We start from the raw sequence: 144179 nt of genomic DNA, 5'->3' as shown, positions 1-144179 counted from the left end.
GATGCATTTAACCCAGCTATTTGCCTTGAATTCTCTGTTACTTTTGGAAATACAAATTCCAAATTCCATCTCTGAGGCCGTGTCTTACGCGATTCTGACGACGACATGGGCTTAGGTCTCTGAATGTCCTCGACGGGGCCCGACGGCAAGGAGATAAGGTCAGGCTGTCCTCTGACTGCAGAAGCTACCCAGAGGCAGGGTGTGCTCCCTCCTCCCTGCGGTGGCCACGACGAGGGGCGGCTGCAGCTTGTCCGTGAGGGACAGACGCCCCCAGGGGCCCACCAGCCTCCCAGCCCCGCAGGCGCAGGAGCAGAGCGCGCAGAGCGCGAGCCCAGCTTGGGTACCCAGAACCTTCTAACCCTCGGTGGGGTCCCCCCCCCGTGGGACGTGTGCTGGACAATGACACCGGCCGCACGAACCCTGCTGGACTCGAGGGCGTTCTGACGGTGGACGGTGCTGAAGATGCCCCGCCTCGCGCCGCCCAGAAGCCAAGTCCGGGCGCATCCCCGCTGCGCCCCCTGGAGGCGCGGCGGCGCCCGCTCCCCGCCGCCCCGCACCCCGCCCGTCCGCCCGCCCGCCCCGCGCACCCGCGGGCGCTCAGGGCGCGGAGGCGCCCATGTGGCTGTAGGAGTAGCGGGACAGCGAGGCGCCCGTGGTGCGCCCCTCCTCCGCCGCGTCCCCGCGCGCCCCCCGCGCCCGCGCGCGCGGGCAGCAGGGGAAGGTGGCCAGGAAGCCCAGGCGGAAGCGCCTGTTCATGAAGCAGTAGATGAGCGGGTTGACGCAGGACGAGGAGTAGGACAGCAGCAGGATGAAGGAGATGGGCGTCCCCGACAGCCGGCGCTCGGCCGACGCCGTGTCGTAGGCGCGCCAGGCGTTGGCGCTGAAGATGGGCATCCAGCACAGGAAGAAGAGCGCCACGATGACCATGAGCATGCGGATCACCCGCTTCTTGGCCATGAGGTTGGCCGCCGAGCTGCTGCTGCGGACGCGGCCGGGCCGGCCGCCGCTGCCCGCGGACAGGCGCTGCAGCTCCAGGCGCCGCGGGGCCCTGGGCCTCTGCAGGTAGCACCCGTCGCTGTCCTCGTACCGGCCGCTGCCGCCCGTGCTCGGCTTCCTCTCTGGTGGGCAAGTGACATCACTTACTGTTCGGACGGGCCACGGGCCACGGGCCGCGGGCCGCGGGGAGGCGTGGAGCCCGCCCCGTCCAGCGGGGGCCCCTCCACCCCTGAGCTGAAGGCCTGGGCCGGGCACCTCGGGCCTGGGTTATGGGTGTGGCTCTACCCTGCCTTTTCCTACAAATGAAAAGCTACTTAAAAGTCGTAAAACAATGTATCTAACACATGGCGTACGTAATATATGAAACTAAAGAACACTTCATATAATCTACGTTTTATGTAGGTTGTAAGAATAGAAAATGATTAAAGAATTCACAGGCCTTTCCTTCCTTCCCCGGCTCCTGGGTGGGAAGGTCCCTGCTTGCCTGCTTGCTTGCTAAGCCTGCAGACGGCTTTCACTATGACGAATCTAGGTAATGAGCAAAAATCAGCAAAAAAACAAGCTGGAGAGACTAATTTATAGGCACAGTCCAGAGCGAAGCGAAGAGGTGGAGTGAGAAAGGGAAGGTTATGTCAACACAGGCGCTGGGGTGAATTTCAGCGGATTGTAATGAGTAAGGCCAGGGTGAGGCTTTGTGACAACTGCAATGTGACAGTGACGGGGGAGTCAGGCCGGGGGACTGGAGTTACAAATAGCTTCGGCTGCCCAAGGGGGTCCCTTTGACCACAGCATTACAGAAAGCCTAGGACACACCGGCCGCAGCTGCCAGTTGGGGTCTGGGCCTATGATCTGTCTACTCCACTGGGCACCCTTTTGAGAGGAATGATTTCTCTATTGCACAGGTGAGGAAACAGAGACTCAGTCTCAGGACTGTGCCTCGCCACGCAGTCTGATAATACTTTTGAAAATCTTCAGTATGCTCTGGGTATATCTAGTTAAGTTACAAAAACAAGCTGCTTGATCTTTTGGCATAAACATAGAGCTGAAAGATAGTTACCTCGAGCAGACTTCTTCTGGCTGGCATCAAATTTTATTCCTTGGTAAAGCTCCAGAGAGATTAACCCGTAAGCCACCATCATCACGATGCCAGGAATAAGAAAGAGAATGAGTAGCAGGAGCGTGTGCCTAATAAAATAAAGAGAAATTCAATAACCCGCCGTCCAGTATCTCAGCTCAGAGGGAATGGAGCAAACAGGGTTCATCTCCATTCAAACGGGGCTGAGCAGGCACAGTGATTACCAGCACTTCATAGCCTTGGAAATTCCATGTCTGGGGGTTCAGTCATTAGAAGTTGTTTATTTCCGTTCTTTTTTTCAGATAAAGTCTTTTATGAAGGACCCGTTAAATGGGAAAAGTTTGGTATGATTCTGTACCTGAAACAAGCCTACACATAAAACTAATGAAAGCTTTACAAAAAAGAATATGAGAATTTTATCTTAATAAAGCTGTTACCAACCCCCCCCCCCCAAACCCCAAGGACTTACATTCATTATTAAATGTGTTACATACCAGGGTAAGCATTTTATATAGATATTAATGCAATTTAACTCCCATAATAACCTCTGAGGTAGGGACTATTATCATAATGCCTATTTTACAGATAAGGAAACTGAGACTTAAAGAGACTTAAATAACCTGGCCAAAGTCACACAGCTAGTGGCAAAGGTGGGATTTGAACCCAAGCAATGCGATTCTAGAACCGGTGCTCTTAGGCACATCAATATGCCATTTGTTGACTCTGTGACAACAGAATAGTCAAGCACAGGTGGGGACGATGGCGAGCCTCCTAGGCTTTGTAAAATGTGGCGCTCTGGCTGCTGTGACGCGCTGGCCTGGGGCGCAGAGCCACGCTTTCTCTAAACGCGTCTGATTCCTGAGGCCGCACAGCCTCCTTTTTTCTGAGTCTGGCCCCTAAGTCACTTTGCAGCCTGGCATGTGTAAGGTTACTCGATGAGGCCATAAAATTGTCAGAGGCTCATGGTGACTGGGCCATTTCTCATTTCAATTGGACGTGTTTTGATAAGATTTCTTTTCAAGTCCCTCTCAATTTGCAACATAATTCTTTTGTGTGTGTGTGTGTTACTGGGTTGAAATGGAAAAAAATAAAAAAGGAAGGCAAAGAAAGCAGATTATCTCGGTTCTGAGCATTTTTAAATGTCTAGCTCCCTGCTTGTAAAACATGCTTTGAATTAGAAAACATAATACCCTGCATTAGTGTAGCCTTTTCAAAAATATTTAATGACATTTTTATACACACGCGCTCACTGGAATTTTACAGCCACCCGATGAGGTAGATTAAAAATATATCATTAAACCCTTGTATAGATAAAGAACCTCTACCTCAGAGAGCTTTGTGAACTTGTCCAGCGCCACCCAGCAAAGAAACAGGTATCAGAATCCTGCCTATTTATTTCCAGTCCAGTTCTCTGTGCAAGTACCATTGCTGTAGCTCTAAGGAAAACCACATGGGATCTAGGACTCGTCCTCTATCTTCAATTCTTAGAAAATCATAGCCCCCAAATCATCTAGCCCGAACCCCCACTAGACCATCCAGAAACACACTGCATAGTGGGTAAGCATAGGGGCTCTATCTCCTCTAGGTTTGTGACTTGGAACCATTTACTTAACCTCTCTGTGCCCCAGTTTCCTCATCTGTAAAATGGGGACAATAACAGTACCCAGGTTTTGAGACGATTAATTGATGTAACATACGTATGGCATTTCAAACAGAGCACTCTAGTGTCTGCTGTCACTATTATCTTAGAAAGAGGTTAGAACGATTCCTCTCCAGATGTTTTCAGGAAACTGATCCCCCGGCCACTCTGGATAATACATTCAAATTTTCATAAAAACTTCAAAGTTTTATCAAGTTGAAGCAGACAAATGGATACTAGGTAACCTTACCAGAACTGCTGCATCACATCACTTGGCAACAGAAAGCGGCACATGTTCCCAGTCTGGTTGTTATTTTTGGTAAAAGGCACCAAGTTGCTATAAACTGGATACGGAGTCATGATGGTAAAGGAGAGACACCAGGTAGCGGCAATCACCTTCAAAGCGTGGGATTTCGTCTGCCAGACTCGGGACTGCAAGGGTTTGCAAATCGCTCCGTATCTCTCCAGAGATATGGCGACCAGATTAAAAGTGGATACACTCACAGAGGTGCCTGGGGAGGAACAAAGCAGTCGGTTTTGTTGGCTCTGAAATCCAAAGTTTATTTGCACATTTGCTTAAGCATATCTGATCTGCATGGGTTTGATATCAAAGGAAATTGCTCAGAGGGTAAAGCAATCTCATGTATGTATATTTTTAAAAAATGATTTATTCCCAGCTTTGTTCCAAAAAAGATTTAAGGAAGCAGTTAAAGAAATGTATTTGCAAATATCTCTTGTTGCCAATTTTCAGATAAGAATATTGGACTTTGATTACAACCTCACTTCTTCTTAGGCTGACTGTGCTCATTAATTAATAACCAGGCGGATGAAGCATGCTCCTACCCCACAGGGGAGACTTTGGAGTAACCTACAGGAAAGTCTTAATTCCGAGCAGGATCTGCATAGTTGAGTTGACCTTATCATCCAGATTCTCAAGGACTGTGGCCCCAAAAGGTCACTGGGGTGAGATAAGGGCATTAGAACTCTTTCTGAAAATGTCTAGTAAAGATTGTTTATAAGACTGAAGCACTCTAAATGTCAAAATATAGCTTGTGGAGAAAAAACTCCAAAAACCCACACATAACAAAAAAGGAACAGGAGATAAAACTCTATACTGTAACTAAAGGTTTTTCTGGCTGGAGGGCTAGCATCTTCCTTCTTATTTCTTCTTGCTTTCCTGAATTTTGTAGAATGGGTAGGCATCATCCATGAGAAGGACATCAAAACACCTCATTTAAAATGATACCAAGGTATAGTAAAAAAAACCTTAACATTCTAACTTTTGGGTTTTGTGTGTGTCTACTTATTATAATGTCTCATCCCCTTAAAGTTCCCTTTAATTCTTCACCCGTGAATTCTGTCACTTCTTCCGATTATATTTTATGATGATATTTTAAACCCAAGATTTCATCTGAGCTTGGCAGCAGAAGTTGTTTGCCTGGGGCCTTTTATGGACATAAATTAGTTCTCTGAGACTATGTATAAAAATGTTCTTCTTCTTGGGAGAATATCCATAGTGTTTCTTAGCGACTTAAAGAAAACTGTAATTCCCAAACCATGAAATTAAAACTCATGTTCTGAGACCGGCTTTGCTGTGTTTCCCTGGTCCTAAGACAGCGATGACATTGAGAGTAGAAAGTACACCCCAAACTCCTCAGAGTCCAGCCTGTGTGATGAGTCCGCAGTGATTATAAACCCTCCCTCAGGCAAGCACTTCTTTTTTTGACTACATAGTAGGAGTTGAGTGAATATTAACTGTTAGCAATAGCATTGAACAGAACTCAAAACTAAGGGAGGAGCTGAAATCACTGAAACCAGAAGTCCAACGAAACCATTGCAATATTGCCAGCACTTTCAGAATTAGCTTGCTTTTCATTTTAGCTATTTTTAAAAACACTTTTTATCAAGGTGAAATTCTCATATCGTAAAATTCACTATTTTATGGCATTTGGCAAATTTTAAATTTCCTTTCACATATTCTGGCTTAAGATTTTAAAATATTATCATAAGGTATATTTGGACAGCCCTTAAAGCTTAAAGTGCTATGACAGGCTGCCTGTTATTATTGCTTCCTTGTTTAACAATGATCCCTTTCCTTTGTGGTCTATTTTTATTTTCGTGGACTTGGACACCGACTGACACTTTCCTGGTCATTTGTCCGTGGCACGCAGGCAGGGAATTCATCATCATTTCGTTAGCATTGGATCCCGCTTCCTCAACTGGGAGAAGTAAAGGCTTTTAAAGCTTTCTGGTCATTGAAGACTGTCCTGGCCCAACTCAGCTCTGCATATTTTGCAAGGCTTAGGTCAGAACAAAAACCAGTTCCCTCCCCTTTCCCACCTCTCCTCCTCCCAACTAGGTCTCAGAACAGGCAAAGGACAAGGCCGTTGTGGAGACAGAGGGGACCGAGAGACATGTCTTTGTGAGCAGGAGAGCCACGGCAGCTGGCAAACAGGCAGTGTGCTCATTCGCCATGTGGTGCCTACTGCTCTGGGTTCAAATCCCAGCTCTGTGGCTTATCACCTCTGTGTCCTTGGGCACATTACTAACCTCTCTGTGCCTCTGTTCCCTCCCCAGGGAGACAGTGGAAAATAACTATACCTAGGGTGTTTGGTCTATAAAATAAGACCATGGAAGTAAAAGCACTTAGCATAACATTGGGTGCATAAAGTACTAATAATATTAGCTCTTGTGATTTTTATCATCGTCGTCATCATCATCATCATCATTTTGACTGGCATAGGCAGAGACCAGCATACCTCAGCCAATCAGGGTCCACTTAGTGACTCCACAGCCCCCACGAGCAAATTCAACTGCTCATCTAGGGGCAGAGGCCACTCTCTCTGGGGGAACAGCCTGGGAAGTGAATCCTGAGAAGGGAGCCTAGAGCTGTGATGACAGTGGTTTCCAAACAGCCCCTGTTCCTTAGCAAAGTAAGAGCAACACAGACAGAACCTCCACCGCCTCCCTCGCCACCCCAAAAACCATGGCCCGGGCTGGGTAGAGCTCAGGATGCAATCAACAGCTTCCAGAAAGTGACAGAGCAGCTTGTACCTCTCTTTCAAATAAAACAAGCAAAACAAACCTCTTCTGTGGTTTCTTATCAACTTATTCCCCTTTGAGAAACTGATCTCTGAAATGTACAACCGGGCCGGACTCCTGGGGAGCGAGTTAGGAGGACCGAGTTACCATAAAGCCAGCACCCGCGTCCTTGCACGTACCCCGCACGGCCAGGTGTTTTGTCTTTCACACCGAGCAGGGCGCCTCCGGTGAGGCTGCCAGGGGTTTGGGAAGGTCTGGGGCTGAGTGGGGCCTGGGGTGAGCTCCAGAAATTGTCACCTGCAGCAACTCACCCATGAAGTAGGCGGTGGTCTTGCAAACAGCGCTGCCGAAGATGAAATCCTTGAGCAGGTTGGGGATGAGATTGAAAGGCATGCAGAAGAGGCAGAGCATGAGGTCGCTGACGGCCAGGGACAGCAGGAAGATGTTGGTGACGGTCCTCATCCTCTTGTTCCGGATCAGCACCGTGATGACCAGCGTGTTCCCCAGCACGCTGAGCAGGAATATCAAGGAATACAAGAGAATCTGCACAGCTGGCTGCCACTCTGCCAAGAGTAACAGGGACAAGACGGAGAGATGGGGGTTACGAGAGCAGAATGTTAAAACCTTAGCACATGAAGCCGACGGTTATCTCCTCCTGATCCCCCCCCCCAGGGGTGTCATCACTGAACCCAACTATTTCCGTGCTGACAATATTCTGCAGAAACAAACTGGGGGGGAGCAGAGCAATCCCGTTGCTCCTTAAAGGTTGGTTTGTTAAAGGATCGCTCAGGGAACCACTTTTTCTCAAGAACAAAGCTGCTCCAGTGAGAAGCGATTGCTTTCTTTCCTAGCTGCTGAGCGTTATTTAATCTCTTCTTCACGCCAGATTTGCTCCAAGAAAAGGCGACAGCTAGATTGTGACAGCACCTTTTCTGTGACGCTTGTAAGTTGGAGCTTCCAACCTTGCTTGCACTGCCCTCTCACTACACTTCAGCGCCCCCCTCCCACTGCTTTTGTTCCCCCAAGTCCTGGACGTTAATCCCCACTCTCCTGACGGGAACAGAGAATATTTGACTCAATTCTGCATTTTGTTCTCTTATCCAAACTTCTGACCAGATGACTCTATCCAGCCTTGTCTCTTGAAGACTTGTTTCCCTTTCCCCTATCAGCCCTGCCTTTGCTGATTTCTCCCTCTACTTTCTAGTTTTCTGAATGAAAATAACCATCTCTGCCGCCTACCTTTGGACGGGTGGGGCCGATCCAAGCAGAAAAGCGTCTCATTCTCGATGGCCAGTTCGCAGGGAGGAGTGATGTCGCTTTCATTCACAAGAAGGCTGTCGACCACATCCATCCTTGCCTGCTCCTCTCCACCCAGTGCTGGCGAGCTGGTGAATTGCTCACTGTCACTCATTCCTCTAATGGCCGGAGCGTCTCCCAGATGCGACCTGCCGTGGAGGGGCAGGGAGGGAGGGCTCTCCAGGTGTGGGCTTCTTCGGCCATTCCTACAGGAGACCTGAGTTCACTACACTCACCAGCTGGGCAAGCATTTGCACTCCTGTCTTGGAAAGGCAGCCAATGCAAGCTGAGCCCGCTCCACCTTCCAGGCCCACCCCTCCCTTGCCTGGGCCAGCCGTGGGGCCCTGAGCACAGCCTGACTGGGAGTTAACCCTTCCTAAAGTGTCGCTGCTTTTACACACACATGCACACACACACGGGCACGGATACAAGCACACACACTCCCCCAGTCCCTCTCTTCTCTGCATAGGAACCTGTCACCCTCCCAGACATAGGCAGAATGAGGCCCAAGCTGGCTGTGTGAGACAGGGACAATTAACACAGTAACAGATATGATAATGCAGACCATCAGGACTAAAGGACACAGAGGGACTGCATTTCTACCTCCTTATATAAAAGCAATTAGTGCCTTTTTAGCTTTGGAATCATGCCCAGCAATGTGTGTGCATATAACTGCTGGCTGGTTGTTAAGTCGTTACCAACCACAGTGTTATTTCTTGTGGCCTCTGCCCTTGTTAACCGAAAGGAGGGGGTACTTTTGAATATAGGTTCCTGGATCCTTATTACAAAAAAGTTTGCAAGGTCTCCCGCTCATTTACTCATGCATTTATTGGTTCATTCATTCAGCACATAGTCACTGAGAGTGAAGCATTCATGGGCACTTTTCTAGGCACATAAGCAAATAATGAACAGGATGATTTCAGACGGTGTTAAGCACCACAGAGGGAGCAAGCAGGAAGACGTGATGGAGAGGGATGGATTGAGGGTGCTAATTTAGGTGGAGTGGTCAGGAGAGGTCTCCTGGAGGAGAGGGCCAGGATCTGAGCCCTGGAGTCAAGGAGGAGGAAGCCTGTGAGTCTGGAGAAAGCATCTTCTAGGCAGGAGGAACAGTATTTTTGGTGGAGGTCACAGTAAGTACAAAGGCCTTGAGGTGGGCCTGAGCTCAGCCTGTGTGAGGAAGGAAGCAGGAGTGAATGAGCATCAAATGGTGAGAGGTGAGGTCAGAGAGGGCGATGGACCCAGAGGCCTGGGTTTTCCATGAAGCTCTGCGGTGTTTGAAAGCACCTTAATGTCCATCACGCAGAGGGGCTCCTCAGATCAGACCTCTGGGAAAGCCAGTAACAGTAGAACCTCTGTTTTTGACATCTGCTTGGCAGGCCTGACACTTGGTCTATTTGCTAGATACCTCTGGGCCCCCTTATGTACTGACAACTCTCTCAGTCGACAGAGCCACATACCCTATCTTTGCTGACTCCCTGCTGGACACAGATGAACTCACTGACATTTCCACCATCAAGGCTCAGATGTGGGGCCGGGAAGACAGAGTGGTCCCTCTTTTCTTTGAAACCATGGACATCTCATGTTTCAGTCACTTAGTCATGGAAACCAGAAATGAAAGGAACATTAGAGGAGGAACCAGTAGTTATTAAGGGGACAAGCTTTGGTATTAGACAGACGTGTGATCAAATCCTGGTTTCATTGGTTACCTGCTGGGAACTAGGCAAGTTTCTTAACCTCTCGTTTCCTTCTTCTGTGAAATGGGGACGAAAATTACTTCATAGACATTTTTTATGGAGATTGACTGATTTCCTCAAGGCAGTGCCTGACACACAAAAAGTGTTCAGTAAATCACAGATAATAGTAATAGCCATCTAATAATTATTATTATTTATTTTATGCACAAGGAAACTGAGACTCAGGGTGGCCATGTGATTTGCTGGTGAGACCCAGCAGTGGATAACACCTCGTGGATCCCGCAAGCCTTCCTCACACCCTTTCCTGCCCCATGGAGCTTTCGTCATTCTTCTAGTATCATGTAGCCTGTTTGGAGCCAGGACTCCTCTCTCGGCGACTCCTCCCAGCCACTTGTTCTGTTGGCTGAATCCTCCTGTGTGCACACAGAAACCGACCCCTCCCACTCGGAGGGGACACCATGCAGTACTGTCCTGGTCTGAGGACAGATAAACATTCAGGTACAGCTAAATCTCACCCCACTCCTGGTCCCAAGGACTGGCTTCTGCAAGTGCTTCACCTGGGCAGCAGTCAGCATCCATAGAGGGTGCTTCCCACAGAGGGTCCTCAAGCCATCAGCAGCTGCTTCCACAGTTGCGGGGAGCCTGCTGGTGCAGGTCCAAGAGCAGAGGTGCAGAGGGCTCGGCTCCACCTGCCCTGAACTGAAACAGAGCTCCATTTGGAACAAGTTTCTTCCTTCCTTTCTTCCTTTCCTCCCCCCTTCCTTCCCTCCTTTTCCTCTCTCCCCAGTCCTATTCTATTCTGTTGATGAGTGGGCAGGAATCCAGGGCTGGTGCTAGAGATTTTGTAAACTCATAAGGAGTGAGTGCAGCACATTTGAGTGCTGTGCTTTGCAAGCTTTAGTTACCTCTGAACCCCGCAGGTGCAGGTTTGTGGTTAGAGAATGCGATTCCCAGGCTCCCCTCCAAGAGGCCCGGGAGTCTGTGCTTTTATCCTGCATCCCTGGTGATTCGGAGGCCAGTGACCACAGACTCACCTTCAGGAAGCTCCCTGAAAGGCAGTAGGAGTGTGAGCACAGGTGTCCCACTGCAGGAACCTAAGCCTGGTCTTCACCCCCAGCTGTGGGGCATGAACGCATTCCTGCACCTCCCTGAGCCTCAGCCTGCTCACCTGCAGAATGGGCATACCATTCCTTACTAATTGTTATTATTACTGGATTAAGGTTAATTCTAGAGATGCTCCACTTAGCCCCTTGATCACGGCCAGGTTAAGGGTTTGTATCTCTAGTGCCCTTGCACAGTTTCTGGCAGATAGCATGTGTCTGGGGACTATAAAGAGCAAAAAATTAGGAGAGCCAATACTTTATTGCTTATTACACCCTTTTATAACTACTGCATTAGTTTTTTTCCTGGCCAACTCTGGATTTTTTACTCTGAGATTCTGAGCTAAGGTTACTATAGATTTAAACTGAAAAAAAAGATTGCCAAGGAGAGATGTGAGGGCTTCGAGGGAAGAGGCGATGCATTTTCCAGGCTGGTAGCCCTCATTTCATTCCTCAGCACACACTTACTGGATACTTTCTAAGTGCCGGGCACTGGGCCAGGTACTGAGGATAAGCCATGAGCAAAGTAGATGGAAATCCTGCCCTCACGAAATTCTCAGTCCACGGGAGACAGGCGATACATAGACCGGGCCAAGGCCAGTCCTCTGATTGGGCACCGTTCCAGGCAAATGGATAAAAAGTTACTAAATTTGGTTGAAATGGTGTAAGTGAGCCTCTGTCTCAGAGACGCACAGTCCTGGGCTGAGCATGAGCCCAGGTGCCTCCTCCAGTCCATGAAAGCCCTTTGGGTGTTGGAGACTCTCCCCTGGCAAGTCCTGCCCTAGGACAGAACACGAGCAATGTCAGTGGGGTTCCTGGCTAAGGAAATTCGTAGCTGCTCCCCAAACCGCTCTCCACCTTAAGAAGCAATTGTTCAAAAACACCTATAAGATCAACATGTATTTTTTTCCTCGTTATAACATGAATCCCATGCTCACTGCACATTTTTTGAAATGAAAAGTATATAAGTATAAATATAACACAAATTTCAAGGCTCCACCTGACTTTTTTATTTTTATTTTATTTTTCAATTACAGTTGGCATTCAATATTATTTTGTATTAGTTTCAGGTCTACAGCATAGCAGTTATACAATCGTACACCTTACAAAGTGTTCCTGGCCCACACATAGTTATTACAATATTATTGACTATATTTCTTGTGCTGTACTTTACATCCCTGTGACTATTTTGTGACCACCAATCTGTACTTCTTAATCTCTTCACCTTTTGTCATCCAGCCCCCCAAAGTCTCTCCCCTCTGCCAACCATCAGTCTGTTCTCTGTATCTGAGTCTGTTTCAATTTTTTTGTTTATTTTTTATTTTTAAAAATATATCTTTATTGATTTTAGAGAGAGGGAGAGGGAGAGAGAGATAGAAACATCAATGACGAGAGAGTCATTGATCGGCTGCCTCCTGCACGCCCCCGACGGGATGGAGCCTTCAACCCTGGCATGTGCCCTGACCAGGAATGGAACCGCGATCTCCTAGATCAGAGGTCAGTGCTCAACCACTGAGCAACACGAGCCAGGCTAGTTTGTTCTTTAGATTCCACATATGAGTGAAGTCGTATGGTGCTTGTCTTTCTTTGTCTGACTTATTTCACTTAGCATAATGCTCTCCAGGCCCATCCATGCAGCATGTGACTTATTCTTAATGTGGTGCCACTTTCAGAGAAACACAATCCAGAAGCAGAGGTAGTTAATAGGTAATTGCATATTGCAGGGCAGGCTGACATTTTAAAAAATTTTCCTCCGCAATTTCCTCCTATCTGCAACTCTGACTGTCACTCCCTAAGCTTCTGATCCCTCCCTCTCTTCCCAGACTCACCCGGACTCTGGGTGCGAGCATTTCCCTTCTTTTCTTCCTCTCACCGTCTCAGACTTCTGGACGTGACCCACTGGATTTCCCTCCCTCCTCACCCTGTGCTGGCCACACAGGGTTACTCTGAAGGGGGCCATGCTGAGGTTCTGGGGCACCCCTGCTCTCTAGGGAGGACTGCAGCTGCCCCCTGGAAGTTCTCCCACTGGATGCCTTTTTGGAGAAATTATAATGGATTGTTTCTGATGAATAAAAAAACCCTCCTTGCTACAGAGGAAGGCAAGCTCCATGTCTGTCTGACGAGGCTGTCACTTAGCAAGCCACAGCTGAGTTGGAGCAAGTGGCTTTGCCTCTCTCAGTCTCCATCTCCTCACCTGGAAAATGGGTTCACAGAGGTAACACCTACCTCTGAGGGCTGCTAGGACGTTACGTGTCACAACATGTGTAAAGCACCCAGCAGAGGGCTTGGCACGTCATAAGGCTCAGTAAATCATGATGATGGTAATTTACCATGATTCATGTTGATGGGAACATTAAAATCATCCTCAATACCAGTGCTTCAAAATAATGTTTATTAATGGTTTGGTGAATGTTCTTCCACACTTTTCATCTAAACACATTTTTTAAAAAGCAAATTTGGAATTCTCTTCTATATATGATAGTCATCCTACAACTCTTTGAAAATGCATTTTTAAGTCAAAATGAAATGTATAGCTTTACTAGCTTTCTGAAAAAAAATGTGTTTACTTTTTAAAAAGTTAGGAGAACGGGGAAAAAATCTATAACCCCATCATCCAGAGAATTCAAAATGTGTTTGACATGCGTACTCTTTGTGTACTCATTTTTTTCACTTAGCACTATTTCATCATGTCTCAGTATTCTACTTTCTATCACGTTAATGATGTCTATTATTCCATTAAGATGTGTACTTTAATTTACTAAAGTATTTCCATATCATTGGCTATTCAGATATTACAGTGTCTGCTTTTATAAGTGACACTGTAGTAAACACTTGAGCACACTTTTTTTTAAAGTATTTTTTTATTTTTCAATTACAGTTGACATACAATATTATATTAGTTCCAGGTGTACAATTGTGATTAGACATTTATAAACCTAACAAAGTGACCACCCAGAGAAAGCACGTGCACATTTGACACCATACATAGTTATTACAATATTATTGGCTATATCCCCTATGCTGTACTTTACATCCCATGACTATTCTGTAACCACCAATTTTACTTAGCCTTTTCACCTTTTCCATCCCCCCAAATTTGGCAGCCATCAGTCTGTTCTCTGTGTCTATGAGTCTGTTTCTGTTTGTTTATTCATTTATATTGTTCTTTAGATTCCACATATAAGTGAAATCATATGGTGTCTGTCTTTCTCTGACTTATTTCACTATGCACAATCCCCTCATTCATGCTGCGCAGGTGCAAGATTTCACTCTGTATTATGGCTGAGTCATATTTCATTGTGTATGTGCACCACTTCTTCTTCATCCACTCATCTATTGATGGACCCTTAGGTTGTTTCCATATCTTGGTTATTGTATATAATGCTGCAATAAACAAATGGATGTATATGTTTTCCAGCTTAGTGTTTTGGGTTCCTTCAGATAAATACCGAAAAGTGGAGTTGCTGAATCTTTCTTTGTCTCTTGTTATAGCCTTTGTTTTAAAGTCTATTTTATCTGGTGTAAGAATTTCTGCCCCAGCTTTACTTGTTTTGTTGTGTTTGTTTGTTTTCATTTCCATGAAATATTTTTTCCATTCAGTCTGTGTGTGCCTTTTTATCTGAAGCGAGTCTCTTGTAGGCAGCATATGTAAGTAAGGGTCTTACTTTGTTATCCATTTAGCCACTGTATGTCTTTTGATTGGAGCACTTAATCCATTTGCATTTAAAGTAATTGTTGACAGATATGTATTTATTTCCATTTTATTATTCATATTTTTTATCTTTTTCTTCTTAAAGAAGCCCCCTTAACATTTCTTATAATATCTGGCTTGGTGGTGATGAACTCCTTTAGCATTTTCTTGTCTGTGAAGCTCTTTATCTGCCCTTCAATTCTAACTGATAGCTTTGCTGGGTAGAGTAATCTTGGTTGTAGGTCACAGTCCATGGAAAGAATTCCGTTTCCATATATCACCACAATGGTCAGCATGCAGAGGTGGGAACCGGGCACCCAGATGGCTCTGCTTGGACCAGAACCTCAGAAAGCGTCCCGTGAAAAGTGTTCTTTCCATCCGCTCTGGTCCTCAAACCCCAACCAGAGGCCCGCCTGGCTCTCCACCTCCCTGCTGCCCTACTGCGCACCCCCATCCAAAGTCTTTCTCCTTCCCAAGTTAAAGGACAAAATCCCCAGGACTCCTTAGGGGGTGGCGAAGAGGCCTGGGTCTCACCGCTGCCAGCCAAACATCCTACTAGGGCATCCTTGTTATCATCGTTCAGTAATGTGTTCCTATTAGGCCAGAAGGAGGCTGCTGCACACTGTGAGGTCACTGAAAACCTGAGGTTCCCATGCCTGGAGGTGTGGGGAGCCAGCAACATTGCTCTTACAGGAACCCTTTAGAGAGCTGTGCCTGGCTGGCATCTGATCCACCCACGTGTCCACTTGCTATTTTGGGATAGTAACAGCTCCCGAATCCATGAACTGGACTAAAAGTGAAAGCAATTGGAAGCACAAGTGCCTTGAAATGTTGAAGCACCGTAATGCTGATCTGGCCTAATTACTGTGGAAGGTAGGGTCAGAGTGAACCTCTTGACCTCAGCCTCCTTCATGGACCAATAAATGGAAGGAGAAATGTCAGATTAAAGGATTAAAAATCATAATTCCTATGCCTGTCAATAATAAAACCTTCGATTTGAAAATCAGTTACCTTAGAAAGGCACTAACAGATCAAGGAGTAATTACAGCACCTACCTGCCCATTCTCAGAGCTTACCCCGCGGGGATGTAAGTCACCATCGCCTGTTTCCAGGGGCACGAGTTCCTGGAGGGCAGGGTGCTGTCAGGCATGTTTGCGGCAATGACATCTCCACCTGTTCCTATAATGTCTGGTGCATTAGAAGCATCCACTAAACATTTGTTGGGTAAAAAAGGGCTGAGCAGATGGGAAGGTCGATGTCATTTAATGGCATATTATCATTCTTATAGATGGAAGAAAATTTAGAAGTCTGAAACTGGGATTTTCCAGACTGGATGGAATCATCTCCCTTATTTTACTTGTGATGTGTTTTGAGAACTCAAGTCTCTTGAACAAAGTGCTCTTTCCAAACCATTAATAAGAGCAGTAACAACAACAGTAATAACAATAGCTAACACTCACTGGCTTCTGTTTCAAGAGCTTTGTAACAGAACGACTCACGCAATCCTCACATCAACCCCACGAAGTGAAAAATACCATGACCCTCATTTTCCAGAGAGGCTGAACAACTTTCCCGAAGCCACAACAGAACACATGTTCCACTAAAGTTGCTCTTGACCTTCTTTGGGTCTTGAATCCTCTTAGGAATCTGATATTATGAATCTCCACCTAAGAAGAAATGGACACTCCTTCAAACACACAGTTTCAGGAAGATTATGAACTTGCTGAAATCTAACCATAAATCATACATTAAGAACCTATATGACAATGTCCTGAGGCTCTGGAGTCAGATACACTTGGTTGCTTTTTAAAAAGTATTAATTGTTAATTAAATAATAAAGGAGCACATGTTCTTCAGTGACAATCCAACCAGTAGAGGTAATGTCTAAATTCCCTTTGACCAATGAATTCCAGGACCCTTCCTGAGAGTAAACATTGCTGTCAGCTTATGTTACACCCTTTTTCTGTACATGAAATACCTGTCCATGTACCCACAGAAATTACTTGGTATGGTTGCATTTACACAGATGATATTGCATTGCATCGTTTTTTCTGCAACTTGCTTTTTTTCACTTAAGAATCATCTTGAAGGTTTTTCAGCCCATATAGAGCTGCTATGTTCTTTTAAACTACTGTGTAGTAGTCCATATTTTGGATATGCACACTATTACCATTTTCTTTCTAAGTGACTTTAGTTTGTTTCTAGATTTTTGCTCTTCCAGACCAAGCCACAATGAACACTTCTGCACACACTTCTCAAGCACATGAGCAGGTGTTTGTCTAGAACATCAAAACTCTGGTATTACTGGGTCATAGAAGTGTGCATTTAAAAAACACACAATATATACCACCAAATTCTCCAGAAGAATAGAAGTGCCAATTTTTCCCTCCCACAATGTACAAGATCCATATTGATCCACATTCGATCACTACTTTATCCATCTTTTCAATTTCTCCCAATCTGATGGATGAAAAACAGTATTTTGTTTTATTTTGCATTTTTGATTACTAATCATATTGAGCATCTTTTTGTATTTTATTGATCATTTGTATTTTTTCTTTTGTGAATTACCCACTCATTTTTTTCGCTCATTTTCCCATGCATTTTCTTTCTTTCGTTGACTTATGAGCTATTATATTTTGATACTAAACATGTTAAATGTAGTTTTCCTCTCAATCTATCTCTTGTGCTTGTAATTTACACACTGTATTGGAACCCCAGCACTAATATTGATTCTCTGGAAGACAAATAAATACTTACCCCTCTGAGCTTTAGAGTTCTCATCTGCAAAGTGAAAGTAAGCATTTACCTTTAGGGTTGTTGATAGAATTAAATGAGATAATGACTATAAAATGCTTGACCCAGTGCCTGGCATATAGTAAGTGCTCAAAAAGTAATTATTATTATTCATTCTAGTCTTTAAAAGATTACTTCATGTATGAGCCAAAATAATGTCTACCTTCAACTTTTACCCAATGGTTATAGATCTACTTTCTACAGGAAAACAAAAATGAAAGCCTGAAATATCTTTTAGGATGAATAATAGGAAAAACTCATCACATCCGATTTTAGTTTATAATTCCTTCAATAGGTCTATTTTATTTTCACTTCTAGCCTGTGTTGTAGAAATCAAATTGTTAGCACAGCAGGGGAAAGCCTGAATAGAAGTAAAATTCAGTTTTCATTGAAAAAACTTTTAAAGCATATTTATAAAAACATTTTTCATAACAGCCTGGAAAAGGTACAGAAACATCTTGTCTTCTTCCCCCTGTAACATCACCTACAAAATCATTTTTCTTAAAACCACCCAGTTTATCTGAGAGACCAAACAGCTCCTCTGAATCTGAGTGATCATAAGACTCTCCGTATGACCATGCTCTGTAAGTCACAGACCTTTCTATGAACTTGCTTCCCCTCCAAAACCTCTAAAACAGTTGGGGCAGGAAGACATACTTCCTCCAAACTTCCAAATGAGGAAACGGACTTCCAGACTTCCAAAGCCACCTATAATCTCAGGCTGACCTAGGGTTTCCTCCTAGGCACTGCCATCCCAACATGCACACAACTCTATCAAACTATGTTCAGATCATGCACATAAGTCTTGGTCTTCCCCACTAGATGAGTTTCCTGTGAGGAGAAACTCTGCCTTCTGTATGTGAGGTCTTAGTACCTACCCAGCATGAATGTATGGATGGTGGGTGGATGGGTGGATTGGATGGATGGGTGCATGGCTAGATAAATGAACGGATAGATGGATGAAGGGATGAATGATCGGTGGAATGGATGGATGGATGGATGGATGGATGATATCCTACCTGCTAATAAGTGGTACTCAGGTCTCTATAAGCCATACCAAGCACTCTTTTTTAGATTTATTTAAATTTTTTTAATCTCTTAAATGATCATAATACAGTACAATTGATTTTTTGGTGTATATATAGAGATCCATGAATTTTGGGACATGTATAGATTTGCGTACTCACTACTCCAATCAAGTGACAGAACTGTTCTATCATTACACACCCCTCCCCTCCCCCCAAATTCCTCATGTTGCCCTTTATAGTCAAAACATCCCCTACCCCCACCCCTGGCAACCACTGGTCTGTTCTCCACCACTATCATTTCATCTTTCAAGAACGTCGTATAAATGGAATCATACTGGGTTTCTTTCACTCAGTATAATGCATTTGAGGTCCACTTAATTTGTTGTGTATGTCAATAGTTTGTTCTTTTTTATTGCCGAGCAGTGTTCCTTTGTGCATTCGTACCACAGAGCACTTATCCATTCACCTATAGAAGACAATTTAGGTTGTTTCCAGTTTGGGACAATTATAAATAAAGCTGCTATAAACACTCATGTACAGGTTTTTATGTGAACCTAACTTTTCATTACTCTAGGGAAAATTCTCAGGAATGATATTGCTGAGTCTTGTGGTAAGTGTATGTTTAATTTTTTAAGAAATTGCCAAAATGTTTTTCAGAGTGGTTATATTAAGCAGTCTCACCTTCACACCATACAACCTTTCAAAAAAAACCTCTCCTTTGTTTCCTCTCTTGGGATAGGCTGCTGTTCCCAGACTCGTTCCTCTAACTTCCCCTCCCAGCACCCTTCAGAAAGCCAGGCGCCTCCCTGTACTCCAGGGCCCAGGAGGCAACCATCCACTGGGTGTGCAGGACAAGGCATTGGAAGGTGCGTCTTCTCCAAACCTCTGCCTCTTGGCTTTCAAATGCCAGGACCAGAGCCTTTCATCCTTGTTAGAGAGCAGGTGGCCAGGACTGGGGCCATACTGGGCTCTTATCAGTCAAATTCTCCTGAGCACAAACCACATTCGGGGCTTTCCTGAGGATGGGCTTGGCACTGGAAATGCAGCCACCGGGAGGGGCTGGGCCTTCAGAGGGACTTAGGGGAGGCAGAGGGTGCCCAACCCTGCTTGTCTGCCTTGAAGCGGCCTTGCTCGCTTACACGCTGGCTCTTGGAAATGGGCCAGGGCGACCCACCGCCCACCCCCTCTCATCCCTGGGCACTTCTGTTGGTTCACCCTCTCACTTTTTCCCAACCTTTCATACTGTTCTGATTAGCACAGAGAACCATTCGGAAAGAGATGCTTTTATTTATTGATTTTCCCTCCCTATTCCCCCCCCCTTTGCCCGCCTCCACGGCTGGCCTTCGCGGCACTGCTGTCTGCGTCCATGGGCCATGCATATATGTCCTTTGGCTAATCTCTTCACCTTCTTTCACCCAGTCCCTCCTGCCCCCATCCCTCTGACCTCTGTCAGTCTGTTCTATGTATCCATGCCCCTGGTTCTATTTTTTTCATCAGTTTATTTTGTTCATTAGATTCCACGTATAAGTGAGATCGTATGGTATTTGTCTTTCTCTGACTGGCTTATTTCACTTAGCATAATAATCTCATGCTTTTAGATTGATTATAAAGCCCCCAATACAATGGCAACTCACATCCTGGCTTTTTTCTTTGGGTCTAATTATCCATCTGGGGGAACCAGGGGGCAGGGGAATCCTGATATAACACAGGCTATGAGGCGGAAGAGGATCCTGCCCCCTAAAACTTTGGAAGAGGCACCACCACCTCTTGAAATGACCCCGTAATATTTCAAGTGTCCTGCTCTTTATTTTATCTGCGATTTAAACATAGCTTGGGCAACAAAGTAGGGTGATGTCAGGCCTCACAGCCACAAATCATGATGTTATTTGAGTAGCTCCAATCTTGACAAACTTCACAAACACAGGGCATGGAAAGAAGAGGCTCGTTTTGGGTCTTCCTCTCTTTGTGAAATCTTGACACAGTGCAGACCCACATTCCTCCAACGGGCCTTTGGCCGGGCCCTGGGTGGTGCGATCTGTCAGTGCAGCCCACAATAGCGTCTGTCCCTCTGAAGCTGGGAGGCCACGTGGGCTGGGTCTGCTGGTGCTTGCCCAGTGGAGGTCGTGTTTCAGGTAGACCCACTGCCCATCTCTGACCCTACTCCCTAACTGGCTGACGGGATTTCCTCATTTCAAGAAGCAAATTCTTCAAAGGATTCACAGCTCAGAGCGTCCTCTGTGCTGTGACCCCTCCTACACTGACCCGGGGCAGGCTCACCAGAAACTCTTGCCCCCAGCTGGGCCTCCCTGCCTTCCCTGGGCCTTATGCACTAGAGAGCAGTGAGGAGGGAGGGCCAGGGTGTGGGATGGCGCTGTAGCTGGGGATGCTGAGTCTGGTGAGGTCACACAAAAAGCCCATTATGGGCAGGTGGGGAGAAAGGGCGTGGGGGCTACAGAATCTACTACGTGCTCTTAATGCCAAGCCTTTCTGAGTGACTTGACAGTGAGGACGAGGAAATGGCCCCGGCCTCTCTCTGCTGGGTCTTTCCTGCTTCACTGACGCTGACTGCCTACTGGGCAAAGGTGATGCTAAAACATGTTCTCCAAACAATGGGCTAAAGCACAGGTCAGGAAGCTTTTCCAGAAAAAGGGCACATAGTAAAAAATTTGGGTGGGGGAGCAAAAAAGCTTTGTTTTTTCCATTTGGTCCAACGCATGGGAGAGGGCTCCCGGTAGGTTAAAGGGATGCCTACTGGTTTCGGGAGAGGCTCAGGCAGAAGGCAGACACCAGGGGGTGCAGAGGGGCCCCTCAAAGGCCTCCGGGCCCCAAAGGCTCCTGGTGGTGCTTGAGGGTGAGCCTCTCAGAGACACTCGCACAGCCCGGCCTGGGGGCCGCCAGCCCTGGAGGGGAGCCAGGTGTCGCCCCTCTTCCTGAGGAGCTTCACCTGCTCACCGGGCAGCGGTTCCCAGGAGGCACCGAGCCGAGGGCCTGAGTGGGAGAGCCCAGGGCCTGCGGATCCACGAGGCCCTGGCAGCTTCTGTGGCATCATGAGTTTGCTCTGCGTGTCCTGGAAGGGAACCCGGCCACCGCCTGGTTCTGCATCTTCAAGAGATGCTGAGCTCCCTCGGGCTTCTCCTTGGCCAGCTCGGGGAAGAAGTGGCCACCCCTCCAGGGCCACATCATCATGGTGGAAACAGAAGCCCAGAGAGAGGTAGGTGCGGGAGGCCACACATGCAGGTGACCAGGGGTTGGGGGCAGCCTCCACCCGGGCAGAATAATTCTGATGAATTTGGGAGCTCATGGCTGTTGGGCAATAATTTAGGGTTAAAAAACGGTGTTGGCTGGCCTCGGAAGCTGAGGATGGCTGAGGTGTTTCTGGAGGTGGTGGCTGGAAAAGAGGTTGGAGGGTGGTCTCTTGCTCCAAATACTGTTGTAGCAAGAGACAGATCCAGGGGACCTCCAAGGGCACAGGCCATAGTAAGTATTTTTGGCTTTCCGGGCCACTTGTTCTCTATCACAACTATTCAGCTCTGTCTGGAGCATGAAGGAAGCCAAGACAGCATCTAAACTCATGGGCATGGCTGTGTTCCAATAAAACTTTATTGACAAAAACAGGCAGTGGATCAAGTGTGCTGACCCCTGCTCTAGAGGATGACAGATAAGCCAAAGAAAGATTCCAGCACCCTATTATATCAACTCTGAATTACTTATATTTAGTCTGTTAGGCAAGAAACAAAGAAGTATCGATTTGTTTGGGAAGCTGTATGGTCGGGTCTGTTTGTCATAGCAGCCTATCCTGTTCTTGCTTGGCTCATGCCCTTATTTTATTTAAAACTGTGCTTAAATGCCACCTTCTCAGAAAATGCCACCACCTCATCTGAAATAGCACCCCCCATCATCCCTAGCCCCTTGATCTGCTTAATTTTAAGTGGTAGTTATTACTATATAGTATTAAATATCTTAAATAATTTTTCTGTTTATATCTCCCAGTAAATTCTATAAGGGCAAGGAAATTTTCCAACTTAATGTTGTATTCCCAAACTGTGAACAGGGGTAGCCCATAGTAGACACTCAGTAAATATATGGTGAGTGAAAGATTGAAAAATCAATAACCTTAAAGGATCTGGAAAGTTCATAATATGAGAGATTAAAACTGGTGTCCAAACTTTTTTCATCATCTGCCCATCAGCCAAGCTTTTTTGTGCATGTATTCTCACTATAGGTCTATTAATTTCTTTATAAATTATGTAGGAATTTTTAAGGGATAAGATGTAAAAAAGAAATAGAACTTCCTAGCCATCAATGATTTGACTCATGTACCCGCTTTAAAGTCCACTGAATTAGAGGCAGTGGTAAGAGAAGGCCTAGATGAAAGTTGACATTGGGGATAGACAGAAAATCTAGGTACCAGTGCAGTGCAGCAGTGATTTATTGAATCACGCAAAAGGTCTCTGAGAACACTGTCTGTCCTCAGTTCTTTCCTGACACTGCCTCTCTCCCAGGTAAATGGTGCAAGAAGCCAGCTCTTCTTAAAAACCAATGTAGAATCTGTGGGATGACCTCAGCCGTGAAATGACAAAAGCTTATGACAGGTTTTCAGACCAATGGGAAAATTTGGTACTTTTCTGTAGTGGGTGAGCTTCAAGTGGGGGTGGTCCCTCTTTCCTCTAATTTCCAAATTGTCTAGAGTGCACATGCTTTAATTTTAAGTAAACTAACGCTCATTTATTTCTTAAACACAGTCCACATGCCAGGCCCTGTGCTAAGCTAATTCAAGGGGTTGAATTAAAAAAACAAGACTCTCAAAACTTAGGAAGCACTACTGCCCTTTGAAATGAGAAAAAACAAAGCAGGATCAAGGCACAGATGTGGAACGATCCTTGTCACTTGGAGAGTATACAGGACATTTTACAGGGCATTGAATATTAGAGCCTAACCTCGGTGGTGTTAGTGCTGCCGGAGTGGGGAGCAGCTGCTCCCTTGAATATTTTCCTTGCTATCCCCTTGGCCTCCTCCTGCTCCTGTCTTACTGGCAATTTGCCTCCCTCGCAGGGACTGACTACTCAGACCATCCAGCCTGTTCTTGCTTTTGGCTGCCTTGAGAGGGGCTTTCTTTGTGATTAACATATTCCACACTGTAGCCGTGCTCTGGATGTCTTTCATCTTTGCTTTATTAAAACTGGGTGCGCTAACACTGGGTGTTTTCATCTTTATTAATATATATATTTTTAAAAGCTTGTTATTATGAATCCTTCTTCCCAGGATTCTGGTACGAGTCCCTGGGGCCTGGGTCAGAAGGCAGACTGTGGAAGCGACTATAGAGTCTCATGCTGGGCTCCAGCCCTCCTGCCAAGCTAATCCTGTTGTGCCGGGATCACATCTGCGAGCTTGACTCTAGCCTGGGGTGAGTGTTTTCCCAGGAGGATCCTTGGTTCCTCATGCAAATAGGCTCTTGATATGACCTTCCCCCTAGTCTTCCAGATGCATCTGTGTCCTAGAGTAAATGCCCATGGGACTCTCCACAGATAAACTTGAACACACAGAGTGTACAGAGTTTGGCTGAAGTAGCCTGGGCTTTGCCGTCAGCAAGATCTGGCATTGAAAGGGATTTCATCATGTGCTAGTGTGTGACCTTGGCCAAGTTACGCAGTCTTTCTGAGCATTGGGTCCTTTATCTTTATGTGACAGAGAAAGAAGACAAGCTATTAGATTATGAATATTTGCACTTGTCTACACACACACACACACCCCCCACAATACAACACACCTGAAATGAGCAAGGATTCTTTGCCTGCTTAATTAGTTACTGCACTTTGGATGGGTTCCATCAAGGTAGGAGGTGGAGAGAATTAAAGAAACCAAGAGAGCCAGATTACATTATTTAAAAAAATACGAAGGGTCAGTGGTGAGCCAGAAAGGAGCCAAAGGGAACTTTTTCATGGTCAACTACAAGGACCCCGGAGCTTTGGAGCTGGGCCTTAGATGTTTCATTTTTGATATTCTGAGAGGCAGGCACCAAGATGGAATTAGAAGTACGGGCATTTATTGGAGGAAATGCCTGTAGGATAAAAGAGAGAGGAATCAGGAAGAGCAGGAGGAAAGTCTGACATCTGGGAAGAAAGAATGGGAAGGAAGGAGAACTGATTTTAAAAAGTCTGTAGTGCAGCTCCAAGAAGTCCTGGTCAGGCTGATGGGCCCAGATCAAAGATTTCCCTTTGGAGGAGTCCTCTGTTGGATAGGAATGGCCGGGCTCTGGCACTCTCACCACCCTCATTGTCTGGGGACAGCCCAGGGAGAGGGCGTCCTTACTGTCAATTCTGTGATGGTTCCCCAAAGTGCACAAGCTCAAGGCTGGCAGCTCCTACTCTCCTCATGGCAGCCTCTCTCTTGCAGGGCGATGCACGCCCACCACAGAAGGTCTCTAAAGATGGCTCTACCCTGTGGACCATCACGGCTGCCCAGTCAATGCAGTGGTATTCTATTGCTGCTATAACAATTATTGCAAACTCATTGGCTTAAAACAACACAAATCTTTTATCTTACAGTTCAGGAGGTTAGAAGTCTGACAAGAGTCTTTGTAGGCTAAAGGCAAATACCATGGGGCTGCGCTTCTCTCTGGAGGCTCTAGGAGAGAATCTGTTTCTTTGTCTTTCTCAGGTTCTAGAGGCTCGTGGCTCTCTTCTTCCATCTTTAAAGCCAGCAGATGGAGTCCTTACATCCCATCACTGGCCTTTCTTCTGTAGTTACATCTCCCCCTCCCCTCCTTCTCTTCTGCCTCCCTCGTCTGCTTTTAAGGACCCTTGTGATTACATTGGGCCCACCTGGATAATTCAGGCTAATCTTCTATTGCAAGGTCCTTGACCTAGTCACATCTGCAAAGTCCTATTTGCTGAGTAGAGTAGCATATTCATAGGTTCCAGAGATGAGGACATGGACATTTGGGGGGAGCCATTATTTGCCTATCTTAGTGGCTGTGAGTTTGCAGTTCTGATCATGTGTCCCATCAGAAACTCATGCCACAGAGCCAGCCATCAGCAGAGAGGGAAGCAGTCTGGTTGTGCGGCAAAGAGGTGAACTCCAAAGCTGGATTTTTATCAAGAACTATACAGGAAGTTAATGATAGAAAAAAATCTTATAAGCCGCATCCTCAAGATGTTTTGCTTAAGCAAAAATGGGAAGGGATGATCAATTTGAGGACAGAGGTAGCTATAATGAAATTCTTTCTGTGAAAAAAACAACACACAAATGTAACAAGTTTGGGGAATATTTTCATCTGAAGTTAGTTTTTATTTGTTGTTTGCTTATGTTCACCAGCCTTCTTCCACAGAGAGAACACATAAACATCACCCACATGATCAAAGTTTCAAAAGAAACATATTTAAAATAAAGCATTAAAACTGCTTATAAAAGAAGAAAAAAATCTTGAAATGTAGTGAATTTGGAAAAGATTTAATTCTTTTGCTTAAGAGCAGTAATTTCATTCCGTGAGGAAATTTGTTGTGAGTAAGGATTATGGGATGGCCTTCATCAATGTTCAAAGTTTTATCCACATCACAGAATTCGTAATGGAATAAAAATCTGTGAATATAATAAATGTAGGGAGGTCTTTAGCCATGGCTCTGATCTCGCTCAACATCAAGGAGTATATGCTGGAGAGAAGATGCTGTGGATATAATAAATGCGAAAGGCTTTTTTTAGCCAGTGCTCAGTGTTTACTCAGAGAACTCATAATGTGAAAAAGCCCATGAATGTAGGGAGCATAGGGCTTTTAGCAAATGCTCAGACCTTACTAGGCACCAAAGAATTAATAATAAATATGAAACTTAGGAAGAAGGCCTGTGAGAAGGCCAGGCCCTCAGCCCTGGCTTCAGCTTTGCCTGCAGTGAGAGAACTGGTATTGGAGAAAAGCCCTATAGATGGAATGATTGTAGCGAGTCCTTTGGGCAGGGCTCAAGCAACTCTCAACATTACAAAATTCACACTAGAGAACACCCCGTGTAAGTAATGACTGGAGACATCAGCAATTCACACACTGAATAAACCCTGTAAATAGGAAGAATGTGGGACACCTTTAGCCAGCATTACTCTTACTCGTCTCAGAGAATTCATACCGGGGAATGAAAGTGGAACTTATTTTAGTTATAAATGTCACTGACTTAACATCAGAGAATTTACAGCGGTGGGAAACCTCTGGATTTGGCAATGTCTTTTGTTGTAGCTCAAATTTATTGACAAGCAGGGAATTCTTACTGAGGGGAAATCCAAATCATGGAGCAAGTGAGAAATTTGCATGCACAGGGAACAAAGCACAAGAAATGGGAAGAAATCCATTCATTTACGTAAATACATGGCTTTCGTGACCAGTTCGCAGGAAATATTGGTAAATAAAGCCTAATGGTGAGGAATTTTGAGGATTTTTGTCTTGGAGTCCAAATCAGTTGAGGCCATGGTAAAAAATAGGCCTCGTTCCTACTGCAATAAGCAGAGAACCAACTGCTGTGTTAGAAGGAAAGCTTATTACATTTATTTTTAAAGGGCTTGTCTTTTAATGATGTGTATAATAGGGATCATAAATGAGTTCATTTTTAATGGATAAAGTTATGAATCTATTCTAAATGGCTCCGAGGAGACACTGAAAGAATGAATTACTCTAGAATTAAAAATTTCCAGATGGGAGCGGTCCTGGTACACAGCGAGGAGTCACCATTTCCTCTTAATGAGAGTGAGCAGGGAGCCCAGGAGGGGACCGAAGAACCTGTGACTTTAGAGCAGGTGGTGGAGTCACGGTGGGGATGAGAATTGACTCTAGGGAGAAAATTATAAGGACAAGAGTGAAGATGGAGATTTGTGGAATCTAGGGGAGCTGTTCCCTTTAGTGTCAGAAGCTGTGCAGAGAAACAAATATGACGAAGGCATTTAGGAATGAAGGGCTGGTGTCCTCTGGGAAGACTGCAGCAGGACTTGTATTTAATCCACAATGAATGTAAGAATTTGGGGTTGTGTTCTTGTTTCACTTGAAACTAATTTAATATATTGTATAAACAAAAATATTGGGGGGGGGGAGCTATTGGATAACCACAGGGAGAAAAGATTTGAGAGTGGAGAGGAGAGAGGGCTCCGGAAAGCCAGGTGGCTGGAATGGTTGGCCTTGTGGAGAGAAGACGTGAGACCGGCCGCTCCTGGACAGGTGGAGCTTTGAGCTCTGAAGGAGGGTCTGCAGTGGGTGGCAGTGTGGTTTCTCCTTCACCGTCACGTGTGTCCCCATCCTGCTTGCCCTGACCCAGTACCACTTTCAGATTTATGTTGCTTTCATTGCCATCAGGTTAGATTTGTGCTTCTTTTAAGGTGGTCTTGTTTGATTTGGGTTATATGCGAAACGGCTAGCAACACCTACCTTCTAATACAAGGAACAAATAAAGCAAGTCATGTGCAATCGTTTGACATACAACATCCTGAGCACCTAACATGTGCCTGTCGCTATGCTATGTGGTGGGAACAAAGCAATAAACAGGACAGACTGAGTCCTGGCCCTATGGATTGTAACAAGAGGTTTCCTTAGCTCCCTTTTCTTAATCTGGGGCATTTCAGATTAGTAGCTAACGTAACCAAAAGGAAATTTCTGATTTCACACCTGCAGAAATGAGCAATACCCTAAATTGACATGACGTTGGTTAGTTATGATAATAATAACCTTAGCTAATATTTGTTCTTTGCACATTAGGAGTTGTAATGGGTTAATGCATTGAATCCTTACAATCCTTACATCATCCGGATCAAGCGAGTATCTGGGTTGGCCCCATTCTAAAGATAAGGACAATGGAGCACAGAAGTCTTGGAAGCATTTAACAAGGTCTTGGTAGAGGTGAGATTTAAACCAGATGTTGGCCTGCAAAGCTGCCGCTCTCCGGAGGCACCATTTTCCCACTGGCGTGAACAGGCCTATTCCCTCCAGAGAAATAAGCGTTATCTAATGACCCTGCCCACACAGCCCTTACCAAGTTAAATGCTGGACAAATGTTTGCTTTTCATAAAACAAACCTTAATGCCTTTATCTTTCCAAATGTGTGTAGTGCCGACCCAAGGCCATCCAGGGAGCCAGGGAACAGAGGCAGGCCCAGTCAGCTTTATTTACATTTTAGGGGAGAGCTCAGCATTTTTCTTGTCTACAGGAGCACGCCAGCATCTGTCTTTGGAGCTCCTTTTGGCTTCCAGCTGCCGTTTGCTGCTGCTGTTCGCAGTCCCTGGCTGCCAAGACTGCGCGCTCCCCTTCGTCCTCGGGATGCTCAGACTCCCCTCGCTCCCAATTCCAGAGTTTTCCTCTGCCAAGGGCAGGAATCGTTCCTCAGCAAATTGCCATATTATTCCTTTATTTTAAAATTTGTGGCCTAGGTTCGTTTTCTCTGCTGCCATGTTCATTTCTCTTGTGAATGACATACCTTTTTATGAATTTATTTCTCTCTAGTTTTTTTCTTTGCTTGCTTAGTTTTGTTCTTTCTAGTATTCAAAGTCAATAGTGATAGTCATATCCTATATTTGAATAGTGCTGTCTAAATGACAAGTGCTTTTGTTTACATTACTCTAATCCTCTCCATAGTTTCGTGAGATGGGTATTTTACACCCATTACGCAGATGAGAAAAACTGAGACTCAGGTATTTTTAGTGCCCTGCTCCATGTGATTATAGGATATTTACTGTTCATACAGCATCCATCCCTCATTTTCTAATGCCATCCCATCGGGTTGAGGTCCTTGTGAAGCTGAGTCACCCAATGGTTCCACAGCTGGGTATTACGAGTGGTACGCCACCTGAGCAACACTGGAAATTGGTCAGGGGCCTCCTCAGAGCCAACCCAAGCTCATCCCGAGAGTGACCCGAAGAAGAGCCTTTTTACTATACATGCAGCTTAAGGAGGGGCTGCAGGAGAAAAGAGGTGACTGAAAATGGAGGTGACACAGAAGAATGAAGAGCTGAGGACAGTTAGCTTCTTTATAATCTGGATCCAGCTGGAAGTTTCGGTTGAGAGAGAAAAGACACTCCCCTTCTAACTCAAGCAGGTGAGCTGAGTTTCTGTGGCAAAGTCCTGATTGTACCCCACATGCTCAAAAGCGGCTCAGGGGATGGGACCCAGATCACCTGATTCCACGACTGGTGTGTTTGCCACTGCTCAGAGACCCTCTCAGAGGGCCAGCAGTCCCCCCCATCTGAGTGTGACTGGAACGCCTAAGGGGACACTTTATAATGACGTCACCCCTTCCCATACCCCTCAAACTCTGTTTATCTCAGCAGCTGTACTTCTACTTGTCTAAGGATCATCTCCAATATCTTCTCAGTGACAAAACAGAGTTAAAATGTCCAGCTGCAAACCTAAGGTCATCCTGTTTTCATTTTAAGTAGAAGGGTGACATTTTCTCGTTTACTGAGAGCTTCCTTTATCTTTCTGAAGAACTAAGAAATAATAGTTAATGGCTTTGCAGTAATAACGTCCCTTTCCCTGAGTACCTTAGAATAAATGCCATCAAGCTTTGTTGATTGGAGCATGTTCAGCTTCTTAATAATCTCAGTCCTTCTTTCTATTTGTGGAGAGAGAGACATTAAAGAGAAAACAGTAAAAGCTGCTGACCGTAGTGACAGTACTTTTTTCATTTTGTTTCATTTCTCTCTGATTTTTATTACAAAATTCATACACACTTCCTGTAACAACATCAAATGGAGAACATAAAATGAAAAACACAGTTCCACTGTCCATTAACCCACCTTTCTCAGTCCAATTCTCCGGAAATAATTACTATTAACAAATTATACTTGAATCTTTCCAGATAATTTTTATGCATCTCAAACATTCTTTGAAAAAAAAATTAAGAGTATATATATATATATATATATATATATATATGTATAAAAATATTTTCTTTCCACATTCTCCATTTTCACTCCCTTAGGGTAGTAATTGGGACTATTTTATGTTATTCTGCAACAGTTTTTATTTTTACTTAATATATGATGGACACTTTTTTTCTATTTTCCGAAAGCTACATAATACTTCATAGTCTATTTATACCATAATGTATTTAACCACTCTCCAATTGATGAGCACTTAAATTGTATTTCTTTTCTGTGGTTATAGACAATAAAGCAATAAGCATCTACATCCACATCTCTTTATACAGTGGCACAAGTATTTCTGAGGGTTCAATTTCTAAAAGTGGAATTAAGGGTTATAGATTAAACATATGTGTATGTTTTTTATAGAGATTGTCAAATAATGCTCCAAAAAGACTTTATCAATTTATACTGCCATCTGAGTAAATGGAAGTTTTTGTTTCTCAACATGCTTGCCTTCACCCGAGGAAATCAATATTCCATATTTTGGCAGGGCATCAGGAAGAAAATGAAACTTTGTCACTATTTTAAATTTACTTCTTTTACTATTAGCAGGAGTTTGCTCTTTTTTAATGTTTACTAACCATTACTATTACTTCAGTGAATTTCCCTACTACTGTAAATCATTTGACCATATTTCTATTGAGTTGTTTGACTTTTCTTATTGATTCTGTAGGAAGTCATTCTATTTTGATCTATGTTAACTCATTTTTCCCTAATTTGCCAAATAGAAAATTTTCCCCTGTTTTTATGTAGTCAGATTTGTCAGTTTTTCCTAATATAGTGGTCATCTTGGTTGCATTTCATCATTGGGAAAATGTACCTCAATCAATAACTGATTTTTCTCCAATATCTATTTATCACTTTTTAGTTTATTATTAATCGTTATGTTGTGAAGGAGGAACTTAATTTTAATTTAATGAATGGGTCACCAATTATTCTAACACACTCCCATGCATAACAGTTCACATGATTTTGAAATGCCACCTTTATGGTGATTTCTTAAACCTGCCTTTGTTTAATTTCCGGATTCGCTGTTCTGTTCTAGCAACAATATACCTGTGTATCCTGCACCAGCATTGCAGAATATCCCTGCTCTAAGCTATCCATTATAAACACTGTCAAGTTAAAAGCACAGGATCTGAAATCACCCAGCCTGGGTTCAAATCCAGGCTCTACTGCTTGCTAACTGTGTGACTTGCGGCAAGCTACTAAATCTCTTGCCTGACCTCGCTTTCATCATTACCTGTTTTATCTATACAATGACATGGGAAAATTCTGTTTGTCACCCACATTTTTATCTGCTACTCCCAACAGCTAAGTAACAAAATTCTCTAATTGCCATTAGGATGCTTGCTTGGCACAAGTCTGGGGAGGGTTAGACATCTCCACAGTCAGCTTTGTTGAAGGAAAATAATTAGAGTGGTGACTCAGAATGTAAAAATCACATTACTTTAAATGATATGAATAGCAGTCTAGGCAAGAACACAATTATCTGTAGGTGGAATCAGAGAGCAGAGAGTCATTGTCACAGCCCAGGACAAGGTTTGTGCTGGCTGCTTTCCTTCCTCTTCTAGACAATTTCACTGACAGCTGATCAGTCAAATGCAGAAACCAACCCCAGTGTATTTAAGAAAGTAAGATGGTATCTCAGTCTCTTTGGGCTCCTATAACAGAATACGACAAACTGAGTGGCTTATAAACAATATAACTTTATTTCTCACAGTCCTGGCAGGCTCAGAGCTTCTTGAGGGCCCCCTTCTGGGTTCCTAGACAACTACCTTGTGTCCTCACATAGTGGAAGGGGCGAGGGAGCTCTCTGAGGTCTCTTTTATAAGGTCACCAATACTATTCATGATGGCTTCACCCTCATGACCTAACCGCCTCCCAAAGGGCCCATCTCCTAAATGGGGGACTAGGATCTCGACATATGAATCCCGGGGAATCACAGACATTCATTCTATAGCAGATGGCATTTCAACTCAGCTGGGGTAAAAAATAAATCATTATGGCCCTGGCCAGTGTGGCTCAGTTGGTTGGAGCATCTTCCCATGCATCAAGGGGTCACAGGTTTGATTTCCACTCAGGGCACATACATATATCCTCACGTGAAGATTAAAAAAATAGGTCGTTATTATATTCAACAATTTATATAGAAACAATTGATATTTGAAAAAAGTTAAGTTCTATTCTTACCTCACAACATCCTTGAATTAGTCAGTGCTCTTGGTTGCAGACAGCAGAACCCTTTCTAGCTGGTTTAAGCAGAAAAGGAAATTACTGAATTATTAAAGGATATTCAGTGACCCCGAGAGACCCTAAGAAGGCCAGGAATGAGGCCTGAGGACTACGCAGCCAGGAATAGCCCAAATTACAGCACAGGTCAGCTCTACTGGAGACCCATTGCTCCCCTCCCAGGACCAACCCCCAGACCTCACCGCTGTAGCCAGGAGAAAGCTGGTCCCACCAGAACTCTGCCATCACTACCTCTGAGATCTGGAGGCCTGTGTCACACCCTCCCCAGAATGGATTTCTGGAGGCCCCCAGAAATCTACTCTGCTCATCACTGGTTTCTAAATTAAAAATTTCCATGGATCAGTGGAGCCTCGATCACATGCCTATGTCTGATTTTCAAAGGCAGCTAGCACATTGAGTTTCTAGCTCCTATCATGGAGAAAGTCCAAATTTATAGGTGGGAACACCCCCCTCCAACCCCCGACGCACACACAGACACACATGAGGGATGTGTCCAAGTTGATGGTCAGCCAAAAAAGTAATGAATGTTTACTACAATACTGTAAAATAAATTCTAGGAATTAAGGAGTTAACTGTAAAAAAGGGAGCCCTCAAAGGACTAGAAGAAGATAAAAGCAAATATTGAACTGATCTTGGGAGAAGGAAGGGCTTTCTGAGCATGAAAGCAATAGAAGACATCACAAAGGAACAGATCGATGGGTTCAACTGCTTAAAATCCAATCCTTTTTGCATCAAGGAAACCATGAACAATTTGACTGATCAACCCCATGGTGGTGTTTGCCCCCTTTAAGATATGCACATGCGTAAGGCCAAAGTCAACCGAATAAAATGCAGTTGGAAGGTCATCAGAGATCACACAATTTGAGTCCAAATGAAACTCTGTCAGTCCTCTCAGAATTGCCTGCAAACCAGCTCTGTTCTACTCCAGACAATTGTTTATATTTCTAAGGAAGAGGCTTTTGTTTTTCCCAGTCTCTTAGAAACTGCTCTTACATATTTGGAAAGTTTAATTATTTTTATTGTCCAAATTACTTTCTGTCTTTTAGAGGAATTTAAGCTAATCCATGTCTAGACTTATGAGATTCTTTTAATTAGGAAGAGGAATGACTTGGGTCACAATGTAGATTTTTCCTCCGGTTCCCTCAGCTCTGTTTACAAGGTTATTGCTGAGTGTTTTATTGCTGAAGTGGAGGCCGAGTGAGGCCGTTAAAAAGAATCCTCTATTCCTTTTCATTACAGACGCTGGAGAATGTTTGGACTTGGCTCTCGTGGCTAACTAGGGCCTGACGATTGCTTTTTACTGGCAACATAAAATATATTGCTTTTTGATTTCCCGTCAGATTCAAAATGTGTCATTCAGATGATAATAAACAATCTGCAAAGAAAATGAAAGGAAAAAGAAGAGCAATTTAGGGTCTTGGCACAGAGATGTGGTCTGAGGCTGAGGGCAGTGCCGGCCTAGGGGCAGACCCCCCACTCTGGCCCCTCTAGGGGGTGGGAAGGGATGAACAATACCCCACGGATGGGGAGGAGATAAAGAAGAGCTATCTGGTCAACGTGAGCTTAACTGTTTTGGAGTTTGTGACCTACAATTAAGCAAAAGAGGGGACTTGTATGCAGTTATAAAAATTAGGGTCTGTTTCTAGATAGACCCACCATTTGCATTCCCACCCTGCAAAACCTACCAGTGTACCTGTTTCGTTGCAAGAAACAGGAAAAGCCCCCAAATCTCATTCTGGCATTTCCATGCAAGTATTTTGAATAGGTAACAAAAAAATAATTTTGCTTTTGGCAACCCTTTTTTAAGGTGATGGGTGTGGTGGATGGTGCAGTTTTTCGCCCCTCTTCCTCTTAATCGGAGCCAGCTTTAGCTTTGACCAATAGGAAGTGGTGACAGTTTTTACTGTAGAACTTCCAAGGCTGTGCCTTAAAAGAGCTGCAGCTTCTGCTGCCAAGTGCTTAGAATGTTCCCTCTTGGAACCCAGTGGCCATACACTACGAGAAGCCCAAGCAAGTGGACAGGCCACGTGGAGGGGAGCTGAGTTGGTCCAGTTCAGCCCTCAGCAGAGAGCCAGCGCCAACTGCCAGTTGTGCGAGTACACCGCCTTGGACATCCCAGCCTCCTGATGACTGTCACGCCAGCTGACACCACGTGGAACAGAGGAACCACCAGGCTCACCCCAGCCAACCCAATAAACCGTGAGAAAGATAATAAATGCTGTTGTTATGTTAAGCCAGTAAGTTCTGGGATTTTTTTTATGTAGCAGTGGGAAACCAAAATAGTGGATCCTGATAAAATAACGAACCTTTGCTTGCTGAGCAGTGGATCGACTTTGCATGTGTTAGTTTAGAATTCAAAGCTGGCTGTCCTCCCAGGTCATGTGGTAGTAAAACTTTGATGGAGTTGATTGGGGTGAACGATCTTGGAGGGGGAGGAGTCCAAAAGCTGAGAGGAAATGAAGAGAAAAAGGGAGGGAAAGATAGGTGATGATAAATGATTGATTGATAGATAAATCTACAGATAGATGATCAATAAAGCAAGAGAAAGGAGCTCAAACCACCACTCCACCCTCCCATATCCCTTCTTGTGCCAGGTTTGCAGGAAAGGGAGTTGGGAAGAGAAACTGTCATCTGCTCCGGGGGGTGGTAGGTGGGGCTCGTCTTCATCGCCCCCACTCGATCTTCAGGAAAGTCTACGTTACGTACAAATGATTCTGTACAAGTGTATTGTTTGGGAAAAACTAAGAGGTGGTTTGAGTTCTGCACGTGGGTGAGTGGGGAGCAATCAGACACCGTGGCTGCCCACAGTTCCCCAGAAGTCAGAGGACAAGAAGGCACAGCACAGGGCACAGGCACTGAGCAGCATCTCCTCTCGCCTGCAGCCCTGGGAGGTATCACTGAACTACTGACAGATGAGGAAACTGAGGCTTGGCGACCCGAAGTGCTGCTGAGACAGTATTGCGGCCCAGGGGCGGCGGCAGTGGGATTCCCTCCAGTCCCCTCTGACACCATTGCTGGAATTTTTCCCACCTTACCTCGCTTTCTGTGCCTCTTCTCATTGTTTACTGTCCAGATAAGCAAGCTTCACGACTTAAACTCAGTTTTTCAAGCCTTTTAGTTCTCTATAAATGCAATGTCCAAATAGTATGAAGTGTCCTTTGAGAGGCGATTGGCCTCGTGGTTGCATGCATGGATACTAAAGCCAGATTATCTTGGTTTAAAGCTTAGCTCCGTCATTTACTGATTTTGTGATACTGGGGCAAGTTCCTTAACATTTCTGTGCCTCTGTTTTCTCATCTGTAAAAGAGAGATGATGGTTTCTATCTCTTGAGTCAGTTGGGAATTTTCAGTGAATTAATGCCTGCAGTAAGTACTTTGGCTGTACCCAGCATGTTATAAGTACTACACTAGTATTAGCTCCTGTGACTGTGTTACCCTCACTGTTTCGGTGCCTATCTGAAGATGGGGAATTCACTTTTTTTCAGTTATCCTGGGGTTTGTTGCTGGCATTTTGTTCGTATTGGAGATGAGAGCTGGATGCCCCCTCCTTGAAGCGGCCAGGCTGTTGCCAGCAAGTGATTCCAAGATACCAGCTGTAGTTCACTTAAATTTTTTCTCTTTATTTGGGATGAAAAGAAGTAAGCTCTTCTGTAATTTAAGGAGATAAATATATATCAGAAGAGCAAACAAACAAGCGTATTAAACAAGAACTATAAACTAGAATTTTTAGAGGACAGTAAGTTTCCTTCATTAAAAGAAAAGATCAGTGACTTTGGTGGGCAAACCTCACCTGTTTCCATGGGAAGGAAATGGCGTTACAATATCATGCCAATATCATGGCATTACAATATCATGTCTCTAGGGTTCTCCCATATGAGGAAATGTACAGAAAAAAGTTAATGATGGATATATGTCATTACACATTTGTCCAAACCCATAGAATGTGCAACACCAAGAGTGAAACCTAAGGTACAATGTGGACTTTGGGTGATTCTGATGTGTCAGTGTAGGTCCATCTGTGGTAACAAATGTACCAGTCTGGTGAGTGATGCTGATAACGGGGGAGGCTATGCATGTGTGGGGGCAGGAGGTATACGGGAAATCTCTATACCTTTCTCTCAATTTTGTAGAGAACCTAAAACTGCTCTAAGAAAGTCTTAATTAACGGTGGCCATCTCTTGTTGATGGGATTTCAGCAAGTTTAACTTTTTTCATTATACTTTTCTGATTAAAAAAAAATTGTCAGTAGAAAAAAAGAAAGCCATTTAAAAAAAAAAAGCGCAACTCATGATTAACTTGGGATTTATGGATTCACCAAGAAGGGTCACCTCCATTAACAAACTTTGCTGTGCTCCCAGCCCAACCCATCTGTCCTTAGTTGATGGAAAGAATACCTACTCGTACCCCTTAATGATGGTCTCTCCACTTACAATTTTTCTTCCTCTTTCCCTGAGGAAAATGACACCAATTTTGTTAGTCTTTTTCCCTAGAGCTAGTTTTCCCAACCCTTTCATCTTGTTAACGCTTTCTATTGGCAGCCCCATCACCTGTGAAAAAAATTACATTTCACTGATCTCCATCAAAGCAGGTTGACCACATCCTGCAACAGGCATTTGAAGAGTCTGAAATAAAAGCTTATGAGATCACTTGCATCAAGAAAGGGCTAAATAAGTTACAGCGACTAAATGGGTCCCTCGTGGCCTCCAGCAACGCCTACATGACTACTACACCTTCAGTTCTTGCTGCAAATCTTACCCGGGGATAAGCTTTAATTTCTATTATCATGAGACATAGGAACCAGAATGTTCCATTGCCCATTGTTCTGTCTTAATAATAATAGTTCTAATTATTATATCATTAAAAATAACAAAATGACCACATTGATATATCATTATAATTGCTGTTATTACAGTTGATCTTTACTATTTCCAGTAACAAATGTCTATAGAGTTGCCAAGAACTTTATATTAGTTGATACTGAACCATTGCTCCTAGGGGAAATATCAGGTTAGGTACCTGCAAGCCTGGTCCCAACCTGTTTATCAGTCGATCAATGCATACCTTATTTCATGTGTGTTTCTGTTTAAAAACACCTTACTTAGCATACTGTTGATTCATTAACATTGAACTCACAGCCAGCAGCCCTGTAACTTGTGCCTGAAGGAAGCCGGCCTAACTTGTATCTTCCCCGCAGGGCGTGGCGCAGCCTCCTGGCACTTAGGAACCATAAATAGCGCTGCACCACTGCACACAGGCCCTGCTTTAAACAGAGAAACTGCCAACAAAAGGCACAAAATGCAAAAGCTGTCACTAAATAGACTGCAGAAAGGACACTTGCTTATAGCTGAGAGCTGAAACAAAAGGCAGAGCACTGCCTAACTCAACTTCAGCTGGAGACGGGGTTGAGTTCCTCCCTAGTTTAAAAGAGACAAATCCAGGGCCGGAGAGCAAACACAAGCCTGCTGAAAGGAACTCCTGTCTTATTCCTCCATTACTTTAGAACTGATTGGGCCCTGGCACGTGCCCTGCACAAGGTAGGGGCTTGATCGAAGCCCCTGGAATCTGAAACAGCTGACATTTTCCTCTCCGACTCCTGAAATTATCCGAGCTACCCCTTTCCAAACACAGCCAGTTTCCCAGAAAAAGATATGCATCCTACAGCAAACTGAGAGAAGACGCCCAGCAGGTTCCAGGAACCCTTCAGGCTTGGCTCGTGATTTCCTAGTATTAGCGGCACCTGCCAGGGGGTGGCTTCGCACATCGGGAGCATCCACATCACCGCCCGGCGCCTGCAGACTGCCCGGGGTCCTGGCTGTGGCCGGGGGCCTGCTACCCAGTTCCCGGGCAGGGCCCCGACTGTCTGCTGCGAGCGGGACACATCCTTCCTTTGTTTTGTTTCGGAGCATGTCACCAGTCTTCCAGGGCATCATACTCAGAAAGGATCTGCCCGGCCAGCAGGAGGGAGCTTTTGCAAGTTAGCAATGTTCCTTTGGGGACGGCTAAAAGCAGTAAAATCTAAAGTTTACTTTAACTAAGCGGCACGCTGCCTACAAAAGAAGACCTTCTAACCCCAAGGACCACGAATAGCAAAGTTCAGGCTAGATTTCTAGTGAATCCATTTTCTCCTTAGGGTCCTCCTTCAAAGCCATTTGGCAATCACAAGCATAAATCTAACACATTTAGTTAGTTACTTACAGGTTAGAAGCAGCTTGCACGTCTCTGTTCTAAAATAGAAGGAAGGCAGATCTTTCTCGTTTGAACATTTAGTTTGAGCACAGCGCTAGGTGATTTCACACACTCGACCTCCACGACCACTCTGTGAATTGCATACTATTACTCCATTTTACTGGAAAAGAAACCGAGGTTCGAGCTTGTAATGTAATTTTCCCACAGCAGCTCAGTTAATAATGGGAGAACTGAAGGAAAATCAAAGTTTCTAAGACCAGGAGTAGGATAAGAATTATTTTTCTGACCCAGGGTCAAAATAATGACAAATTTGACTAAACAAACAAAGAAGCAAACAAACAACAAAGAGCTGTTACATGGCAAAAACACCATAAGCAAAATATTGTCAAGACCTTCAACTTTCCAGAGTGAGATGCTAGACCACCTCTGCAGGAGCTGCAAAAGACATTTTTAAAAACCCGTGTGGTGGTCCCCAAATGAATGACCTGGAGAGGTCATTGAGGGGAGAGAGTTGCCTGTGTGGTGTGTTCTGGAGGAGAGCACTGCTTTCCCACCTTAAGACAAATTCTGCAGGTTACAAGAGAGCTTGTCATGTGTCACCTGGAGTTGAAGGAGCACTGGGATTTGACCTACTTCTGAAAAATTCTGCAGGCAGGTGTCTGGGCCATGCAGCCTTAGGTGGCTGCGTGGGAGCAAACTGGAGTTCACTGATTGACACACAGATGCTTCTTGTGGGACCAGCAGGTGACAAATTGGAAGGATTCAACTTGGAGTTCTGTTGGACTCCAACCAAAAGAACTTTTCTGGAGGGGTAATGTGACCCCCAACAGAGGGAGGGGACAGCCAGATATGCCCAGACTTAGGAGGAATTAAAAGTAGCCAAAGAGAGAGGAGACCCTCCACATTAAGGAAGCTGCCGTCTGCTGGGGCATCTCAGGGAATCCACGAAAACATCCCACAAGAGAGAGAATCAGCTTTGGGAATCTCCATGCAGTGGAGACAATGCCATGCATTCCACCTCCTGGGCACACAGAGCATATGTCCCAGTGCCCTTGCAGTTCGGTGACTGAGGGACAGCCAATGGAGTGTGGGCAGGGTGGTATGATAGAGCCCTTCCCCACTAAAGAACACCCCAGGGACCCTCTGCTTTTTCTCTTTCCCACCGACAGCAGAGCAGGATGGGGCCCTGGAAAATGGAGAAGCTGTAGACTGGAAGAGGTGGGGGCTTTGCATGGCTGGTGGATCAGAGTTCTACCTCCCAACCCGGCTCAAATGCTGATTCACATTGCCTGTGATGTGGGCGAGAGATAAGTGTCCCTGTTAAGTCACTTTAATTTGGGATGGGTTGTTATTACAGTTAGTGGAAATCTGATTAGTACACATTGACACCCAAGGACGCTGTTGTCAGATTGCATCTGATCCAATCTCTCTTTCGTTCCCCCCACCCCAGCCTCCAACCCTGGCGGGGAGGGGGGAGTCAGAGGCTGACTCAGTGTGAGGCAGAGGGGGGAGGAGCCAGAGAAGAAAGAAAAGCAGCCAGCCTTGCCCCTTCTCCATGGCAGACTTCCAACCTGAGGTTCTGGGGAGGGGACATCCTTAAAGAGGTTAAAAATGTGACAATTTTAATATTGTCCTGGGCTGGATATTCAGGCTGATAGAATAGGGCTAATTTTGTAATTAAAATTGCCAAAGATGTTTTTCTTATCTTAAGTGGCTGGGAAATAAAATATGAGAATAGCTTGCAATTTCAATGGGGGGCAGAAAAGAGGCAATCTCACAATGAGAGAAAAAATAAAGTTATGTTTTTATTGTGCCCTATAGAATCAAACTCATTCAACACAAAGGTCAACCCATTTAGATTGTTCCCAGTTTATTGCTGCAAACAATGTTTTAATAAATAAGCTTGCAGGTACATAATTTTATAGGCATGTGAGTATAGCTGCATAACAAACGCCTGAAGTTGGGATTGTTGGTTCAAATGATGTGTGTGTTTGAAGTTTTGATAAGTATTACCAGTTGCCCTCCTTAAAAGTTGCCCTCCAATTTATCACCCATCAGTAATGTGTGAGAGAATTGGTTTCCCCACACCCTCAATTCTAGAGCTTTGAAGCTGCTATAACAAATTACCACAAACTTAGGGACTTAACACAACACAATAGAAATTTATTCTCTCCTAGTTTGGGAGGCCAGAGTCTAAAATCCAGGTGTCAGCAGGCCATGCTCCTTCGAGAGGTTCTGGGAAGATTCTTCCCTTGTCTCTTCCAGCTTCTAGTGACTCCCGGCATCCACTGGCTTCCTTGGCTTATGGCAGCATCGCTCCAGTCTCCCTTGTCTTCACATGGCTTGTCCTCTTCTGGCTCACTCTTAGAAGGACACTTGTCATCAGATTTAGGACCCACGTGGATAATTCAGGATGATTTCATCTCAAGATCCTCAACTGCATTACACCTGCAAAGGTCCTCTTCCCAAATAACGTAACACTCATAGTTTCTGGAGATTAGGACATAGCTCTTCGGGAGCCAATATTCAACCCGCTACAAGTTTATTAAAACTTTAAAAAATCTTTACCCATCTTAATCACTGGGCTGCACACCTGAAACTAATATAATATTATATGTCAGCTGTAAGTGAAAAATAAAAATGATGAAATGGCAAAAAAATAAAAATAAAATAAAATCCCTAAACCTTCATACATAAAAAATCTTTACCCATTTTACAGGTGAAAACATAGTATCTCGGTCTAGTTTCATACTCTCTCCTTGAAATGCTCTTGTTGCTTGAGCTCTGTGACATCCGAGCCCTCTCCTGGCTGCTCCTTTGGTCTCCCCTAATCTCCCCAGATCCCCCCAGGGTGTACTCTTCAGAACTCTTATCTCTTCTGTCTTCATGCTTTTCTTCGATCTGACCTCAACCAGTTCTGTGGTTTTAAATACCACATCCATGTGCTCATCCCTACATTTATCTCTCCTGCTCCAACTTCTCTCCCGTCCTCCAGATTCTATGTCCAGACTTAACATTTCCTCTTGGATACAGTGCTGTGCTGAGCACACTGGAGCCTGAGGCAAAAGCAAACGTGTGAGCCCCCATGTACGCTTATAAAAATGTACTCCAGTATTCTGAACCAAGTGGGAAAATGTACTAGAAGTTCTACATGAAAAGTGACTCTACATAAACCCTGTGTGGCCTGATCTGTTCCAATGCCACTGTCAACTCTCACAGAGGGCGCGAGGGCTGCCATCAGGACCGCAGGCTGATGCAAACGATTGCTCCTGTTGCACAGTAATGCCGGGTCATAAAACAGGCAAACTAGACCCTATCTTTATTTAAAATTCTGATATTTCCTTCCACATCATTTTTTTGGCAATAATTTTGATTAAAAATATATTGTATTAAAATATCTTGATAATTGAGTTTGTTGGTGCCCTTTAAATTTTCTGCCCAAGGCAAGGACGACGTTTGCTTTACTCTGATCTTGGCCCTGCTCGATATGACAAAACCAAACTCTTGATTCGCCCCCCCCTACTCCCCGCCCCCATCACAGACATGTTCCTTGTTCATCTCAGTGCATGTTAGCTCACTCTCCCAGACGCTCAGGCCGAAATCCTTGGTTCCTTGCTTTCTCCTACCCGCCACATCTAATTCATCAGTAAACCTTGTTAATTCTACCACCAAAAGGACTCATGGTCTGATCATTTCTCTCCACTTCCAGCATTACCCACGTAGCCGAAGCCACTGTTGTCTTTCAACTGCAGCACCGCCAACACCTTCTACATGGCCTTTTGCCATTCCCCTCTGGCAGCCTTCTGGTTCACTCAGAGCAAGATCCAAAGCCATTCTATGTCCTACAAGACCCCACACGACCCAGGCACCCTCACCCCTACCCCACCATCTCTGACTTTATCTCCTCCCCCTTCCTAACCTGTCCCCGGCCGCCGTGCTCTAGCCACACTGTCCTTCTTACTGTTCCTCCAGTATATCAAGCCATTCCTGCCTCAGGGCCTTTGCGCTGGTGTCCCTCTGCCTGAGAAGTGTTCCCACAGATACCTGCATGGCCAGATGTCTCACTCCATTAAGATCTCTGCTCAAATATCACTTCATTTAAAAAAAGGCCTTCTTGACCATTATTTTTAAAGTAACAAAATCCCCCCACCTCCCACCTTCACTCTTCTTTACCCTAACACCCGGGTTATTTCCTTCATAATTACCAGTGACCACCTAATGCAATATATACATTCATCTAGTGGTTTATTTTATGTCACTTTCACTAGGTTATAAATCCAGGAAGGCAGGGGGTTTCTATTAGTCATATACCCCACGTTCCTAGAACAGGGTCTGGCTTGGAGTAATCTCTTAGAGCTAATGTACCCAAACTTGGCTCCCACCCCAAAAATGCAGTTAAACATATTACCTTTGTTTGTTTCCAGCGACCACATGCCCTGTTCAAGTGTATGCATTCTGATGTCCCTGTCTTTAAGCACGGTCAGGTCTTTCTGGTGTTTCTGTGCCTGCCTCTCTCCCCTTAGCACTGCTTTAGGCAGCTAATGAAAACCTGACGATGATAATGATTTTCCTCATTAAATCAGGAAGATGTGGTACAAGTAGACTCGCAGGTGGCGGGCAGCCGCCCTGGAGACTCAGGCTGATTGGTACCCTAGGAGACAGAGGTCAAAATGATTTAGCTCTTATTACGGGAATGAACACATTTTAACGCTTGTTTATATTGCTTGTTGATTACTCCACTGAGCCTTGTTGTTAATACTTTGGGGAAAATAAATGTAATTCAAAGTCACCTTTACCAAAGAGAAAATGATCCATCAAGAATAAAAATCAACTTCGAAAGGAGCAAGTGGGGTAATTTTAGGGGAAAATGAAAGGCAGTGACTCAGGCTGTGAAAGTTTTGAGTGTACATGGGGCAGATGGAGGATCGGCTCCTCGTGCCACTCACACTGGACCTGGCACTACAGGGAGATGGCAGCTGGCATTCGTTGGATACTTTTAAAGAGACAGGCACTATGGAATCTTATAAGATAGGTAATGTTATCACCCCCATTTAACAGATAAGCAAACCGAGGTTCACAGGGGATGGTAACTTGCCTGGGGTCACACACCTAACCTCCCACTGAATATATGCCCAGGGAAGACAGAAACGAACCAAGGAAGCTCCTTTTGTCTTTAAGTTAGAGCTTTGGGTCCAAATGCATTCTATTTTATTTTAGACAGAATTTGACACAACCTGAGAAGGAGACGAGACAAATGGTTTAAGGGAATAGAAATGTGTGAAGAAAGCATAAAAGCCAATCTATTCAAGGTAAAGCAGGGGAGGCGTGGAAACGAGGTGTCCTAAACCTCCCTGCTCTAAATCATTTCTTGTTTTGCAACCGACAAGAAGGCATGCTAACTGGCTACTTGATTTAAACTTATAAATGGACATACAATAGAATAGGAAAAAGTAATTTAAGATTTTAAAAACTGCGCTGCTTTTTTTTAGAGAATTGGTTTTTTGTGTTTGTTTTTTAAAATATGTCTTTATTGATTTCAGAGAGAGGAAAGGAGAGGGAGAGAGAGAGAGAGAAACATCAAAGTTGAGAGAGTCATTGATGGGCTGCCTCCTGCATGCCCCCTACTGGGGATCGAGCCCACAACCCAGGCATGTGCCCTGACAGGGAATAGAACTGTGATCTCCTGGATCCTAGGTGGATGCTCAACCGCTGAGCCATGCTAGTCAGGTATTACATTGCGTTTTTAAATAAATTGTTCACCCACACATTTTGGGTAGTCAGAGGACAGGGGCAAAAGCCACTTGAATATTCGTTCTCCATAAATGTTAAATGAGAAGATGGAATTGGGATGGTGATGTAGCAGTGGAATCACTGCATCCTGTATGTATTTTGTCTTTGCTTTTGTCACTCTGTATTGCAACTCTTTGCTCACCTGCTTCTTTTTAATCCCTGTCGTTCCAGTGCCACATGGTTTGTTGACTTTACTTATAATAAGTAATGGCCATGAATTTTTAAAATAATTAAAGACAAACTAAACCCCCTAAAACCTGTTTGTGGATTGGAGTAAAGCTGGCACGCATTAGTCAGGACCCTGTCAGATGTAAGGGGCAGAATTTTAACTCAAAACGACTGAAGTTCATTGTGAATCCGACTGGAGTTCATGCGAGCCCCATAATGGGTAGTTCACAAACGTAAAGCCGATCTTGCAGAAATCATGGAAGCCCTCGGGGCACCTGGCATTGGAACTGGCCCCAGCGCTCCAGACGCTCCATCACCTACCTGCCGTGTTTCCTGGGCTCCGCTTATCCTCACCTGTTAAAGATGAGCTTTCTCACACAGCAGGGACAGGGCCACCAGGAGCATTTTCCTTGTCTCCGTGTCCCTTCAACGGCAAATGGAGAAACCCTGGAAAAGGCCATGTTTGCCCCAGCCTGGTCACTTTCTCACCCTCGAGCCCTTTTCCAAGGCCAGGGAAATGGGACACGGTGGCCTTCCGCAGACGAATGGCTGAAGGACCGGGGCCTGGACAGGAAGAGGAATCACTCAGCGGGGGAGAAATCCAGTCCTCCCCCTGGAGGAGGTGTGCGGAATGGGCAAAAGCAACAGACGGTCTCTCCAGACGCGTTTTGCTATTTGGAATAAATCTCACATCAGTAGATATTTACTGAGCTTCTGAAGCTTGACACTGAAGGTTGGGTACAGCAAAAGTCCGAGACCCAATGTCTCCTTAAGGAGTCCCCTAATGGGGGGACCTAAGGCCACTGAACATGCTGACTTCACCTTCCCATCCCTCCAGTCCCAACTCAAAAGTCAGTTTCCCTAATCTCTAGAACTAGGTGCATCCCTTTTATTTATTTTCTTTTTGCTGATTTTTTTAGAGAGAGAGGAAGAAAGGGAGAGAGAGAGAAACATCACTGTGAGAGCAGAACATCTATCGGCCACCTCCCCACTAGGGACCGAACTGGCAACCCTTTGCTGTGCGGGATGACTCCCAACCAACTGAGCCACACCGGCCAGGGTAGGCACATCCCTTTTTATAGAGCTCCGTCCCCTTTCCTCAAAGCAACTTGCATTTATACATCTGCTGGTGCGCCTTGTTTAGTTGGTGCCCTCCCAGGACTGTGTAAGCCCTGAGAGGCAGGGCCTTGCAGATTTAAGCACTCCAGCACTGAGCATGACACTTTGAATTAAGAATGGATGTCGTTGCTGAAGATATCATCATAAATAACCTATCTGAGGAAGTGTGAAGGGAAAGCAAAGCTGAGAGCCAGGAACTGAGCCTTGGGGAATGGAGTTAGAGGAAGACCAAGAGGATGCTAAACCAACCAGAGATGAGCCAGAGGAGTGAGATTTCGCTTATCAAGCTTCACTTTAGCCAAGATAGGATCAAGTTTCCATGCAAATGGAGAAACGGCAGTGTTTCCTGCGGTGAATCAGAGAAAGATAAACATTTTTAAAAAGTCAGAGCCCCCGAGGTTTTTTTCTAGAAGAGAGAGACGAGACTCAACTCACCGCCACAATCACTCCTGACCCAAGTTGGAACTGGTCTCCCCAAGGGTTAGGGAAAGCTCTTGGCCTTAGAAAAAGCCTGAGCACTTGGCCTTGAGCCCAGTTTATGAATTTGATCTGGGGGTCTTTGCAGCCTTTAGGGGAAATGAAGTTCAAAGCTTCTGTTTGTTATTTATTTTGTTAAAGGTCACACTGTCAGGATTCACTTGTGATGAGAGAAAAGAGTGATTAAATCTTTAGCTATGCAAAAATGGATGCAAGCTCTTACACTGGCATTGAGAAGCTGAAACAGTAAGCAGGGTAGCTGAGACTTCTTAACTCTGGCTGCACATTCAACCACATGGGGAGCTTTTCAAACATTGCCATACCCTGGCCCCAATTCAGAACACACGAATCAGAATCTCTGTAGGTACAGTCCAATCACTGGAAAAATTTAAAAGCTCCCCAAGTGACTCTGATGTGTAGTCAGGATTGAGAACCACCAAACTAAACTATTTTATATGATAAGGTGAAAGCGTGGTCTTCTTTGGGGCAAAAATGTCTGAGACTTTGGGAAATTTAGCTTTCTCTACATAGTCCTAGAGATGGGGCATTGGGAGAGACAGAATAAAAGAGGGGGTCTTTGATCTGAGCCAGGAGTGGACCCTCTGCAACGTGGTGGCTGGCCTAGGGCTAAGGAGGTAGGTAGCTGCCGATATTGGGTGTCCCTTCAGTCTCGTTTCTGCCTCCGGGAAAGGGCACAGCCAGTGAGCTCTAGGATTTGTGATACCTGATTTATGACTATCATATTTAACTTCTTAATACTGTGTGAGAATTCGTCACAGTAAACTGGAGAAATAGGAGCTTAAAAAAGGACACGGGAGTGCAACAACAGTGGCCACCTCTGTGTCTGTACTTCTGTGACCAGAAGCACCCACCCGGATCAGAACCCAGATCCCTAGTATCGCATGGGTTTTATTGCCTGTGCTGGCTCCCACACTACATGCAAGCGGCTCCGGCAGCGTGTGCGCAGCTCCCTGCCACCAGAGTGGGTGACGGGCAGCTGCTGCTGGGCGAAGAGTTTCAATCGGCCATCCAGGCCTTCCCCTGAAAGTCGCAAGCCTTCAACAGCAGACTCCAGAGTTCAAAGAGAGCTATATCAGACAGATGCTACCAGTGTGGCTGTTGTCTGAGTGGGTAGCTGGATTCCTGGTACTTTCTAGTCTGCCATCTTCCCGGAATCCTTTCCTGCTTGATTTTAAGGGTCTTGAAATTTTGTGATGCCTTCGGACTCTCAGTAACTAACATCTAAGCCCCAAGGTACATTTAAAGTGAGGGCAATCACGAAAGTGGATATAAACCTATATTTCAGATAGATTTATTAATATTTTCGAGGAATATGGCCAACTTCTAGTCATGTCATTGCTTTTTTATAATGTCTTACGTTGTCACGTGGTTGACAAAGGGCTTGTACCAGGAGTTGCAAAATACAACTTTGCCATTTTGAGTGTGCCCTTTGATTATTAATACAATGTAGGTTGGCCGATGCTTTCTTTGCAAGTACCTTTTTGTTGTTGCTGTTGCTGTTATTGACCCATTTAATAGGGTTGATTCAATTGCAACATGAGCACAAAATCTAAATACACTTCCCCTTGCTCAAGGCCGTGTGTCCCGCACTCCTGAAAGTGAAATGTGTGAGACAACCATGGTCAGCCCTTCTTGAAACCCTTCACCCAGGACACTGCCCATCTCTGAGTGTGCAACATGGCCAGTGAACACATGGACTAAATGTAGGCAGTCCTTATGCTACATAACACCAAAGTTTAATCTTATTTTTAGAAGATAAATGCATATAAATAGAACTTCTAATATTGATCTTATAATTCTGTTTTAGAGAATACAAATTCAGGCCAATAGTTACATGATGCTAAAACAGTTTCTTAATAGAATATTTTAATTGCTTATTCAAGATTAGGTTCTCCCGGCAGGGTCAGAAAGGCTCCCCCAAGAGGCCTGCTTCTCTTTCTTGGCTCTGACAGAACAGTAGATCTTGCACTGGCATCTTCCACTAAGCTGACATAGTTTCAATCTAATTCTCAGGGTTTAAACGTTTCTTTTTCTTTCTTTCCCAAGGTTATGTTATCTTTGTGATCTAATCTGCGCAGGACAATTTAGAAATTTCCTGATCTTTATGTTTGGCTAAAATTTGTGTCTTTGAAAATGAGCTATGGCTTTTCTTTGTTGTTTATTACAGATCTATTAATTTTGCCCCCGTCAGCTCTGGCAATGTTGAGAGAGTCATTCCAAATTAAAGCTGTTTTTCTCTTCCTGAGCTTAATAGATATCTATTTCTCAAAGACAGATAAAGGATCTTTGCATTTCTATTCAGGAAATAGGGAAGATCATGAGACAGCAAATAGTGGCTAAGAGAATTTCATGCCATTCGGGAAATAGGAAAGCAACATGAGCGAAGTAAAGAGCAAATTATGAATGGATTTCTTTTTCAAACAAAGTGTCCAAAGAATTAGAAAAGGAACATTAACACTCAGAAGAATAAGGAACATTGTGACATGTTGAAATAGCAGATTTTGAATCACTGGGAAATGCGCAAGGCTTGTCTTTAGCCAGCCAGCCTCTCCCTGTTATTAATAACAACTTCTAATATCTTTACAGCACTTTGCAATTTACATAGAGCTTTTCTTATTGGCGGCACCCTCCCTCTTGTGTTCTCCCCGGGCCCCCTTGGGCTTTCACCAAATCTGATCTCAAGTCATTCCCAGTAAGCAGCTTCAGATCTTTTATGGAACCAGACAGGGTCAGATTGAAAAAAAAATTCATTCAAACAAAGGTAAAATGACTGATAATGTTTAATGTGTGACCTTTCCAGAGGCATTTGTATTTTACCAGAAGATAAGGTCTGAAGTTAAACACATGAATCTGTAATTCAGGTCAGGCGGCAGGGAGGTTTTCTGGGGGAAAGGAGGGCATAAGACTAGAAGTGTCCTTTTTGATATTCCTGAAAGGAAACTATTTAGGAAGCCACTTGCTTTCTGGGAAGGCATTCCTCTCTCTGGATCTTGCATGGCTGAGCATACATTCCTGAGATCGGTTGAATTTAATGAATCAAAGTCCAGATTTTAAAAACATCCAAAAATATAGACTAAGAGTTTCAGAGATTGGGAGAATCTTAGCGTTGTCTTGGCCAAAACCCTTATTTTATAGATAAAAAAATTAAGGACAAGAGAGTTTAATTATTCTGATTAATTAGAGCCACAAATCAAAATGCTTTACTTTTTTTCTTTCCCTAAAATTTTTTTTCTTTGAAATCAGTTTTTATTTTTCAATTATAGTTGACATACAATATGATATTAGTTTCAGGTGTATAAGCTAATGATTAGACATTCTATAACTTACTAAGTGATTATTTCAATAAATCTTGGACCCATCTGACACCATACATAGCTATTAGAATATCATTGACTATATTTCCTATGCCATACTTTATTTACATCCTCATGATTATTCTGTAACTACAGATTTGTATTTAATCCTTTCATCTTTTTCAACCATCCCCAGGCCTGGAGCACAGAAGGAGTGAGTCCAAGTAAGTGTGTGTGTGAGCCCTGTAAGGGGAACTGCCTGGGACCCCAGAAGCCCTCCGTCTCACTCAGCCACAACCCCCACTGGTTTTTACAGCCAGAAGTTATGGGAACTTCTCTTCCTGGCACTGGACCCCTAAACTGGGGGGGGGGGGGGGGCTGGTGTGGGGCTGGGACATCTCACTTCTCAAGAGGGACCTCTGCAGCCGAGAGATCCCTCCTGATTTTTAACTGCCACACTTGACTGTGAGACCAGCCCGTTCCACATCTCCACGCCTCCTACCAGTCTCCATGTGGCTGCTTCTTCACAGCCTTAGTTGTAGGACTCCTGTTCAGCTAGATTTCAGGCAGTTCTGAATGATGGTTGTTCTGTAGCTTAGTTGTAATTGTGATGTCCAAAATGCTTTAATAACTAAGGAAGCTGGTAAAGTGAGGACTGAACATCGAGTTGATGAAGAAAGTCCCTTAAGATGTATTATTAGTTAGACACAGGCCAGGTTCAGGGTGTTGGCTTTTTCTTTTTTCTTGTTGTTGCTGCTGCTGCTGTTATTATTGTTATTCTTAAGTCCACCTGAACTCCATCTGAGCACTAGGAGATGTCACTGTTCCTGTGCCCATCAATGTGTTGTTTTTGATCTACGATAATCATTAACTTTTGTCCCTAGATTAATCATTACTTGTATTAATCTCTTATAACTCTGTGTATAGTCATGAAATTTAATATTTAGCAGGATACTAGAAAGTCAACAGATTTTCTTTAATTCTGGGTTCTTTCATCACCTTACCAAAGATGTCCTTCCTTAAAATGCAGGATTGCTGAGCTGCTGGACTCCCTGTCAGCTTTACACCATCATAGATTTTAATGAAAGATCGTTAGAGATCATGTTTTCAGATGAGATACTGAGATCCAAGAGCAACACCTAATTTGTAGCAGAACCAGAATGAGAGCCTGGCTTTTGTCCACCATGCCACATGGCACCATTTTACAAGCCCAGAAGCCTCTGGTGGCTCCAGAAAGACACAGATTCCATAAACTTCCAACCTAGAGAATGCTATCTGGCATGCCTCTGGAGAAAATCCAGCTCTGGAATAAAAGAGATTATTCTTTTCCCAGGCTTCATGAGATCACTAAAAATGTTCTGAGATGATCTGTTTGTCTCCAAGATTTTTCCATTCAACATCCTTTTGTTTTGCTTGGCCATACAAGGAAGGAAATCACTTAACAGAGTGATAAAGCCAATAAATCTGAATTGGCTGTTTGTTATAAATATGTCATTAAGTGTCCCCATTTTGTGTTTAAAAATCAGAAGCTCATCTTACAGAGCAAAGGCTACATTCAAGAGTAACGTCAAAGAACTCTGAGAAAACAGACTGGTCCTTTGGAGAGGCTATTCTTTCTGAGGCAAGCCTGACGCCTCGTGCTGGTATGTTTGTAATCTGCCATGAAAATGGAGCATTTACGATTCCTTGGCTGCATGTACACTGAATCATCTGAAGGGGGGGGGGACATTGGGGGGGGGGACCCCCAAACAAAACCAAATAGTCAATTGTCTAGGCATTTTGGCTACATAAGGACAAACATATAGCTGTTCCCAAGTATCTACGATGGCCTAAATTTTTTATCCTCCAGATTTATAGTCATGGACACATTCAAACCTGCATTATTGTCAGGGAACAATTTGTTTCTGCCTGGAATATAACTGAAAACTTAAGGCACAGATTTTGATGACTGCTAGCTTAATGAACGAATCTAATGTAGTTGGATACAAAAAGGCACAACTCATATAATCAAAAATTAGTTGAAAGGAAAATAATCATGTGATAAAAAGAACTGAAGCAACCCAGCTGCAACTTGTAATCAGAAGCCCGCATACCGTCGGCATGATGAGGGATTTTAAATGTGAGCGCTCATTAAGACAATGATTGGAAAGTTTCAATATAATGGCAGGGTCTCTGCAAGGCTAACCCCTGAGTTCTACTGATTACTAACAGGAGAGACGAGCTACACATAATTTACAGTTTCAGGGATTCATACTCATCTGTCTGAGAGTTCAGCAAAGAAATTCCCGGTGCCCAGAAAACAGGGGAGTGGGGGGAGGGGGAACCACACCAAAGCAGGAGATTGTACTGAATGAGAAAGGCCTGCTCTCGCCCACATCTATTGATCAGTCTTCAGATCCTTACTGCTCAGAGCTACCAAATTTCCAACCACTAGCAGCCTGGGCTTTGTTTTCTTTGACTTTCCTTTGCTCACACAGCAATAGTTACCTGTAAGTTGGACCAGGAGCATAATTTGATGTCAGTGACTAAGTAAACTGGGTCAGCCTGGTCACATACCTTTCCTGACCCCCCAACATGCATATCAGACACCTCCACCCATCACAATGTTTCGTTTTCTTTAAACCAACCATGATTATTTAAAACTGTCCTTCTTTGAAAAAGAAGTTGGTTATGCCTTTACCGTGCATTTCCTCCGTGGGGTATAAGCGCTGTAAGATCAGGTTCCTCGATGATCTGGTCCACTGCTGGATCTCCAGTGTCTGGGAGGGAGTCTGGCACATGGAAGACATGGAATAAATATTTGTTAAATGAATATCTGGCCCAGCCAGTGTGGTTCAGTGGTTGAGCATTGACCCATGAGCCAGGAGGTCACGTTGGATCCCCTATCAGGGCACATGCCCGGGGTTGGGGGCTCGATCCCCAGTAGGGGGCGTGCAGGACGCAGCCGATCAATGACTCATTATTGATGTTTCTCTCTCTCTCTCCCTCTCCCTTCCTCTCTCTGAAGTCAATACAAATATATTTTTAAAAATGAATATCTGAAATCCTAAGGCCTATGGCCTTAATTAGATCTCTTTGTTTCCTTTGGGGTTAAAACTAAGTTCCAAGTTACCATGTAAAAGAGAAAGTCCTAGAACAAGCAGAGATTTTGGAAAAAGTTAGGAATAACTAAAACACAAGGCAGAAGAGCACACAGAGCCAGATAATTTAAAAAAATAAAATTAAATCAATTATTATTAATTGGTTCTTATGAAGTGATTTAATTTAAATGATTTCACAGGTAAAAATTCTAAAGAAAGCAAAAAGATTAAAAAGCAGAAATAAATTAGGCAACAAAGGGAAGATGTTGGGTGGAAGGTTTGAACCGCAGGGTTGGGATGCTTTCTGCAGAAATCCTCGGGAATGGAACCCTGATGGGTCGGAGGGGCAGAGGATCCGGATCTTCCTGGCACCAAGAGTAAGAGGCTAGTCTCTGGCCCTGGCCGATGATTAGAGCGTCAGCCTAACCACCCGCACGCTGAAGGGTTGCGGGTTCAATGCCTGGTGAAGGGCACGCACCGGGGTTGCAGGTTCGATCCTCAGCCCTTGTCAGGGTGCAACCAGTCGATCTGTCCCTCTCACATCAATGCTTCTCTCTCTTTCTCTCTCTCTCCCTCTTCCTTCCTTCCACTCTCTAAAAAAATCAGTGGAAAAAATTCCCTTGGGTCAGGATTAACAAAAAAAGAGGCTAGTCATTGGGAGTCGCTCAGACTCAAATCCCGGGAAATGCAGACCAGCCTGAGATGGGGCTTAAAGGAAACAACCAAAGGTCTCAGCACTGTAGCTGCTTCTTAGGAAGTGTTCAAAATTGTCACCTTTATGATGTATTTTTAATCCATAAACAGGGTGGTAGTGAGCAAAGCTTCTGTCTCTCCCTTCCTGCGGCCACCAGGTTGCTCCTGAAGTTTCCTTCAGGCCACGTTTTGTGCCATCTCCTTTCCTCACTGTTGGGCACTTGAGTCTGTGCTACAAGCCCTACATGGAGCGGAAAAGAAGGGTAAGGACAAGGGCTCCCTCCCAAGCTGTGTGCAGACACACATGACTCGTCGTCAAAGGCACCACGTCCTGGCCTGTGCTATACTGTCACCACAATACCCTACCTGCTTCTGTCGCAGCTCTTAGCACCGGCTACTGCGTTTATAACTTTCTCCCCTAGAGCAAATTTTTCTAGGGCAGAGGCCTGTCTTCCTCATTGTTATGGATTAAACTGCGCCCCCCATCCATATGTTGACACCTTAACTCTCCCTGTAACTGTGCTTGGAGACAGGGCCTCTAAAGAGGAAATTATGATTAAACAAAGTCACAACAGCCAGGCTCTAATCTAACAAGGCTGTGTCTTTAGGAAGGGACACCAGGGATGGGCACATACACCGATGGAAAACCAAGTGAAGACACAGCAGGACACAGCCATCTCCTTTGAAGCCAAGGAGAGAGGCTTCAGGAGAAACCAAGCCTATCAACAACGTGACCTTGGACTTCCAACCTCCAGAACTGTGAGAAACAGGTTTCTGTTGTTTACATCACCCAGCCCTAGCTGGGTGGCGTGCTATTTGATTACGGTAGCCCTAGCCAACTAATACATTCACCTAGTGGTAGGTGGGCACTCAACCTCCCTCCTGCGTGTCTTCCTGTACTGTGGAGGCCAAAGAGCGCAAAACGTTCTTTTAGTTACAAAAGTAAATTAGTTTCCCCAAGTAGATGCTCTCATGAGAGACTTGGAAAGCAGAAGTGAGGCAGGGGCCATCTTTGGGCTGCTGTGGGTGCCGTTGGGACAGACACAGACGTGAAGATTCTGTGGTTTTCAGTAGCAGCATTCTAGCATCAAGTCCCTGGCTTTCAGGGTGTTGGGAGACAGTGGTGATGGTTGAGGTAGCCTGTTGGTCGCTAGATGGCAGCTAAGGCATGGTATCCTCAAACCCAGCAGCTGCTGAAGGCGCTGAGTCTCCCACCTCTGATTGTGGCGGAGGTAGCTGTCACCTCGGTGGGCCACCTTGGCAGCGTTGTTCTGAGAGTCATTTCTGGAGCCCTGGTCTAAAACTTGCTCCTCAAGGCTTTCCTACTGTTTTGTAAATATTTAAGGGTCTGTATCTATCTGTTTCTGCTTAAGAACACTAGAGGGTTTTCTTTTTTTTGTAACTGAACCCTGACAGATGCATTCTTCTCTGTGTCTTTAGTATTGAAGACAACGCTTGGAATATGTAAAAGATAAACCAGTGTTTATTGTTATTGTTATAAACCAGTGGTTCTAATCTTTGATGTATACCAGAATCACCAGGAAAGCTAATAAAAAAGACGAAGGCCCAGGCTCACTGAGGTAGAATAGAGCCCTAGTCTTTGTATTTCTATCAAGTTCCTTCGGAGATTCTAATACCCACCAAAGTTTGAGCAGCTCTGCTTTAAACATTCTCGAAGGCCTGCAGGGACCAGGCATGCTTCTAAGTACTCGACACTCAGTGACTCTTTTAATCCTCATAATAGTCTTATGAAATAGGAAGTGGTATTATCCCCATTTTATAGATGAGAAAACTGAGGCATTGAGAGCCTTAGAAAAGTACCCAAGATCCCATAGCTAGCAAATGGTAGATCCTAGTGTCTAACCCAAGCACCACTGGGCCTAGACCATGAGCCCCAAGCTCATGATCACTATGCTCTTCTGTTCAGAAGATCTTTTCTCTTTGTAGAATCTAAAGATGAATTTCATTTAAATTTAAATCAAATTCCTCCAAATAACTCTTTTTAAGCTTAACAGTATCCCAGTATCTCTGATCATGTGATCTAGTTACTAAAGAAAAATATTAGGCTAACAAAAATCTTTCAGGCAAAACAATAGCCTCTTGGGTAAATGCCAACATACTTCAAAGTCTAATAAAGCCTACTTAAATCAAGGAGTAGCTAGAGGAATAATTGCTCTCAGATGCAAAACTAATAATTCCCTGAATTTTGTTATTATCTCTGAAGTGAAGAATAGCAAAAATGACCCTTAGGTCCATCCATTTATTAGAGAAAACATTGTACATTTTCAAGAAGAATACACCAAAATAGTATTATTTAGCTGCAGAGTCCCACGCTCCTTTTTTATTACTAATCATGTTTCTTACATTTTCAAGATTGCATCTCTAAGATTTAATAAAATCTTATTATTCTTCTAATGCCTAGAAATTAATAATGTAGAGGAAGATATTAGATGTCCACAGGAGCTTCTTATATAGAGAGACGTGCAGAAATGCAAAATGAATGAAAGGAAACATCCTCTCCGTTTATACTTTGTAACCTGTTTAGTTAATAGAATTTCTCAAATTTAAATTTATCAGTATGAAGAGAGGGGATTTCTGAAAACATCTGGAATTGTCACTTTTATCTCTAGTTGGGTTTGTAAGGCAAAAATGGGACCTGAACATTTTTGAGGCAAAAATTACCCTCATTTGTCCCAGAGAGGAAATGTGGTGCTAAATAAGCCAGGTTAAAATCCCAGCTCTGTTGTTATAAACTCACTATGACTTTGACAAGTTATATAATGTTTGCTAGTCTGTAAAATTTAGAGAAAACAACCCCTACCTTAGAAGGTGTTACAAGGGTTAAATGAGATACTATCTTCCCCCTTTGTGTTGAATCTCTGCACCTCTCTCTAAAAAAAGAGAGAGAGAGAGAGAAAGAAAATAGGCAATGATAACAACAAACGATGCACACCAAAAAAATAAGCATTCTGGACTCATGGGAATGCATGGGACAAAGCGTAAGAAAGGTTGGCTGTGAACTTGGAGATCTGCCTCCATCTTATGGTGTGACTTGAAACAGTTCTCTTAAATTTACTCTTGGAAAGAGCAAGTTTCAATCTTGTCAAAAGGAAATGATTTTTTTTTACTTCCTACGTTTGTTCTAATTCTGATAGTCCATGTTGCAGGGACATAAAAAGTAACTTCTGTCTGGTGGGGCGGGGCTCAGCGGTTGAGCATTGACCTAGGATCCAGGAGATCGCGGTTCAATTCCTTGTCAGGGCACATGCTCCGGTTGTGGGTTCGATCCCCAGTCGGGGGCGTGCAGGAGGCAGCCGATCAGTGACTCTCACATCATTGATGTTTCTATCTCTCTCTCTCTCCCTCTCCCTTCCTCTCTCTGAAATCAATAAAGATATATTTTTTAAAAAGTAATTCCTGAAATTTATAGAAAAATTTTCCACTTTTGCTCATATCTTGAAAACCTTAAAATAGCTTTTCAGCCATCTATGTTTGCTGTCCCCTTTCTTGTCAAGTGAAGTTGTTACAGCAAACAAGTCAGGTGAGATGGAGACACTTATTTCTCTCATTGGGATGCCGATGACACTCTTTAAAGTGTTTCCAGTATGTTTAGATATTAAATAATACCACACACACACAGTCTGACTAAAATCATAGTGGTGAATCACAGCCACCCTCCCCCACTTTCCTCCAGAAGCTGTGGTTTGACTGCTACCCCCCCTTTCCCTTAACAAAAATGCTATTTGACGTGTATTTCACGTTTAGTTCCATGAATTTAACTTTGTTTTGTTTTGGGAATCTGGAGAGAAGAGAGCACCTTGTTTGAAACCCAGTACAACAGACTAGGGGACCTAGATGCCTGACAGGTGGCACCCTGGAAGGGGCTCTGGACACAGCTCAAGAGTTCAGCCCCAAGAGTGGAAGCCAATTTAGCAGGGACAAACTAGTAACAGAAGAACAATGTAGTAGGGTAAGAGGCCTAAGAGCTCGTAAAACAGAAAATCAGAACTGAAGTGTTGTAGAGGAAGTCAGAATGTTAGGAAGGCAAAGAGGGGTCAAAGTAGAATGGAACTTGGTGGAAGGAGGTGTGACTAGGAAAAGGCTGTTAAAGAACTATGCTAAGAAGACAGATACCTCTTGTGGTGGTTAATTTTGTACGTTAACCTGGTTAGACTAAAGCGTTCAGTTGCTTGGCCAAACACTAATCTAAGTGTTGCTGATGGAGATGGTGAGCATGGGCAGTCAGCTGACTTTAAGTATAGCAGATTGCCCTCCATAATGTGGGTGGGCCTCATCCAATCAGTCGCAGACCACAAGGGCAAAAATTGAGGTTTCCTGAGGAAGAAAGAATTCTGCTTCCAAGCTGTAACCTAATCCTGCCTGAGTTTTCAGCCTGCTGCCCTGTGGGTTTTGGACTCAAGGGTGCAAAGTCAGCTCTTACCTGAATTTCCAGCCTGCTGACCTCCCCTAGAGATTTCAGATTTTCCAGTCCCCACAATCATGTGAGTCACTTTCTTAAAATAAATCTGTATCTATATGTCTATATCTGTCTATATGTATCTATCTCTATCTGTATCTGTATCTCTATCTCTATCTCTATCATCTCTATCTCTATCTATATATCATCTATCTATATCTATCTGTATCTGTATATATCTATATTTATCTATATCTATATATCATCTATCTATATCATCTACATCTATCTGTATCTGTATATATCTATATCTACCTATATCTATATCATCTATATCTATCATCTATCTATCTATCATCTATCATCTATCTATCTATCTATCTATCTATCTATCTATCTATCATCTATCTATCTATCATCTATCTATCTATCATCTATCTATCTATCTATCTATCTATCTATCTATCTATCATCTATCTATCTATCTATCATCTATCTATCTATCTATCTATCTATCTATCATCTATCTATCTATCTATCTATCTATCTATCTATCTATCATCTATCTATCTATCTATCATCTATCTATCTATCTATCTATCTATCATCATCTATCTATCTATCTATCTATCTATCTATCTATCTATCTATCTATCTATCATCTATCATCTATCTATCTATCATCTATCTATCTATCTATCATCTATCTATCTATCTATCATCTATCTATCTATCTATCTATCTATCTATCTATCATCTATCTATCTATCTATCTATCATCTATCTATCTATCTATCTATCTATCTATCTATCTATCTATCTATCTATCTATCATCTATCTATCTATATCTATCTATCTATCTATCTATCTATCTATCTATCTATCTATCTATCATCTATCATCTATCTATCTCGTCTATTGGTTCTGTGCCCGTGGAGAACCCACAAGCTATTCCCCTTCATCTTTCTCCCGGGATTTAGGCTAAAATACCAGACCATTTCTTGCTCGCCTCTCTTTCAGCTAGAAGTGGTCATGTGGCAGCTTCGGGCAGTAAGATGTATGGGTAAGTCTTCCTGGGGAAACAGTCTTTCCTCAAAAAGGAGACAGACCCAGCCAGTGGGAGGCGCTGTCTTGCCCCCAGGCCTGCTCTGCAGGCGGCGGGAGGAGGCGACGCTGCAGCTGCAGCCGCCTGGAGGTCGAGGCAGTGGCCTGGAGGTGAGCGCCAGCGCGCCAGAGACGGCAGAATGGAAAAGAAAGAAAACGTTGCTGAGTTGCTGAGCCAGCCTCGGGACACTGCCCCAGACGTGATGGTAATAATAAGCATTCTATGACTTAAATCACGGTTGCTTGGGTTTTCTACTGTGAGTGTTATAGTTTTCATGGAGTCCACACAGTCCCTGAGCTTGCTCGTGGACCCAGGAGCCCAGCTCTGCCTGTTCACACAGCATCGCCTGGGCCAGAGGCACGAAGGTGGGGAATGGAGGAGGGGACATGCTCATGCTCGGCCTGGGCTCAGAAACAAGGTACCACTGAGTGGCGAGCAGGTCAGAGGGGCTTTTGTCAAGAGGGCTTTTGTGAGCCTTGGGATTGCAGTACCTCTGGGGTTTTGCAGTTTGGGGAGCACCAAGAAACAGCACCCAGGACACTGACTTTGGGCCATCATGGAAGCAGAAGCAGATCACAAGCAGACTTTTTCTTAACCACACATGTGCCATTTCCTGAGGACTCCCAAAGTAAGAGAAAGAGACTTTGAAAAGGAGCCGGAGGTCCTGTTCCAGCAGGGGGAGGGGTGTGTGGGAGGGAGCTAACTATCTAGTGACAGGTAACTGGCATCACTATGAGCTCATTTGTTCACAAAGACGGTGAGGACTCTGACATTCATGATACAACACACATAATACTTTTTATTTCTTTTAAGTAAATTCCTGAGAGCACACGGTTCAATCCATTCTGCAGACACAGCCTGCCAAAAGCAGTGTCTCCTTCTAAACCAATGGCTGAAAATACTTTTCATTGTAGATTTCAGAGTTTCTGCCAGCCCCACTTGTGTGAGTAAAGCAAGATCATGTTCCAGTGTACCTTAAACTGTGCCTCATTTTTGTGTTTGGGTGGCAGGCTGTTTTCGATGTTGTGTCATTGCTCAGGTGAGGCCACTTGGTCAGTGGTTTTCACATGCATCCCCCAACCCCTCGCCCACAGCAAAATCTAACACATTATATGTAAATAGACCAAAGCAGAGCGGGCCTGAGAAAGGCAGGACTGGGCCCAGAGCCTTACACAAGTTGGCCCAGAAGTGCTTCTGCTCTGAATCTGAAAAACTTTTGAGGAGACTTCTCTCTGCCTCTATTTGACTTTTGTCTCTGTTTATATAGTTTTAACTACTCAAATGAGCTTGGATCCCTTTTTCTATTCATCTGTTAAGCTGAGTCATGGTCTCCCCCAAAATGTTAGAAATAGAATGTTTTCCCAATCCCCACCTACTCTGGGTAGAGTAACGATTTCCAAGTCAAAGATTCCCCCTTGTGGGGTGGAAATTGTAATCTACACCTCCATTTCTTACACAACAATGACTTCAAAGAAATATAATTTCTAGATACACGGGTGGGAGACAAAAGGGGCCCCTCTGCCATTCCAGCTCTTTGCGCACTGTCTTCATCATCCATTTGAGATTGAGAATTCCTTGAGAAGGGACCATTTCTTACTCCTTTTTTGTGCTTTTGCCATTTCTAGCACAAAACAGTTGTTCTGAAAAGTTTTGCTAAGTTGAATTGGAAACAGCGAACAAAAGGCATTCTAGAATTGTATTATACTCCAACACACCTGCTTCTATCTATGTAAGAAACAACTTTTTAATGTTGGAATTAAGATTTTTTTTTCCCTTGGGCATACCTTCAGAATCAAATCTGAACTTCTTAGTTATTACTTTAAGACTGCTAATTGTTCTCTCCGTAAAACAACTTTTTAAAGCTCTACCCCTGCAAATAATTGTGCTGGGGACTTTCATGTATGTTGCTACATTTATTTAGTTACTTTCCATTCATCCCCTTGTCAATAGTACAGAGCATTCGTTTTATTTACTTATCTCAATTTTAACATTTCATTCATTCATACTTACTGATGTTTTCATGCTAGGTACATTTGTTCCTCATAATATCCAGCAGGTGGGTATTTTATCCCCTTGTGACAGATGAGAAAGCTGAAACTCTCTTGGGGAAGTCCCAAGGATACTGGGACTGGAAGGGAACTGGGCTGTTTCCTTACTCCAAGCACCATGCCTTTTCTTCTGATTCACAGTTTCATCTTCTTTCCTCTCTGTGATTTTTTAACCTTCTCAACGTAAGCATCCTTCTCTTTTTATTTATTAATCACCTCACTCCTTTCAATCTCAAAAGAACTGTCTCCATAGTCGTCTTTTTTTTGTTTAAAGTGAAGTATGTGCTGGGAGATTCACGAATGGGTGGGATGTTGGGAAGAAGAAATGGTAAAGAGGTGAGGAGAGTTACTCATCTGCAAGTTTGAGAAATTCTGAGTTGTGGGAGAATATTTTGGGAAACTACATGTTGTGTAGAGAAACTACGTGTTTTGTAGAGTCTGTTATTAATTGCCTTTAAGTACTTTTTTCCTGCCTGCTTCTTTCCAAAGTTGTTTTAATAAACAAACCTGACCAAATTGGTTATTTGGAATCTGTATTTCCCATAACACTGTTCTAAACAGTGATGATATGAATGTCAGGGTATTGTGCATAGATGCCAGAAATCCAGTTCCTTTGAATTTCTATTGTTTACTTGCTCTGGTCATTTGCTATTCAGAATGTAATTCTTGGACCAGCAGGGTCACAATCTCCTGGGAGTTTCTAGAAATGCAGATTAGCATATCCTACTTGAGGCTTACTGAATTTGAAAATCTCTTGTGATTCCTAAACACATTAAAGTTTAAGATAGTTAGGCTAGAGTTATTGCAGCAATCTTGGTCTGTTTTCTTGGAACCCTACCTTTGTTTTGCTTAAAAGATATGCATAAACAGAATTGAAATAAATTCTTGATTATTTTGGCAAGATTATTCTAATTTGTGTATTATTCCATAGGCTTTTTTCTAGTTGCTTTTGGGAATGTCATTCAATTAGTTAAATCAGTTACTTCTAGTTTACCTAAAAATCTTTTTTATGTTTCTTTGAAGGCAAGAACTATGCTTTATTTATCTATGTGGGCACGTAGTGGCTTGTATGTGAACGCTCAGTAAGTTACAGCTGAATGAATTCTGAATAAGTGATTGAATGAATGAATGAATGAATGAATGAATACATGTAAGAGGACTCTGGATGGTACATTCCTTGAAGACTGGGACAAAGTCTTAGTCATCCCTGAATTGCCAATGCTTCCCAGAAAACTTATCAATAAATGCTCCCTGGTTGTTAGATGAGAAGCCCTTGTTTGTTTATTCTTGGCATAAACCCACAGAGAATAGGAACAGGAGAAATGCAAATAAAATAGAATGCTAAGTACAGTGCTAGGCACTGCTACAATTGTTGCCTCAGCTCGTCATCACATCATCTGTGAACTGGGTATTATCTCACAGAAGCAGAAACTGAGTTCTGAAATGTAAGGACCTTGCCCAAGTTCACACAGCTAGTGTCAGGGCCCGTCAATTCTTGCAAATAATTTGCTGTGTCACTGTGTGCACAGCCCCGTTTCTGCAGAGATTGAAAGGTGGGAGAGGAAGGACCCTTTAAAACAAAACGCAAAAAATGAACAACTCCCCGAGTTGCCCTCGTGCATCGGAGGCGCTGTGGCTCTGGAGGAAAGAGCTCCTGTCCTTGCCTTTCAAGCGCAGGCTAAGCAGGAACAATGCAATGAAAACCCACCCTCTCTCAGGCCGCTTTCCTCGCTCGGAACGCAGATGCTGGGGCCGTGAGGCGCGGGGGGGACCACAGAGGAACGGACACGCGGCCCGGCAGTTGCCTGGAAACGCCCGCTGGAGGCGTCCCAGCGTTAAAGGGTCCGGGAGAAGTGTCAGGAGCCTGAAGTGGGACCCCAGCGCCCGTCGTCTCCGCGCCGGCGGCCTGTCCCCGCCGCTCGGCGGGCTAGGGCGGGGGAGATGTTGCAGGAGGAGTCGGACCTGTCTCTCACCATTGCCCAGATCGTCCAGAAACTCAAGGGCTCCAGTCTGTACGCTCAGCTGGAACGGCAGGCCTGGGTGAGTGAGGCGGCCGCGGAGGGAGGGGCGGGCGGGCGGGGGCCCTGCGGCGACGCCTCCGGCCTCCGCGGGCCTTCCGCCGGCCTCCCCCCGGCCTGCGCGGGCCTCCCGCCGGCCTCCCCCCGGCCTGCGCGGGCCTCCCCCCGGCCTCCGCGGGCCTCCGCGGGCCTCCCCCCGGCCTGCGCGGGCCTCCCCCCGGCCTGCGCGGGCCTCCCCCCGGCCTCCCGCCCGGCCTGCGCGGGCCTCCCGCCGGCCTCCCCCCGGCCTCCGCGGGCCTCTCGCCGGCCCCCCGCCGGCCTGCGCCCGAGCCCGCCTCCGGCTCGGCGGCCCCGCTCCCGTGCGCGGAAAGCCCCCTCGCCCAGGTCCACTAGCTCAGCCTCGCGCGTGGGGTGGGAGAGTTTTCAAGAAGGGCGGGGCGCCTCATTCCTTCCTTGAGGACACAGAAGCGCTAACGCCGTTTAGTCCTATTATGGTCCTTTACAGGGTCTGATTTTGTTCACCTGCTGGAATCAGCGGAGATAGTTTGGACCACGCCTTCCCTCACCTGTTCTGTGCTGTACGGGGCCTTGGCCCCCCCGGGTGCTTTTTTGCTTTAGCATCACTCTACCCTCCCTGCAATAATTCGCCCTCTGTCTGTCCACCCCACACTTCGGGAGCATTTTCTAATGTTCTAGGTTCTTTGATGCAGAGCTTGATCAAGAGATCGTGTTGTGTGTATGTGAGAATGTCATGTAAATGGAATTACACAGTATGTAAATTTTTGGTCCTGGTTTCTGTCATTTAGAATAACGCTTTTGAGAGCCATTCATGTTGTTGGTATTTCAGTAGTTCTGTTTCGTTTTAATTTTTTAAAAATTTTCCATGACATAAATGTTTTATTAGTTTCAGGCGTACAACATAGTGATTAGATATTTATATACCCCAATAAGTCTAGTTCCCATATGAGTTCTGTTCTTTTTTATTGCTGAGTAATATTTCATTGTTTGGATAGAGTACGATTTGTTTATCTACTCGTTGGTTGCTGGGCATTTTCGGTTATAAAGTTATGGGTTATTTCCAGTTGTAGAGATTATGAGTCAAGCTGATATATACGTTATGGTGTAGGTTTTTGTTTGAATATTTGTGGGGATTTTCCCTCTGGGATAAATACCTAGGAGTAGAATTACTAAGTTGTACACTAAGTGTATGTCTAGTTCTATAAGAATCTGCTAAACTTTTCCAAAGTAGCTGTAGCATTTTGCGTTTCCACCAGCAGTTATGAGAGGTTCAGTTACTCTGCATCCTTGCTAGCACTTTATGTCAGTTTTTTTATTAATTAATTTTTATTTATTAATTACAGTATTCTGGTAGGAGAGTAATGATATCCCATTGTGACTTTACTTTCATTTCCCTGATGACTAATGATATCAAGCATGTTATCATGTTTATATCTTCTTTGGTGAAGTAATGTGTTCAAATCCTTTGCCCATTAATAAAAAATGTTCTCTTATTCTTGAATTGTAAGGATTCTTTATATAAAGACACAAGTCCTTTTTCAGATATTCATCTTCCAAATATTTTCTCCCAATCTGTGGCTTATCTTTTCATTTTCTTACCTGGGTCTTTAAAATAACAAAAATCTTAATTTTTATGACATGTTTTTGTCAATTTCTTATTTTATGATTTGTGCTTTTGTGCCATACCTAAGCATCTTTCCCTGTTTTGTTTTTGTGTTTTTTTAAAATATAGCTTTATTGATTTCAGAGAGAGGAAAGGAGAGGGAAAGGGAGAGAGAGAGAGAGAGAAACATCAATGATGAGAAAGCCATTGATCGGCTGCCTCCTGCACGCCCCCAACTGGGGATCGAGCCTGCAAACTGGGTATGTACCCGGACCGGGAATCAAACCCCAATCACCTGGATCCTAGGTCAACGCTCAATTCATGGCTACGCCCGGCCGGGCCGTTTTGGCCTACAAGTTTTATAGTTTTAGCTTCTACATTTTGATCTGTGATCCATTTTCAGATCATTTTTGTATATGTTGCAATGCAAAAGTTTGTTTTTTTGTTTTTTTGGTGGTTTTTTTGCATGTGGATGACCAGAACTACACCTATTTCTAGTGCCTATTTTCTTGGTATCTTTGTTGAAGATTTAGTGTACACACACGCACACACACGCACACACACAATTCTTTCTGGCTCTATTCTGTTCCATTGATTTATTTGTTTATCACTGTGCTAATACCACATTTTAAAAAAATCCTCACTGGAGGATATTTTTTCCATTGAGTTTTTTTAGACAGAGTGGAGGGGAGGGAGGAGTAGAGGAGAGAGAGGGAGAGAGGGAGAGAAACACTGATGTGAGAGAGACACATGGATTGATTGCCTCCCGAACTCGTCCCCACTGGGCCAGGGGATGAGGCCTGCAACCGAAGCACATGCCCTTGACTGGGAATCGAACTCGAGACACCTTCGGTCTGCGGGCTGATGCTCTATCTACTGAGCCAAACTGGCCACGGCCGCATTTTTTAAATTCTCATAACTTTATAGTAAGTCTTGAAATCAAGTAATTAGTCCTTCAACTTTGTTCCTCTTTTTCAAAATTGTTTTGGTTATTCTAGGTCCTTTGCTTTGCCATATACATTTTATAATTATCTTGTAAATTACTACAAAAAAGCTTGCTGGGATTTGGATTTGGATTCTGCCCACTCTATAGATCAATTTGGGGAGAATTAACCTCTTAACAATATTGAATTTTCTGGCCCACGAATACACTTTATCTCTCCATTTATTTGTATCTTTATTTTCTATTGTCAGAGCTTTACAGTTTAGTATACAAATCTTGTACATATTTTAAGATTTTCCCCTAAGTATTTCATGTTTTGTTTTTTTAAAATATGTCTTTATTGATTTCAGAGAGAGGAAGGGAGAGGGAGGAGAGAGATAGAAACATCAATAATGAGAGAGTCATTGATCAGCTGCCTCCTGCACACTCTCCACTGGGGACTGAGCCCGCAACCCAGGCATGCGCCTGACTGGGAATCAAACTGCGATCTCCTGGAACATAGGTTGATGCTTAACCGCTGAGCCATGCCAGCTGGACTAGTTCATGTTTTTTGATGCCATTATAAATGCTGATGTTTTTTCTCATTTCAATTTCCAATAGTTTCTTGTTAGTATGAAATAATACAATACATATTTGTCAGTTTACCGTGTATTCTCAGCCTTACTAAACTTACTTATTAGCTATGGTACCTTTTTTGTATATTGCTAGGATTTTTCAAGTACATGTTTCATATGTAAATAAAGACAGTTTTACTTCCTTTCCAATATGTATCTTTTTTTTTTTTTTCTTGCCTTATTACACTGGCTAGTGCTTCCAGTATGAGGCTGTATAGATACTTTTTATTAGGTTTAAGAAACTTTTTTATTTCTGTTTTTCTGAGAGTTTTATTATGAATGATGTTGAATTTTTAAAGTACCTTCCTTGTATCTATAAAGATTCGCCATGTGATTTTTCTTTTTACTGTGTTGATTTGGTGAACAATACTGATTGGTTTTGCATTCCTGAGATAAATTCCATTTGATTACAATACATTATCTTTTTATATATATCTTGATTTGATTTGCTAATATTTTGTTGAAGATTTTTGTGACTATTTTAATAAAAAATACTGGTTTGTAGTTTTATTTTTAACATCTTTGTCCAGTTTTGACATCAGGTAATGCTGATCTCATAAATTGAGCTGGGCAGTATTCCCTTCTCTCCTATTTTCTGGAAAAAATTGTGTAGAATTAATATTATTTCCTCCTTATATGTCTAGTAGAATTCTGGGTAAGGTCATTGGGATCTGGAATTTTCTTTGTGGGAACATTTATTTTTAAAATATATGCAGGGCTATTTAGGCTATTTATCTTGTTGATTGTGTACTTGAAAAGCATTAGCGTCCTGCTGTTACTTTTCTATAAATGTCAATTAGGTCAAATAGATAGAGAATTTTGTTCAAGTTTTCTCTGTCTGACTGAGTGTAGAGGCTTCAGTCAGTGCAGTCCAGAGTTTTATTATTACTGTCATTAGCTTCAGTGTATCACAGGCTTCAGATTTGGTGGGCTGCTGTAACTTTGTGCTTAGAAAGCATCCTGGGGGTATTGGAGGGGTTTTCACAGTGTTTCTACTCCATCTGTCCCTGCTTGCCTGTGCCCCAGAGGGAAGTCTCTCTCCATGCTCTTGTCCCTTCCTCAGCAGTAGCCTGTTGTTTGTAACTCAGTCCTAAGCTCATGGTAGGTACAAGGATTTTTAGCCTCCTGGCCCTGTCTCAGTCCATGTGCACTAGGGATAGGTCTTTCTCAGTGTTCCTTCCTCTTCTCCCTTTGCAGCCAAACTCTGCCTTGTATCTGTGGCAGATGATGGGTGAAAGAGAGATTCCTGCCCCTCCATGGTGCTGGCTTACTCTCTGCTCTGTCCTGTTGTAGGATCCTCGGCTCAAGAGTTTTCTTACCCTTCCATGAGGAAGATGGTTTTTGCATCTGTCTTACCCCCAGAAGCAATGGATTATTGCCTTGTCTTCAGAGTGTTTGGTTCCTGAATTCTTCCCTAGAGGCTGAAGGCCTTCTCCTCACATGAGAGGAGAGTATGGGATAAGGTGGCGCGTGGCTTTATGCTTGTTCTGGCAGCCTGTCTCTTCTTGCACACCTGTGCCACAAAGCAGGGCACTCTCTAGCTCCCAGCGCTGTCCCCACTCTTCTGTGGGGGCATCTGGTGGAGACCCATGGAAAAGAACATGCTGCGTTGGCTGGTGTTGCTTAGTGGTAGAGCGTTGGCCTGTGCACTGAAGGGTCGTGGGTTCCATTCCCAGTCAGGGCGATGTACCTGGGCTGCAGGTTCGATCCCCTGCCCCAGTTGGTCGGGGCGCGTGCGGGGGCAACCGATTGATGTGCCTCTCTCGCAAGGATCTTTCTCTCTCCCCTTCCCCTTCCACTCTCTCTAAAAATCAATGGAAAACAATATCCTCAGGTGAGGATTAACAAAAAAACAAAACAAAACAAAAAAAGGAAAGAACTTGTAAGGGAGTGTGATTCTCCCTTGAGTTTTGAGCTCCCAGTTACTGTAAAGTGACATGCTAGCCCACATTTAATCTGTAGTAGTTAAAATGTTACTAAATTCTTCTCTCTCACTCTTGTATGGCAGCTTCCTTTCCCTCCTGTGCTCTGTAAAAGGAGAAATCGTTTGGAGCCCCCTCTGTCCTTGGAGGAGCTTGTTACTTTCTGGAATTTAGTTCACTGGATTGTCTTACATCTTCAGTTTTCTGATAGCTTCCAAAGTTACGATTTTGCAGATTATACCACTTTTTATCATTTGTTAGGATGGGAGGGACATTTCCTGTACTGGCTTTTTGCATTCTCTGTATTAGCAGAACTCTGATAATAAGTGTTTAAGGACTGCATGTGTGTCCACAAGAGGACTGGTCTGTGATTTCCCTTTTTTTGTAGTCTTTGACACTTGTTATATCAAGGTTACTCTGGCCTGATAAAATGAGTAGGAAAGTGTTCCCTCTTTTTTCATTTTCTATTTGCTGCAAGATTGTCATGAGATTGTTTGGGAAGTGTTTTTGTTTTTTTTTAATTAGTGGACTTTATTTTTTAGCACAGTTTTAGGTTTACGGCAGAATTGAGCAGAAGGCACGGAGTTCCGATATATCCCCTCTCTCCTTGCACAGTTTCCCCTCTTAACATCTTGCATAGTGTGGTACATGTGTTACAATTAGTGAACCAATATTGATATATTATTATTAAAGTCCTTAGTTTACATTAGGGTTCACTTTTTTTGTTGTACAGTTCTATGGGTTTTGACAAATCTATAATGTCATATGTCCACAATTCCAGTGTCTCACAGAATAGTTTCACGGTCCTGAAAATCTTCTGTGCCCCCCCCCCCCCGCCCCCTGCTCATTCCTCTCTCGTGGCCTAAGCCCCTGGCAGCCAGTGATTTATTTTTTATTTTTTGTATCTGTAGTTTTGCCTTTAAGAATATCATATAGTTGGAATCATACAGTATGTAGCTTTTTCACCCCAGCTTCTTTCACTTAGTAATATACATTAAGTTCTTAGTAATATACATTAAGTAATATACATTATGTGTGTTTTTTGTTGTTGTTTGCTGAACAATATTTTTTGTGTGGGTGTATCAATTTGTTTATAAATTCACCTCTGGAGGGATGTCAGTTACTTCCAAGTTCTGGCAGTTTATGAAGGCAACTGCTATGAACATTCCTGTGTAGATTTTTTTGTCAACATAAATTTTCAGCTTATTTGGGTAAATATCAAGGAGTGCAGTTGCCGGATTATATGCTTAAGACTCTGATTAACTTTGTTAGAAGCTGACAACTTCACCTCCAATGTGACTGCACCATTTTGCAGTCCCACCAGCAATGAATGAGAGTTTCTGTTGCTCCACAGCCTCACCAGCACTTGGTGTTTTAGGTTTTAGCCATTCTAATAGGTATTTTGTAATATCTCATTGTTTTAAGTTGACACGAAGCATCTTTTCACATGTTCTTTTGCCATCTGTATGTCTTCTTTGGTGAGACATCTGTCCAGATCTTTTGCCCCTTTTTAAATTGAGTGTTTTTTTATTGTTGTGTGTTAAGAGTATTTATTCTGTGCCAGGCATAGTTCTAGGCTCAGGGCATACAACAGGGAATAAGATGAAGCACCTTCATGAAGAGATGATAGAATTACAAATAGGTGCAGGTCCACAATCCCTTTCTTAGAACCTGGGGCCAGATATGTTTTGGACTTCAGATGTTTTGCAAATTTTAGAAAGGTAATTTGTGCATATTTTGTATGTTCTTTAATATCCCTACCATGGTCTTGCAGCACCCAGTAATTGTACACACTAATAGTAATATTTATGCAGCAAAATATATGAATTTTCACACTCATTGTGGTAAATAAAGACTATAAATAATCTCATGTCAATTCAGGTCAGATCAGATTTTGCCATCAAATGAGTTCAACTCAGGACAGATTTTGCCACTAATTCAGTTCCACAAAAACTTTGGTTTTCAAAGCTCTTTAGGTCTTGGAATTTCAAGTAAAGGATTATATATCTGTACCTATAACATCTGACAGTTAATAAAAAGTAGGGCAAGGAAATAGGAAGAAAGATAAAGCAGGGTAAGGAGAGGATTTCATGGGACACTCAAAAACGTGTTTGGCTGGTTCTCAAAATAAATAAAATAACAGGCCTATAATATTATAGATTAATGGGAATATAAATATAGATCTTTTAAAAGTAATGCAATCTTGGACTTGGAAAAATATGTGATAACAACTTTGCCTTCGTTTATATCCATTAGCTCAGTCATTCAATAGAAATCAGCTAAGTCTTAAAAGGCAACTTTACAATCAGCTTTGAAAATATACTTTTAAACAACTGGCTGTTTATTTGTTACATATAAAGGGACATATGTAATACTTTGAACAGTAAAGATTCAAAAAAAGGGTTTTCTTTAAAAAAATTTTTTGAATATAGCAGGTATTTTCCTGCCTCACATTTTCTGGACTGCCTGCCTCTGTTCTGCCTGTTCGTGTCAACCCAGAGGGTGCTAGAGCAGTGTGGGCCAGCTTAATTAGAAAATAAAACCACACAAAACATTTATCAACCAATATAAATGATTTTTAGACTTTTCCGTGACTAGTGCTGCTCTTTTAGTACTATGATTAAACACTGACTCTATTTTAATGTACCCTTTTATATATTGAAATTTAATTATTTAAGATATTAGTGTGATGACATGGAATTTTGTGGTTCTAGAAAGGGGTTATGTTTCTGAGTTTCCTCAGTTACTTCGTTATGAAGTCAACCTGCATCTTAAAATTGCATTTGATCACTCATCCTCTAGACACTAGGATAATAGCCTAAATCCAAATTTGATGTCTAGCACCAGATCAGCATTATTAATTTGTATCATGCATTATTTGTATTTAAAATGGATGTTGTGTAAAACCTCAAATGTTATTTCCATTCCATTAAATATTTAATAAGTCTTGTTGCTCAGATTGTTATTATAAATAATAGAATTGTGAAAGGAAGGAAACTGAAAGAAGATAGGCTTTGGAGAGAGAAGAAACAATATAGATGATAGGATGTTGTCATAATTCTAGAATCCCAGAACATCTCAACGCTAATGTCTCTACTAAAAAACTTACAAGGTTGTATCTCAAATATTGCTTTTGTGTACTTCATTTCTGGAAATATATATCATGTATAGAGAATTTAGAGGTCATGAAAAGGAGAGAAGAAACTGGCCTTCACTTACTATTTATTTTAGGAAAATGAACGTTAAATAGATTTAATTAAATAGATTTTAATTAAATATATTTTGTGTAATACATAGAACATATATTGGTATTTAAAAGCCTGTACCATGATCAGAGTTAAATATATTTTGTGTAATGCATAGAACATATATTGGTATTTAAAAGCCTGTACCATGATCAGAGTTTACTACCATCTGTCTTTTTTTTTTTTAATCTCTTGGGTGGGAACTGGCATTATACTAGGGGGAGCTCCTGACTGGACTACTGCAGTTGATATATAAATGACTAATTCAGGGGCTCTGATTGAGTTTGGTGTGACCCAGGGAGTGGTATTATCCTCACCCATATCTACTGTGGCTACTGTCATGCCCTTTAATCTTGGAAAGTAAGACAGTGAAGAAATGGACTATGGTGTACAGGATTTCAAAATAAGTAACCTCTTGTCTTCATAGAATTTATGTACTCGAGGGATAAGATACCTATTAAAATGTAGGTTTGCTTTGTGTAAGATATTTCTTCGCGCTTTATTTCAGCACTGAGTCACTTAGAAGTTCATGTAAGGTTCTTGAATGAGGTAAGGCCAAGTTGAAACGAGAGGGAAGAGATTGTTAGTGAATGTGAACTGCATGCAGATTGTCTCTGGCGTAAAGTATGTTGGGGAAAAAGCCTAGGGAGTAAAGCTGCAGAATACGGGAGAATAAGACAGCTGGTGCTGGCAGAGAAGTGGGTCAACTTGGGGACGTCAGCAAAAGAAAGCCAGTGAGGGATCCGTCTGCAGGTGAGAGACACCAGAGCAGGGCTTCAGTTATACAACGCAGATTGAGTGTAAGGCATGGTCAGCTTGCACAGAGCCAAAATTTCCAATTTGAAACTAAAGCTCACTCTTGGCTACAGTGCATGTCTACTGGGACTACTAGGATTACAGAAACAAAGCTGGCCTACAGTTTTAGAAAGAACCAAAAGTATTGGGAAGAAATGAGAATACCCCATTCAGGACATTTTAATGAGCCCCTCTTCTGTAGTGGTGATGGGCTTTGACAGAAAATAGACGAAGTCCAAAACAGTTATGCTAATGAAAGAATGTTTGGGGACTGATGTGGGAAAGGGCCTTAAACCCTTTTTTATCACACTTCTCTCTTAGTTTTTTTTTTATGTCCTTTAGTACATTGTGAGTTTCTCAAAAGTGAGGGAGGACCATGTCTTGTTTGTGTGCTTTTATATCCAACACCTGGAACATAGGAAGTGTTCAGTTAATTATTGAAAGAGGAATGCAAATGATGGGCCTATGCTAAAGTATAAATGTACTGAAAGGAAACAGCATTCCTTGTTTATTTGTGGGGAAATTTATAAGAAGGATATAACATGGTTTGGTCAATATAATTTTGTCAGGTAACAGTTAAAGCCAAGTTGATACTTGGGATGCAGAAATGAAGAAGGCATGGTCTTTGCCCTTGAATTTAACAGTCAGAAAGATAGATAGGTGAGCTGAGAATCACAGTATAATCTGATAAGTGCTATAGCCAGGAACAGAGTGGATATTTTTGCAGGCGAGGGTGGGAGGAGTGGGGAAAGCAGGTAATGTTTGAGGGACGTCGTGCGAGCTAGGAGGTCTTTGCTAAGGTGTGAGGGAGCACTTGCCTCTGAGGAACAACATAAACCAAAGCCTGGAACCCTTGACATGTTTGCCAGTTGGAGAATCGTGGAATATAGTGCACTGTGACTAAAGAGCAGGTGTGCATAGGGAGGAGGTGTGAGAAAAGAGAGGATGCTGTTAGCTCGTTGGAGGGGCAGCTGATGAACTTGGAGAGATAAGTTGGTACACATAGTGAAGGGCCAAGTGTGCCTGCCCTGCTGAAGTTTAGGGTTCTTGTGTATGCTGTGGAGATGCATAGCCAGGAAAGAATTGTGTTTTAGGAAGAAAACACTGCAGGATGGACTGAAAAAGGGAGTAACTGGTTCATTTATTTGATAAGCTTTTATTGAGCACCTACTTGTGAAAGTAACTATTCTAGGCACTTAGGATACAGCAGTGAACAAGTAGACCAGGATAGCTGCCCAGTGGAGCTTACCACTTCTAGTGTAGTGAGGTAGACAATATGCCAATAAACATAGTAAGTAAAGTAATCACACAGTGTATCAGGAGGTAATAAATGCTAAGAAAGAAGAAAAGGTAGAATAAGGGGGTGTGAGGGTGGGGATAGTTGGTAGTTGCAATTTAAAGGAGGTGGCAGTATGTCCAGTTCAGAGCTGTTGCAATGATCCAGGGGAGAAATGATGACTTAAGGGTGGTGCTTCAGAGTGGAGAGAAGGAATAGATTGGAGGAAATATTTTTCTTTTTTGACCCATAAAATAAAACACAATGGAAACTGCACAAGTCTATAATATAATGAAATATTATAGGATGAACGACCTTGTAAAAGCCACCCTGGTAAGAAAGTGAAGCGTTGCCATCCACACCAGAAACCCTTTCGTTAGCCCCATCCCAATCCCACCCCCTCCCCCCACAACCTGATTTTGGTAATCACTGTCCTGCATTTCTTGTTAGTTTTATTAACCAAATGTATAGAGACACTCTAACTTGGTCTTGCCAGTTCGAGAGTTTTTTTGATGTGCCTTTTAAAGTCTTTAAATCTACAGGTTTCCTCTCCTTCCCGTCTATTTCTTTATAATTTATCAGCCAAGGAACTGGGCCTTTTGGCCTCTACAATTTCCCACACCCTGGGTTGCTCTGATTGCACTCCCATGGTGAAGCGTCACGTGTTCCTCTGTCCTTTGCATGACTTGTAAGTTGACAGCTGGGCCCAGAGGCTTGAGCAGACGCAGGTGGCCACTGATAGCCGCAAGTGTTTTTTCAGTTGAGAAGCACATCATGTCTGCTTGATGTGTTGTTTGCAGTGTTAATAGCTGTTTCTGCTCAGTGTCTAGAGTTAGTAATTCATTGGGGGTTGCAAAATGGTGATATTCTAATGATATCGTATCTGTTCTAGTTATCAGCTGGAATTCTTTTATAAAGAGATGTTTCCTCTTATCTACTATTTGGTTACCCAGTGGTACAATTCCCATAGGAAAGGCAGGATAAAGGACTTTTCCTTTATTTGCCAGTTTTCAAGGTAATAAGTTGGTTCCCTGTCATCCTCAATTTTTATTACATTATCAGTATCTCCTCCTCAATGTGGCCTTGTCTGGGAAGGGTGCCCTGGTTGGTCAGTTTCAAGAATTCATAGGTGCTAGGCAGCTCTGGTCTCCTCAGACCTCATCTGCTCTATTGGATTAGAGCAACCCTCGCAGTCCCAGCCCCTGCTCTGAAACTGGCTTATCGTGTATTCTAGTGATCACTTGCAGGCTGTTTTGGAGCTCTCCTGTTTTTACATACACCAGACACCCCGCTGCTTCCCCTGCTTCCCCTGCACAGATGCTAGTACCTTACACTGTAAATCTTGTGTCTGTTGGTTTGCCCAGCTGTTTGTATTTTAGCTTTGGGGGGATTTCTTATCACCAAATTGGTTTCCATGGGACTTTGGTTTTGCTATCTGGTTGCTTGGTCTGTTTTTATATGGAAATCAGGGAAATTTAAAAAAACAACAACCAACTTACTGCTACCAATGCCATCTTTTCAGAATTGGGTTGATTCCTAGATGAGTTAGTGGAGTTGAGAATAACTGAAGTTTTGACTTGGAACAGCCGGTGGATAGTTACTGCGTGTATGAGAGTTAAAAACAGAAGAGAAGAGGCAGGGGAGTAAGCGGGAGATCACATCAGTGTTTTCACTCTGAGGTTTCAAATGCTTGTGAGATACTCTCAGAGAAATGCCTTCTTAAGAGATGGGCTTCTAGAATTTGATAGAGAGAGCTAAGCGACGAGAGATCAACACATTGTAAATAATGAAGCCCTTATAAGTTGGAGAAATTACTATTTCCAGTAAAGATTACGGTATGAAATAGCAGTAGAATAAAAAGCTTGCACTTGAGGATGAAAGAGACCCTAACAAGCATTTGTGAACTAGTAGTTTTATGTATTTTCCATAAATATGTACAACAAATGCAGGTTCACATGAGCAGCAATCCAAAGAGGAAGATACTATTCAAAAATCCACTTTATGGATGCAGCCGGGATCTTGGTCATTGGGTGTGGATGCTCTATATGTTGGGTATAATATTAAGAGAATGAACTTTTGAAACCTGAGTATTTCTTCTACTAGAAGAATAGATGTGTTAAATATTGATAAAGATAGAAACCCTAGACCTGGCCAGGTAGCTCAGTAGGTTGGAGCATCGTCCTATACACCAGAAATGTTGCGGGTTTGATTCCCAGGCAGGGCGCATTCCTGGGTTATGGATTCAGTTCCCAGTTGGGGCATGTATGGGAGGCAGCCAGTTGACGTTTCTCTTTCACATTAATGTTTCTCTCTCTCTCTCCTCCCTCCCTCCCTCCCTCCCTCCCTCCCTCCCTCCCTCCCTCCCTCCCTCCCTCCCTCCCTCCCCCCCTCCTCACCCCCCAAAGCAATAAAAACATATCCTCAGGTGAGGATTAAAAAAAGATAAAAACCCTAGATGATGTTAAATATTTATAAGCTACAAGTTTTTACATTTTGGGTAGACTACAGCGTACTATCACAGATCCCCTCTTTTAAGTAGGTGAACAAGTCCTCTCTCTTTTGAGTTTGTCTGTGAATTCTCAGGTGCTCTGACCTCAAAGGGGAGTTTTTAAATAGTTTGTACATTGGGACACTCCTTTTTAAAATTTTCATTAGCATTAAACATCAACCCAAATGATTTACTTTTGACCTCTGACTTTTTCTTTTTTCTAAAATTAGGCCAGTCTTCAGAGACCTGAGATTAAACTTGAATCACTAAAAGAAGATATTAAGAGATTCCTTAAAACATCAGGTTTGTAAGTTGCTTTTTTTCCCTAATTCTTTAAGGCAAAATAAGGAAATACTTTATTTCAAGGGAATATTTTGTCCCCAGCCATCTAATTACTCATTGAAACTTGTGAAACAGTGGCTGGGTAGGTTTCTATTTTGGAAGAATTAGAACTTTTAGACATTCCAATAAAATGCTGTAAAAATTTAGGGGCACCGGGGGAATGAGTGCTTTACATGAATTGGTTTTAAATACTGTTTACCTTCCTCATCAAAATACATCTCCCTAGTTAAGCAACTTGTCTTTTCTTTTTGTGTATGTGGCTTTTTTCCTTCTACAGTTCTTTTCCCTCCTCTTTTCTACCCTTTCAGTGAACAAAAGAAAATCCCACTTCTTTTTAGAACAAGAAGAGAAGTTCCCTCTTCTAACCTTTGCACTTGGAAACTGAGATGTTAGTTTACTTACCCAGAAAAGTTCAAGTAGTTAGCAGCCAACATAACTGGTCTGACTGGTGGTCCCTTATAATAATCCACTCCTGTTGTTCAGAGGTTTGCTGACTAGTTCACTGTAACTGATTACTTGTGGTCTATGTTTGCCAAGTGCCCGGCTCTTTCTTGCCCTTCTCTTGGAACAGTCCTCATAGCGCTCGTAGTACACTAGCTAAAGATTTCAGCATTTGTTGAGCAACTTAATGATAGAAGAAGGAACTTTTCCTCCCATCTTGAAAAAATGGTACAATAGTTTTACTTAAATAATATAACATTGACAACTTGGCTACTGAGTGTTTGCCAAGGGATAGAGTGAATGCAAAGGAACTAAATCCTTTATAATACTTTACACAGCAATTGGCAGTTGATAAGTTCTTTCACAAGTGAGTGTGATGCTACAGTTCCAGTGACACAAATTTAATTGTAATGTATAGTTGCTTTTGAAACTAATATATGTATATATTTTATTTTTAAAAAACAGGTTGGGAGAAGAAACTTCAGAATGCTGTGTATAGTGAACTGAGTGTGTGAGTTTTTCCTACCTCTGTTGAAATACTATGTTTAGCTATATTTACTTTGTAAGTACTGAATACAGTATTGCTATATATACTCATTGTGTTATTTCCCATTAGTATTCATAGAGCATTTAAAATTAGGTAATGCTTTTAAAAATTATGATTTTTTTCCTGAGAAATAATAATGACTAGGTGGAGTTTTTATATCACCAAAAGTTTTACATTAAAAATTTCTTTATTCAGTGTAGTTAAGGAATAAGGTATTTCTCCTAAGTTAGTAGTTCAGAAAACTGAAGCTTACCAACATTCTTTTTATTGTTGCCATTTTGGATATTACCCTTTTTCTGTTTATATGCGACCCTTGTAAACATAATTAACTTTTTTTTTGCAAAATTGGTATTTTTAAGAACATCAAACAAAAAAATTAACTTTTTGTTTATGTGGACTTGCCCTCAGCATCCGTTGAGGTATATAGAGCTATTTGTCATTACAAAAAATGTAGATCTAGAACATTAGCTTTTATAGTTTACTGAATATTTCATGACCCGATGGTACAGGGGAAAGGGGCGTGGTCAAGGATGATTCTAGTTGGCTACATAGGCAGGAATGTGCTTCGTGCTCAAGGCTTTGTAGACTGGATCCTAATAGCATTTGGGTGTCAGTTTAGAATTTTAAGCAGAGTAGTGACATGATCATGTTTGCATTCTGTTCATTCAGCAATGTACTGGTTGTCCAGTATGCGCCAGGCATTCTGCTGGACTCTGGGATTGCAGTCACTGGTGAGGAAGGAAGACATTGCTCCCAGCTAACCGCCAGGCAGACTGGCAAAGAGGTTGAAAATAGCGTAGGAGAAGGGGACACTGGCTGGGAATCTGATGGATGAATGCAGACCAGAGATGCTGGTTCCCGAAGATAGTGTCAGTGGGGCAGAAGAAGCTGAGAAGTATTTGGGGGGACTTAGGGGACAGGAAGAGGAAGGGGTCAAGAACAGTGCACAGCTTTCTGTATGTTGTTCCTGTCTGACAGAGCTCTCTCCTCAGTAAGTGTGCTCAATTTCAATCCTAAATTTCTAAGTTTTATTAAATTTAGAAATACTGTAATTACTATTAAAATGGAAGGATGTTAGAGTGATATTTAATTCTAAACCACATGTCCCTTTACAAATGATATATTGAGCACCAGGAAATAGTATAGTTTTTAAAACTATCTTGCATATAAGAAAACTGAGGTATCTAGAGATTATCATTTTTTCCTTTGTGAAAGGTGATTTCTTTAGGTACATGGAATGTAATTTTAGTGGGAAAAACAGCTAGCTAGAAGTAATCAGTAAGTGAAACTGCCTTTAAATTCCATCGGATAGGCTCCTTTTTTTCTATTCTAGAAATGTTTGTTATGAGCATTTGAGCCTCTTACACTTAGGTTCTGGCATAGGTACAAGTAGCTTGGTATGTCATTAACCCTTCACGTGCCTATGCCCCACTTTGGATGAGGAATTTTTTGAGAATTCAGTGTATGGTTCTTGATTATTGGAACATGGTTCCTTTGCTGTAGGTACAGGTCGTATAACTAACTTCAATAGGAGTTATATGTTTTTTGTGAAAGAGGTTGGAGTAAATGCTGAACTATCATGTTTCCCCATTACCTTCTGTGTGATCTCATGTCACTTTGTGCCTCGATCATTATATTCCAACCACTCTGGCTTTTTCTGATTTTAAGCATTCCAGATGTTTCCACCCCAGGGTCTCATGCTTGCTTTCCCTTTGCCAGCAGTAGTCTTCACCCAGATCTTTTATGGTAGGCGGCTGTTTCTCACTCATGTCTCAATTCAAATATTAGCTCCCCTCAAGCCTTTCTTATCCTTCCGAATCATTTCCATCTCATTTCCCTGCTCTCATTTTCTCATGACACTTATTACTATCTGGTATTATCCTATGTACTTATTTGCTTTTGTAATTTTTGACTGTCTTTACTAGAACGTCAGGTATATGAGAACAGGGATGTTGTCTTCATTGCCACCATTTGCTTAGTACCTAGAACGGCTCAAACACTTGCTGAATAAATAAGTGTTTTCTTAATAAAATCAGTACATTCTGAATATAAATGGAAAGTTACTTAGAAAGCAGAAAGAATTCATAAGGCATTAAAACTTAAAAATTTTATTAAATTTGTGAATTTATGTATTATATATTAAAACAAGGCTATTCCAATAGATATTTACATTATCATTTCAACTGCGTAAACATGTGTAATCATATGGAAAAGGAAACTGGGGGAAAGGAAAGAGTTTATATGTTAGTAAGTCAATGGATTTTTTTCAACTTAAAAAATTCCTCTAAATGTTATATTTTTGTGTTAAATTGAACAGTTATGACAGTTTTCATAAGCATTTACAGAGCCAAATAATTTTTAAATTACCTCAATTTATGAATTCAGATTATTATGCAATTTGACAAGTAATTAAATTGCTAATCTAAGCTACAGTACTGGTAGGGTAAGAATTAAAGTTTTGTTAGGCTGTTGCATCTTATGTCAACACATATACTGCTAATAAGCATTCTGTTTCATTCATAACATGGGCTATAGAGGTAAGTAATTTTTAACCGAGAGAATTAGTTAATTATCAAGAGTATTGTACAATATTTAGCTGCCTCTTTTTGTCCCTAGGTTTCCTTTACCTAGTCATCCTGCAGCACCTCCTGAACATCTTAAGGAACCTTTGGTGTACATGAGGAAAGCACAGGTTGGCTACTGTTTACTTTTTATTTTTCCATGCCAGGTTATATAACTCAGAGTGCAAGATCCTTCTTGGTGTCAGGAGTATACATTACTCACTGTATGAAAAACTAGGTAAGCACCAATGAAGTGATGTGAATAGTATTTACATACTCTTCCTTTTTACTTTCAGTAACCAAGGATCACACCTATTTAAAGCAATCCTGAAAATGTTGAGTAGAAAAAAATATTATATCCCATGCCATCTGAAATTTAAAATATGATAGAAATTCCTCCTGCTCTGTGATATTAAAGGAATGAAATGGGAATGAACTGACACACTCTCCCCTTAAAATTTTGGCTTTTGAAGCCAGTGTTGCTGATAGTGTATGTGAAATATATTTGTTCTCACAGCAGGCTGTTATGTACTAATTGTGTTCTGTTGTGGAACTCAAGTGAACCTGAAATCTAAAATGGTCTGAAAACAACTAAAAATAACTTTAAAATAATAAAAATAAAATAATTTAAACAGAAAAACTGTAAAAATCTGTTAATAAAATAACTCCTGTCATGTGTCCCTAACTCTAAACTATCCTTTGCCTCTGGTCAGCCAGGTCCACCTTCCTGCCAGGATTTAAGAGTGATATTTAATTTTAAACCACGTTTCTTTACAAATGCTATATTGAGCACCATGAAATAATATAGTTTTGAAAACTATCTTGCAGATAAGAAATACTGAGGTATCTAGAGATTACAGTTCAAGTCTCATCGCTTACCTTCTCACACTGTCCCTCCGCATCCTGCCACTCCCCTCCCCACTTCCACACACATATACATTCTCTCTGTCTAACCCCCCTTGATCTCTCTCAGTTGTTCCAGCAGAACCATTGCTCATGAGGTTGCTTGTACCTGAAACTGTCTCCCCACAAATCCCACGTATTTTTGGCCAACTTACGCACATTCTTCAGGTATCAGGTTAGATGGTAGTTTCTTTTGGAAGGCTCTCTGATCCCCAGATCTCAGATTCTCAGGTCCTTTTCTCCAGTCTTCCACATGGGAAGCACCCTGTACTTCCTACCACAATACTTGGGTTGTTTGTATTGCTACCTAGATTCTGTAGTCTCTGTGAAACAGGATCAGTGTCTCTCTTTTTACAGCTGTATCTCCAGCATCTGGCACAGTGACTGGCCCATAGTAGATGCTCAGCAGATGTTACTTAAAATGATGAATGAATTGAATGAACAACAGCAACAAAAAAGAAAATGTTCCCTCCTGAAAAATACTTATACCCCTTTTCCTAGTATAATTATACATCTAGAACCTTATCTGAAGGAAAGAATCAGAGAAACATAGAAATTTGTGTTCATGATAAGAGTAAAAAAATTAGAAGAATCTAAAGAATAGCAATAGGGCTTGCTGAAATATAACATGGCATTTCCAAAAGACAGTGTTACACAGGCATCAAAAATATCATTTTCAAAGAAATATTACGAAATAAGAAAGTGCATTCAATGTAATCTTAAATGGAAGAATCAAAATATGTAACAATATATTTCCACTTTAACTATGTACATGAGTGTGTATATGCATACACATATACATCTCATACATATATATACTTATGTACGTAGAAAAAAATGAAAGAAGAGAATGAAATGTTAATAGTGGTTACTTTTGGCTGATGGAAATTTGTGGATGTTTAGTTATTTTATTGTTCACATATTCTGTTTTCCAAATTATCTTAAATAAATGTATTACATTTGTAATCAAAGAAGAATTACTAAAATCTTTTCCCATTAGGTAGCTGAGTTATGTTTATTTTGTTTTACTTTATTTTTTGTCAGAGTGAAGAAAATAGCTTTTTAATTTTATAACTTAAAGGTTTTTTTTACATACCATATATTTGTTATACAGTTTTTAAAGACTTCTTATTTATTTCCATTGTTATAAAAATGTAGCAAGGTGATAGCAAATACCCATTTAAAGATTTCTATACAATTGTGATTCTTTTATAAATCTTTGCCTCTCATGGCTTAGAAATTACCTTATTTATAAAACTATTGAAATCCTTTGTTAATATCATACATCCCAATTATTAGGGAAACTGATTTGAAGGCAACAGTAATTTCATTTGGCGAGGATATGAGTTTGGGCAAAAGGTAATGTCTTCCTATTTAAACATTTCAAATGTAAAAGGCTGTTCATTTTCCTTCTAAGTAACATTTTAAAGTTTTACTTATTTTATAAGCCTTTGGGTAGAAAACATCACTTACTTTTGGGGGAGGGTATTAGTACACTGTCATTTTTCAAGAACTTATTTGCTACTTCCACTCTTTTTGGGTGCTAAGTGTATATTGAAATTTTTGTTTAAATAATAGCATACACATAACTATGATTTCTCTTTTGAGCATTTCCTTTTGAGACTTAGGGCTTATTTGGTCACTTCTACAAATAGAACCTGAGAAAAATTATCTATAAAACTGGAGCTAAAGTGGACCTTCAGGTTTATCCAGTCTAACCCCTGGAGTTTATCTCCTTTTGCTCAAGTACTCCTGGAGACAGGGAAATCACAATGTCACTGACTTAAGCCATTTTGGTTAAGTCATTCCACTTGCCGAGTTTCTTTCTTACAGTAAACAGTCATAGGCTCCTTCTAACATTTATCCACTGGTCCTAGTATTGTGCATGGCATATAGAAAGCATTCAATATATGTTAGTCAGTGAGTGAACAAAGGAATGAGTAAATACCACCAAATTGAGATTAGAGTCCTTGAGGGAACCTGAAGGATGACCCACCTGATAAGCAGCCACTTTCTCCATCTTGGACTCCCCTTGCTGTCAGGAAATTCTCTTTCTGTTTCTGATGTCTATGGAAATGACTTCTCTAACCATTTGACTGAAGTTCTTGCAAGGGGTAGCTTGAAAAAGCCTTGCCAACCTTGTCATTGTGTCATAAATATGGAACGGGGGCTGGAGAAGACGACGAACCACTAGGAGGACTTTTCTTTCATTATTTTTAGGATTTTAAAGGAAGTGGTGTGTGTTCTAGTACAACTAGAAGTTTTGGTATATCTGGCTTCCTCTGTCTGCTCGTTCTTTTGTGTTCTTTCTGTGGTTATGACATAGGGACTGATACAGCCCTTTGACACTTTTTGAACCTGTCCCATATTATATGTGAATGTGTCTTACCCGCCCCACCCCCCAGCACAGAAGTGATATGTTTCTGGGGACAGGGATTCCATTTTATTCATCTTTACTAGCATGTGTTTAATAGATACCTGGTAAATAGTTGTTGGATCATTGTCTTTTTATTATTTGAGAACCCAGCTACTATACCTCATTTTTTCCTGTTCTAGCCACAAAAATCCCATTTTTAAAAAATTGAACATACTTTTCCTCTTTCTTCTCTTCAATTTTAAAAAAGTTTTTGTATGTTTTTATTTATTTTAAAGAGAGAAGGGAGAGGGATAGAGGGATAGAAACATTGATGAGAGAGAAACATCAATCTGCTGCCTCCTACACGCCACCTGTTGGGGGTTGAGCCCACAACCCGGGCATGTGCCTTTATGGGGAATCTACCCGTGACCTCTTGTTTCATGGGTCAGCGCTCAACCACTGAGCCACACCAGCCGGGCCTCCCTTCACTTTTCAGTCATGTTTTTTCTTCTCTTCTGGGTTATTTCTAAGATTCTGCTTTAGTTGTGGAGTCCAGAAAAAAATAAGTGGATAAAGATTTGTTCAACATTGCTTCATTCTTTTTAAGAAATTTTTCTTTATTGTTGAAAGTATTACAGAAGTCCCTTTTTTTACCCCATTGACCCCCTTCACCCCACCCCATCTCCTCCTCCAGGCCTTCACCCCACTGTTGTCTGTGTCCATGGGTTATGCATTTATGCATATAAATTCTTTGGTTAATCTCTCCCACCCGCCCCCCACACCTTCCCTCTGGAATTCGTCAGCCTGTTCCATGCTTCTATGTCACTGGATCTATTTTGTTCATCAGTTTATTATGTTCTTTATATCATTGCTTCATTCCTAATATTTTTTTCATTCTATTCTCCTGCATTCTTTCTAAAAGTTTCCTTATTAACAAAATGAAGGTAATGAGACATATGTCACAGGATTAATAAAACAATATATGTAAACCATGTAAATTACATACATCTCTTTCCTAAACTTTTTTCATTCAAAATACTTTCTCCTGATGTTTGATTTCTTTTCTGTGTAACTTAAAACTATTTTCTCTGTATATCTGACATCTAGTGATAAATATAAATTGAAATATTTGGTATAGTGGGATATTTATTTAGAACTATGATTAATAATTGAAAATTGTACTTTATAGAAAACACCTAAATAAAGATGTTTTTGCCAAAATAAATTTTTAAAGGATGAATTTACAAATATGTTTTAGAATATCTTGTTAAGGTGTCATTCCAGAAGTGTTATTCTATTTTGAATGGCCTTATGTTTGAGATTTTAGTGGGCTTTATGCTTACATTACTTAGAGTAGAAATCTGTTCAGTTATTGAGCATCTGTTATGTGCTGGATAACGTGTGATAACGTGCCGTGAGAGTGAGGGAGTGGAGCAATAGGCACCTAATGCCCACTGGCGGGGGGACCCGGTAAGAGAAGGCCTAGTAGAGGTGAGGACCTGAAAGGTGAGTAAGATTTATCCAGATAAAGTGGGAATAAGTATGCTGGGGACCGAAGTAGAGCATGGAGAGTATATTCCAGGTGAAGAGAGCAAGGGATTTAAATGTGTGTTAGAGAAGAAGCTGTGTGTAATGATAGCTATAGTAACAGCTATCAGTGCTTGAATGACGATTATCATTATGTCACTGTTCAAAGGACTTTACGTCTTAAACTACATAAAGGAGATATTATTCTACTTTTACTAACTGGTTATAACTGTCCTTTTTGAATAATGTAATATATAGTTCTCTCCTTTTCTCACTTGGTCTAAATTTTGGAACTTTGGTATTATTTTATTTTGGTTTCAGTAAATCAGAAGTAGCCTTTAGGCATATTTTAGTATAAAGTAAAAAAAGTATGATATTTTATCTTGGCATTAAAAAGAATAGTTTACTAAAATATGATATATATCAATAATCAATCTATGACTATTAAATTACCTTATTTCAAGTTTATAAGAAATGTAGGGGATAGAGAATTGGGTAATCAATACTGTGAAAAGCAGTAAGGCAAATCCAGATTGTGACACATTCTCAAATATAACTCTCTTGGCCTCCTCAAAAAAATCAATATCATGGAAAAAAATGACAGAGTCTCTAGACTAAGCTACATTGAAAGAAACATAACAATCACATGTAATGTAATGCATGAATTTTTAAATGTAATACATGGATTTTTTAAAAACTACAAAAGACATTTTGGGGGCAACTGGAAAATTTTGAACATGGACTAAATATTAGATGATATGAAATATTATCATTAATTTTTTAGGTGTGATAGTGGTTTTGTGGTTATGTAGAAGGTTCTTATTCTTAGAACATTTAAACTAAAGTATTTAGGGGCGAAAAGTCATGTTTGGAAAAATGACAATATAATGATTTCTGTAAAATTTTACTTTTTACCAGGTCATTCACACTATTCCTGAGTATTAATCATTTATAAAATGCTAAAATTTAATTTACCTTTTTATTATCTGCTATTTTTTCTTATAATGCGTATCACTATATGACATTGATTTTTTATCTCTCCGCATTCCCATCCTCCACTAGAATGTCAGTTCTATGAGTACTGAAACTTTCTGTAATTTATGGCTTAATTCATAGCACTAAGGGTAGTAGGCAGTAATCAATATTTGTTGACTGAACTAATGTATGACTAACCAACCTCGCCATTTCTATATAGTGCATAATATCTTTAATTTTTTTTTACCAGTTTTTTAAAATCAGTTTCAGTATTGTTAACCGGAATCAATAATAGATTGTTCTTTATGTTTCAGGGAAGTTGGGAAAAAAGAATTTTGAAGAGTTTAAATAGTATGTGCACTGAACTGAGTATCCCATTGGCACGAAAGGTAAGCCCTAGGAAGTATCATGAAGTTATAACTTAGGAAGATTTATCTTTTTTTAATGTATATCAGTTTGTTTTGAAAAAAGCCTAAAGAAGACTAATTATGTAGATGTGTTCTGTATAGATTTCTATTATGTATACTGTAATGCTTTTTGTAATAAACCTATAACTTGAGAATAAACAGAAATAAAGTATAGAATCTACAGTATAGATTACTTAGAAATTTGGCTATAAAGGTTATGGGTGTACTTTAAAGATTTCATTTACATGTAGACTCATTACTTTTTGGCTAAAATTAGCACAATAGCCATATTTTCGAATTAGAGATGGAGTTCAGACATACTATCATCTTGTGATAGCCAATATGGTGCCATCTTTCAGTATTAATATCATCAATGAAAAGAACAATTTGTTCTCTCTGCAAAACTATTTAGATTGAATGGTATTAGCTTTACTTCGATCTAATACTCAACATTTATCTGTCAGTCCGGGCTTTGAAGGGGGAGAGATGAAAAAGGAGAGAAGAGGAATGTTCTCTCCTTGAGGAATGTTCTGGATTCTTTAACACTGCTCACAATAGGAAAGGACGAGTTTCTGTTCACTTTCTCTCCCTACCTGCTGTTGAGTCCCTGCTGCTGAACAGAATGCAGTGGATGCACTTTGGATAATATCCAAGGACAAGTCACTGAAGACACCAGAAGGACGGTGTTAAAACAGATGAATTTATATTAAAAACTGTTGAAATATGTAGTATTGTGTAATATGTTGTGTTTCATATGGGAAGGTGATGCTACAGTCTCTTGGCCAGCCCCCTTTGCGATGTATTTATGAGATTGCTGGATGGGGTAAGAGGTGTAGTATGTGGCTGAGGAGCAGTTTTGTTGTGTGAAATTGACTGGCCAGTACAGATTATTTACTTTCTTTTCTTGGACTCATTAGCTGAGCCATTGAAACTAGATACAATAGTTAAATAATAATAATTTGTCATTCCAGAAAAGTTTATGTGTAATGAAATTACTTTTTCTTATGTTATAGTAGCTTATTTAAACTTTCATGTAAGTTATTGATTCTTATTTTTCAGCTGCATTGCTAAACTTCACAAAATGAAACCAATTTTTAAATTGCCTTTTTTAGAGGCCAGTTGGAGAACAGAAAGAACTTCTCAATAAATGGAATGAAATGGGAACTGATGAACCAGGTATATGAAGAACTTTTTTCAAAATGTGGTAGTGGGAAAAATTGCCATCTTAATTGTGGGTCCAGAATAATATTAATAGTACTTTTGGACAGATAACAGTACTCCCTTCCCACTAATTTACTGTCATCTGTTTTGTATGCTTGGCAGTTTGAAAATTTCTAACTTTGGTCAGTGTTCTCTATTATTTTGAGGCCATTTTAATCACTTATCCTCTTTTTAAAGCAGCCATTTGAAAATATTTTGATAAAAGAGTAAATTAAATCATTCATAGATTTCTTAGACTCATAGTTAAGGTAAATATTTTTCCAGCTTCAATTCTGTTGAGATGTTAAAGATAGGTTAAATGGTGAAAAGTTTTAAGACTTCTAAAATGTTTCTAAGAACTTATTTTTGAATCATTTTAATATTTAGGGGGAAGGAATGGGCGGGGAGAGATTAATCAAAGAACTTACATGTTTATAAGCATAACCCATGGACACAGACACTGGTCTGGGGAAGGCCTGGGGATGGGGTGGATGCGGGGCGGAGGGGATCAATGGGGATCAAAAGGGGACATCTGTAATATTTTCAACAATAAAGATAAAGAAACAAATAAATAAATAAATACTTTTTAAAATGGAGTCAATTTTATAAACATATAATGAGTGACAACTATATATAATTTACTGAGATAAACAGATATATATAATTGCATAAGTAGACATGTACATAATCGCTCACTACTCCTTAAAAATAATTGTGGGGGACTGGGCAAGAAATAAGTGCTAAATGCTGTAACATAGGAAGCAGTGCTTTACAGAAGTTCAGGACTTTTATATTGACATTGTTTTTTCAGTTATAAATAATCTATTACAAATTTATAAAAGAGAGACTCTCAGTTTCTTTCAGAAATTGTCATCTAGGCTGTCAAGGGGGAGGGACTATCTTTTTATTTTTGTGTTCCCAATACTTAATACAATGTACGGCAAACAATACTCCACTAATGTTTGAAGTAATATAGCTGCACAGCAACATATACAAGAGTCGTTAACATTTATTATTAATAAACATTTGTGTAATATGTTAACTGAAATTTTTTTTTTAATCTGCCATCTTAATTCTAGATTTAAGCCTTTTCCGACCGGTTTATGCACCTAAAGATTTTCTTGAGGTAAGTTCTGTTGGTTGCATGTATGTATGTTAATGAGGGGAAATGTGAAAGAAATGATACAAGAATATCTCCAGTCATAGGAATCACCATGTAAACAGCTCCTGAGCCAGTGGAGCAGTGGAGTGACATGATCAGATCTGTGTTTGGAAATTGCTCTTGAAAAATACATTGGAATGTAGAAAAATTAGAGGCAAGTAAGTCAATTAGGAAGATTTTTGTTTAAAAATAGTAACTATAAATCATGTGGCCTGCTGCTGGCACATATAGGTGCTCAGGGAATCTTTTCCGTTTTTATTCAATACCTCCTTGTTCTCTAGAAAGTAGTCCAGGCAATAAACAGTGTGAACACAGGGGCCATTAAATGGCACATTACAGATGACAGGTTGGTACATTCTGCCCCATCTTGACCAGACTCTCAGGTATCCCTGGTGGTGGGCATGTATAGATAATCAGCTGCAAGTTAATCCTATCTTTAACTGCTCTGTGTCTCCAACAGGTAGAACAATGCTTAGCATATACTTGCTCAATAAATAGTTGTTGAATGAATGAGTGAATGAATGAATCTTTCACATTTTAATTTTATCTCTTTTCTGAACCTGTTGTCTCTGATACCAGTTTGCCAGCATTAAACATTGTTAGAATTTTTTTCAGGCCTTTTGGAGTTCTAAATAGTTTCCTTTTAGCTTTAAAGAGAAGTTAGGTTGGTCAGAAACTGCCTTTATAGTGATGGCATATTCCTCTTAGCTTATTAAAGCTTTCGAGCTTTCTTTTTCTGGCACTGAGGGCTAAAATTTCATGTAATTTATATATAGTTATCTTTAACTATGTTTGCTCCTAATAGTCAGACATTCCGTTTCCTTAGGAACTGTTGCTGATTTGATGCTTTTATTATCCGTGCTGAGATTCTTCTTTAATAAACATTTTCTATAATTATTTCCTTAGTTATAGTTTGTGCATTTCTAATATTTTCTCTTTCCTGTTACCCCTGTATTCAAAGATTCTTTTTCTAGTCTTTGTTTGTGAGTTTCCAATGTAGTTTTTATAGATCCTTTTTTCCTAGTCTGTATTTGTGAGTTTCCCATGCAGTATTTGTATAATTAGGATAAAATCATGCTGTTCTCTATTAGTCTATATTTAACACTGTTGATTCTTTGCTAAATCTTTTTTTTTAAACAAATACCTTTGATAGTTTCAGTTTCAATTTAGTGTTTCAATTTTATGAAACTTTTAGTATTATAGCACATTCCATTTTATCAGCCATTAGTTATCAGTTCATTAATGCCTTCCTCTGATATGATAGTGTTTCTGTCATCATAATCTCCTTCACTGTATTCCTGATGGTTTCATTCCCTCAAGAGTTTCAACTTTAAAATATTTTTTAGAATTATTTTTATTCTTGCCCGGCCGGGCGTGGCTCAGCGGTTGAGCGTTGACCTAGGATCCAGGCATTCGGGGTTCGATTCCCGGCCAGGGCACATACCCGGGTTGCGGGCTTGATTGGTGACTCTCTCATCATTGATGTTTCTGTCTCTCTCTCTTCCTCTCCTTCCCTCTCTCTGAAATCAATAAAGATATATTTAAAAAAAAAAAAAGAATTATCATTATCCTTTCCCCCAAATGAATGTTAATTGATAGAAAAATAAGAAAACATACATAAGAAGAAAATTTTAAACAAAAATGACTCATAAATACCATCATACAGCAATAAACACTATAATTATAATTTTTAAAAACATATATTGTGAACATTTTTTTCATGTTACCTACATTACTTATTACACTGTAATTTTTTTGTGAATCGATCATTATTTATTTAAGTGATTCCCTCTCATGGGTGTCTTAAGTTGTTATATGTTTTTCCATTATAAACACTTCATTAATATTCTTTCTGCACTATTTTTGCAAACATTTTAAATTATTTCCACAACTATACTCCTAGAAGTTAGATTCCTAGATTAAATGATATGCAAATTTCTATGAACTTTGGTTAATTTTGAAAAGTATATAAATTGTCTTTCTTGTTAGCTTGGCTTCTGAAATTTCTGTTGTTTTTCCATGTGGGTTTGGTTTAGAGGCGATACCCTCCAATATTACCTCAGTGTCATGCTAAAAACATTGTCAGTATTTGCTTTTAAAAGGCTTAGAGTTGGTTCTAAAATTTTCCCTGGTAAATATTACAATCAAGCAATTTTTATTCTTCTATCACCTTCCCTGGTAAATTATTATAATCAAACAATTTTTATTTTTTCTTACCATCAAAAAGTTTCCTTTATCATTAAATCTTAAATTTTTAGTTTAAATGGTGGATCATCGGTTAGAGTATTAAGCCATCCGAATGAAAAACATCTTTTATGGTTCTGTAACATTTTAGTACAATTTTACAGTATTTTAAAATGTTATTGAAGTATATGCATAACCCCAAATAGTTTAAATTTTGTGGTGATACACCAAGAATATCATTTCCATTTTTATAAGTGTAAACATTCTATAAAACATTCCCCCAAAAAAACTAATCAATTTTGTTGGATTTGTTTTTAAAGGTATTAATTAATCTTCGCAACCCAAATTATGAAAATGGTGATTCTCTTAGTTTCAGGACTCATTTGGGTTTAATCCAAGTTCCTCTGAAAGTAAAAGACATCCCCGAATTGGTAAGTAGAGGCCTACAAGAAAAACACAAAAAGTATAGATGATCTTGCAGTTTTGACCACATGCAAAATTATATTGAGGAGGATCTTTTCAGAGTTGTTAAAGGGTATAGTAAGAGGTAAATGATTAGAGAAAATTCTGTAAGTAAAAAAATAAATTAATTATGAACTGAATAAGAAAAGTATAAGAAAGGAAACACATTTATAGCATATTATGTGGCTCAGCAGTGAATAACATTTAAAGATATAATGATGCAAACTATTAATATAGATTTAATCAAGAATTTATATATAATTATATTGAAATAATGGAGAGAAGTACATGAGCTAAAAATCCTCATGTACCATTAAAAAACCCCCAGTAGATATCTGAAACTGGTAAATTAAAAATAGGCAGCATACACTTGTTACTCGAAATATGGAGATATGTACCAGAAAAAAAACTGAAAGTGGTTGTCACTGGGTAGTGGGCCAGTTATTAGTGTGTGTGTGTGTGTGTGTGTGTGTGTGTGTGTGTGTGTGTGTGTGTGTGTTTTGGGGAGGAGTGTATAAAATAGCTGCTATTTTGTTGTTATAAGTCTTATAGCTGATTTGACCTCTTAAACTATTTGCTGCGTGTAGAGACAGTGTTGGTGATTAGATTCTGAAGCCTACTAACTAGGGTTTAAATTCTTGCTCTGCCATTTACTGACTGTGTGACCTTGAGCAAATTTTTTTGACCTTGAGCTTTAGTTTTCTTATTTGTAAAATAGGGATGATAATATCTCATAGGAGTGTTGTGCAGATCAGTAAGTTAAGATAGAAGTTATGGGTTGAATTGTGCCCTCTCTCCTCAAAAGGTATGTTGAAATCCTAACCACCAGTACCTGTGAGTGTGACCTGATTTGGAAATAGGATTTTTACAGATAGAGTCAAGTTAAGATGGTGATTATTGGAGTTGGGTGGGCCCTAAATCCAATGTGACTAGTGTCCTCATAAGAAGAGAAGAGACACAGAAAGGAGAAACACAAAGGGAATGTCATATGACAGTGAAGGCATATATTGGAGTGGTGCATCTGTAAGCCAAGGAGCACCAGAGATTGCTGGCAGCATTAGAAGCCACGAGAAAGGCCTGCAACAGATTCCCCCCTAGAGCCTTCAGGGAGAGCATGGCCCTGTTAACACTCTGATTTTGGACTTCTAGCTTTCAGAACTATGAAAATAAATTTCTGTTGTTGAAAGCCACCCAGTTAGTGGAACATGGAAAGCAGTATATAACTTAACCACAGCTACAACTTTGATAAAAGTTAATTTTTAAGAGGTAATTTTTAAAAAGTGTTAAAAAGTCCTATATTAGTAGTGGTTTGTACAAAATGTGATGGCTGTACAGAAGACAAAGTGGCAGAGTCTTCTCCTGGAAGTGGTGGGAAGTCTTCTCAGAGGTATAGTTATTTGAACAAGTTCAAAGGAGTTTGCTAGAAGGAAGCAGGGAGAGTTGGTCATGTACATAAAGGGTCAGCATGTGTGCGAGTGGGACTAATTATGTCGTTTGTCTGAAGGGACCTGGAACTGTTGTGGATTCATTCTTAGCTGTTGAAGAATAAAAGCCTGTGACTAATTTTCCAGAAATTGTGTCTCTTCCCACTAAGAGTATAGTTAGTCCTTTCCCCGTGGTCATTAGGGACAGTGCTCCTGCCATCCCTGATCACAGGGCCTGGCTGTGCAGTGACTTTGACTGCAGGGTGCATGGTTTATCTCTGACCCTGGGCTGTATGAGTATTGAACTTGGTGAGGCTCAGAGTCTTGTGATACTATACTGGATGGCCCTTAAATCTTGTTCACGGTGCTATGTAGACTCATCCATGGTACAAGGAAATTCCTTGAAACTGAAATTTATTAACTCTAAAGTGAAGTTGCCAACTAATTTCTGTTTATTGGTTTAGTCATGTGGAGGCAGCAGGGTGGAACTAGAGATCAGTAGTGTGGTTTAATATTATTAAGCCCCCACTATGTGTCACTTAGCATCATCCTAAGTTCTGGGGGTGCAAATGGGTATGGCATTGTATAGAGTGGGATTTTACCTATGTGATGTGATTATATGGTTTGAAAAAGGTTGAAAAAGGTAACCCATGTGCATAGTTACCTAAATCAGCCTGGAATATCAAAGAAGATGTCCCAGAAGGCATGATATCGTGGGGGAGTTTTGAAGGAAATCTGAGATAAGGGGCCAAGTCTACTGATGTTGAGTAAAAATTAGATGAGATCAGTGAAATAGAAAATGATGTTCAGAGATTTTTTTCATGCTCCTAACATGTCTTAGCATAAGTGTAATTCTCCATTGTGACTATAGAACCTAATACTGAAATGTTTACTGGACTTAAGTTCCTCTGTAGTATGAAGGTCAAATTTATTTTAAAAATCAAATACAGCCTGGATGGTGTGGCTCAGTGGTTGAGCATCAGCCTATGAACCATAAGGTCATGGGTGGATTCCGGGTCAGGGCACATGCCCGGTTGCGGGCTCGATTCCCTGTAGGAGGCATGCAGGAGGCAGCCGATCAATGACTCTCGTCATTGATGTTTCTGTCTCTCTCTCCCTCTCCCTTCCTCTCTCTGAAATCAATAAAATATGTATTTTTTTTAAAAAATTTTAATTAAAAAAACAAATACATTATCATTAATTCTAATTATTTCAACAAAGGAAGAGTTTAAAATAAATGAAAGACGGTTGAAAATGGAAGAATAACATTAAATTTTTACCTCTTTAATCTAAAATATTGGTAACATATGATGCAGTGCTATTTTAAAGTACAGATGAAAATCAAGTTTAGTTAAAAATGGAAGTATAATGGTAGTTATTTAAAATCAATACAAAAATGAAATGTGTGTGTATATTAGGCTCAATAACTGTCTTGTGAGGGACATTAATAAATTACAAACTTAAATAATAATAGATAATTGGGAAGGATTAAAATTAATTTTAGTTTTTAAAGGAGAAGGAAGTTTGGTTTTAGCAATTAAATAGTAACAAAACACTGGAGCAATTAAATATTAATAGAAATATTTAATTACTTAGGGAAGAAAAATAATACAAATAGCATGGGATAGTTATTTATTTTAAAAATAACGGACAAACATGATTGTTCTCCCTAGACATTACTAGATAAGTAGAGGAAGTCTGGAGAATAAATCTAATTTATTCTTATTTTAGCAGAGCACTTGATAGTCTAATTTTACTTAAAAATTAATTTAAGTTGTTTTGGATATTTTCAGTGTTTAGTTGATTAAGAGCTGAGTGAAGTACAGTATCATAGAAAGCACAGATACAGAATTGTATTGGTAGTTTTGGACAATGATTTTAGAAGATAAAATTGACAATTGTTACATATAGTGTGTATATTTCAGAAAATATTTGAATGTTAATAGTTCTTTCCTCAAAGGTTAATTCATTTCTTACTTTATTGGTTAGCCTATTACCTAAAAAGGCAAAAAAATAAGAACTATTTTAAAAAATAGTTTTTAAAACAATGGCATCACCCATATTGGTCATAAGGCATCAAAGTAAAATTTTTTCTTAGGTAGAAGAAATTAGAAGAAAGAACAATACTACTAAAGTCTCTCATTTAGAGAAATATTGTGTCTTTAAGTTTCTTTTCCCATTATATATTTATTTTCCCTAAAAGCTTTTATCTTTTCATGTTTCTTTCACATGAAAATAAGAAATGTAAATGTTACATCGCAATACTCATAGTAGAAATTAGGGCTGTTCTTCCCCTAATGTTGAAATAGTGCATTACTGTTTTCTCCTTTAGGCATTTGAAGGAAGCAAAGATTTGTTTTATATTGTGATTTTTATTTACTATGATATTTAGGTGAAGATGATTTTTTTTCACATGTAGCAAAGTCTAAGATGTTATGTTAATTCTGTGTGTGTTATTTTTCAGAAAGAATTATTTGTAGAACTCGGCTTAACTACAGGACAACTAGGTATAGATGACTCTACACAAGTGCCTCCTGGTTAGTATTTCTCCCATATGACATATATAATCAGTGATAAATGAGAGCGACGTAAAGGTTTATCTCGTCGTTTCCAAATTAATCTAGTAACCTTTTTATATGTGAAAACAAAGCATGCCTTTTGCCTCCCCTTGGTTGCTCTTAAGTATTGAATAGAATTTAGTATATTGTGATTATTAGAGTGCAACTAGATCTTGCTTTTTATTTGAAGATCTTTATAATAATTTTGAAAAGTCATTGGACATACATAAATCATTTTGTTGGCAAAACCTTCATTGGCAGCACTCATATTTCCCTTTACTGGCCATCACTATTTTTATTATTTTTCACATCACCAAATTAAACAAACATGGACATTCTACCTTGAATAAACTTAGGTTTTAAAATTAATATCTTTAAAAACCTTAATCATTCAGAAAATTTCCCTAACTTTTCTCTTTTTGTGCATAAAAACAATGTGTTTCTTATAAAAGACCAGATTGATATTTATCTATAATAAAAAGGAAATAAAAATTGACTTAAAATACAGGAGACCTATTATTGTAGTGGAAATAATACTAGATGGGTGTCAGGGAATTGTTCTAGACCCCCATCTACCAGTGGCTAGCTTTGTATCTTGGACAAGTCACTTTACATCTCTGTACTTGTTTCTTCCTCTATAAAATAAGGAAGTTGGCTATTTATTATTCTTAATAATAATAAACATAATAATGAGCAGTTATTGAGCATAGACTATATGTGTATGAGGTACTATATGTGTATTATCTCATTTTAATCTCTCAGCAATCTACAAGGTGTGTTTATTAACCCTTTTAAAACCTGACTAGTTTTTAATACTTTTGGGAAAGTGTATATTGTAAGACAGTGGCTTGATGCATTTTTGTTAATTGGATAAATACAGATTAGTAAATTGAGGCCTCCTCTTGGCCTCTTTCAGTCTCTGTCCCCCACGTCAGAGATAGCCACTATTCTGATCCTCCCAGCGTAGATTAGCTTTGCCAGGTCTTGAACTTTATATGAATTAAAAAATACACTATGCACTCTTTGATGTTTGGCTTCTTTTGTTCACTATTGTGTTTGTGAGATTCAGCCATATCGCTCTGTGTATTTATAAATATTTTGGGCTTTTTGCATTATAGTGTCTATTGTATCAACCTACCACACACTTTTATTTATCCCTTCTACTGTTGGTGGGTATTTGGGAACTTTCAGGTGTGGGGCTATTACAGTAAAACTGCTGTGAACATTCTAATGTGTGTCTTTTGGTGAATCCATGTTGAGTGTACACCTGGAGATGCAATTTCTTGGTCCTAGGGTTGGCATAAATTCAGCTTCAGTAGATAACTGCCAAAGAGTTTTTTAAAGTGGCAGCACCAGTTTACACGTCCTCCAACAATACGTGAGAACAGTGGTTGCTCTCTGTGCTGGTAATGCTGGGTGTATTCCATCTTCTTTGTCTTAGCCATTCTGGTGGTAAACAGTAGTATTGCATTGTGGTTTTAATCTTTCTATGATGTAAGATAGAAGTAATACCACCATTTTAGAGTTGAAGAAGTGCGGGTGTTAAATAACTTGCCTAAAGTCACAAAACTAAGCAGTCTCACCTCCTGAATGGGAATTGGTGTCTATAAAAAATGTGCAGCAGAGCTCCCCAGCCTCTTCCACAGCGACAAGTCGGTAGTCTACAACGTGGAAGAGGGTCCTCGCCAGAACCCGACTTTACTGGCACCCTGATCTTGGACTTCTAGCCTCCAGAACTGTGAGGAATAGTTTTCTGTTATTTATAAGCTGACTAGTTTGTGGTGGTTTTGTTATAGTAGCTTGAACAGACTGAGACAGATACCTTATACTTCTGTTCATGGCTAGTGATAACCATATATAACTAACAAAAAGCAAAAGAAATAGTAATATAACCTTGAATGATATTTATGTTTTTTACTTTTGAAAAAAATCCTAAAGAATTGTTTAAAACTATTCTAAACCTTATCATAGTTATGCTTCAGAAAACCTAATTTTTCCCCTTAATTCAGAGTATAGTTCTTCTTTGAGTCACTCATACAACAAATGTGTGTGAGATCCTGATAGGGGCCAGTGACCATTAAATACATAGATATGACATAATGTTTGTTTTTAGGGAAGATATAGTATAAAGTAAGATTCAGATAAGAATCACGTGGCATTGGCTATTATTATATACAGGGGGACGTTGGAGCAGAGGGGAGAGCGCGTAAGTCGGCCTGGAAGAAGTAGAAAATCCCTTTAGTTGATGCGGTTATTGTTGCTCTTTTGACTCTTCAAAGCAGGACTGCCGAAAATTGAGTTGAATTAGTGTTCATCCAATGAGATTGCTTTTGGTGGTATAGTCCTGAGGTTTTCGCCTGTCTTGAGAATAGTGAGGCTGCAGTATCACCTGGAAGAAGAATGATGTCATATAGAACTGCTTTTGCCTGAGTGAAACATACTTTTTGTTAGTCTCTCTGCGGCTTTGGTTAAATTGGAAACACAGCGCTACCTGTTTTGAAAATACTGCTAATACTTGTATTTGGCTAGAGGCAAGTTTCATATTTAGGATTAAGTTTAAGTGTGACTTAAAGGAACTATATCCTTCCTACTCATATTTTAAAAAATATGATTAATTTAATTTATTTTTCATTATATATTGATTTCAGGTATACAGCTTAGTGGTTAGACAATCATATTTTACATAGTGTTATTCCCACTTCCTACTCATCTTTAAAAACCTGTATTATCTATGTTTTACCCCTACAGTTATTCAGTTGTTATATTTGAAGTACATTTCTCACTTACTGACTTACCAGCTTTTATGTAAGAGTCAGGAAAAGAGTCTTTACCATTGTAATATAGAATCCTTATTTAACAATAATTAAAAAATCAGACATTTATTATTCCTACAAGCTTCATGAATAGGCATTTATTCACACTCACTGTGGAAACCTTCATAAGACCCATGCTAAGAGGCAAAAGGGTGAGCAGAATCATCATTCTTTCATGAAAAAGGGGGCTCATATTTCTGATATTATTGTCTGAATATACATAATAATGAATCTTATCAGATAGGGGTTCTGCTAAATAGACATTTTCTCAAGCTGTTATTTCTGAAAGAATGAAGCATCTTCATTTGGCACAGTATTTCCTGAGTGTGTGCCATGAGGCATTCACCATAGGCCCTGTGAAAAAGATCTTGTCAAATAAGGTTTGGGAAACATACCTTTTTAAGATATACAGTTTCAGTGTGTGTTACTATCTTAAAGACTGTGAGAAGTCCTTAGTAAACTTTTATCTTAGCATCCCCTAATCACATTTTACCAGAGAACCTTTTTTCCGGTCAATGTCTAACAGATGCATCTGTTAACGTAATGGTCCGAGGAGCATTCTTTGAGAAACACAGATTACAGATGGGAAATTCTGGTCCTGACTTCCTTGGGTTTCTTATCCTTGGACCAGAGAATGGTCCTTGGAAAGCAAAATTATTGTATTTCACATAACCAAATAGTTAAATTCTGTAAGGAAGTCTTTTTATTTTTATTTCATACTACTTTCAGTGATAAAACACTTTTATCACCTGGTAGATCATCCACTTTTATAAGAGACAAGAATTGGCTGACAACTTTTGATCCTGTAGTTACTAAGTCTCAGCAATCATAGCTAATTAAAGTGAAACTGGTATTATTATTTACATGCAGTCTTTGAAATAAATATGTTCAAATAGTTTAGCGATAGAAAATGATACATTGTGAGGGACCCCAAACATGTTACTTGGTCATTTTATAATCTGCTCAAATAATTACGTTAGAGCCAAAATAAACTAAAAGGATAGGGTACTCTGGTTCAGATATTCTACTTGGTAAAACCAGCTTTCTAAAAAGTACCTAACATTGAATATTAACAAATGGAATCTAGAAGTACAGCACCATTTTACATTTAGTTGGGCTAAACCTGGACATCACAGAAGAGGCTTTCTAGAAAATCTCAGCCCGGGACAGGTCTCCCTGTCCCTCTATGCCCAGATCTCACACCAGCAGGCCACTCCTGAGTGCCTGGACATGAGCATTCTGCTCAAGAGAGAATCCAGTGTCCACGTGGCCAGGGAGTCCAGGCTCTACGTATCCAGAGAGTCACATGTGCGTTCAAGACCTTTAGCACACAGTGATCCCATTTATTAGAAAAGGTTAAGAAGAAGAATAACCGAAGAAGCTTTAAGCAATAAAAACCAGAAACAGGAAGTAAAACTTTAAGACAAGTAAAAACATGTATTAGATCAGGCCTCCATTTTTGTTTTTTTCCTGCTTGTTTAACTTATTCTCATTTGTGATTATTTAGCTTTTAAAATCAAACTTTCTTAATATAACAATCCTAAAGATTAATAAATTGAAAATGCAATTAATACAAAGGCATGATATAGTCAGAGAAGTCTTTCTCTAAAGTAACACAAAAGAAAATATCAGTGAACTTAATATAATTTTATTACTGCATTTAGAGTGCAATAAGATATATGGTATAAAGTTCTAAATTTGAAAAAACACACACAATGAATATAAAAGAAATAATGAATAAAAATTAGAGAATAGCTGATGTGTTAAATGATTATGTTTGGCACATAAAAACTAATACTTTGTCTAATTATTTATTAGATAGCTCTAGTTTTACTCTTTAAAATGTTGCATGTTGGCCCACCCATATCATTTCAATCATTCACAAATTTCTTATGATTTACATCCAGATGACTTGAATTCTGTCCTTGGTGCATATTCAGAAGTTTATTATTTGTTATTTATATCGATATTCTACAAATAATAAATTCTGATGTACCACAAATAATAAATTTAATTTAATGTATTGCCTTTTATTTAAATAGTTTTTAATTTGGCCAATTAATTTTAAAGCATAGGTTAAATATGCTTCATGTATCTCTTTATTTTAATACAAGGGAATTTTTTGGAACTCTTCATTTGAATCAAATATTGTAAGTAGTCTATAAGAAGAATTTTTACATTACTATTTTGGTTGATGTTATTACTATACTTTTACAACCATTAATTTTACTTGGTGTTTTCCTCACTATTTATATCATCATTTGACTTAGGTGAACTTAGGTCTACTTCTGTTCTTTAACTATAGTAAATCTGAAATGCTGTTTTTGGTAATTATATTAAATAATGTCAAAACTATTTTTAAAAAGGATTACTAATTGCTGTTATAGAATCTAACAAATCCAATCAGCAGCTCCTCCTTTCTCAAATGGTGGGGAGAAAGAGGGAGAAAGGAAGCTGAGGAACTGACTCTTCTTGGGGATGGGAGAAGACCTAAAAGTTCTCCCCGTCATGGTTTTATGGCCCTTTTTTGTTTTGCTCTAATTTTTAAATACCTTTCATAGAAGTATGACATACATACTGAAAAGGACACAAATCATAAATATACAGATCAGTGGAACCTCCAACCAGATCAAGAAAAAAGATTACCAGCATCCCCAAGCCCCTTAGGCACCCTCTCAGACTCTCCCACCCCCACCCCTTCCTGCCGTGGGTGACAGCCATCCTGGCTTCCAACGTTACAGGTTAGTCTTGCCTGTTCTGTACTTTACAGATATGGACTCACACAGTATGTACTCATTTCTGTTGTGTGCAGTTGTGTACCATTCATTCTCCTTGCTGTGTGAATTGTGTGACGATGCCACTAGGGATCCATCCTACTCTTGGTCCTTTGAGTTGCTCCCACTCTTCGGTTATCATCAGTAGTGCTGCTGTGAATGCTCTTGTGTGTGGCTCTGGGCGCACATACATGCACTTTAGGGTGTATACCGAGACTGCATTGCTCATTGCCGTTGGGTATGCATATTGGCAGTGCCAGTAAGTGTTGCCAAATCGTCTCTCAAGGTGGTGGCACTAATTTTCACTCCCGTTACTTTCGTACGAGAAGTTCATTTGCTCCAACTTCCTTTGCACTGAGAGCTGTCAGTCTTTTTCATTTTAGCCGTTGTAATGGGCGTGTATTCCATAGGGGTTTAGTTGCATTTCTCTGGTGACTAATATGGTTGGGCAGCTTTTCATGTTTATTGGTCTTTTGCATAGCCTTTTGTAAAGAACCTGTTCAGATCTTTTGCCTATTTGTGTCAGCTGTCTTTTTATGTTGACCTACCAGTTCTTTATGTCTTCTGGGTCCAAGTTCTTTATAGGATATATATACTGCAAATACATTTTCCCATTCTGTGACTTACCTTTTTACTTTCAGTGGTGTCTTTTAATGAACAGAAGTTTTTAAATTTTAATTTGGTCTAGTTTATGAGTCTTTTTTTATGGATTGGTACTGCAACAACAAATCTTTGCTTCTTTCATATAATCTTTTTAAATGGCATTGTGTAGTGGAATTTTACCTATGTAATATTAAGGCTTTTAAAATTAGGTTGGCTTTAATGGTAGATTAGAGTAGAAGTAGGACTTGCAAATGAAGCTGTCAACATGGTTTTATAATTGATATACAACATTACATTAGTTTCAAGCGTATAACACAATGGTTCGATATTAGTATATATTGCAGAATGATCACCACAATAAGTGTAGTTAACATCCTTTACCATATGTAGTTACAGAATTTTTTTCTTGTTATAACTTTTAAGATTTAATCTCTTAGCAATTTTCAAGTATGCAGTACAATATTAACTGCAGTCACCATGCTGTACATTATATCCCACGACTGACTTTTTCTATATCTGGACATTTTTACCTTTTGACTCCATTTGCCCATTTTGCCCCCACCTCAACCTCTGGCAATCACCCAAAATTTTGCTTTTTTAGGGTAAAGTCAAAGATGAATGGACAGAAACATTTTTGTGTTTTGAGAAGATAGTCTGTTTTATTTTAACAAAGGAAAATCAGTTTGTCAATTTTTTCTTCTGACTAAATGTACTTTTTAAATTTCTACAAACTTTAAACAACTTAAAAAAGAGGATTTTATGCATATAAATATAAATATAAATACTCTTATACTTTTCTATAGAGACATCAGCTTTAAAAATAATTTTAAATGTCAATACCAGAAAAAATATACCTGTTATTGTTCTAAATATGGTTGATCATATTTATGTTTAATAATTTAATTTTCTTTTATTTTTAGAACTTTTTGAAAATGAACATGTACGTATTGGGCAAAAAGGTAAGCTTTTGATTATATTTATCATAATTTCTGAAAATGAGACAGTCCTAATTAAGTAAATCTGTATCAAATACACCCAACTGAAATTTACTCTCTGGAAAGTTAAAAACCTAAAAAGGAATAATATTTAACTGCATAGAAATTATAATGAGAATCATTCTAAGGAGGGGAACTGCATCATTTTGGTTTCATCAATAAAATGTCAGATAAAGTCATGCACAGATGGTTCACTAAAAAGGAAATAAATGCGGACACACATTCTTCAAGGATGTTAGCTTAACCCATTCAGCAGGAGAATTTAATTTCAAAATCAAAGAGGCAGGTTCTCTCTTTGATGCGCCCACACACTTCCCATTAGTGTTAATGGGAATATGCTCCGGCATCAGGAGAAAATGTAACCATCATACTTCCCGAGGACTGTTCGTAATTCTGAGACTTAATAACTGAAGCGGCGCCTAGTGTTCTGGGAAGTAATGTTTCTCATCTTCTGAAGATTTTTTTTCTTTGTTTTTGTAAACCCTGTTTTATCTTTGAAATATGAAGTACAAATAAGTCTTTGTGTCAGAATAAACCTTCTATGGCAATTATATTGTCATATTCTAAACTCCCTAGTATAATTTTTCAAAATCATATTTATTTTTAAAACTTCATTTGTATGACTTGATGTTTTTATTAAACACAGTTGCAAATTTAAAAAAAATTTTTTTCATTACTCTGTTTTGTTTGGTTTTGCCATTTTCATTTAGTGTATAAGATTTTTACCCTTTACTTTTAAGACGAAAATCTAAGAAAACAGTACTATTAGACAAATGTCAACAGTTATCTGTTTCTTTGTTTGTTTGTTTTGTATTATTTTATGGGGAGGCTTTATTTCTAGACTTAATAGCTGCTACTTTCATTAAATAAAATGAAAATGAAAGCAAAAGTATAATATATCGATTTTGTGAACTTGGCTGCTTCCAAATAAATTTTGGCCTTCTTAAAAGGTTAGAAGATATTTTTTGTTTTCTTTTAAAAATCCCTCTTTTTTGTTGTTGTTGGCAGATAGCTAAAAAGTCACCTAATAGAATAGTTATCATACATCCTTCATCATTCTTACTAAATATTTCAAATACCATACTAACTCCAAATACTAGAACATTCATAACTTAGTAGAAAGGCATAAGAAATTTAGGGTTTCTGTCTATATGACTTTACTTGATCATGGAATCCAAAAATTATTATGTGTATACAGCACTAGTTTCAGATCCATGGAGCTATAGTTAAAGAAAAATTACCTCAAGGTAACTACATTAAAGAGTTTCACCAGGCGAGGTAGGAGGTGGGGCAGCTGAAGACTTTTAAAACGTGTAGGGCTATAAGTAGGGCCACACCAAAATGCAGAGAGTAAAGGGAGGTGCTCATGATATGATGCAAATATGTTAGAACTAAAGATGAAATGTTGGCTTCCCAGAAGGTTTTTAATGAAAGATTCCAGTGTTATTTCTTAAATTATGAAATTTCTAATGAGGTTTTAATATACTCTCACCAGTTCTAGCAGAACAAGATAGTGCCGCTGCTCAGCAGTATATCAGACAAGGAAGCCCCACAGCGCTGAGAGCTGAGCTGTGGGCTCTCATTTTGAATATTTCCAATCAACCTGAGGTAAGAAGAGAAAGGAGAAGCCAAATGTGAATCATTGGTGTTTCATTTTTAAAGACCAGTTATGCAAAATGGAAATACTTTTGTTTTTCAGTCTAATATTTACCCACCTTTTTGTTTTTAAAAATCACTGTAGTTTTGAGTTTTATGACAAGATTAACATAATTTAATCACTGTGCTTAACAGAGAAGTTTTTATTAATAATTAGTGTACTTTATACATACAACAGAAAAATAAGTGGAATTTAAGAAGTGGAGTCTGCCAGTTTAGATCATGATGTGTGTTAGAGACGGGATGCTAGAATAGGAAGAAATAAAGGCAGGCAAAGTAAATGAGTACTTTGTCCCTACAGTTAATTTTTTAAAAATGTTATTGTTGGGACTATTATAGATGTCCCCAATTTTCCCTCCTTTGCCCCCTTCCACCCATCTCCCACCCCACCTCAGGCCTTTACCTGTCTATCGTCTGTTACTTTTGAAACATGTATTATTTTTATGGTTCTAAAAATTGACAGATTATGTGGGAATATTATTTTTCTAAGTGTAAGAACATTTTATTTTAGGAAATGTAATGAATATGAAGGGAAATCACCAACAGACAAGTAATAGATTCAATAAAGAAAAATTATGTAAGACATTGATTGCTTTTGAAATATTTTTAGAGGGGATTTTTTTTCTTAAGCTCATGAATCATATAAGTCACCCATTTAAATATTTTAATAAATAGCAAACTAATTGTTCCCTAGTGTAGTGGTTAAAAACATGGGTTTTAGAATCATATAGACCTGCTTTCAACTCCTAGCTCTCCCAACTTACTTGAAAAATGTCATTGAGTGAGTTACTTAAATTTCTTCAAATCTCAATTTACCCATACTTAAATATAAGTAATAATATATCACAGAGTGATTGGGAGAATTAAATAATGTGAGTCTTTGAAGACAGTGCCTGACATCAATGGTCACCATTAATGGTAGTAATAATAATAATTACATATTGCATATAATTACATAAATTAATTATGATAATAATTCAGTTTTTAAGAAGTCAAATATTATCATTATAAAAACTACACTTCTAACCTTTGTAATTTATGTATGCATGCATACATGCATGTGTGTGTGTTATTTATTTATTTGTGTATGTGTTTTAAATCTATCTCTGTGAACAACACTGCACAAAATAACTTGCTTCCTTTTTGAAAGAATAAAGCTTTTGATTCATTTCAGAGCAGTTTTAGACCAAATGACATTACCAATTTTGCATGGTGATACTTTAGAAGTAACAGTTTACAAAATAGATCTGAGTGTGTGTTGGGCATTTTTTGTGAGTGTATCAACTCTTGTAGAAGTGGTTGTAACTCTTGTCCTGATCTGTGTAGTGTAGATGACCTACCACCTTCATTGGTCAGGAGCTAGATTAACAAATCCTATCTCTTTGCAGAAGAACTATCTACTGCCATATCAAAAACAAATTAAGAATTTTTCCAGAAATGTCACCCTAGAATAAAAGTAATAATCCTAAGTAATGATTGTTTATATAATGAAGAAAACATTTTTTACACTTGTATCTTGGGAGCTAATACTCATCTTAATTTTCTAAATGCAAAATGACAAGTCTGTAAAAAAAATATGGGACCATATTCTAATATAAAAAACTGACTTTCATATGCTTTATGATTGTTTTTACTACCAGGCATGATTTAGTATGTTTAAGCTTTTTATTTTATAATAACTTAGGTATTAGAAAGGCAGTGTAGAGTATTTTTTCTGGTTTTTGTATAGGTTCTAGGAACAGGTTTCCTGGTATCAAATATTACTGCCTTTGTGGCCAACAACAATAGCAAGTTACTTTTTTCCTCTCGGCCTCAGTTTCTCAAATGTAAATGGGAAGTATTTTATTTTGTTGGCATGGAATTAAATGAGTTAACTCATGTATAGCAGGTAAATAATAGTTCCTAGTACCTAGTAATTACTTAGTAAATACTGTATTTGCTATTAAAGTTAAATTATAGTTAACCAATTTAACAAACATTGAGTGAATAACCCATCAGTTTCCAGATCTTATCCTAGGTGACAGGATTACGTATATTTATTGAGTATCTAGTGTTGGCCAGGCATGGAAAATGTAGTTGTGAAGAAAATAAAGTCCCTCGCCTCTTAGTGTTAATAATACTATTAATGATTATTATTTATTAAAGTATGAAGCTGACTTTATAAACATGACTGATCTTTAACTTTTTGTTTTATTTTTAACTCTAGGATATCTTATATTATGAGCAGCTTAAGACCAATGTGATACAACATGACCTTTTGGTGGACAGTCTAATTTATAAAGTAAGTAGAAGTTTTCATAGTTTTTTTTGTTTTATTATTATCATTAAAAATTTTTTTGAGTCTTTAACATGCAGGGCCTGCACTATGTATAATGATACATATTAACCTTGAAAAATAATTTTAAGTGATCATTATAAAGTTAAGGTTGACCTTCAAATTTTGCCATCTCCATCCAATGTTATCTCCTTTCCCTTTGAAGCTGCCCTCATGATCCTTTCCTGGTCCTTCCATTTTTTTGATTAAGAGAATGATAAGCACTTCTTATCCTTATAAATTCAAGTTTACCACACAAACTAAAAAAGCAACTGAAAGAAATATCAGACTATAATATTTTTATCTTATTTATCTATTCTTTAGGATCTACTTGTTTATTCTCTTGTATTGAAGTGATTTTTTATTTTTTATTTATTTTAGTTTCTAGACAGATGGTTAAGCACATCTCAAGTGTTATGAGAGGGATACATTGAGTTCTTGTCTCCAGGTATATGATATGAAGTTGAGATGTAGGTGCTGTAAGCATGAGATAGGGTATGACTGATTCTGAGTTAATAATTAGGCTATTTAAAACACTTGGATTTTAAATTTAGAACTTGTAAGATAGAGGAGAAGGGTATATTATTTCAGGTCTCAGAAATGGGGGAGAGATTGCACGTTGAGGACCTGAAGATTTGTCTGGGACAACATGACAACTACCAGCATTTAATGACTACGTGCTGTGTGCCATCCAGTATTCCAAACTCTTTATAGATTGTCATTTGATCCTGACAACTATCTTAAGAGTAACAGATACCAGCATGTAGGCTATAAATGTATTTTTTTTCTGAGGGACCAATTGCCTTCTACAAAATCATGCATTAAAAATAACAGAGCTTATGGGAAAATAGGGGTGGGTAGCTTTTGCAGTTTATAACCAGAGTACTAACAAAGACAATAATCGGTAGCTTAGAAGATGAATTGGATAGCTCAGACAGGCTGCTCGTGCAGGAGCTATTAAAAATGTACAAAAATAATATAGTAGAAATGCTAAGATAATGCAGATAGCAGTGGTAGGCTGAGCTGCTGGGGCTGCTGCTAAGGTGGGCATGAGAGGAAGTAAAGCAACAAAGAAGTGCAAGGCTGGGTGTGCCTTTCTGGAGAGGGGCGCCCAGGGCAGCCATCAGCTTTCACTTTCTTAACCACAGTTAGAGGGATCATGCTGGGCAGCACCCGAGACAAGGCTTTTTCCTTTCCTGATATAATGCTCCTCCTGCTGCTTTGGCTCCCCCTCTTCAAAGAAAAATTGCATATGAACCAACACCATTTCCCAATTATACTGACATCATTCCCTTACTCACCAGCCACGTATTGGTACGTGTTATAACAAGACAGAAAGTACTAATATTTTTAGCATTTTACAGATGAGGGAACTGAAGTAAAGAAAGATTAAAGAAACTTGTTTAAATTTACTCATTAAGCAGCAAAGCCAAGATTTGAATAATGGCAATGTGACTTCCCAACCATACTTTCAAGCACTGTGCTCTACAGGAAGCAAAGACAAGCAGAGCTAAGGGGATACAGTCTTTTGATGAAGAGCCTTGACTCTCAAAGTTTTTACACAGATTTGCATCACAGATGCTACTCTTAACTTTGAGGTTATGGTTGTGCTCAGACGATTATTTTAGCAACGGCCTGGGAGGTCTTATGGCTTTAAGACCTTCAACCCCTTTCCTGTTCAAATGAGAGAAGACTCACAAGAGAAGTCCAGGAAATCAGGGAGCGCTAGCACGAGAGTTCTCTTTCCTGCCAATGTGAATTTCAGTTGGATCAGTAAGAAAATCGGCTGTGAGAAAGGTAAACCATTTGTGTGAAGAATCGAAGGTGAATTTTGGTAGACTCAGTCCTGACTGTCCACAACATGAGTGTTTCTAGGAAGAAATCTGTCTCCAATTATTCCCAATTTGTGTTAGTTGAGCTCTGCTGATCCTGTTGGAACAACTCCAAACATTATTAAAATCAGTCCTTGAGGGAATGAGCATTTTAAAAAATTATTTGAAGTTTCATTACAGCTCCCTTTGGCAAAGACTCATTTTTAATTTAACTGAAAATAAAGTCAATTATTTTAGTAGTTAAAGGAATGAATGGAACAAGGCAATACTAAATATAGAACATCGTCAAGCCCTCCCTGAGCTAAATTACTAAGTGGTTCTCCCTGGGCTGTGTTTGTTTCACAAACTTGTGTGTCATCCGCATCGTCTACAGCTCTCCATCACTTACTATGACCTGACAGTTTATACCAGTGTTTCCAACCTTTCCCTTTTTAGTAGCCCCTAAAGATAACTAATTTTTCTCTAATATAAAAATTAAATACCAAAGAAAAGATTTTGTTGGATAGGGCTGAGCTTTGGAGGTCCGCAAGCCATGGTAGTATGTAAAATGTTTGGCCCCCAGGAACCAGTTCGCACCTGCTGAGAGGCAGTGTTGTCCCTGCTGAGAGTGCATGACCTCCACCTCTGCCCTCTTGTCTTCTGGCTAGAAGGCTGGCCCCTTCCCTTTCTCCTAGCCTGTGTCTTTAAGTTTTTGCAGACTTAGCACACAGTCAGACTCCTGCAGCATCATTTCATCCCCTCCTTTTTGCTGCTTTGCTCAGCAGCTCAGTTGAATTTTGTAGACTGACCAGTATTATTAGGGATTTCTTCAATACTTCTTTGTAATTGTTCCCTTATTTCTACTCTCTCTGTTTTCTTGCTGATGAGATTGTAGGCTTCTTAAAGATAAATGTTGTCTTATTTGTTTGTTTGTTTGTTTGTTTGGTAATAAGTGATGCCTTGCAAGTGAATAATTACAAAGGTGTGGCAGATTTTTGGTATTTTGAGGATACGGCAAGAATGTGGGCTGAACAGTGGAGGGTGAGATGGGAAGAGCAATTTGGGGCCAGATGGTTATGGTTACTTCTGGGTGTCATGATTACATCTCTTTTTCCAACCTTTAAGATACCTAAATATTAAGTTAAAAGAAGATAGAACTGAAATAAATACTAAGGAATTACTAATGAAACCTAAAAAAGTGTCAGCAATTTGATGTAAAATAATGTGTCACATACTATATTAGTCAAGTAAATTTAGAGCAGTGATAAAATTTAATGGAGAAGTTTATAGTCATACAGTAGTAAAATCACTTTAGTATTCTTTCTAGATATTGTATTAATGCCTTCATATTATAGACATATTTATTTAGGTTCTTTTCAACAGTCTCTACTTTTCATTCTAGGATGTGAAGTTGACGGCAAGCAATGATGATTATTATTTTGTATTTGAAGATTATTTATATCAGGTAAGTTGAAAATTTCAAATATATAATGTTCTTGTTTTATGTTCTTGAACTCGGATGCTATGGGAGATATCTCTGTTGCTAATGGAATCCTCCGGAAATCCAAGCCATGTTTATTTTATCTCAAATTAAATGTCCCAGGTTTGGGACAAGGTTAACTCTTGTTCTTACATGGGACTAGGTGGGAGCCAATATTTTGCACACTGAATTCAGAGTGGTCTTTTTTTGTTTGTGTGTTATTTTAACCCGTTACATTTTAGGGTGTTCTGTTATATAGTAATAGAAACTGCAGCAGGTTCCCCTGGCCAAAGATGCAACAACTTGGGCATCAAAAAGTATTATGACTGGCTCCATACTCATCAACTACATTAAAATTTACAGTTCATTAATGGTATCTTTTTTAAAATCTCATTTGTCACTTTTGGAATTTGCTAGAGCACCAACTTATTGTTCTAAAAATTGATGAATAAAGGAAAGCATCAAGCAGATATCCTATATATCTTGCTTTTTCTGTACAAATTGTTTTCTAGGATAGGCAAATAGTTGCTGAAGGAAAATTCTTCCCCCCCCACTTTGAGATATAATTGACATATAACATTGTGTAAGTTTAAGGTGAACAATATGTTGATTAGATAGATTTATGTGTTGCAAAGTGATTACCACCATAGCTAAACCTCCAATCTGTCATATAATTACCATTTCTTTTTTGTAGTGAGGACACTTAAGATCTCTGTAAGCAACACTCAAGTATATATAATATAGTGTTATTAGCTATAACAATCATGCTATACATTATATCTCCAGAGTTTGTTAATCTTATAATTTATAATCTTGTAATTTTGTACCCTTGGACTAACATCTCATTTCCCCCACCCTGCAATCTGTGGTAACCATCATTCTACTTTCTGTTTCTCTGATTTTGGCTTTTTTTAGATTCCATATGTAAGTGATATCATACAGTATTTGTCTTTCTCTGTCTGATTGATTGATTGATTGATTGATTGATTGATTGATTGATTGAGAAAGAAAATGCTACTTTATAATTTGTCTAGATTTTAAAAACCTTCCCACAAAAATCTAACTGAAACAGAGGCATATTATCCTTGAAACACCCTGCCCTCCTCCCGCTTTACTGCCCTGAGGGCAGCAGGAGGCGCCATCACAGATGCCGCGGAGCCCGGCGGAGTATAAATTGCTAAACCACGCGGTGCCATCCGTTACTGAAAGTGTGGAAGGGCCAGCTCCCACCCTCATCTGTTCCCATGGAAGACCCCGGCCCTCCCCAGATCCCTTCGTTCTGGGCGTGCCTCCTCCCAGATGCCTCCACCCCGGTTCCCCCCAGCTGCTCCCGACGGCAGCAGCCCGCCCTGCCCTCCCCGCCGCGGGACAGGACCTGGGACAGGACGCTCTGCGCCCCGCTCGCCAGCCCCTCGGGCCCAGGCGCTGGCCGAGGCGCCGAGCCCCTGGGGCGGGATCCGCCCGCTCGGGGTGTGCGGCTTGTGCAGTAGGAAGGGCACGTTCGCTCCCCCAGAGGGAGCTGCCGGGTTCCGTCCGGTGTCCTCGGAGATCTGAAACCTGGGGGTGAGGGTGGGGGTGGGGGGCAGGCTGTCGGGGATCGCCGAAGGCTGAAGGGGCTGAAACAGGGCATGCATCCCAGACCACTGCAGGAGAACAGCTCTCCTCCCAAGAAAACCCCTTCCCAATAGGCCCACTTTGTGCTACTCGCCAGACACAAACTTGGAGGCTCCGCAGAGCCCCTCAGCTCCCTGACTTGTTAACTGAGCGCAATGCCCTCAAGGTTCACTCCGGTTGTCACAAACGGCACAATTTCCTCTTTACTCGCAGCTGAGTGATATTCCATTGTATTATATACCATGGCTTTGTTCATTCATCTTCTGATATACACTTAGGTTGTTTCCTTACCCTGGCTCCTGATAGTGCTGCGGTGAACACAGGTCAGGAATCTCTGCAGGTTTCCCACTTCAGTTCCTTTGGATATGTACCCAGAAGAGGGATTGCTGGGGCACAGGGTGGTTCAGGTTTCGGTTGTTTTGAGTATCCTTCCTACTGCTTTCCACGGTGGTTGTATCAGTTTGCATTTCTACCAACAGCGCACTAGGGATCCCTTTTCTCTGCACCTTTGCTAATACTTATCTCGTCTTTTTGATGATAGCCATTCTAACAGGTGTGAGGTGGTATCATATTGTGGTTTTGATTTGCATTTCCCTGATGATCAGTGATGCTGAGTATCTTGTCATGTACCTATTGGCCATTTGTATATCTGATTTGGAAAACTGTCTATCCAATTCCTATGCTCATTTTTAAATCAGGCAATTTGTTCCTTGTTGTTGAATTGTATGTGTTCTTTATATATTTTGGATATTAATCCCCTTTTTAGGTAAATTATTTGCAAATATTTTCTACTGTTCTATAGGTTGCCTTTTCACCTTGTTCATATTTTATTTTTCTGTGTGGAAGCCTTTTAGTTTGATGTAGTTCCACTTTTGCTTTTGGTGTCATAGCTGGGAAATCTCTACCAAGATCAAGGTCAAGAAGCTTTTCACTTATGTTGTCTTCTAGGAGTTTTATAGTTTCAGGTCTTAAATTTAAGTCTTTTATCCATTTCAAGTTTAGTTTTGCTAGTGGTGTAAGATAGGGATCCAGTTTTATTCTTCTGCATGTGGTTATCTAGTTTTCCCAACACCATTTACTGAATATACTATTCTTTCTCCATCGATACCATATTACATTCTAGCTAAGGAGACAAGACATGAGCAGTAAAAATGTTTTGAAAGTTTTAAAAGTATGTAAGGCATTTGATATTTATTTAATGTCACAGACAGTACTATAGGAGTGTGATTTTACCTTATTTTCCCTTGTTACCAATATTTTACCCAAATTGTATTAATTTTATATAACTTTTTCAGTTATAGATCTCACGGCCTCTGCTGCTTTTAGTACTTGGAAGTGACACTAAATAAGCTGCAATGTGGACCTTTATCCTATAACATAAATAAAGAGATAGTTAGAATTTTTAAGCTCTGTCTTTGGGAATTATGCAGAATTAAATTTTCCTCAAGGAGATAGTTACTAAGAAAACACTTTTCATGATCATACTTTTAAATGATTTATCTGAATTATTAGAGAAAAGTTGATTTTAAGTAATAAAAAATGTAATTGTACGCATTAAAAACAACATTTGATTATCAGAAATTGAGTTTCGAGTTGTCTCTGGGGAAAAATTATTCATATATGCATGCGTGTGAGTGTGCACGCGCGCCCTCGTGAGATAAGACAAAAGAAAGCCTTTTTAAACATCATTAATTACAGGCTTTCCTTTGGCAGAGCTGCCTAGCAACGTAACTGCTCTGTGGTGATAATGGACTGAATTTAATGTTTCTGGCCATGTTCTGGGTCTAACCCATTTATTGGGTTTGTGACTAGACTACAAAATTAGATGGCATGTGTCATTGCTGTGTCCATATACAGATGAGAAACACTCAGCAATCCCTCTTTAAGGAAAGTCTGGGCCCATGTGAAAGGTACACAGGTATTGCTCCTGAATAACTCATGGTAGTTACCTGAATTTTATAGGCAACAACACTGAACATTATAGAAGTAATGTTTTGAGTAATAAGTCAACTTTTTATCATTCCAAAGTTGTTACTTTTTATTTTGCTTGAAATACTTACTGGTGCTGAAAGTCTTAAATTATGTGAGAGTTTTAAAATGTGTTCAATCAGAAGGCACCCTTATTCCATGGAAGTAAATTGGGTTGTGTATCATTTTCAGGTTCCAGTACTTAATGGCATCATAACAACCTATAAGTTAACTTTTTGTTCAAAGTGTATGAAATGTCCATGGGAAGAATTCCCATACAGTGAAGGGAAGGCACAGGGATCTACTCCTCCTGTTGTGTTACAAATCCTCTATCATGCGCCTGGCTTACGTGGCATATGCTTAATCGCAGTCCTGAGGCATCAGAGTTTGCCATAGTGACAGATATTCTAATGCTGTAGAATTGAGTTAAGGAAGACCCAGGTGCCGTCAGATTTCTTTATTCACATGTCCATTTAGTCAAATTAGTGAGTGTCTGTTTTGACGCAGGCCCTGTAGTAGGTGCTGCGTAAGAAGGTGTTCATTAAGCTCACGTTTTAGTGGGAAATGAGGGGAAAGGCAAATACATCGTCATAATATGATAATTGTTCTGGCAGCTCTGTAATTTGTAGTGTTCCATATAAACACAGTTAAAGGGGAAATAAACTCTGGGAATAGTGTAGTTTAGTGGTGGCTTCAGAATAGAAGTGTTATAAAAAACGCCTGGTTCTGAAAAAAATAAAAGCTCTCAGTGGAGAACCCACACGTGCTCCCCCCACCACGTGTACTCCAGCTGCCTGTGTCTGCACCCATGTACTCAGCTTCCCCTGCTGTTATGGACAAACTGTCCTTGCTTTTATTTATGATAAAGCCAACCCCTGCATTTGGACATAAAACTCATCTCCCCTTGGTACTCAAGCACAGTGCGATTGTAGTTTTTCCATTCTCAGTTTCCCTATCTTTGGATTGCCCCTCAGTAAACAAATATGTGTTAATCCTCTCATCTGAAGATAAAAGCAAAATAAAGTGAAGCAAAAAATTTTCTTAATTCTAAATCCTTTCCAGCTATTGCCCCACCTGTTTCCTTATTCAGCAAAACTGCTTTAAAAAAATCTGTAGATGTTGTCTCCAGTTCCCGCCCTCCCACTCCCTTCCGAGCCCTCCGTGAGCAGACTGTTTTTGGCTCAGCTGCTCTACCAAAGGTCATGAGAGACTCCGTATTGCTGAATCCAGTGGTGTGTTCCCGCTTCCGCTCTCCCTTTATCCCTGTGGCCGTTCAGTTAACCCTGCCCTCTCCTTGGGTCTTCATGTGGTTTCCAGGCGTCAGTGCCCGTGGAAGATTGGAATTAAAGTACGATGCCATTTTTTACCTGTAAGGTGATGGTAACATGTTTTGATGAGAATAAGAGAAAATGTGCCCTATCTTACTGCTGGGTATGTTTAAGTAAAAAGAAACCCTTTCTGGAGGGCACTTTGGCAATGTGTATCAGAAGTTTTAGTTTTAAAATGCCCATCACTTGACAAGACGTCTAGTCCAGTTTTAGAAATTTATGTAAAGGTGTACATAAATATTTAGATACAAGGAAGTCACTGCAACATTGTTTATAGTTCAGAAAAAGTGGAGATAATTAAATGATCAACAAAAAGGTTAAATAAACTTGTTTACCCGAATAGTGGAATATTCTGCACATTAAAAAATGTAGGTAGGAAATGTTTATTTTATAATATTGAGAAAAAATAGATTATAGAACAGTAATCCTATTTTGCTTGAAAAATATACATATTTGTGTACAAGAAGAGTCTGAAAGGATATACATCAAAATATTAACACTGGGGGTGTTATCAGTATTTTCCCTATTTTGATTATATTTCTAATTTTTTTAAATTTATCTTCATTTCTCAAAGTATTGCATATGCCCCCCCTTTGACCTTCTCCCTTTGACCTCAGCCCTGCCCCCGCCCCCGCCCCAGGCCTACCGCACTGCTGTCTAATTTTTATCATAAACATGTATTGCTTGTGTAGTAGTTTAAAATACAATAAAAATAAACCAATGGCAGTGGTTGATACACATTTCACCCTTAGGCCTGACTGCTGCGCAGTCTTCCTGTTATCTTTTTCCCCTTCCTTGTGTCTTGGACCCACCGTTCCCCTGTTCATTCACTCTTGCTGCTACTCCACCCTGACTTTGTGTCCCTGTTCTGTTAGCTGGGCTTCTGCCTTTTCCAGTCGTTCCCAGCTTCTTTTCTTTGTAACATCTTTTGAATCCCAGATCTTCTAATACCAAGACCCAGATTTCCTGTCACTAACTGCCTTCCCGGGCATTGGCCCCTGCCCCAAAATTCCAGGCTGCTGTCAGCAATCCAGTCCCTCCTAACGGACATCCTTGATTCAGGGAGACTGCCACATTGTACCTGCTGGTAGGATGACCAGCTGCGGCTGCCATCCCTTCCAAATATCTTGAGCTGCCCTCCCTCTCACCCTGACATGCCCAACTGCCTGCTGCTGCATCCCAGCAGTGAGTCTAGTTCCAGTTTTCTGCACTTCCCAAACTGCTCTGTGCTGCTGTAGTTCCCTAGGTTCCTCTCATACATTTCTCATCTGTTAAATTTTTCCCAGGTTTTTCTCTTTTCAGCTACAAAACACAATAAAAGAATCACCTAGTAGTTAGCAACTTGCATTTTCAGCTGTCGTTCAAAGTGTAAGCGGCTAACAGTAAGAAATCCTCCAATGAAGTTGCCCATTGCTCTTGGCGTTCTGAGTTACACTTACCATGGTCTACCAATAGGGGGCACTCTTCCCATTGCAAAGCACAGTACTGAACTTGACCGATTACTCAGTGCCTCCCAAGCAGGAAATAGCAATGAATTAAACAGTGCTTAATTGTTTTTTTTTTTCCAATGTTATACCCAGGTTTTACTTTGTTTTTCCCGGGATACATCTGTGTTGGGTCACTTTGCATACAACAGTGCTTCACCACCGAGATCATACATAAGAGGTAAAATTTTAGTAACATAAAGGAAGTAATTATTTTAATTGTTTTGTTTTGTTTTTAGAGAGGAAGGGAGAGACAGAGAGATAGAGACAGAGAGACAGGAGATACTGATCAGTTGCCTCCAGCATGCACCACAGCCAGGGATTGAACCTGCAACCTGGGTATGTGCCCTGACCAGGAATCAAACCTGCCATCTTTTGGTGTGTGGGACAATCCTCCAACCAACTGAGCCACACCAGCTAGGGCAAGGAAGTTTTTGTTGTTGTTTTTTAAGATTTTATTGATTTCATAGAGAGGAAGGGAGATGGAGAGAGAGAAAAATAGAAATGATGAGAGAGAGTCATTGATTGGCTGCCTCCTGCAGACCCCCAACTGGAGATCAAGCCCGCAACCCAGGCATGTGCCCTGACCAGGAATCGAACCGCGATCTCCTGGATCATAGGTTGATGCTCCACTACTGAGCCACAGCCAGCAGGGCAAGGAAGTATTTTATAACACTTAAATATTATCATACCAACACTGCTTGCTGTCTCTATTGCTGTTTTTGTCTTACCTGTTGACTTTTATTTTCCCTTTTATGAGTTTATCACATGAACTTGCTTTTTCTACTTTTTTTTACCCTCTATATTTCTTCTTTCAAAATGTTCTACAACACTTAAAATGTTGCTATAATTTATGTGCTAATAGTTCTTTAATTTCTATTTTAGTGCTTTCTTCTCCTCTTTATCACTAGCTGCCTACAAGATAGTATTGCTATTTCAAAACCCTGCCATCACCCGACAGCTGAATTAATTTCACGGGGAACCCTTTCCCAACTTCTCCTTTGTGTTAAGTGGTGAACACCCAGCACCAGTTTTCTCCTGTATCTCCTAAGTCTGACTGCCTGATTCTGCCCACCCCTGCCCTAGGACAAGCCCACATCGCCTTGTGCTGGGACCAGGCTCTTCCCACAACTTGGGGGTTCTCTGGGTTCCTTTGCTCCTAAATTGAAGTTGGACCTTCCTACATCCTTGAAGAATTCGCCTATATCCCACCAAGACCATCAACCCATCATCAATCTCCCTCTCCTCTAAACCTCTAAAACACTGAAGCCTGTGCCAGGAAACTTAGCAAACATACCCTAAATGTTTCCTGGTTCAGTCTGGATTGTAAGCCACATGGTTGAAGGACCAGTCTTCTATTTATTCTGTTTGCTTCTTGACATCTAGCGCAGGTACTCTGTTCTTTCTATCTGTCTGTCTGTCTATCATCTATTTTTCATTATTCCATTCTTACACACACAATCAGTCCTGTCGTCTCCACTTTAACCTAAACTGGTCGTGGTGATTATTCTTCATCTCCTCTCTGCCACCACCCTCAACAAGAACAAAAGAATTTTTTTAAATTTAATTAAAAATATTACCTTAAAGCTCGGGGCAAGATTACATGTGACTTTTCCATAGACTCAAGGTGTTAGAAAAACTATCAGTATAAACATAAAAACTTCTTAAAGATACTCGGTGGAAAGTGGGTGGGAAAAAACTCAGAACCTTAAAAGTTTTGAGGAAAAGCTATATTTAAAAACTTGAATATGATGAATATACTTTCATTTTTTGAGACAATTCTGATTTCAAATATTTAGCCTCATTCTTGGAACACATGAACTGTTTTGGGATTTAGAAAATATTACCACTGTATAGTTAAAGACATTTAATTTTTAACTTTTCAGCACATTCTATAAAAATGGAAACTAATGAGGCATTGCAAAGCTTAGGACCTGTTTTAATGACTAGATTAGAATTGTTTATGGTTAGCAAACAATTCTAAGCTTACAAATAGATGCTTCTCAAGAAGCTTGCAAGCGTTTCTTCTTTTAATGATTTTTGTATCACTTGCCTTGTACTTAAGTTTATATTATTGATTTTAATTGATGAAAGGATTTGCTAATATCAAAAGATTGGCTGGCATGTTTTCAAATTAATTTCATACCATAAAGTGAAATGAAATGAGATTTTACTATTGTAGTTTTAAAAATTCCATTAATCATTATATATTCAAAACTGAGTTAATTTTTCAAGTTTTGTTTACTTAATCATACTGAACCCCTCTATGGCTTTCTCTTATAGGAAAACTAGGAATAGAAGAATATGCTGTATTTTACCCACCAAATGGTAAGAGTGATGTTGTTGCTTCCTCTAGTGGGAAATGGGAAAATTACAACTTTTTTAATAGGAATGACTTTCTTATTCTCTGTCTTTAAGTAGATAATAACTACCTAAAATAAACTTTCTACAGAGTGCCTGTTTTAATGAACTTTCCATGTCTGTGGCAGGTGTGTGCTACACTGTGCATACATACCCTCTCTGGTTTTCCTTGAGACCAATGGTGATACTTGTGGGGAAACTAAGCAGACAGATGTCTAGGTCCAGGGCACTTAGTTTTTCTTGAAGAATGCTGACCAGTCTACCCAGGACCTCCCTTTTGGCGTCGCTGGAGCAGAGCAGGGCTCCAAGGAGGGGGCCTGGTGTTGCACTTTATTCTCACAATTTGATAAATAGTGTTTATGAAATAAGAAGATTATGAAGAAACATATCAGTGAAATAATATGTTTTCATTATACAAACTGATCAATGTGTAATGACCTCATTAAGTACTAAATATTCCTTTGAGATTATTAGACAGGTTTTGGGTTATGCTTCTTGGAAAGCACTGTACAGCAGTCCTCATTATGATAATGTTAAGTTGCATCCTGAAGAAATTCTTTCACTCCAGAGTTAAGAACATGGGCTTTGTAACCTACCAGACCTGGATTCAGATCCCAGTTCTGCCAGCTCACCCTGTGTCCTTGGGTAAGTTACATGACTTCACTGGACTTCAGATTCATCATCTCTAGTGTATGGATAATAGGTTAAATGAGATCCAGTGTATAAAACAGCACAGTGCCTGATGCCTGTGTAGTGAGTGCTCAGAAAATGCAGTTGTTACCAGTGTGTTTAGCTCCTTTATTGAGCATGCCATCTACAACTCACTGTTCTCTCTGTGTACCTCTCTGTGGTGTCCCAGGCCCTTTCACAGCCACCCTCCTGTGCCCTTCCTTCAGCACTGGTGTCCTCCAGTGTCCCATCCACCCCTGTCTTGATGCTGTCCTTTCCATACCCCGTCCTAGGGCTTCTTATCTGCTCTCTTGACTCCATCTGTTAATTACTCTAAATTTATATCTTCAATTCTGACCTCTACAATAATTAACTCAAACTTAACAAGTCTCAACCTGAACTCATTAATTCATCTTCCTATGCCCACTACTCAAAAGAGAAGAAAGCAAAATTAAATTTTAAAAGAAAATACCTGTTCTTTCTCTCTCAGCTAATTGTTCCCTCATCTAACCAATAATCAACCCCAAAACCTGGCAGTCATCCTTGACTCCTCTTAGTCTTGGACCCTTCATCTAATAATCCACCAGGTATGTCCAGTTTATCTCCAAAATACATGTGGGCCTCTCTCTTCCTCCCCATAACTGCTCTTTTGTCTTCAGTAGGACTTACTGCCTCTGTTGGTTATTAATGGCTACAGACACCTAATTGGTCTCTCTGCTTCCAGTCTTTCCTAGCTTTGCACTAGTTTTCACAATGCTGAGTTATACATCTAAAAGGGAAATATGAAAATTGCTATTTTTTTCCTTAAAGGTTTCTCATTGGCCCCTCATCTCTTCATAGGTAATGTCCTCTTGACATGGCACATGAGGACTTTTTTTTATCACATCAGTATCAAACTTTAATCACACACACACACACACACACACACACACACACACACCTACTCACAAAAGCACTGACTGCTCCCTTCCTTGTCACCTCCTCTGTTCCCATGCTTAGAACAGCCTGTTCGGCCTGGCTGTCAAGTCTCCGTCCAGGCACCACCCTCCTCAGGAAGCTTTCCCTGCCTCCCAGGTTCGTCCAGGGCTCTTCTCTAGGCTCCCTTAGCTCCCAGCGTAAAAATCCCAGGTACCTCTTTTTGTATTAGCCTGACATTGTTTATGCTTGATCTCCCCTCTAGATCACAGATTTCTTGGGGTTCAAGACTATATCATTCATTTTTGTTCCCCCAGTACCTAGCTCTAGTAAGAGCTTAATGATTATCAGTTTGAAACTAATTAGAGGCTTTTTAATTTTAACATGTATGTATAGCCATAGTGATACCTGTCTCACCAAAAACTTGGTTTTCAGCTAACTTTTTATGTTTGCTCGTGAATCAGGAAATAAAATACCTCTGAAGAGCCAGAATTGCTGTCTGTGGAGCCTGCTTCCTTCCCTCTAGTCCCCAGAGAGCTTTTCCAGCCTAGTTAGGGCATGTTAGCTTCTACTAGCACATGTCTCACAAGCTTGGTTTGCTGCTTTTGTGCCCCCTGTAAAAACAGAAGCATGGAAAGAGGCTGATGGAGGTAGGAAAAATGACTAACAGCAGCAGAAGTGAGAAGTCGGAGCCCTTACAAAGGAAGACAGAAAAACCATAGGACAGCATCTTAGAGCACAGCAGCGAGTCAGTCAGGACTGCCACGTGAAGGCCAGTAACTCTGTGCCCTTAGAAAGGCATCACTGGCTTGTAGCATATTATAATAAGTTAAGGCATTTATAATACACACAAGGCACCCGGAAAAAATATTGCTATAAGAATAACAGTAATAGTAGTTGCCACAGCAGCAGCTAACGTTTCCCAAGCAACACTATACACCAAGCGGCGTGCTAAGGACATTACACGTATTAGTTCACTTAACCCTTACAAGAACCTTCCGGGGCAGGTGCTGATACTGCCTGTTACTCCTGTTTGTAGACCGGGAAGCCGAGGCTCGGAGCGCCAACTCGCCCAGCTGGTGAGTGGCTACGCCAGGCTTCAGACCCAAGCTCTTTGACTTCAGAAGCAATATTCTTAATTACCAGGCCCTGCTGCCTCAGAAAACATTACTGAGTTTAGTACAGTGTCTTTTAGAAGAAAAGAAAGTGGGTAACATATTGAAAAGTGAAAGATATATATAATAGGTTCTAGAAAGGTTTTCATGCAGAATAAAAATAGTTTAATGCTTAATGGGGTAGCCCCACAGCTGTTCAAAAACCTAATTCTTCAGGATCATTTCTTCTGTCTGATTGGTTTAGACTTCACCAGAATGAGGAACTCTCTTCTCTGGACAGTGAGTCTCAAGTGGCAGAACAGGAAGAGACAACGATGAGTTAGGCTGCTATCCCTTTATTTTTTAGTCAAGGCAATACTCAGCAGAATTTTTATATTACCCACCTTGTTTTCAACCTATGCCAAAGACAGGATTACTTTGAAATCTCAAGGACACTGCTACTACCACCACCCCAACAGGCCTTGCTTTTCTGGTCACAGTGCCCACACAGAAAGGTTTGCCTGCAGCTCACTGACACTGAGTCCCTTACCAGGTAGGTGCTTAAAGGAGCCTGAGATTTGCTCACTCACCCACCCACCTGTGAGCCCCTTTCCTAGGGTGGACGAGACTGGCCACAGGGGTATCAGACGTCACCTCTTCACCTCATTTGAGGCCTTATCAATGGACAGATTTTCATTAAACTGTAGGTTCATTAAACAACTGATGAGCAAAATTTCTGAGCTAAGGGAGATTCCTCACAGGAATTTTAAAGGCTTCTCTTGTTTTCATTCTTTGTTCAGATGTATAACTTGTCTTTATTTATTCATTTAATAAATATTTATTTAGCCCTGCTGTGGCTCCCTCTTCTAGGTGAGTGACCCACAGTAGAAATTCCTGCTGCTAAGGAGCTTGCGTTCCAGTGAGGGAGACATATAATAGACAAGCAAATAAATAGCTAATGAACATAATTTCAGGGAGCAATGAAGTGAACAGGAAAAGGGAAAAGAAATTGATTATAGGTAGGGAAGTGGGGAAGAGCATGGGTATTAGATAAGGTGGTCAGGAAAGGTGCCACCTACTCGCTCTAACATAAGCTCCAAGAGAACAAGGATCTTACTAGTTCTGATGCCCAGCAGGTCACTCGCCTGAAGTCACTGGTCAGTAAACATTAGCACATGAATGAGGGAATGAATGTAGAAGAACCTAAGGAGCAAAACCAGAAGCAAGAAGACGAGTCTTACACACAGCTCTGAGACTCAAACAGACACCACAATTTGCTATCCATTTGTGCCCTGTAAGATGAGATCATTAACTGCCAGTGAGCATGAAGCAGAGGAGTTCTAGGGCTCTAGGGCAGTGGTTCTCAGCCAAGGGCAATTCTACCCCCAACCCTCAAAGAACATCTGGCAATGCCTGAAGATCTTTCGGTTCTCACAATCGGGCGGGAGGGCAGTATTACCAGTATCTCACGGGTGCTGCTAAACGCCCCACAGTGCATAGGACAGCTCCTTACGGTAAAAATTAGGGAGGGCTTTTGGGAGAAATAATGAAGATAGTTCATTTTAAATCTGCTTACAAGTGTCAGGTTGATAAATATCAGTGTACTTTGTCATCTATATTAATCTAAATATAAATACACTCAAAACATCTCATAATCTAAAATTCATTTCATGTGTAACTTTAGATCTAAGTTGAAAACCTAATTAAAATTGTATATAAGTTATAACTTTTAGATTGATATTTAAATATAGCTATGCTCTGATTTTTGAGAAATTGTAGCTATTAAAAGTAACAGTCATATTCTGACGTGCTAATTCAGAAAGATCTTGGAAATACTTAGAAAACAACTTATCCACTATCCTAATCCCTATTCTTCATGACCTGTAGGCTTGTGTGGAATGAGAATAAACAGAGAAAATGGTTATTTCAACAAACAAATGAAATAAACTGTACTGAGTAATCCCAAATGAAAGAGTGTCAACATTTGCTTTCAACTGGAATGATGTTAAAATGAATCAGCTGTGAGAGTTATGGTACAACTATAAATGTTAAGTATTAATAGAGACAGTGAGGAAATAAAGGAAAAATATTTAGAAAGTGCAAAGCATGCTAATATTTGGGGTATTTCTGAGTCATATTTACTATTTATATCTCATCTAGATCAAGATTTATTTTTGTTGACAATGTTTACCATTTGAGCTTTGTCAAAGGCCCATTAAATCATTACCTTATATTTATTCTTGTTGAATGGAGTAGGCAGTTACTATTTTAGATTTCTTCAGATTGACCAGGGAAGGCTAGGATCTTAAAATAATCACTCATGGCAGACTTGTCGAACTCTTAGGCCAGTTAAGAGGTGGTGTCTCAAGCATCCCGATGGCTGCTCAAAGGAACACTCCTGGGTGGTGGCCAGGTGGGTGAAACTCAGCCCTTGAGACACTGGAGTGATGAGCGCCAAAGGAAAAGATTTGAAAACACTGGCCAAGAACATGACAACCTCTAAGATCAAAGGCATGTTCTAGGTGGTATGTGCCCCAGAGTGTTAATGGATTCTTCAGTGCTTCTTATGCCTCCTACGTTTGTTTGCCAGAGTCTTGACTTTGTCCCTTCAACAGAGTGGACTGTGTACCTTTTCTTGGAGTCTTAAGCCCTGGTTAATCTTGATTAAGCTGAAGTGAACCCATCCTTATCTAGCACAGAAAAGGATTTACTTACATTTAAGCTGATACTGAAGTGTGGTACTCTCTCTTCTGAGAGCATAAAATAGCTAGTTATTGACGCTTTTGTGTACTAAATACTATACTGGTGCACTTCAAATACATTAACTCATTAGTGTTTAGTACACCCCAGTGTGAAGTTGATCTTATTGATTGCAGTTTTCAGAAATAAAAATGGAGACTTGGAGTGTTGGTAGCCTGCTTAGACACACAGAATTTAAATTCCACGTCTGTGTGACAACATTGGCCATTTATAAGTCAAAACAGAGTTACTGACAGCGCCCTGTCCTGTATAGTGATTACTTATTCATAAATGATTCTTATACTTGAATATTTTATTTATATGCCTTGATTATGTTTATAATAGCTCAGATTTCCATCATTAACAACACATATTGAGCATCTCCCTTATAGAAGATACTGTGTTGCATGGTAAAGATAATACACTGTGAATTGTGGCCTTTGATGCGTATAGCTTATACCATTAGAAAACAGCTATGGATTTCAGAATTTAGGGGACTGGAATGAAAGTGTGATTAACCATGAGTCATCTTAATGCATGCATCCCTTTCTGCTGCTTGGCAGTTCACTATTTCACTCCCTGTAAGCTTCCTAAGTAAAAGTGCCATGTCCTAACTAAGGTGTTCTTACACTTAGCAGACTCTTAATAAATATTTATAGAAGATGAAACTCATAGTAAGATCTTCATTTCTCACTACCTTAATCTGCTTATGCACATGTTCCTGCAGTAACTTAACAGCAAAGGAAAAATGTTTTTGCAGTAAGATTATAGGAGTTTTGAATAATAGCAGTCTGCTTTGAGAGTTAGTACTTAGGAAGCTTTAATTGTACTTATATTTCTGTAAGGCATCAATATGCCTTCTATTTATTAAATTATTCTTCTCACTCAGTTTTTCTTTCACATGTCAACATGATTATTGCAGAAAGTTGGGAAAGACAGATTTTTAAATTATTTGTTAAAAGTCTATAATTATTAAAGGAAATAAATGAAGCAGTAGAGAGGGAAGGTAGAACAAGATGGGCATTCACAGGAAGGAAAAGAGACACAAGCCAAAGATAGAAACAGAGAGAAAACTGAAAACTATGGTTTGGGGGCCCTCCTACATGCTCCGTGGAACTAGAGCTGGTAGCTGTAGTGTTATTAGGAATATTGACCTTTTAATGTGGACCTAATCTGGTTTTGACTTTTCTCAGTGTCTAGAAAGCAAAGACCTCTAAGTTGATAAAGAATCTTACCATTGGAAGATCCTCATATGTCCAGTTTTCTTCAGCTCTCTCAACTTTTTCTGCATTTACTCCAGTCATAGTTGTTAAACACAGAATCTTAGCGTTAGATGATAGTTCAGAGACAGCCTCAGTCTCTTTGCCTGACAAGCATTTACTGACCCTCAGGAGGGTCCTAAGGAAACCCAGCTGGTCTGTAGTAAGCCCACCATGGAATCCTCATCTCCTGACTGGAGACCAGTGCTTTTCTTGCTGCTTCTCTGTTCATTTATTCATCCATCCCATCCACCCATTCATTTATTCAGCAAACGTGTATTTGCCATCAGCTATGTCCATGGCATCATGAAATGCATACAAAGACAGATAAATCATATTTCCTGTTCTATGGAGCCATCTTTTAAACAGCTAATTATAATACAAAATATAATGACATTATAGTGATGGAAATATGAGCCAAGTGCCATGAGAACGTGGAAGAATAAGCATTTAATTATGATTAAGCGATGAGGCTATGTCTCTGAGGTTGTACCTGACCTTAGTAAGGTTTTGATAGGCTGAGCAGAAAACATGAAAGCATTTTATGATACAGAATTATCAAGTTGAAAGCTGCCAAAATATGAAGGTGCATGATGAGTTGTGGGGATGGTAAATAATCTGGTTGGCTGTACCGCAGTGGGCGGGTGTGACAGAGGGGAGACAGGTGGGTGGGCAAAGTGGGTGACGGGACTCAAGAGGTACTAACTTCTAGTTAGGAAATAAAAAGTCATAGGGATGTAATGTATAACATGGGGACTATAATCAGTAATATTGTATTAACTTTCTGTGGTGACAGATGGCAACTAGACTTGATCATTTCACAGTGTATAAAAATATCAAATCATTATGTTGTACACCTGAAACTAATATAATATTGTATGTTAATAAAGGGGGGGGTAGATGTAGCTCGGGCTGCCATTGTGAATGGTTAAAACCAGATCAAAGGTTTTGAATTTCACTCTGTAGACACTTAGCCTATGCTACAAGGCTAGAATGTGAATTCCGTAAATATAGGAGAAATATATTTATCTTAATATCTCCAGAGGCTACATAGTAGGTTTTTAAACATTGGTTCATTGGATGATTAGGAACTCAGCAAATACTTAGTGGATACATGAATGGTCAGTGGAAAACCTTCCATGGATGTGGTAAGAGAGGTCTTTTTAATGGTCTTTTCAATATTTGGGGAAGATAACCTGAACCATTACAGGAGTTGGTTGGAGGGCTGAGAGGTGGGGGGGAAGGGACTTAATTAGCAGGACTGTAGGTGAGAGTTCATCAGAGCCTGAATTCAGGCCCTGGCAGTCGGAAGAAAGTGAATGGTTGAAAAATGGTCGAGAGAGATTCTCGAGGGCTTCATATATTTATTCCACAAACATTTAATAAGTACCTATTAAATTCTGTGCACTGTGTTAATCTCTGGGGATAGGATAAATGAGGCATAGTTTCTGTACTCAAGGAGTTTATGCTGTTGGGAGAGAGAAAAACAAAAGTGGTTATAATACACTGTGGTAAGAGCAGGAAGACACTAGTTGTTAAGTACAGACTGTGTGTGCATCAAGTGCCATGCTGGGCACATTACGAGCTCATCCCATTTAATCTCACAACCTCGTCGTATTAACCCCACTTTACAGGTGAAGACCTCCGTAAGGCTCAGGGAAGGAGTACAGATGGAGGCTCGCCTGCCATAAGTCTAGAAATAGGTAGTTAAATGTTGTAAATCAGACTAATAAACCGATAAAGTCTACTCTGTTTTCTTGTCTTGACAAATAAAGGACTGGACAAAAGCAGGTTTACAGTTGTGAGTTCATGAAACAGTTTATCTTGTATTATTATTTATTAATTATTATATTATTATTTGTATTATAACTGTAAACCGACTTTTGCCCATCTCTGAATGCTTTTATAACAACCTGGAAGGCCAGGTTCAAACTCAGATTCTCAGACTCCTCAGCAGTCCCTAGCTTGTGCCATCCCCACTTTCTCTCATGTGTGGCTCCAAGCCTACAGGTGCACGCTCCATTCACACCTTGCACAAGTAGCCACCTTTGGCCACCTCCCCACCAGGAGGGTGGCTCCACTGAAGAGGCCATGCAGAGCCTGGGAGCTGGCTAGGGGCCTTTGGGCTGGGAACTTCAGAGCCTTGGGTACCTGGGTTGTGGTCTGAATGGAGGGCCGTGGACTCTGGGTGAGGGGCACAGTTAAAAGAGGGCCAGGGCAGGGCCCTTACTCCAAGCCCCCCTCCCCTTCCTCCCACCTTGGTCTAAGAGCAGCACTGTAGGAGGAACCAGATTGATGAGCTGACCCCAGTGTACATGGCAGAAAGTGGGATGACCAAAATCATGCAGGACCGTCCAGGTGCATGGAGAAGGGGCACCTCAGTCAGTCAGGCAAGTCAGTTGCTACAAGAATACTGATTAGTGAATTGATTGGGGGCAAAGAGTAGGGGGCTGTCAGGGTTTGGGAGGAGTGGTTTTTAATCTTGAAGGGGTGGGTCCAGGACAGAACTGGAGGTAGAGGACAGCGTGGCCTGCAGCCCTTGTCCTCAGCCTGAGGCTGAGGGAGGGTGGCGATCAGAGTTGTGCTTGTGGGTTAGGGAAGAGAAATGAAACTGCTGATGGTAGATTCGGGCCAGATCCTGAACAGTAAGTGTCCTTTACCCTAAGGGGACAGAAGGGAACACAGTCACATTTAGGTAGAAGAGCTGAGGGGGAAGTAGAAAGCAAAGATGGCTCACAGCTTTCTTCCCTGAAGACCAGGGAGGTAAGGGATCCTTGACAGAAACAATCCAGAACAAGGCACAAGGCACTGGGCTCTCCCACTCTGAACTAAGGTTAGTAGAGATGCTGGAGGAAGGAAAGAAAGCAAGTACTACAGTGTCTGGGAAAGTAGCTGAGTTAAGGTGTGGGCCAAAGAGAGAACTAGCTGCACACGCACGCACACGCACACTCACACATGAGCAGCAGCAGCAGTTGAGGGGCGGGGAGCCCGATCTGCACGGGGCCCTCATTGCCTGGGAGTTTCCAATTTGAGAAGGAACTTTTAGTTGCTCCGCATCCAGGACACAGAGATCTCCGGATTTAGCCATCAGAAGTTGGGGTCATAGGGGTAGAAACCAGTTTACAAGGAACGGAGGGGATATAATGAGAAAGTAAAAGAAGTTGATTTAGATAATTTTCAAAAAATTAAGTTTGGCTTCATGGAAAGGAGAGAGACTGGAGATTTGTTCGATGGGAAATGGGGTCCAGGGAAGAAAATGAACTTTATGTCGTGGTCGAGGGTGTTTATAATGGTTTATAATGTCCTTGGCTGAGAGGCTGCAGTGCAAGAGGAGAGACTGAAGATAGAAGCCCTTTGATAGGACCCCCCCTCCCCTCGCCCCCCTCCTCCATGGGGGAGAGAAGAGCAGATGCCGCCCCCCTCTGCCGCAAGACTCACCCCAGTTCCCGTCAGTCAGGTGAAGCCGGTGGCTTCGGGCCACCCCCTGCCCAGGACTCACCGCCACAGCATCAGTGGCTGTTTTGTCATGAGGCCTCCCCCCCAGCCTTGTCCTCTCTGTCCCCCTTCCCTCCATTATTTTTCATAGCACACACTGTACGACATCTGCTCTCCTGTTTGTCGTGGTTTTCTGTCCTGGTAAGAACTGGGCCCTGCTGTTAGGACCATGCCTAGGGCATGCGGAGGCTCTGTGCATATTTGCCTGGTGATGCACAGGACGGAGGAGGGGAGAATTGACGGGCGGGACCCCAAAGCCAGGTCGGCAAACCCTGCGAAGGGCCAGGTGGGAAATATCTTACATTTTCTGGGCCGCGAACAGTCTCTGTCACACATTCTTCTTTGTTGCTTTTAAAAAATAATCCTTTAAAAATGTAAAAGCCATTTTTAGCTCACGGGCTACACAAAACAAGCGACAGGCCTGATAGCTCGCCGGCCGTGGGAAAGTCAGGGCAGCAGGATGGAGCGCAGCTGAAGGGGTGAGCTCGGAACAGGGAGGTGAGCGCCTGCCTCGGGAGGCCTCCCGAAGGGAAGGGAGGGGAGCACGAAGCATGGGGAGCCCTGGGGTGAAGGACAGGCGGTGAGGAGCTCATGGCACCAGCCTCCCGCCAGGAGAAAGCGGGGCCTGTCGGGTGTGAGACACGCAAGGAGCAGGCAGGCGTTGGGCGAGCAGGTGCTAATGAAATAGAGATGGACAGGAACATCGAGGAGAACACGGCTCAGCCACAGACAGGCCGCATGTTCTAGAAGACGAGAGGGAAGCGGGGAGGAGATCCCGAGAGTTACAGCTTGCATGCTGTAGAAACCTAAAGGTGGCTGGCCGGGCACACTATTCAGAACAACGTTGGATTTGCCTCATACTCTTGATAAAATCACTTCTAGAAATAACAAAGGAATGTGAGCTAATTTGTGAATGATAGTATCAGTAATTAACTTTATTAAGGGCCTAAGCTCTTTATTAATGGCCAAGCTACAGCCACATCTCATTTAATCATATCATACGGGCTCTATCTCTGGTTGACAGGTGAAGAACCTGAAGCTTAGAGAAGTTAAGAAACTCTCCCAAAGGCCCAAAGTTCTTAAGCGATAGAGCTGGGTGAGCCCGATGGAGCCTGGCTGACACCCGGTCTGTGCGCTTAGCTTATCACAATGAGGTGCTGATTAATGAATTACTATCGGTGTGGAGGAGGTCTTCAGTGACAAGTCCTATCCCCTCTGTCTTGTTCAGCATTTTTATAATGCTTTAGGTGAAGACACAGATAGTGGACTTAGAATATTCCAGTACTGTGGAACCAGCAAGAGTAGGGAGTACATTAGATGACATATGAGAATTCAGGATTACCTCAAACTGGAAGGGTTCACCGAGGGACAAATGCAACAGGGATGAGAATAGGACCCTTTTCTTAAGTCAGAAAGAACCATCAAGTGCAGTGTGTCTTAGCTGTTGGTGTGTAGGGGGGAAATGCTTAGAGGTCTCAGTCCCCTCACTTTAAGTACTGTGGTACAAAAAAAAAGCAAAACCCTGGTGGTAATGCCGGGGGAGCACTGTCCTCAGACATTTCTGAAAGTTTTCAAAGAAGACAAGTTAGACTTGTGCTCTGTGTGTGACCTTTGTGGTCAGAACTCAGAATAATAAGCGAGGCCTACACAGAGCCAGAGCTTGACTCAGAAATAACTTCCCCCAAATTAACCTGTTCAAAATTGTAACCAGTTGCATTGGGAATTAATGCATCTCCTGCTGCTGGGTGTGTTTTAAATGCAGGCTGAAAAACAATGTATTATAACTTACTCTAGATGACCTCTGAAGTCCCTGCCTCTCAACATGTCAGATGGTAAAGCATTTCTGTACTATTTTTTCAAAACAGTAAACTTCCCAGCTTTCTCCTGTGAGGTGTTTGCAGCCTGACTTGGCACAGTGATAGATGAGCAGTGGTGTGCGTATCACAGAACTTCTGTTCTGAACTGATGCTGTGCAAATTCTAGTTTTCCACTTACCATGCAACAAGATGTTTAGCACACCGTTAGGCTTTAAGTACTTTTCTAAAGTGACTGTGTAGTTTCCTTGTGTATAATTCTTGCCAAAGGTTATACTGACTTTGTACCATATTGCTGCCAGTACTTTTCCGAAACCACATTATATGATACAATTTTTAGTAAGTTTACCGAGGAACACATCTAAACAAGAGGTACCTTGAAATGCTCACCTATCTGTCAACAGATTGTATTCAAACGTACAGGATGAATTTGTTTCAGGAAGGACATGATCTACTGACTTCCTGAGACCATTAAAATTAGTTCTTTAACTTAGTTCTGTGAACTGCCTTGTTGTGTTTTTGCCCTGTTTTTGTAATATGTATTCAAAGTTTTAATTTTTTAACATTATCAATATAAAATTAACTGGATATATATTACAACCCACTAGTTTGATTTTTTTAAAGGTATTAAAAAACATATCTTTTTGTTAGTTACCATCATTGAGTCTTTCTGACATTCATGAACGAATTTGAACCAAAAATAGAAAAACTTTCTATTTTTAGTTTTAATCCTCTACAGTTTACCTAATAATTTAGTGGGCATACTAATTGAAAAGAAACTTTTTTATTTTTTTAGGTGTAATCCCTTTTCATGGATTTTCAATGTATGGTAAGTTGGGCTTGAAAATATTCACTGTTCTATTACACTTTAGAAAATTAAACGTGAAGATCACACTTCACCCACACACTTGAGTTGTTGCGAACATTTTTGAACATTGAGTTTCATATCTGTTCATATGTCCAATGAAAAAACAATGTTGCCATAATTGCTCACGTAGTGATTGCTTGACAAATTAGAATTAAAACAAACTGAAACTTAGAGACACAGACTACAGTACGGTGCTTACCAGAGGGAAGGGGGTGGGGGAGAGTGAAGGGTAAGGGGGCCAAATAGGTGGTGAGTGAAGATGATCTGACGTTGGGTGGTGGGCACACAGTGCATTGTACAGATGATGTATCATAGACATGTACACTTGAAATATATACGATCCTGTTAACCAGTGTCACCCCAATAAACATGTACAGGGGTGCACAAAAGTAGATTAGTAAAAAAAAAACATACTGTGAAAGTGGTTCTGTGGTTAAACATTTTCTAAACCAATGGAAACTAGAGATCATGTTAATATTTAGTTCTAACAGGTGTAAAATGAAGTTGCTTAAATTCCTGAACTAATTCTCATTAGTCTTTTGAGAAACTAGTAGGTAGAAAGAATGTGAAGTGAAAAACCAAACTGAGCCTGAGTTCATGGTGTCTCCAGACTGGTGGTGTGCACAGCAACCTTCGTGCTGAAACACACGGTCATCCTGAGGTGCGCGGGGAGCACACAGGTGCAGGCCCGAGAGCCCCGAGCGCTCAAGGGATGCAGAACAGGCCTCTCCAAAACGCGCCCCTTGCATGAGGATTATTTTGAGCTAAAGGCAATTGAGACCCTGTGGACTCAAGAAAAACTCTTACCTCTCCCCTAAAGAATTTAAATTGGAGGCCTTGCTCATAATGAGTTATTACCAGAAATAAATTTTTATGATCTAGCTGTATGTCAGGGCAAACATCTACAGGGATGGGCAAAAGTAGGTTAATAATAATAATACAATAATTAATAAATAAGTAATGATATAAGAATAAACTCTGTGTTCCATGTACTGTGCCCGCCCCTGTGTTTAGTGACCATGTTCTCTTACTACCGGTGCATTATCCCATTCCTTAGCCCAGAACCTTATTTAAACTTTATTTTACCTTTTTGCTTCTGACCCTCTCGTGCATGTGGTATCTCTGAGTTGCTCATGTATTTGGGGTTCCTGTATGTACAAAATTTAATTTGATTTTCTCCTGTTAATCTGTCTCATGCTTGTTTGGTTATTAGACAGCCAAAAGAACCTTTGTAGGGTAGAGGAAAATTCTTTCTCCCCAAGAGTGCCTTTCTGGCCTCATGTGGCATGAAGACTACAAGAAGCTCAGTGAAGATTATCAGAGGAAGAATTCTCTACACCTTAATACCACTTGATTTTTAAATATTTATTCATCGCATATGAATTTGTTGAAGATCGTTGTCCCCACTATCCCAACCTTTAGGCTAAACAAATACATTATGCTTTACTTTTGTAAAAAGAATCAACATTACTGTTAACACTTTTCTTTGTAAAAAGCCCTCAGCGTCCATTGTCAGATAATCATGGTGAATGACATAGTATAAAACATTTGGAGCCAGCTTACAATGACAGGGAGTCAAGGGATCCAGGACCTTTGCATTCTGCTGTCCTTAGTGGTGGTGGCTGGGATGACTAAGTGCTGTGATATATGTTGCTGCGCACACCGGTAGTCCAGGGAAATCGTGAATTACAGGGCACTCTGCTTTATCTCTTTCATAAATATGTGAGGAATTGAAAATAGAAAACTTAAAAAGGTTAAGGACATAAATTTTTACCTCTAGTAATAAAAGTGCTAGCCCTTTTATCCCATTTTCATAATTTCACCTGCAAGAATTTTTCAAGTAAATAGTTTTTAAAAGGTGTACTTGGATGATTTGGAGGACAGTTAATGACGTCAGAAAGTTTAAATCTTCCAACAGTTCTCAGAGCACAAAATGCACCAACTCCCGCCTGTTCACATTTCTGGTCATTTAAGTGGTCTACAGTTTATACAGCCGAGGAGGAAATGTCTGCTAAGGAAATAGATGATGCTACAGAGTTTATATATTCTATTTTAGAAAAATATGGTAAGCATCCACAAATCCTTGAGCAGGAACCACTTATTTAGAGCCAGCGGACTAGGATAATCATCAGTCGTCCCCCAGGAACTCCAGTTAGGCCTTCACCACTTCCGTTTTATTTACTGTGTTTCTTTCTAATTATACTAATGCCTTTTCAAAACTGATTAAAAACTTTTCTCTAATTTAAACTTGTCTATGAGTGAACAGTACTATAAAATATGGACTTACTCTTTCACGTTTCATGGACTTACTTTTAAACTTTAGTAGTTCTGCAGTATTACCAATGGATTTTTTATTCTTTCAGTTGCACCACTTTGTTTTCTCTACCACGAGCCCTCCAAGTTGTATCAGACGTTCCGTGAGATGTATGTGCGTTTTTTCTTCCGACTTCATTCCATCTCTTCTCATCCTTCTGTAAGTTCATAAAAAACTGGATCAAACCAGACTCTAATCTGCTTTTTCCCCAAGGAAAAAGCCTCTCACTCAATTAAACTATAAAGCAACAAATTTTAATTTGTGATGTCATCAGCATGTTTCCATAGAATAAATGAAAGAGAAGAAGAAACTGATCTTTAAATATTTTGATATAATTAGAGGGGGAGAGTTCTGTATCAATTGCATTTAGATTATCTTTTATATGTTAAAAGAAAAACCCCCAGAAATTTCTGTATTATTCTCTTTGGAAAAATGCCCGCCTTCCTTGAACGGAATGAGGTGGGCAGTAGGTGCCTGCAGCCTGGCTCCGGCGGACCGGGAAATGCTGCTGTTCTCACTGTTGTGATCATCAGCAGCCCTTCTTTGTGAATGAAAACCCAATGTATTCGTCACATTTTTCAGTTTCGTGTTTAGCTGATTATCAGTTGTCATACTAGATGTTTTCTTTGTGTTTGTGCGCTAGGTAGCTCCTTGGGCCTCAACATGAAAGTCAGGGGGAGGCATATTGGGAGCTGAACGCTTGTATCTGTTTTGTTTTGGCCGGTCCTTTGTGGCCGCTTCCCCCGTGAGCCTGAGTAAAAGCAGTGTCTATTTATTTCACTTATTCTTTTCCTCCTCCGGGCCTGCTTTAGTCTGCTTATGAGTAACTCAGTTTACTCTCCAGGAGAAACATTAAATTGGAAAGTGTCAGGGCTACCAAATTTCCCGAAAGAGGAGACTGTCACTGCCGCTAAACTAGGGAGCTGTCCTCGATTCCCGGTGAGCTGTGTTCCCCTCCCACCTGCCTCGTCTCCAGCTTCGCTCTCATGCGTTGCTAGTGAAAGCTGGCGAGTAACAGAAGTCAGGATGTCACAGATGGGTTTCCTCTCTGAGACACCCTGATTTAGTGCTTCTCTTACATTCATGTTTAATCTGGGATGATCAGAAATATATTAATAATTCTCTAATACCTCATTCTTGGCATCAGCTTTCTTATACTCTATTCCATTTTATGCTTCGGGGTTAAATATATATATTTTTTTAACCTGGCTGTTCAGTACACACCATGGTGCTTTCCCTGCAGAGCCCCGAGGCAGACACCCAGCCACTGGACATTCCTCCCCTGTCTCCATGCTGGCCCGAGGTGTCTCTTCTCAGCTAATTGACTGGGCAGGCCCTGCATTGTTCAGTGGAATAGAAACTAGAGGGCTATCTCCTTTTCTGGATTGCAGCCAGGCTGAACGATTTGGAACCGTTACAGCCCTTTTTCTTTAGAAATTCAAAAAGAAGATTAAAACTTCCTCACCAGAGTCAACCCTGAGGAATGCTGAGCCACAGAAAAGACTTTATTCAGAGTTGTCAAGTAAAAAATGCACTTGAAAACCATCTGCTTAAACCGGGTACTTTCTGTACTCTACAAATAATGCCCTTTTAAGAAGGTAGATTTTAGTAACATAAATAAATAAATAAATCTTTACACAAAATAATCAAAATTCTTGTTTGATAACTTTCTGATGCAAATTTCAAGCAGTCAGCAGTCAGCCTTTCCCTGTGGATGGATTTCAGAGAAAGTGGAAAAAAGCAGGAAATTCTTTCCCTGATGGGCGAGGCTGCTGGCACGGGAGGGATTTATGGGGGAGAAAGCAAAGGGTGTGTCTGCGGCACCAGAGAAATACCTGGAAACTGGAATGCATCCAGAAAAAACGAATTTCCCTGGGCTAAGTGATAATACGTGGCTTACCAAGTAGCAGCTTTTCTATAAAATGATGTTTTCTTTGGACTCTCTGAGTATTACATACCAAGTTATGTGCCTATTGTGTTAGAAAGGAGGCTCTGTTGCAGATCTGTTAGGAGCAGGTTTCCATAGAGAGGGAAAAATGTATCTTTAAACGCAGGTTGGAGATCGTTAGTGCATGTCCTGTTTTTGACTCTTAAACAATATAAAAAATATGTTGACAAAAACATTTATGTTGATCGTTCTCTCAGTTCCATTTGAATAATTTATCAGCAGAATTAATTTTAAATACTAAAATACACATTTCTCTTGTGATGTATTATTGTATACAGGGTATTGTGTCACTCTGTTTGCTCTTTGAAACTCTTCTTCAAACTTACCTCCCCCAACTCTTCTACCACCTGCGAGAAATTGGGGCTCAGCCGTGAGTATCTTTCTCTTTAATTGAAGAACAGATTGTTTGACGTTAGAAGGCTGTCCTTCATCACTGTAGATCACTTGCAAAGATGCAGTAATTTTCCAGAGAAATTAAACTAACAATTTTCCCAATAAAACAGTGATCAAGTAGTAAATTGGAACTCTGTGTTGTGCCAAAAATTCTTGGAAGGATTATTTGCTGGGATTTGTGTGCCTGTTATAAGAATCACCAACATGAACTAATTTCTAGTCACAATGAAAGGTGTTAGCCAAAACTGAAGTAAAAGTTTTTGGAAACAAACGCTACCTGAGAAACGTAATAATACTAAAATTAAGTCAATGTAGGCTAAATTGATCATAGAACAATTTGTGAAAGCTATATTAAATTAAACTAGTTAAAATCAATGAGTTAGACTTAAAAATCAAATGAATTTAAAAATTTTAAATATCCAGTGGCCAAAAGTTTCTTTGGCATCTCTACATAGATATTTTAAAACCAACCCAAACACTTAATTTGTCAATATTATTTTGTACTTTGTATTTTGTTCTATTGGAACAATATTTATGTCTTTCATACTGAGAACTTTCTGAAACTGCTTGTCTTTTTCAATCTTAAGGGAATTAATATGGCACCAACAAAGGCAATCTCCGGGCCCCCTTTCTCTTGCTTTAAGAAAATAGCTCAGATATTTACCTACATAATAGTATAACAGTGCCAGCGAAGAGTTTGGCTAGCACCTCTCAAGGGCAGAAAATGATGTTTGGATGGTGACGGATAGTGCAGAAATGTGAGGAACTGGTTTATCTCTTAAGGCATCAAAGCCAAAGAGTTCATTTCCTGAGTCCAGAGATAAACAGTTGTTTTAGCATAACCTACTTATAAATAGTGGGGTCTCCTACTTCTTAGGGTTTTTGGGGGGCGGGGAGGCAAAATGAAATTTAATTGCATTTTCTGGTCGATCTTTCAGAGTTATGATAACCCCGTCTCTTTAAAAATGAAGGGTTTGAAATTAGGAATCTATTTCTAAGTTCCCTTATAACTTGAAAACTATTTTTCTTTTGTCTTCAAAGTTTCCTTTTATTCATCCTATGTAGCCATTTGACTGAAATGTAGGAATATAATTTATCGAATAGGAAAAATATGCAGCTATCAAGCACTCTTTCAAGTATTTTGGAAAAAAAATTCAAATGATCATGGCTTGCCTGAAACTGTCAAGACTATAAGATCAATTAGTTGATAGCTAATTAGTGCACAGCCTGACAAATAGAAGGTAGAAGTGAGTCTTCTGAAGGCTGAGCTGTAGCGTAAAGGAGGGCTGCGCAGATACAACTCCTCCTCTCAGTACTCAGAGATGTTGGTTTGAGAACTCATGGTGTGACAAATGCCCAGGTGATTTCTCAGATTCACTTAACAATACAATTGGTTGGGCTCTCCCAACCTTTTGTAAGATATTGTCTTTTTGAAAGAAAAAAAAACCCACTTGTAAAATTTATTTTCTTTTTTCTTTGCTTACAGACTTCGCATATCATTTAAATGGATGGTTCGAGCTTTCTCTGGATACTTAGCTACAGATCAGCTCTTGCTTTTGTGGGATAGAATCCTAGGCTACAACTCTCTGGAAATTCTTGCTGGTAAGAGTAACTGCTTGTTTGTAAAACACATGCAGTTCCTGTCGTAAAGCCCGTTTTCTTTCTCACATTCACCATCTGTATTGCAGTTTAAGTGTAGTTAGCTGTCATTGCTAATCCATGAACATGTATCTGCCTTAGAAAACAAGTACTGACATCCTGTGATCTAGACACCGCTGTGTAACTGCCCAACACCGGTCTACTCCTAGTCTTTCTTTTTGGCTCCCAGGAAAGGCCATTTCTCCTCCTCTCCCACTTTTAGTGCAGCCGGGGCTTCCTGTCTCTCAGCGCCTGGGAGGTCTGTCCCACAGTAGGCACAGGTTCCACCCTGCCCGCCTCTGGCTGTCTTAGCGCATCCTGTGCCCCTTCTTAACTACTGCCTGGAATCAAACCTGCATCGAGCCTCCCTACATAATTGAAGCTTCAGCTCGTCAGCTTGGACTTCAATTTATGCAGAATTCAAAACGTTTTCCTTTTCGCTAATGGTTTCTAACTCCTGTGCTGGTGACTGAATGTTATCTTCTAGATATTCTCTTCAACCAAAAATATTTCTTTTCTTTTTTCAGGAAGCCACAAATTCACCTCTTATTTAATAACTTAGCAGTTCTTACAACAGTTATCACACAAGGCAACTGTGTGATAACACATAGGGCACAGATTTCTTACTGATTATGTTATTTTGCTTCTCTTATACAAAGTAGAGTCAGTTATTTTTATCATTGGGATTATCAGAAAATTCAAATAAACATTACAAGGTTTTTACAACAATGGATGGAAAGCAGAAGAATTGGCAGAGTACTAAGTCTGACCTTTTCCGGTTGTATGGTATTGAATAAATTATTTAACCTGTGTAAGCCTTTGTTTCCTTACCTTATATCGATAGTATTGTAAGACACCTTTCTGGGGTATTGTGGAAATAATACTTAATTGAAGAAGATGTTTTTCTTGTAGAAGGTTCTCTAGGTGCCATATTAACATATTGTTGAATGCTGAGAGGTCTAGAGTAATTGGGTGGCATTTTGAACAGGAAAATCAGAATAACAATAAAATGCCGTGAAGATAAATACCACCCCTGGTGTAGTCAGAGGTATCACTTACTGATATTTTTTCTCAATTGTTTTTAAAGCCAATCCAAATATGAGTTAGGAAAGAATGGCCTGCCCTCGTCTCCTCTGGCTGAACAACAGTGATATTTGTAAGCTAGAGATAGAGGAGTCTTAGAAGTCATCAGGTATAACTTCTTTTATGTTCCTGACCCGCGTCCTCACCTCTGAACACTGCGGTGCAGGGTAACCCCGTCTTACCAGTCCTCCCACTCCATTTCCGAGTAATATGACTTGCTAATGTTCTCCTATAAACCAGGGTTGTCATCACGTTTTCTCTACTCTCATATACCCCTCCTTTCCCCAAAGTCTTCTATTTTCTCGGCTAAATAGACTTGTTTTCTGCTACCATTTCTCAGGCAACAGGGTTTTAGACTTTCCACCAAATAACTCTCCTCAGGGTATGTCCTAGGTTTTGAAAGTATTGTCTAGAGCTTTCCATATCATTTGAAAAAATGTTTAGAGTATATTAAAGAAAGGGATTCAGTGTAAGAAAGTACTTTCTAATAATTAGGACTTTCCAAAAGTAGCATGAATGGGCTTTTAAACTGTCACCTGAAAGGTTAAGATTTCTACTATGAAAGAAATGTTGAATTAAAAGACCTTCAAGGCTTCTTCCAATTTAAATTCTCTCCTTCCATGACTTATCGCCCCTCAGCAAACTGAAGTAAAAGAGAAACAAATGAATGTTGAATACTGCATTTGCTCTAAGCAGGCACAGTGCTGTGAGCTCAATACCTTAATAAAAAAGTTTCTGATGAAGAGGCAGAAATTCAATCCACACTGTTACATTCATCTACTCTCCCTGCATGTTTTTAAAAAAATAAACAGGGAAGAATTATAGAACATCTAGAAATGGAACTAGACTAATGGGAACTCCCCACCACGGAATTCAAATAGCCACAGGGTAGATAATTCCATGTAGATTAGTTTTGATTAGTTAAAATATTTTGTTACTTTTTTGGTCTGAATATTTTGGGTCCACCTCTTTTGCTGAAGTGAGTTATTATATATTGTCCTTAGAAATATTTTAGTAACTATTACTGGCTTTTTTTGTGAATTAATTAGAGCCTCTGTGTAACAGTTTAAAGCAAAGGTGCCTTAATGTTCATGATAGAGTTGCTTAAAGTAATGAGAATAGTTTAAAAGACCAAAGTAAATACTAGCATTTCTATACATCATATGAAACATAATTTCGTTGAAAACACCCTGAAGTATAGACCTTCTCTTCCTGGCAAACAAAGCCGCGCTGTGGAAGGGCTGGGCAAAGCAAACATGAGCAGACGGAAAGGAACTCCTGTGATGTGACACCAAGATAAATAAAGGCGACGAGCACGGGAACGTTTTGAATGCTGAGGTCAATTAGTGGCCTGCTCGCTCTTCCCTCCTTGACTGCATTTGGAAAAACAATTTCCCGCCGTGTGAAACTCTTGCCTGCTACAGCAGATCTGACCGTCCTGTCAGGCTTTCACCAGCCCTGTTAAATTACACACACAAAGGAAGAAGTGCCCACACTCCTGAGCTTCTAACCTGTCTCCATGGTCAAATATGGTCCCAGGTACTGGGACATTAAAGAAGTTGCTGGTCCACATCAGTGGTTTTCTTTGATATTCTTATAAACAAAGAAGCTCAGTGACTTTAAAGTACTTAAGTTTTCTCTTTTTCAATTAAAGGGTAAATTCTCCATCCCAGATCTTTCATATGCCTTCTACATATGAAATAATGCCAGCTGATTGAACTTCTTAAATTTTGTTTTACCACTATGCTTTTTCACCCAGAATTTTTCTAATTTTAATGCTTTTTTGCCAAGCTGTCCAAAATCTGTTGTCCCCTAGAAAAACCCCTGTGCCTCCCAGTCACTGCTGCACTCTGCCTCTATCTGGGGAAGTTAAGGGGCCAGATCCTGACTCCTCCTCAGGCACAGCAGACTACCTGTGAGAGCCCAGGGTCACATGGCATCGCCCTTCATGCCATCTCTAGACAGCCATCGTGAAGGGCAGCAGAGGAGACAGTTCTTAGGAAGCACACAGATTTCCACATCAGGAATAAGCCATTACTGCTAACCTTCAATCGCAATGACATCGTCACATGGTGGTTAGATGCTCGGGCCAGAGCTCGGGGGTGTTCAGTCTGTTCTTTTCTACCTGTGTGACTTTAAACATGTCACCCAAACTCACTGTGCCTCAGTGTCCACATTAGTAAAATGGGGTTAATAGTAGTATTTAACTTATAGAGTTGGTGTAAGAACTAACTGGCATTGTCATTATACCCATAGTAAAAGTGTGCGTGTCCGTGTATATTTGCATTAGCTATGCAGTATACTTAGGAACCAGCCTTCCAAATAATTTTGTAGATTTTATTTCCTAAACTTCAGTACTTGTTGGGCAGTGAATGTATTACCAGCACTGGTGATGAAGTAAAAAAGGGCAAAGCAGAACTCAGGAGTTATCTCCAGGGAGTGCCCTCTCCCCCTTCTTCGCAGGGTTGCCTTCCTCTCCCATAGGTCCTTCCAGTGTCCATGACCACTCATCTTTCAGAGGGGGTTTATGGTGGATTACCCAAGAAGTATTGCATGTTAGCATTGCTCTTTTCATATGCACATGTTTAATGGAAACAAAAATCTAAATGTTGTTTTCTACTCAAAGTATAACATTAACTTTCAAGATGTCGTATAATGTTTTTTTTTTCTGTTTCCCCTTTTTTCTGTAGCCAACATTAATGCAAATTTTGGGGTCAGTCTCACAGCATTGCTCTTCACAGTCATATCCATTTGTGCTACTCTAAGAAAGTTCAGTGCTGAGTCTAAAAATATAAATACAACAAAAGATTATAAAGATACTTTTAAGAAAAGGCGTCATTGCCACATTTTTATCATGATGCCACCTCAATACATATGAAACATGATATGATATATTAAAAATTCAGTCTCCGTGTAACTTTCAAACACCTGCATCAAAATAAACCATAATATATAAGACAGTCATTAGATCTTCATGCCATTTAAGAACTATTAAAATTGAAGTTGTAAGTATGAAAGAAACAATTTATAAAGTAGCTTTTTAAGGCCATTGAATTTCTCTTTTTCCCAGAACTGTGAGATACAGCTTGTCTAGCCAGCAGGCACTGCTCTCGGAGGAGATCAGCTCCGTGCACCGCAAGGCTCAGCTCGGTGCAGGCGTGCAGCTGTGGGAAGCTCTGGTTCTGAGCTCGCGTGGTGGGTTGTGGGCACAGCACTAATTCGCCGGGCTGGTGCGTAGGCAGCCGTTGAAATAGTGTTCATTCTCTTCCAGTCCTGGCAGCTGCCGTGTTTGCTTTCCGAGCAGTCAACCTGATGGAGGTGACATCACTGGCTGCAGCTGAAGTAAGGATAAGTTTCACTCCGAGGGGATGGAAATAGCTCCTGAGAGGCTGCCAGCCTCGGGCACTTTAGTCTCAGATGCACAAGGCACATTTTACTTGTAGCCTAATTTTTTAACTTGGGTAAAATCTATAAGCTCTGAGCTAAGTAGTATTAAGTATTCAAAATTCCTTAATGACTTGAAAATAATCTTCTTGTGAGGGAGTCATAAACAAGATTATTATAGAAAACCATTGTAATCATTATGGGAAACAATATACCTTGTAATTTTAATAGAAACTCTGGGGTCTTATGTTGTGTTTTCTTATTAGTGTTCCCACCATGTGTTATGATCATAAAACAAAGAAAAACTAGCTGAGAGAGTTAGAGGGCATGTGTTTGGATGACAGAGTAAAGACACATGGGCTTTATTGGTTATGTTCAGTTGTGAGTTAATTATTTAAAGCTGGTTTCTTTTCAATAGTATAATTTATACCTGAAACATGGTCAAATTAAATGGTGGCTTACCATATGGCTCTACTTGTTAACTCTCACAGAGACGTAAGTTTTATCCTCAAATAGCCGCCTGAGTCCTTTGTTTAAAGAGAAGAGAATGTTTGTGCATCTTGCAGCTGGGTGAACATCAGCTCCATCTCAAAGGGATTTCCTGAAGACGGCTACTCCTTCTACCACTGCAGCAGAACTAGGGTTCCTAATGCACGCTTATTTATAGAAGCAAGTTGAAATGTTAGACCTCTTATAAACTCATGCTACCTTGTATATTTGAGGAAGGCTCAGGGCTCAGGTCCACGTTAGCATTCTGCACATGTTCTAACATTGAGACACTCAGAAAAGAGAAGGGACGTCGTCGTCTTCTTCAGAGGTTTGGGACAGATCTGAAGAACTTAGAGTGTGTGTCGATCCCAGAATTTCATTGTGGAAGTGTCTCTGTTGTACCTCATTTCATAGGCTTCCCTTTGCTGATGAGAATACTGATATTAATCATTCTTTTTGTTTTTGTTTCAGGCAGTTCTTGCTGACCTTTCTACTCTAAAAGTTATGCCTCTTCTTCAAATTTTTTTGTTTGCTACTGTCACCTGATCTTCTCCAAGGTCACTGACAACACATCTAGTTTTTCATTAGCAACTAATCATGAACTATGCAAACTCTGCATAAAACCAAAATTAAACTTCGTATATAAGCCAATAAAGATCATGTTCCCGCCTCAGTTAAACCTAAGTTGTTTTTCACTTTTTGAAAAAATAACTCAGCACACCAAATATTGCACTGCATGCTGCTGGTTTCCAAGAGAAGCAATAGACAACTCCTGCTGACTTGAGCGCACTATATATATATTCCTGACCTGTAACAAGCATGTAACAATATACGCAATAAGAACTGAAGATTCTGTAATAAACTTGAAGAGGCAATGCAGCTTCTGGGACAATTCTGTTAGGTCCGTCTGTAAGTTTACCTCTAGATAATGTATTAATAGCCTTGTCTTATAAATTTCCCTTCTGTCAGAACCAGGGGTGGGGTAGGATGTGGGAAGACTGAAAAAGATAATGCTTTTAAGTAGAAATTCAAATGTACTTGGGTGTTTTTATCAGCGTCTCTCTCACCAGGGATCTATGTCCCTCTCTCCACTTTATTTCTCCCTTAATGTTTGTACTGGGGGAGGTCAAATACAATTGTGTCCATCTGACAGTATTGTATTCTTTATTTTCTGGGGGGAAAAGTCAGAATTATGGCGTGATCTGTCCAAACTTCTCAACCTCCCAATCTCTCGGTTAGAAGACGACACTGCTGAGGCCCGTTGCCAGGTTCTGTTACTTTGGAAATACGCCAGGAGGACACCTCAGGGTTCAATGAAGGGAATGAAAAGGCAAAACCTTACTGGCTTTTGCTGGCGCTTGGTTTAATGCGGTGTACTTCCAGGGGAGAGCAGCTGGGACCAGCGGTACGTACTGGACAGTCACCTCGGAATTGAAGACGTCATGCAGGGCATCAGCCTTCTTTTGGTCTTTATTATAAGTGAAGGGTCTTGCTGTGTATTATTTCTTAAAGGCCTACCATTTCTGTAATTTGGAATAATAGTGTCTGAAAAAAAAGAAGTCCAAAAACCATTGTCTTTCGATTTTAGGCTAAAATTCAAGATGCTGATCATTGAAACAAAACTCTAAATCAATAGATTGATACTCTGAATGCTTAGAATTGTATGGAGTTTTATCCTAATGTGCTCATGAGTCATTTCTGTGTAGAGTATATGAAGTTTAGCATAATACTGCAGGTGGGGTGTAATATAAGCAGGCATTCATTGGAAAATATTGTGCTTTTATTCATCACGTACTTGTTGACTTATTAAGGACTAAATAATTTATTCAGTGATCGACTCCTAATAAACCCCATTTTATTGTTTCTGCGGGCAGTGCAGTTAGGCCAGGTGCTCCGCCATTCCCTGTGTGCAGATGCACACTCACCATGAGGGTCATTGTGCCACATCTGTGACTGTTGTCGTCCTCCTTCCCTCAGTCTGAGAAAATGAGAGAAACATGTTAGGAAGAGAGGG

At 40.6% G+C, this 144179-nt stretch overlaps 2 protein-coding genes across 7 annotated transcripts; one reads left to right on the top strand and one right to left on the bottom strand.

Annotated features, from left to right (window-relative positions):
* Positions 1–597: 597 nt before the first annotated feature.
* CCKAR (cholecystokinin A receptor) lies at positions 598–8277 on the bottom strand. The gene is made up of 5 exons (XM_087816977.1): positions 7992–8277; positions 7064–7315; positions 3961–4222; positions 2054–2181; positions 598–1118 (listed from the first exon to the last, which is right to left on the bottom strand). Exons 1-5 carry the CDS (start codon positions 8161–8163, stop codon positions 598–600), a joined length of 1335 nt encoding a protein of 444 aa, XP_087673103.1. The 5' UTR covers positions 8164–8277.
* A 54469-nt stretch (positions 8278–62746) lies between these two features.
* On the top strand, positions 62747–143815 carry TBC1D19 (TBC1 domain family member 19). Of its 6 annotated transcripts, XM_016218226.2 has the most exons (21): positions 62749–62931; positions 76044–76116; positions 77062–77107; positions 79760–79835; positions 85780–85854; positions 86985–87048; positions 88152–88198; positions 90739–90849; positions 94769–94841; positions 101973–102011; positions 103543–103655; positions 105910–105984; positions 109231–109293; positions 115799–115883; positions 117986–118030; positions 130845–130877; positions 133280–133389; positions 135457–135548; positions 137058–137173; positions 141564–141634; positions 142637–143815. In XM_016218226.2, exons 1-21 carry the CDS (start codon positions 62833–62835, stop codon positions 142709–142711), a joined length of 1581 nt encoding a protein of 526 aa, XP_016073712.1. In that variant the 5' UTR covers positions 62749–62832; the 3' UTR covers positions 142712–143815. The 6 variants fall into 6 exon arrangements, with proteins under 6 accessions (XP_016073717.1, XP_016073712.1, XP_016073713.1 ...); XM_016218231.2 differs by lacking the exon at positions 94769–94841 and having other exon boundaries at positions 62747–62931; positions 90789–90849; XM_016218227.2 differs by lacking the exon at positions 130845–130877.
* Positions 143816–144179: the final 364 nt, after the last annotated feature.

The sequence above is a fragment of the Miniopterus natalensis genome, chromosome 1 (genome assembly GCF_054644295.1).
Source record: "Miniopterus natalensis isolate mMinNat1 chromosome 1, mMinNat1.hap1, whole genome shotgun sequence".
NCBI classification, from domain to species: domain Eukaryota; kingdom Metazoa; phylum Chordata; class Mammalia; order Chiroptera; family Miniopteridae; genus Miniopterus; species Miniopterus natalensis.
The sequence above is the reverse complement of the archived record's forward strand: the minus strand, read 5'-3'. Positions and strand labels throughout refer to the sequence as shown.

What these genes read in the sequence shown, in the direction of transcription:
- CCKAR (XM_087816977.1), bottom strand. Translation starts at nt 8,163, where the DNA reads ATGAGTGACAGTGAGCAATTCACCAGCTCGCCAGCACTGGGTGGAGAG. An exon ending in TCGGCCCCACCCGTCCAAAG is followed by an intron (nt 7,316 to 7,991) that starts GTAGGCGGCAGA and finishes TACTCTTGGCAG; the next exon opens with AGTGGCAGCCAGCTGTGCAG. An exon ending in GATGTGATGCAGCAGTTCTG is followed by an intron (nt 2,182 to 3,960) that starts GTAAGGTTACCT and finishes TTATTTTATTAG; the next exon opens with GCACACGCTCCTGCTACTCA.
- TBC1D19 (XM_016218226.2), top strand. Translation starts at nt 62,833, where the DNA reads ATGTTGCAGGAGGAGTCGGACCTGTCTCTCACCATTGCCCAGATCGTC. An exon ending in AATGGGAACTGATGAACCAG is followed by an intron (nt 87,049 to 88,151) that starts GTATATGAAGAA and finishes TCTTAATTCTAG; the next exon opens with ATTTAAGCCTTTTCCGACCG. An exon ending in CCATCTCTTCTCATCCTTCT is followed by an intron (nt 133,390 to 135,456) that starts GTAAGTTCATAA and finishes TATTGTATACAG; the next exon opens with GGTATTGTGTCACTCTGTTT.